The sequence below is a fragment of the Leptosomus discolor genome, chromosome 14 (genome assembly GCF_034619465.1).
Source record: "Leptosomus discolor isolate bLepDis1 chromosome 14, bLepDis1.hap2, whole genome shotgun sequence".
NCBI lineage: Eukaryota > Metazoa > Chordata > Aves > Leptosomiformes > Leptosomidae > Leptosomus > Leptosomus discolor.
The window spans coordinates 4,258,785-4,398,945 of NC_141404.1; the positions used below are offsets into that span (position 1 = coordinate 4,258,785).

The following is a 140,161-nucleotide window of genomic DNA, read 5'->3' on the forward strand; positions in this document are numbered from 1 at the left end:
TCCCAACGGAAAAAGGAGGGATTTCCAGGCTCCATCCCTTCCACACTTGGGAATTGCCCTGCATCCACCAGCCGTTTCCTCAGCAGCTGGTTCAGGAACACAAATGGATATTTCCTTGGTGTTACAGTAACTAATAAGTGAAATTAATTTGTTGATGTTGCCTTAATGGACTACATTAGAGCTGACGGAGAAAATCTGCTGAGAGCAGATGTTCAGGGAGGTGGCAGGAATCCCTACCTCTGCTCAGTCTCTGCCAGGGGAGGTTCTCCTTTCGCAGAAGGGTTGCTCCGACCAGCTGCTGTGGCCATGAGACCTCCCGTGATGGAGCCCGGGCGGTTCCTGCCTTGTCTAACCCTGCTGTGGAGATAGAGCCATGGAATCATTTAGGTTGGAAAAGATCGCTAAGATCATCAAGTCCAACTGTTAACCTGACACTACCAAGTCCACTGAGACTTCGCAACATCTCTCCGTCAGAACTACGATTTGATGCCACCCGCTGACATGTTTCCTGACCAGTACCTTTCTCTCCGTGTGGTGAAGGTAAACCTATTAAAGAAACATGAAAAAAACCCCAGGAAAAATCAGTGCTTTTATCTCAGGGCTTAAAACTGGTATTTTCGAATGTGCCACCAGTCACAGTCTAACTAATGTGCAGCGCCCTGGCAGGAGCACGGAGCGAAGAGTGGCCTGGTGGGAGAGAGCAGCCACAAAGAAAACCTCTAAACTGGAACCGCAGCTTTTCATACCTGTCACGACGTGGGTTTTCAGCTTGAGCACACAAGGCTGAGCTCAGGGGACACTGTCATGTAGATTTAGGGTTTTATCTCCTTTCCTCTCCATTAGCTGTGATACCCTCTTATTATGCTGAAAACCGAAACGGGTTTTTTTTTTCCCCTTCAGCGGTTGTTCCCTTTCCCGTTGGGCAAATATCGATCTGCCCGTGTCCTCGGCACGGGTTGAAACCAGCCCCGCTCCTCCTCTGCCTGCCCGTGGGGGCGAGCGCTCACCTCTCATGCCATCAGTGACTGAAGCGGAGGCCGGGGAGGGGTGGGTGCCAATCGATTCGCACGTGTTTTTCTCTCCCCATCCTCTCCCTCCCCGCGCTGGCAGTGACAGAGGACTGAATGGGATGGGTCTGATTGTGCTTGGCAGGTGGAGAGGGAAAGGAAAGGGGAGAGAGAAAAAGAGCAGGCCAGGCTAACGACCAACCTCTCGCAGCCTTGTGGCACATCCATATCCTGAAGCACCTTGAGCGAGAGAGCTCTCCAGGCAGAGGAGCGAATGCTGGGGGCTGGCCTATGCAGGAGGCTGCCCCCACTTATCTTGGGGCATGATTTTAAGCCAATTTAATTAAATCGCTTGGCAAGGTTGCGAGGACTCATCTATTTCAGCTTGAGCCAGGCCTGTTTTGATTTAGCGCTGGCTGATTAGGGATTAGCTGAAACAAACCGCTCAGAAAACAAAATCGGAGGTTGCACACTAACTTTTGCACCAGATTAAGTTGAATTAAAAAGCAATTGAAATGTAATTTTCCTGTCTCGAGCAGCCAAGAAACAAGATAATGCAAACGGTAGCACTTGAAGCTTAAAAATACAGCATCTAGGATTAGCACAACTGGCTTTTTAATGCCCACAAACAACGGATTTATCTGAAGGTTTTCTCTCAAACCTCCCCTCATCACCTTCTGCACAAAGCTTCGTACAACTCGTTTCATTTGCCTTGAAAGGGAGAATTGATACGGCCCTGGGATTTGAAACCGTGACTTCAAGCAGCCTGGGTATGGCACAGCGTATTTCCATAGGTATTTCCATACTGGAAACGGCTGCACAGTGAAGCAGTTGTTGCCTGTAACTCATTTGATCTGGAATGGCTGCAGTGTACGTGGCTGGCAGGGCATGAAGGTCCAGGCTGTGCTCACGGGGTGCAGAAGGTGCAGACCCCCACAGTGGGTGCTGCTCCCGCCTTCCCCCAGCAAGCCCTGGCACTGAATTCCAGTGCTTCCCATCTCCCTCACAGAAAAAGATATCCAGCAATTTAAAATCAGGTTTTAATTCAATATTTTAATAGCTGCTTTCCCTACCCGCCGGGCAAACACTGCTCCTCCCCTCCCCATCGGCTGCGCCAGGCTGGCACCTCTGCGCACACGGAGGGGCACGGAGCGGGTTTTAGGGGGCTTTGCTAAAAAAGGGCGATGGCTTGGAGGGGGTTACCAAAGCAGGATGCCTTCAGGACGTCAGGGTCTCCCAAACCGCCCGCAGCGGGTACGTTGAGGGCCGGGGATGCTGCGGTCTCCGGTGGCCGGAGCGGTGGCAGGGGCAGGAGGACAAGCTGTGCGAGCAGCCCGAGCGCCGGTCTCTAACCGCTGTTAGGGCCCTGTAAATGCAAACAATCTCCTGACAAAAAGCTGATGGACACTGCGATAGGTACATAACGTTGCATGAAAAGAGCTGCCCAACAGCTCCTGGCCGAAATCTAAAGGGCTCACGTTGATAGTAGGTTCCTGCTGGGTGTCTCTCCCTGCTACCTCCTGCCACAGCCCTGCCGGGCTCCTGCCTGTGCCAGCCTGCTGCTCCTCCAAATTTCTTAATCCTCTCTTAGCCCACTTGCAACCTCCGCTCAGCCGATCCCTCTCAGCTCCCGCCCGGCTCCATGGTCCTGGTCCCTGCTAACCGAAGGTGGCGGCTCTCCTGGCCTGCATCACCACCCGTGAGGACCTCCCAGCTGCCCGGATGAAAAAGGGACATCCCCAAACTGCCCATCCCCTGCGTTCCCCCTCACCCGCACGGCGATGGGGACACAGCACCCAGACTGTCCCCTCTACATCAGGGGACGTTGTATGGGTGCAGGCTGGCATCTCCCGTGAAGGGTCTGGCCACAAGCAAGGCCAAAGCATGTGTGTGTGGAGGAGGTGTCAGGGGGCAGCCCGGGTGGGAGGGAAGGCACCACCACCACCACCCACCCTCCTGCAGGTGCCTCCAGGTGGCCGTGGCAAGGGAGCAGCTGGAGATAACGGAGAGGCTCTCCTGGGAAGAGCCAATCGTGGTGGGGAACTGGGGGGTATGTGGCTCCATGGGGGCAATAAAAGAGCAGTCTGAGGATGGTGGGGTATGAGGGACAGTTGAGGTGAGTAGCTTTCCTCATCTTTGGAGAGCCATGGGTCTGGTTGTTCTCTTCTACTCTCTGATGAAGGTGGGGCTGCTGGTTGGAGGTTCCTGGCTGTTTGGGGCTGTGCTGGGTCTCCTACTTGGTTGGTGTCAGCATGGGGGTTGAGGTGCACCTCTACTGAGGTGGGGGTGGAGGAAGGACCCCAAAATGGTGAGGCCTTTTTGGGGTGTTACTGCCCTCCTCTGTTGGAGGGGAAATAGAGGAAGCGAGGCTCAAGCAGCCTTTGAGATTTGGGTTTAAGGCAGTGGGGTATAACTGGCTTGAGTCAAGAGGTGGCTCATCCTGGTCCCTCTGGGAGCTGGGGAGGGCTGCTGTGTTGGGGTAAAGAGCTGATGCTGCTGGTATCCAGTCTGGGTTGCTGGGGCAGGAAATAAGGAGAGAGAGGATCAAAAAAAAACCCAAACCCCACCTTAAACTCAAAAAGATGAAATAAGGGGAGCTCTTAGAGGCTGATCTGGGCCACAGGTGTTGGCTGTAAGCCTGGAGGGAGGTGAAGATCCCCCACCTGTATGTGCTTTAGGCATAGCCTGGCTTTAGGGGGGCCCTGGGTGGTGTGTCTGCTTCTGCTGGGTGGAAGGCTTGCTTTTTCTGACAAAAAAACCTCTCTGCAGGCCTGCTCTTGGTCTTGTGTGTGCCTGTGGTTCTTACTGGGAGAAGCTTAGAAACTATTTTTACCTGTCCCTATTTAATTTTTTCACCTAGCAGTTCTTACTAGTACCTGGGTTTCCAGGAGAACTCTTTGCTTGGTTGGACTTGGTCACTTCATGCCACTGCATGTGTCCTTGTGTCTTTCCTAGTGGGGCGTCCTGGTGTGGGAAGCCAAGGTGAGGTGAGAGGGTAGGCTTGGACATGGCTACTTGTCCTTAACTCAGACCTTATATTGATGGGTTTTGGAGGCAAGAGGCCTTGCCAGGCTCTGGCTCTGTGTGTAAGTGAGCCTAAAAGCCCTGGGATGAGAACTGGAGGAAGGTGGTGTCTCCGTGACCCTGAGAAGTGGTGTGTCCGGCTTCCTCATGGGATTATAGCAGCAGCTGTAATTTTTATAGCCTGGTGTTAAGTGGTAGTTTGTGCTTGCATTTAGTTCAGTGCCTCAGCTGCAGTGTGTGAGGATCCTGCTGAACCCTGCTTAAGGCAGGGGACCTCCAGCATCTCCTGTGCTGGGGAGGAGGGAGAGAAAATGTGTGGCAAGGGCTACTGGTGAGAGTGTGGGGGAGGTCCCAGACTCCTCTGAGGATGGATGTTGCTGGTGCGGTTGTGACCTGACCCTGCTCTGTCCTGAACCCTAAAGCACGTGAAGGCTTTCAGCTGACACCGCTCTCAAACCTGCCAAGATGCCGGTGGTGAACGAGCACAGCGAGAGGATGAGGAAGTTCAAGAACAAGGGCAAGGACGCGGCGGTAAGTACCGATCTCCTGTGCTGTCCCTGTTGGGCAGTGGCCACTGGTGGGGGGTTGCCTGTTGGCAGGAGCTGATGTAAAGGCTTCTGAAGGGCAATTGCCCCCAAATCTACCTGTATGGGGTAGCAAAGGGGGGCAGGGTGGATGGCTCTGGCAGCACGGATGCTCAGTTAGTTTTTGAGACGTGGTGTGGAGCTGGCTGGGCTGCAAGGAGTGTGGTGGCACAGGCAAAAGGGGCGCAGTTTTTGGGTGGGGGGCTCTGAGCTGTGCTGATGAACATGCCGGGGAAGGGAGATGGTTCAGCCACAGGCTGCCAAGCTCTCTTCAGCACTTATCCCTGCAGAGAGGGGGCTGGTATGGGATGTCAGACCATGGGATCTGTCAGCTTGCTTTAAGCTGGTAGAGGAGATGAGGGTTTGCCTTTCAGGTTTAGCAAATCTACTTTTTTTTTAAAAAAAACATTGATTGCTTGTTCATCCAGCAGCCCATGCCCTTGGGATGCACTGAGAGGCTCATCTCCTACATAACCATCCAGGCCATATCAAGGTGTTGCCCATGAGCAGATGTTGACTCTGCACTCCTTGTGTCAGAAATTTGGGGTAGGGAGCAGGGATGAGCTACTGGGGGAATTGGATGACACCGGTGGGGTGGTTCCCTTCCTTTCTCTTCCCCTCCAGGCCCTGCGGAGGCAGAGAGTGGAGGTGAACATTGAGCTGCGAAAGGCCAAGAAGGACGAGCAGATCCTGAAGCGCAGGAGTATTTCATTCAGTTTGATAGAGGAGAGTCTCTCTCCAGCAGAAGACAAAAGAAATGAGGTGAGCGCTGGGTGCTCTGCCCCCAGGCAGGATCAGTGCTGTGGCTTGTGCAGTGGGTATCTTCTACTCAGACCACCACCAAGTCTAGCTCAGGTGACCTGGGTTAAATAGTGCCATTCCTGATTGCCATGCCCAGTGTTGGGGAGTGTTTTGGACTGCCTAGCCTTTTTTGTCTTATTTTGCATGGAGATGATGACCTGTGTGGCTTCCCTCGATGGCAGGTAGAACAGGCTGGTGCTCCAGCTCTCTGGGAGCTGGCGAAGATCCTGTCTGGCTCCCGGTGCAGCAAGGGGTAATTACCAAGCTCGTAGGCCCATTATGGTGTGTCAGTGACTCCCTGCTTGATTATAAGGATTAGTTGCCTTGAAGGCTTCTGTGGATTCTCTTTCTCTGCCTCATCTCGAAACTGCATTGCATAAAGAACAGATATTGCTTAGATATGAAGTGGTGACTGACTCGGGTCTAGACAGCTGATTGACTGTGGAGATTAAACCGGAGGGAGTCCTGGCTTGCTGTCTGACTCTGAATCATTCCCTGTGACACAGGTTATTCAGCTGTCCTTGGAGGAAATCGTTGAAGCTGTGAATGGGAGCAACACCGAGCTGCAGCTGCAGGCTACACAGGCCACCAGGTATGCTGCCGGGCTGCTCCGCGCTGGGAGGGAGGTGGCTGATGGAGCTGTGGTGGGTCCTGTCAGCAGAAGGCATTTCTTCCTGTTTGAAGAGCTCTCTGAAGAGATGAGAAAGGGAGGAGGAGCCTGGTAACCTGAACTGCCCTGAGGGACCTCAGCTGGTGCCTGGTTTGTGCCCTGCATGCCTTGCTTGGCTCCATCACAGTCCTGGGTGGTGTCCGCAGCGGGGACCTGTGTGGATGGACTCAACCAAGGGTTGGCTGTGGCTCCTGGAGCTGCCCCCCTCGCTGTGCCTGTGCTGGGGCAAGGATTGTGCTGGATCCCACAAGAAACCAAGTGCCAGAGGCTTGGGCAGGACAAGGGCTGGAGACCCAGGCTCTCTAAGGGTCGATGCTGAGCAGGACCTGGGTGGGGGTAGGAAGGATCACAGGGTGCTGTTATCACCCAGCTGGCAGTAGGGATGTCTCCTGAGGGTCCAGGAGAGGCTGCATAGCTGTTGGTGCTTCCTTGGCTGGCTTGACCTGCCACATCAGCGATTTGTCCCTGTGCTGGGGGACCAACACTGCTCCCAATGGCTGTGAGGACATCTGCTCACGGTGAGCAGATCAAGAGCTTTGCTCCTGAGGTGTTAACTAGAGGCTGGCCAGGGCAGACCCTTCCTAAAGGGGCAAGTCATGACTTGCTCCTTCATGTGCTGTGCAGAGCTGGCTTTCTGCCTGCTCAAACCAAGGCTGTGTGTGCCTGGGGTGCCCTGGTGGCCCACCATGCCATGGTGGGGTACCTGTGGCAGCACTAACACAGCTCTGAGCCATGGGTTCACACCTCCGTGCTACCCTCTGCCAATGCTTATGGCTGCTGAGCAAACCAGGCTGGGAAGCGGATCTGTCTGAAAGCATTTCTTTCTGGCTTGCTTTGGCATGATCAATGCCCTGATCCCACCTCCCTGGCAGTTGCACACGTTTCTGCACTGGTGTGGGGCAAAAAAGAGCAGTGGGGAGCTGGTGGTTCTGGATTTTAGCTGGAAAAGCAGTCTGTGAAACTTCACTTCAAATGTGAGCTCTGGCCAGCCCTGCACGGTGGCAGAGGCAGGCTGGCAGGCTGCAAGAGAACTATTTGCAGATACAGATTTTTTTAACCACTATCTCAAGCTCCTGCAAGGTGGGGAGTGTGGAATAATGTTGTCATGGTCCCAAAAGGATGTGTGAAGTATTACACTCTAACAGACACCCTGCTGTTGCTTCAGTGTCTTCTGCAGAAGCCTCTCTATGGCGACTCCTCTGCTAGAGGGTTCGCTGACATGGGATGCTGAACTAGCACCTCTTACAGGTGCTGCTTCCCTTGCAAGCCACAACCTTGTGCCTGGCCACAGGGTTATGGTCTATCATGGTGCCCCACAGGGTTTCTCATGGCAGGTTGTGTGGTGTCCACTCTTCCAGGAAAATGCTGTCCAGGCAGAAGGACCCGCCTATCAATCAGATCATCGAGCTGGGGATCATCCCCAGGCTGGTTGAATTCCTGACCTACGCTGACAATGCTCCTCTGCAGTTTGAAGCGGCCTGGGCACTGACCAACATTGCCTCTGGCACCTCTGAGCACACCAAGGTGGTGGTGGAGGCAGGTGCCATCCCAGCCTTCATCTCCCTCCTGGCCTCCCCGCACATGCACATCAGCGAGCAGTCCGTGTGGGCCCTGGGCAACATCGCAGGTAAGCAGAGGTCTCCAGGTCTGGGCTGAGGGGCTTGCAGAGGGTCACTGCCCAAGCCAGTGCTGGGGAGATAAAAATATTGATGTTCCTCAAGATGGCCTTATCTCCCTGCGTCTTCCTCTAAGCTGCTGCCCCTACTGAAACCCTTAACCCTTCAGTCCCTTCTCGTGGCCTGGCAGCCTCTGAGCCTCTGTGTTGGTTCTGCAAGAGGATTTTGGCCAAAGCCAAGTGCAAGTGCTGCTGGGATGGTCTCACCTAGTAGTGTTGTCAGTAGGGAGAACACAATGGGTTGTGTCAGCTTAGCCTGCCACAAACTAGCCATTATGGTGCTCCAGTCTAGCTGGTAAATGCTCCTCACCTGAAAATACTTAATGGTGTGTGGCTGGTGAGTGAGCCCAGCCCTGGCCTGTGCCTGCAGGTCTTGCTGTGATTTGCTGTTGACTGTCTTGTGACTTTAGCAGATCTAATAACTGACCCTTTTTCATCCGTACAGGTGATGGTCCTCTATACAGAGATGCTATTATCAATTGTGATGTGATTCCTTCCTTGCTGGCTCTGGTGTCACCTGTAACTCCAGTAAATAACTTTCATTTTCTTGACTTAACAGCTCTTAATCACTTGGGTAATGGGTGAAGGGTGGTCTATCATCTGCCTTACAAACAGCAAGCTGTTCGGATAGTTGAATGAGACCCTGTCCTAAACTGCTCTTAATGACCCTGCCTCTCGGCTATGTACAAAGCTGGGGATGCCAAGTCTTCAAGTTGATGTGATGTCTTCTAGTCTTAGCTTTCCTATCCAGCTTTGACCATCTCAGGGTAGGAATAAGATGAAACTGGTGTAAAGTAGACTTGCATATGCATGTGGAAGGGCTGAACTTGCCCTTCAAGCTTCCTCCTGCTGCTTTTGGGGTAGCTCTAAACTGCTGAATTTGTGGCCTCTCTCTGACCTTCTGCAGTGGTGCCTGCCCCACTGCTTGCTTGGTCTCTGAGGGAGAAGAACCTTCTCAGAGAAGCGTCAGGTGGGCTGAGAAGATCTTGGGGGCTGTAAGAGCAGTATCAATGCCTCCAGATTTCCCATTCCTGAGTGTGGTGGAAGCTGTGGGCTTTCTGTAGCCATAACTATGGTCTTTCAGGCTGGTGTTAAGAAAATACCTTCTAAGCCTTCTGTGAGTTTATACTGAGATGGGTTTTTTTGAAGGGGGGAAAAACACCCGCCAACTCTTCTGGCTGCTCTGTTCCTAACCCAGCTCACCTTGGCTGCTTCTTAGGGAGCCATGAGGAAGAAACATGACAAAACACTAGTTCATGTATACGCACACCTTGGTGGCTACAATGCTTTGAATGTAGCTCCACTGCTCTCCTGGGAGCATCCTTACTGGGATGAACTGTCTGAATGATGCAACTTAAATCCTTGAGGTGCCCTGCTATAGAACAATCAGCTGCTAATAGTTAAAAAAACATTCTGGATTGTCAAAAAATGCTCTGTAATTTGTCCAAGGACCCAGCAAATAAACTGTTTGTCACCTGTTAGTCATAGTAACTTGTCATACCAGTAGATCTGAAGTTATTAGAACTTAATATTGGGGAGGGGGTGAATCTACTGTCTTAGTCACTTACCTGTTTCATCTCCCTTCTTCAAATAAGAAGGCTGCTTCTAGCTAAAGATAGATAATGTCTGAGTTGTAGGGACCAGAAGCAGGGTGCTGCTGCTTCCTCACTTGTTACTGCAGTGAGGATCTTACACCTCCCCTGTGTTTCAGGTTGGGTTCCTGCGGAACATCACATGGACACTGTCAAACCTCTGCAGGAACAAGAACCCCTACCCTCCCCTGGATGCGGTGAAAAAGGTGCTGCCAGTCCTCATCTGCCTCATGCAACATGAGGACAAGGACATCATTTCTGACTCCTGCTGGGCCATTTCCTATCTGACTGATGGCTCCAACGATCGCATCCAAATTGTGGTGGACACAGGGATTCTCCCAAGGCTGGTGGAACTGATGGCCAGACCAGAGTTGATCATTATGGTAGGAAAAAATCAGCAATCCCCAGCCTCTGGTCCCCTAGTGTAGGAACATCTGAGGAGAGGGAAGGCATGTCTTTTTACTGTATGTGGCTAGTGTGGTCTGCTGTGTCCTCAGACCACTTGGTGGTTGGTCAAGCTTCTGCTCTGTTCCAGCTCTGTGGCTGGCAGACTGGATGGAGACTGTAAAGCTGCTTAGAGTGAAACAGGAGGACGATAGTCTGTAAATACGACAGTAATAGCCATGATGCTTTCCTTATTTGAAGAATCAAGCATTTAGGGAGGGATCTCACTGGACTTTCTGGCATGAATCCCTTGAGGTAAGGATTCTCATCTCCTTTAATCTGTCTAGACTCCAGCTCTCCGTGCCATTGGAAATGTAGTCACAGGGACTGATGAGCAGACGCAGGCAGCTATTGATGCTGGTGTCTTGGCTGTCCTGCCCCGTCTCCTGCGACACACAAAGCCAGCTATACAGAAGGAAGCTGCATGGACACTCAGCAACATTGCAGCAGGGCCTTGCCGGCAGATCCAGCAACTCATCACCTGTGGGTTATTGCCACCTCTGGTGGAGCTGCTCGATAAGGTAAGGGATGGGTGCTGTGCTGCCTGTACAGCTCTGCAGGAGCAATGCTGAGGTTCATGAGGTCCATAATGCCTCATTTGTGAAGCACTGGGCATGTGCCCACCTGAGCAACCTGCTCCAAAGCTGTGGAGATCCTTGGAACAGGCTGGGTGCTGAGGCTTTTCGGCACACCTGCGTGAAAGCAGGGCTTGGTGCCCACCCACTGCTCAAAGTGCTGGGGAAGGGGGGTCAGCCCAAACTGAATACAAGGGGAATGGCTGTCCTCACCTCACACTGACCTCAGAGGGATGCTAAAGCTTGGGAGTGCCTTCAACTGTGCTCCTCTTCCAGGGGGACTTCAAAGCTCAGAAAGAAGCGGTGTGGGCAGTGGCCAACTTCACAACAGGAGGCACAGTGGAGCAGGTGGTGGAGCTCATCCAGTCTGGGGTCCTTAAACCTCTGCTCAACCTGCTCTTGGCCAAAGACAGCAAAACTATCCTGGTCATCCTGGATACCATTTCAAACCTCTTCCTGGTAAGATCTCCTCTCTCTTGCATTCCTTCTTCAAAAGAGCAGCAAGGTGTGAGCCAAGTGCTCATATGTGGTTAGAACAGCAGCTGCTGATTGCACAGGAGTAAGAAGTAGACTTCATGTCTAACTTGTTCTTGGGCACTTTTGGGTTGTCCAAAGAGCTTGGCAAGATCCTCAAGTGTTCCTCTTTGCCTCCTGGGACTTTAGCCTCCTTCTGGAAGGGAAAAGAGGTTATGTGTTAATCCCCAAGCTGGACACAGGTGGAAGTCTTGCAGAAATGCAGCTGCAGAGAAAACAAGTGGTCCTGGGGGCACTTCACCTCAGCTCCCTGCCAGCTGATGTCAGAGTGCCTCTCACTTGAAAGCCTGTTGCTTTTAGTACCTTTGAACCAGTGAAATGGCTTTTGCAAATGAAATGGTGGGTGGTGGGTCACACTTGCTGCTTCTCAGTGCGTGGATGTGACTGAGGAGGGTTTGGCTAGCTGCTTTGGTTGGCAGTCAAGCCACTGCAGTAAAGCCAGCAGGGACTGATGTTTCATAGACATAGTAGTCATATCCCTGGGATCAGGTAGGGACTGTAAATGCAGGGACTTGTGGTCCTTTGACTTGTAGATCAGGGTCTTACGGTGAAGACCATCTCAGAACAGTTATTGATTTAAGGTTGTATTTTTCCTGCTTGGCTTTCTGATGTTACAGGCAGCTGAGAGGCTGGGAGAGATAGAAAAGTTGTGCCTACTGGTGGAAGAGCTTGATGGTCTGGAGAAAATTGAAGCCTTGCAAACCCACGACAACAACATGGTCTACAGAGCTGCACTGAATATCATAGAGAAATACTTTTCTGGTGAGGTACGTGAGCTCTTGCTATTTCTCGTCTGAAAATATGAAGCTATTACACATTGGAATGAAGCACAGACTTTAAGGATGCTGAAATAGGTTTTTTGGAAGAGACCTCTACATGACTAGAGCAGTCCTTGCAGCTAGTTCTAGTTGCTTTTAAAGGTCTGTTAAAGCCCCGAGTTGCCAGATGAGTTGCACAACAGATACGGATGCCTTGATAGTATCTTGCTGCTGGAATTTAAACTGGCATCAGCTGGAGTTACTGCAGTTGCTGCTATGAATACCAAATGTGGAGAAGTTTCCTCCTTCAGAGCTGAGATAGCGTGTCACTATGAATGGAAGCCTCCTACTTGGCTGATAACCCTGCTCAGGTTGCATTTGGATTGCTTGACCCTTCTCATGCTAACAGACTCATGGAAAAAGAGGATAGGATACCAGTTAGCAGTTGCAAGAGTCCCCTGACTGTCACAGATGCCATGTTTGGTCCTAGCCTTCATCTTGCAGATGGGGAAACATCAGGGAAGAGGCTTAGTGGTTTGGCAGATCTGAGAACTGAGGCTCAGTCTAGATGTGAACTGCAGCAGCAGGGAGCAAATGCCTGGTTTAGTCCTTTGCCCAGAACAGGGTCTGTGGGATGTCCCTGCAAGAAGGTGTGGAGGAAGCTCTCCTACACACCAGCACCTGCCTGAGGGGCTGGATGCAGGGGGCACATCTCTCCAAAGCAGTCCTGGCTTGTTGCTGCTCCAAGCAGGCTACTTTGAGTGAGTTCTGCCACTCTTTTCTTCTACCTCTGTCTGAGCCTGCAGACTTGGCCACCCTTTGTGTGAGAGATGCAGGGACACAGCAGCTTTGGTGTGCTTTAAAGAACAGGAAGACTTGGTCTGATCTCCAAGGGTTCTGTTAGAGTCAAGCTGGTCTTAACAGCTTGTTACAGCGGCAGAACTTCTTTTTTGAAACAGTGAGCTGCTGTAAAAAGCTTCAGGCAAGCTCTGGTGCAAAAAGCTTAGGTTTATTAAGATGCAGAACCTTTAACTGAAGGCTATCACCATCCTCCTAGGAAAATCCAGATCTGCAGCCTGGGACTGGCCAAGATGGACTATATCATTTCTCTGTGGAGAAGCAAGACTTCAACTTCTGAAGATGAAGCGCCACACAGCTCTGAGCTGGTGGGTGGAGGTGTCTTGGTAGAGCTCAGGCATCCACACAAAGAGGAGTGAAGATGCTGAGTCTTTTTACTTTTGAAACTTGTCAATAAATTGCACTTCTGGCTTTGTATTTCTTGCCTTTGACTTTTTTTCCTCTCCTTACAAGCTGTTGTTGCAGAGTGTAGCCTTCTTTCCATTGTATCTTGGCCCTGCAGAAATGTATTGGAGCCCCTGGGCATGTTTTCTGGGTGGAAAACACAGCCAGAAACTTTAACAGCATTAAGCTGCTGGAGAGCAGGGTGTTACCACCAAATCCCACTGGGTCTTGGTGCTTGTGCTGAAACTTCTAGGCTTGACTTGGAGTGGCTGAAGCAGCTCTGAAAAGCTATTCAAGAGCGGTTTCACTCCTGCAGGAGAAACTATCTCTGTGTGAGAGAAGATCCTTATAGCAGTAAAGGAAAGTGGGTGGGGGAAGGCGAGTAGCTCACCCCTGTGTGTGCTGCTCCACCCTCCATGGGAGTATTGGGGTCTGGATGCAGGAGCAGCTGAGTAAATGCTGGTCCTCTGGCAGGAAGGTTGTGGTAGCAATTCACCTCCTTCTGGAGCGTCCCATCTGCTGTCCCCTAGCCTGGAGCCCATTGGTCTGGCTAGAGGATCTGTATTTTAGGTTTCTATTGTGTGTCACTACCCCTTGCTGAGAGGAATCCTCCCCAAGCCCTCCAACTTTGGTATCTAGCTGCAGACTGAGCAGAAGATGGAGTTGATGTGGCTGTCAAGTCCAGCTTGCAGCAGGCTCTGGTGCCCTGTGTCCATCCCTGCAGCTCTGTACTGCCCTGCGAGCAGGTGCATTGCACAAATGTTCATTACAAGCTGTGGGACACTGCTCCACCTTCGTAGTGTTGATGGGTTGTGGAAGGTTCTGCTAGGACCCTTCTGTTCCCCATGGGCTGGAGCTATCTCAAAGGCTTAGTTTCATACAAGACGGGTGGCAGCTTCCTCCTCCCTGCTCTGAGGGGTTTGACTCTTCAAAATAACCTTAGGTGGGTTCAGGGCTTTACTTCCTCAGATGCAGTGGGAGGTGATGTGACAGGTAACTTAATCTGAAGGGAAAATCTTCTCTCCAGGAAGCAGAACCTCTTCCTCTACCCTCAATCTGTTCATCAGAAGATTTATGCATTTCTCCTCCAGGCCACCTAGGAAAAAGGGAGTCAGTTTGAAGTCTGGTTGTGCTCCATGCCCTGCAAGGAGGTGTGCAGCCCCGATGGTGTGTGCTGGAGCTGGGTGTCACTGAATTAATATTAAAATGGAACTGATGAATCGCCAAGTGCTTCTTGGTTTTGGATCTGAAGCTATGTACTCAAAACTGCGATAGAGCAGTGCCTGAACATGCAACTGAACCGAGTGCCTGTGAAAATCCTTTGTTTGAGCCCATGGGTTAACACAAAGGGCTCTGGATGGGCTGTGAGCACCTTCTCATTGCTGACAAGGCTGATGCAGCAGCTGGAAGCGGTCAGATTTCACCAGGTAAAGTGAATCTGAGGCAGGTGCTTCCTCAGTGTAAATGGAGATGCAGACCGGGGCTGGGTGCCTGCCCTGACTTTGGACCGTGGTCCAGCGCGGGGCATCCCATGTGGCTTTTCCCACGGCTGGGCAGGGCTGTTGCTTACGGGTGCTTGGGCAGCGGGGTTGCTGTTTGCTGATGTTCTGCTGACTTAAAGCAAACTAAAAAAAGAAAGGGCAGAGCTATTTGACTTCTTTTTTTTTTCCTCCTTTCCTGTGTGTACGGGAGACAAGCCTGCGGTAGATGGTGTTACACAGAGCCCTGTGACCAAAGCTGCTTGGTTCCACCACCGCATCCTTAAGCTGCAATAAAATAGCGTCCCCGTAGCCCTGAATGCAATGGAGAGAAAAAAAATGCCACTTTTAAGAGTATTGGTACGTGCCCGCTGTCCTGTGCCACAGGGCAAGCAAAGCGGAGGAGGTGTTTGGGGCAGCGCTGCTGCTGTTGCCCCACGGTGGCCGGAGAACTGGGACCAGTGCCTGCCAGAACGGCGACGCTGCTGGGCCGTACCTGCTGCGGCGTGGGCGTGCGAGCAACCTGCAGGCACCTGCCTGCCTGGTTCGTTGGGGCTGCTCTCCTGCCCCGGCTCCCCTGCCGGGGGCACAGGCAGCAGCTGCTGTGGTAGTTTTGGCTTCGGTGCTCTGCTCCGGGAGGTTGGAGCCACCCGCTTCTCCTGGTGGGATGGGATGGGGCATCCGCGGGGACCAGCGAGGGTGAGATGCTGCCATGCCGCTTCCCCAGAGCAGCTCGACTTCCCTCTAGAGACGCACAAAAAAAGTAGTTTTTCTAATTAAAGCATCTCGTGTCCTGGCCCCAGAGGAGTGTGGTGATGGCTGCTCGGTCCCCACGTTGCTGGAGAGCTGGAAAAGGCGCTGCCAGCGCCCGTGGTGGCCTCTTTGCCCTGAATTAGGACCAGATTAATTTACGTACGTGAAGCAGGGTCTCTTCTAAAGCACTTTTATGCCTAATTGCTCATTTCCTACCACCACGGGTGCGCCTCGCAGCCTCCCCAGCACTGTGCGGGCTTGTTACCCAGGTCTGGCTTTGCAGGAGCGGGTGGAAGGGGGTTTCTGTGCCTGTCCCTGGGGCTGCACACATGGAGCCTGCGGGAGCCAGTTCAGGGAGCGACGTGAGCTGAAACTCGATGGTTGGTGAGAAGGAAGAGGAGGTGGGCGAGATGGCTTTGGGCATGTCCAGCTGGGTAGGAGGCAGGGGGTTGCCCATGGTGGGCGGATTCCCAGTATGGGGACAAAGCCAGGTTAGTGCTGCGGGGCAGGGGAAGGCTGGGGAGGGGGATTTTAAGGAAGAAAATTGTGAAAAGCACCGCCCGGACTTCCAACTCTGCTGCTGCACCCGCTGCTTGGCCATAAATTGTTGAGGCTTTCTCCTCTTCCCCATCGCTATTTTGCTTCCTCCCTGGAACTTATTGGGAAAGGCTTTCTTCTCCTCTTGCCCCTGGGAAGGGGTGAGTAGAGCAAAGAAATAAAAATCAGGTATTTGCTGCTTGAGCCGGGCCATGGGGACCCTCAGCACACGCCGGAGCAGACAGCCCAGCCCAGCCGCAGCCGCTTGGTGTGAAGCAAGGCTGACGCCACCGTTTGCTTCCGTACAGGGAGCCGGGAGGATGCTCGTGCCTCTGGAAGGGTTCAGGATTTAGGGATTCTTCTGTCGGGTGTGGTTCTGCTTCTGCTGGGAGTGGGAGGGCTGGTTTATGGGAAGCTTTGGGGTTTTTATTTCGGTAGTTCACAAAGCGATGGTTGGGGCTGGTCACGAGAAGGATGGAAGGATGGGGCATGGCGGAGCGGGAGGGCAGTGGCACCTGGAGTTAGCGGCTGTTGGCCTGCAAGGTGGGGGACGTGGGGACATGGGGACCGTTCAGGGTGGGTCCTGGGGGCTGAGCCGGTGGTCCCAGCTGCCCAGGGCTGTGGGTGTTGCTCCCAGACCCCACATGCTCGATGTATACGTTGACACCCGTTCCCGTGCCACCTTCCATGCCACAGCCACATCACCCCTATGTGACCTTCCATGCCACCCACAGGCACCCCAATCACCCTCCGTGCCACCCTGGATGCCACCCTGCACGCCACCCCCATACACCTTCCATGTCACCCCATGCCACCCTGCATGTCACCACTATCCCACCCCCAAGCACCCTGATACACCCTACACCACCCCCAGGCACCCCTATACACCCTCTATTCCACCCCCAGACACCCCTGTACCACCCCCAGGCACCCCTATGTACCCTCCATTCCATTCCCAGGCACCCCTGTACCACCCCCAGGCACCCCTATGTACCCTCCATTCCATTCCCAGGCACCCCTGTACCACCCCCAGGCACCCCTATACACCCTACACTGGCCCCAGGAACCCCTATGCACCCTCCATTCCACCCCCCAGGCACCCTATACCACCCCCAAGCACCCTGATACACCCTATACCACCCCCAGGCACCCCTATACACCCTCTATTCCACCCCCAGACACTCCTGTACCACCCCCAGGCACCCCTATGTACCCTCCATTCCATTCCCAGGCACCCCTGTACCACCCCCAGGCACCCCTATACACCCTACACTGGCCCCAGGAACCCCTGTGCACCCTCCATTCCACCCCCCAGGCACCCTATACCACCCCCAAGCACCCTGATACACCCTATACCACCCCCAGGCACCCCTATACACCCTCTATTCCACCCCCAGACACTCCTGTACCACCCCCAGGCACCCCTATGTACCCTCCATTCCATTCCCAGGCACCCCTGTACCACCCCCAGGCACCCCTATACACCCTACACTGGCCCCAGGAACCCCTATGCACCCTCCATTCCACCCCCCCAGGCACCCCTAAACCACCCCCAAGCACCACCATACACCCTATACCACCCCCAAGCACCCTTATACACCCTCCATTCCACCCCCAAGCACCCTTATACACCCTATACCGCCCCCAGGCACCCCTATACACCCTCCATTTCCACCCCCCAGGCACCCCTAGGTACCCTATACCGCCCCCAGGCACCCCTACACACCCTATACCGCCCCCAGGCACCCCTATACGCGCTCCATTCCACCCCTAGGCACCCCCATACACCCTATACCGCCCCCAGGCACCCCTACACCCCCTATGACACCCCGCATGCCGCCCCCATCCCTCCTCCCCCTCGCCAGGGGGCGCTACCCGCCTCCCTCCAAGCCTGCCCTCCGGCGCATGCGCCCCACCCACTCTCACCCGTCCCGACCTTCCCATGATGGCGGCTCGAGGCAACCGCGCCCGCACCGCGCCGCGCAGTGACGTCACCCCTCCTCCGCGGCGTACGCGGGGCGGGGGCGGGGGCGTGGCCAACGCGGTTCTCCGCGGCCGGGCCGGGCCGGGCGGGCGCGTCGGTCTGGCGGCGGCGGCGGCGGCGAGCGGCGAGCGGCGAGCGGCGGAGCGGGGAGGCCGGGGTTCAGCGGCATCGCGACGAGCGGGCGGGCCCGCATGGGGGGGGTGCGTTGGGCCGCCGGTTGATTTGCGGCGCTGCTGTTGCCGCCGCCGCCTCCTCCTCCTCCTCCTCGTTCTCCTCCTCCTCCTCCTCCTCCTCCTCTTCTTCTTCTTCACGGCGCGATGTCGAATCCCGGTACCCGCCGGAATGGCTCCAGCATCAAGATCCGCCTCACAGGTAACGGGGCGGCGGTGACGCTGTGGCCTCTCCCCCGCTTCTTCTCGTGGGGCCCGGTCTCCCCCTCCCCTCACGCCGCCAGGCCGGGGAGGGGGCGGCCGCCCCCTCCCCGGCCTGGCGGCGTGAGGGGAGGGGGAGACCGGGCCCACGGTGGTGGTGGGGACGACTGTGGGACCCAGGCAGCGGCGACCGAGCACCGATCGTTACTTAACTTTTATCCGCCGTTTTTTACTCCCGCTTCCACCTCCGTGGCCCGCCGGAGCCTCTCTTAATTCTTATTTATTTATATTTTTTTCCCTGCCCCCCCCCCCCCCCCCCCCGGTGTCGACTCCACCGGCTGCTTCAGCCCTCTTGGACTGACAGAAATTGCCGGGGGGGGGGGGGGGGTGTCCCTGTCTCCCCCTCCCCTTTCAGCAGGGGCACCCTGCTCCGTCGTGGGGTCTTTTCTTCCCCCATGAGGGGGGTCCTTGTGACACCACCGCCCCCCTGCCCCCACCCGGCACCCTGCCCATTCCTGGGGTCTCTTCTGTATCTCCCCTGTGTGAGTGGGGGGGTGTCCCTGTAACACCCTGCCCTTCCTGGGGTCTCTTCTGCATCGGGGACGTCCTTGTGTCCCCCCCTTCCAGCAAGCCAGAGCACCTTGCTTCTTCCTGGGGTCTCCTCTGCACCTTCCTCTGCACCATCTGCTGTGGGTGCATAAAGTAGGGGGGTGTCCCTGTGTAACCACCTCCCACCCCTTTCCAGCAGGCCAGACCACCCTGCCCCTTTCCTGGGGTCTCCCGCGCACCTTCCCCAGGAGGATTTCCAGGGCCACCTTTCAGCAAAGCCTTTCGTAATTTGCTTTCCTTCGCTTTAGTTAATAACCCCCCACCCACCCCAGCCTCCCGTGTGCCAAGGAGAATTCTGTTGCTAATGAGAAAATGTGCATTTAGTTACTTTTAGCTTTTTTTTTTTTTTTTTTTTTTGAGTGGGTTTTTTTCCCCTCCCTCTCCTTTCTCACAACTTGGCAAATCATCATTCAACTTTGGAAGTTCCTTCCCCGAGCGAGAGGTGACACCAAACGCGTCGTGCCCCCTTAGGAGGGTGCACGTATGGATAAGCCAATTTATGTTGCACCCTGAAAGATCTGGATTAAGTCTTCTGGAAGCTGCTCCGGTCGATGCCGAGACTGCTTCTTTAATGGGAAGAGGCACAGTTGCTGCTTCTCGAGACTGCTGGGTGAATTATTGATAAGTAAGGTCCAATCCAGTCTTCCAGAGGCAACAGGTAGATGCTTGGAGATCTCTTGGGCTGAAGGAGCCACAGGGCTACTTGGAGTCGCTGGCATTGATCTACATAGAGCTGTTGCTGTGGGTGCATAAAGCATTGTCAAATAATGAGAAAACGGCGCTAGTTAAACTTCAGTTACAGGTTAACTTGCTTCTGGCATATAACGCAATCAATGAGAAGCAGCTCTTTAAAAAAAAAAAAAAAAAAAAAAATCCTGGTTTTCCTTTAATCCTTTTTTTGATTCTGCACTGCTTGTGCTTTAGAAGACCAAAGTTTTGTGAGGATAATGTAAATCTGAAAATCCTTTTCTTGGACTTGAGAAGGCTGAAAATATTTTTAGGTTGTATGGATGCTGTTTGATCTGAAATTGGTTTTGTGGTGATGTGTACTAAATGTCAACTTCAGTCATTAATGTGGCTTATTTTTATGCAAGTCAGTCAATAAAAATGTTGTGAGTTAAGTAACTTACGCCGTGGTCTTAGCCCTTCTTCTGAGCTGGAGGATACCATTTAAATAACAGAGGGAAAGCTGTTGGCTTTAATTTTAAAGGATGAACGCTGCATCAAAATGCTTTTTTACTTGTAGCATGCGCTTGTCTTCTCTCCTAGCTGAGAACATTTTCTGGAAGGGACTGAAGTTTCAGTTCATTGAGCAACTTCATGGATTATTTTTTTTTTTTTTTACTCTCCTTTTTTAACTATATTGAAGAAACCTCCTGCTTGCTCAAACACGTTCTGTTTTGACAAGCAGGAAACCTGGGTGGTGTGACAAAAATTGCTGTATTTAGTCAAAAAATAAATTGCTTTGGGAGAGGTTTAGCTTTAGAATCATTAGGCAATGCTGTATTCTTGGCTTCACTGGAGCCTAGTGTGCTGACTTACCTGTTTCAAATAGCTGTAGCTAGCGTGACTTTTGTTTTCTCATCTGTTTTGCTACTGGGAGATTTCAGCAGATTTAAATCAAGACAGAGGGCCTCTTCTGTTATAATTTACTACCTGCATTGTGTTTCCTGTGATTAGAAACCATTTACATTTGGCACTACTGAAAATAGCTGTGTAAATACCACTTGGTCTGAAGACGCCTGTGAGCGTTACTGTGTAAATGGGAAGTGAACGGTGGTAGAATCCTTCGTGCTTTTTTAAACACTTTGTTTTTTCCCCTCATATACTGGAAAGGTGTTTGTATTAGCAGTGTGTTGGGGTAATTTATGTGAATCGATCTAAAAGCTCGGGATCCTCTGATGATTATCAGAAATTATCTTCCAGCTTGTACAGAATGGTGTCAGTCCTATCCCAATACAAATCGGGAATGAAGTAAAATGGCAAATAAGGCATCCTGTTTAGAAAGATAAAAAAACCAAACCAACATCAGCAAGTAAGTTGGATGGCAGGTTAAAATGGCTTTGCGTCCTAGGGCTCTCAAACGTGCTCATCTCTCGTCGTACCTCAGTTTCTCCAAAAGGCTGTTCCTATTGGAGCTTTCACCACTGCTGGCGGTGTAGGAGCCAGAGATATTCATGGCTTTGTCTCTTGCCGCTTGGAGCAGTTCTAGGCAAATTGAGGTAAAACTTATTGTTAAGTCTGTGGTCTCTGTATCTGTACTGTCGTCAGGGTAGCGCGTCAGCGGCGGAATTATCAAAACGGGGATGAAAATAATAAAGCGATGTTGTAAGGGCCTGTGCTCGGGGTCTGCTGGGTCAGGGAGGAACATGACCCACAGGCCAGGGGACCTTCGTGGAGCACGTTTTTTCACTGACGTGCTTCTCTGAAACCTTTGTTTGCTGCAGTCGCTGCTCCCTGGGGAAGTTCCAAAGGGTTCATCGTCTCCAAGGCTCACACGCGTCTTGCTCATACTGTTATATCACCCAGAAGTACTTGTGAAAACTGCAGCCTCATTGTGCAGGGGATCAGAGAAGTTCCTGTTCCAGGTAGCTTGCAGGTGGAATTGGAAAGACTGTGAAGAAATGGACTAAACACGTAACTTTTCTACCAAAAAAAGCTGCACGTTGTGTTCTGGCTTCGTCGGTACTGGCTTTTTCAGCAGCGTCTCAGCCGAGGAGTTAAAAGCTGGCTGGCTTCTGGTGCCATTGTGGAACTGAGAAAAGATTGGGAAGTAAAAGGCATTAGTTTAAACTTTATGGATCACTTCATAGATGGAGCGGGAAGGGGGGAGGATGTCGTGCGTGAGGTCAGATGGCCGTGTCAGGGGCTGATGGCAGATCCAGCTTCTTTAGCAGAAAAGCAGGAGTTGGTATAGCGGGAGACTACAAATAATCATCTCCAAGTATCTCACTTAGCCAGGTTCAGAGTACTTGAGAGTGTGAAAACGTGTTCCTCCTTGGCAGACCTGGCCTGGGAAGGTGCTGGGCTGCCAGTGGTGGTGGTTGTTGCAGTTCTGGAGGGAGGAGGTAGGGAAGAGCCCTCCTGGGTGTGAGGGGGAGGAAGGTGCAGTGTCAGAGGCATCAGGGAGGAGTGAGGAAGGTGATGGCGAAGCAGGTGGTTTCTGTGAGGTGGGGGGGAGAGCCGGGGGGGATTTGTAGGTGACGAGTTTGGTTCCTGTAGGAAAGGCGGTGGTGCTCAGCAATGGCAAAGAGAGGGAAAGAGGAAAGAGGTGCTGCAGGCGGGCATCCCGGGCGCCGTTTTCAGTTCACTGCGGTCAGCGCAGTTTAGGGAAGTCCTGTCTACAAAACCTGACCAATTAGTAGCTGGTAAATGGGTGGCTTCAGGTCTTTTTGCAGATAGGCATGCATGAAAGAATGCAGCGACTTCTAGAAAATAAAATCTTAGGTTACTTTTAAGAGCAGTGTTCACGTAGGATTGTTATAAAGGCGCAGGTTAAAATGTGTCACAAATGTCAGTATGTTTTGCTTCCCTTTCATGACTAATGTATTGATCAATGCAGCAAAGTTAACTGGCTGATCAACAGCAACACTGATATTGGTGACCTGGACAGTTTTATGTCCAGTGTTCAGAAACAATGAGTATTTGCGTAGGGATCTCTATAGCAGACATTGTAAATACTTCAAAAGCTATCTGTAGTTTTATGGTCGTAGAAAGAAAGGCTAAGAGCGCTGGTGCAAGAAGGCAGAGGTGGCTGGCCGCTCAGCCCAGCCTGCCTCGGCGTTGGGAATTTAACATTGAGCCGGTTTCGTGCAATGGGGGACGCAGCGGGAAGCGGCAGTTCAGTAGCTCCAAATTTGTTTTGCGTGGTAATGTGGGAGTGTGTCGAAATCTATGTCTCGTTATTTTTCTTCTCGTAAGGATTTTCTCGTCTCCGTGTCTTCTGGGAGCGGGTTGCCTGGTTGTGGTTGGGGCGCTGGGCTGGAACTCGACGCTGAGCTTCACCGCTGAGCTCCACCGCAGATTTCCTGTGCGATGCTGAGCGAGGCGCTTGGTCTCTCGCTGCCTCTCTTCCCCATTTGTGTTATGAAGCAGTAGCGTTTCCATGAAGGTAAATTTGTGGCTGTTCAGAGCCCCTTGGACAGGGATGGCAAAGAGGCTTGGGGCATATAACGATGGGGACTTGAACAAAACAATAAAATCTTGCTTTCACAGGGGGAAGTGGGGAGCGCAGCCTTTGCAGCCGGCCAGCTGGCAACTCTGGGCTGCCGGAGTGGGAATCCAAAGAGCAGCCTTTTCCTCTGGGCAGGCTGTGGGTAGCAAGTCTCCTTTTTTGTTTCTCCCAGTAAGTCAAAGCTGTGCCAGCACCATTGTCCTGGTGGAAGTAAATTAAATCTCCTAAAAGACTTTGTTTGAGTATCCCCCTCAGGCAGGGAAAGTAGAGACAATAACTACTTTATCCCTAACTTGAAACTTTCTTTTCTCAAATTGAATGTCTTCATATAAAGAAGTGCAATTTGGGATGTGGTTGTGCCATTACTTAATTATTTCTTTTTTATTCCATACTACCGACCAGTTTAAGAACAGTTTTCTCATCCATTTCCTTAAATGGCTTTATCACATTTCTGAAATTTTGTAGCATCATACTTTCTCTTTGCGTTGCAAAATTAAGCATCAATTCCAGGGTAATATAAGCAGTGTTTCCAATTTCTCAGCGAGAAAGTCAATTTGACACGTCGATGTTGTGTGTGCCGGGTAGCTGACCTCTTACTGACAGCTCAGAGACTGCTAAAACTGCCGCTGGAAATACAAAATAAACGCGACCCCTCGGTTGTTTCTGTAGCTGACGGGAGGTGTGCCGGGTGGGTCGCAGAGCGAAGAAGGGCTGTATGGAAATACCATCTCTGCGTGTGTGTGTTTGGGAGGTTTACCTGGATTGCTGCTGTGTCCTGGTGACGTGCTTAAAGTTGGGATTAATTTGGTTCGGTTACTTGCTGCTGTTTATGGTTCTAGAGTTAACTACTCACTCGGCTGCCTTGTTGGTTTGGGCCGTGTTGGTTGAGGTAGCGTGGTAGGGCAGAGTGGTCTGGAGGAGATGCGGTTAAATCGGGCGGTGTAGTTTACTCGTGAAGTTCAGGTATGTACAGAGCAGAGCAACTCATTTAAGACTTGAGTGAAGAAAATATTTTAAAAAAAAAGTCTAGAAGAGATAGTTCCATCTGCCATCTTTTTCCCTAAATTAGGAATTGAATCTTTTTCGTTGTTTTTCCATTATGATTCCTCTGGAAATGGTCAAAATATTCCTGTGGAAAGGACCAACTTCTGGAATATTATTGAAAGCTTTTACCTGTGTTAGTGCTTGGATATTTTTAATGAAAACTGATGCTGATTTATTCTCCCAGAAACACGCTGTTGCTGAAAATGCTTTGTTCTTTCCTATACCAGCAGTTGCAGGAGGAGGGGAAGGAGTCGGTGAGATCTTGAGCCTCGAGATGCTTGTTGAGAACCACCGCGTTGTTTCTCCTGTTGTCTGGATCTGATTAGGTTTTAGGGTATGTCTGTGTCGAGGTCTCACGTATAGTCCTCGATGCTTTTGCCAACACCAGGATGCCTCCTCTTTCAACAGTAAGGACAGCACTACAGTTGGTTGACTTCCAGTTTTCCTTACCTTGCTATCATCTCACCCTCTGTAGCACTTATATTGGAAAGCCTGAAGTTGAGCATGTGGGTAGTTGACATCGAGCACTCGTCTCGTGGCTGGTGGTGAGGAAGCTGCCCTGCTCTCAGATGGTGATGTTTCAGGTACTTACTAATGAGTTCCTGCAGATGTTGCTGCAGTAACTCAAGATGTTCCCTCCTTGTTAATCTGCTGACCCCCATTGCCAAAAAATTTGTCACCCACCGTGAGAAAACTGGCAGAAGAAAACCTGTGCTCCTACTTCAGCTGCTTCCGTGCAAATTCAGCTTCCCCGTGTAAGTCTAGCTCAAGAATTTAAACTAAGATGCTGTACTTTGGAAAGCTGTGCATGGGTTGCCTTCGGTGGGGGAGAGAAAAACAGAAGAGTAGTGATTTCTTAAACCACGCAGTAGGCTTTACTAGAGTTTGTTTATTAGTAAATTTCAATTTCCTCAACATTTATTCCAGTGTTAATGTAATAGAAGAAGAAACCTGCACGTATGCTTGCTAAAGGAGGGTCAGTAGGTCTGTAACAGGTTAAGTTGCTATGTGTTTTTAAATTTTGTTTCACATCTCTTTAAAGGGAAAGACTGTAATTTCTGAGAGGACATCCCCGGGGATAGTTTCCTCTGCTTTCCATCTCTATCTTTCTTTGTGAAAGTCTTAAAATGCAATGGAAGGACGTAGCAAAAATGTTGAAAGTTTTTCTTTCAACTATTCTCTTATGAACTGGCAACTACATGGGGAATATTTGGGGGTATAGGAGCTGGGTGATAAATTTGACAGTACTGTAGTTGAGTTGGCAGAATAAGCATGCATGCTGTTTTAGAAAGAATCTCTCCACAGGGCTGTAATAGCTTGATGCCTTCCTCTTCAGTAAGTCATTTTTGTCAAGTTAAAGGCCAAAATTCAAACTGGCTTGTTGTCAAGGACACTAAGCACAGCAGGCAAAAATCCCCAAGGCTACCCAATTCACAGCATAGCTAGATAAAGCTGGCAGACCGTGGTTTGCTCGTTTACTTTTCTTCCCCTCCCCCATGAAAAATCCTCTTGCCTGGGTTTTTTTGGTTTTTTTTTTTTTTGAGGATATGGACACTAGCATGCATACTAATACAATTTAACAGCAAGTATTTAAATGGAAGGTTTGTTCATCTGTTTGCGGGTAAAACAATCCGTTATTGTTTGGGAGCAACGCACCAGTAACGCACAGTCCCCCCCCCCCAGCGACTGCGTGGTGCTGCAGGCTGCTCCGCCGTTCCAGCTGTGCCACCTCCGCCACAGCTGGAGGGAATTGTCGTTGGCAGAGGACCGGAGAGCAGCAGCCCTTTGCGTTGGCTGTTGTGTGATGAAGCAGTTCAAATGGGTTAAGCTCATAATCCTAAATCGTGCTGTTATGACCACAAGAAATGATGGGAAATCCTGTGGAATTAGGTGTCTGTAATAGCTTTCTCTTTTACACGTTGATTCCTGATTCTCTCGTAAGAATAGACAGCAGCCCATTTAGGAGTGAACAGCAATGTTAAACCACACTATTAACGTCAAGTATTATTGACCGCTAGAATACTCCAGGAATATTATGTGTCCCTGAATGTCCTCACTAATGTGCAGTTTTAGCCATGGTTGGTTTTTTCAAATGGTAGATGTTTCTTTGCCCATGGGTTATGAAGAAGTTCTGCAGAAGAAAATAAAATTTGTTTCTCTTTCTTCCGTAGATAACCTGGTATTATCTTTCTCTTGCGGCAGTTTTTGGTTTTACAGGTAATCAGTAGTAGGTAAAGAAATATTTTTGATAGGATGCAATCTTTTTTCCTCAAGTTGATGAGATTTTTCTAGATACGTTTTATTATTTGGCATTTTTGTATGACTGAATTAGGAGGAATAGTGTTTTCTTTGACCTTTTCATATGTTTGCGCTCTTGTCTTCCGTAAAAATCTGCCTATTTCCTCTGATGGTTAGACCGAAATAAAATGCATATGTTCAATTTAAAGTTTCCACCTCTTGTTTACTTCACAAAATGGCAAATTAAATTTGCATATGTTAAAATCTGTTCTTCTAATTAATCTCCCTTGTTTCCAGGACACTATACTAAAAGCTCTCCTTTGTATTTTTCTTCTTAAAATAAAGGTTAAAACCCCTTTGAAAATAGTTGCCTCTTTATTTTGAATTCAAGGCAATACTGACATCAGTCTGTTTTTTCATGGTCCTGACTTTTCTTCCTCGCACCCCAGTGTGGGCTGCGTTGCATCCCCAAAGCAAACCGGACATTAGAGCAGAAAATTCAGTCCCTGGGGTCAGTGTTTTCACATCTTCTAGTACGTAGGGTTTGTCACCTGAAAAGTTTATTGGAAAGAAAACATCGTTTGAAATGCAGTGCTCCATTTTCCTGAAGAGCAAAAGGGGGGGGAAAAAAAAAGTCCAGACGGCGCATGGAAATTAACTGAGTGTGTGGATTGTGCTGTTGTTTTAGCGTTGGTTTTTGACTGCACAAGTGCAGAATTTAGAAAAGCAAGGGATTTCCATTTGGTTCGGACTTGCAGTGATTGATACACTTCCAGGGAAAGCCTTGCTCTTTATCCTTGCAGCTGATGTCTTTCAGGTTTTTTCACGTGTGCAGACATTTTTGTAAGCTTGTGGGAGCTTCAGTTTAAACTCGAAATTAAAACGCAGAGGTGTCATATTCTGCAAGTAGAAGTCTAATTAGCGGATACCTCATTGTTGAAAAGGACTTCTTGAGCGTTAATGGGAAGAGAATCTTTGATTTGGTAAACTTTGGGTTCAGAATTGAGTAGGTGAATGTAAGCTAAAGGTGTGATGTCAGCCTTTGAAGGAAAAATTGTGTGAGTTTTCTCGGCTCTTGAAATATTTACTTCAGTGTTATATATAGTAGAAATTCCAAGCAGTGTCTCTTGTGTACTTTGCTTAAAAACATCTGCAGACAGGTAACCATCACGCTAAGTACTAATGTTCATATTTCACGTCTGTAAATACCCCACTAAACAACAGATCAGAGAGAACAGAAATGGCTTGGTGGGAAAAAAAAAAAAAGTGCTTGAAGTGTTGGGGCTTTTGGAATTTGCAGAGAACTTCTGCGAATCTAATTTTTCATCTCCCAGCTTTTTCTGATGTGAAGCATTTTTAGGCTGTGATCTGCTGATGCATTGAACCCACTCCTGAAATTGTTTTTAACCAGAGTGGAAGCACTTTGGTGGAGGTCCCTTTTCAGAGCTGAGTGCTGAAATAAGGTGAGATAAGGTTAAAAGGCGTAAATGGAGTTAGGGAGCTAGTAGGTGCCAGCAAGTGGCACAAGCGTCTGAAACACGGTGTGCCTGAGAGAAGGGGCCTGAATTGTGACTTTACGCTGTAATGACTTTGTTCGGCTTGGTGGTTGTGTGATGTAACCGAGTTGTGTGATGTAACCACGCTCGGGTTTGAATCTCTGCCCCTCCACCGTCTCCCAGAGATCCTATAATTCGTTAAATAATCCAACCATAAATTTGCTACTGTAAAAGCACAGGCTACGGGAACAAATGTCTGGGGCTTTGTAAGACTGACTTCTGCATATGGTGCAATAATTACCTGAAATATAGTACACTACATGTACAGCTAATATGCCAGAATAGGAGCACCTACATCTTTTATTCCTTCTTTCCAAGATTTTTAGGGAATTGAATATGACTTCTTTTCAAGACGTATTAATTAGGTGGGTCTGTTCCAGCACGATAAACGAGCACAGGTATGAGAGTCAGTCGGCCAGACTGACACCAGCATGCAACCCCTAGATCTGCTTAGGGTAATGTAATCAGTTCCAATAATTGTGCTGTCACCAGCTCTTATTAGTAGCGCTTTTACACGGTCTAGAAGGAGACTTAGGCAAACAAAAGAAACATGTAAATGGGCGCTTTTCTGTGTTGTGTTCTTTAGTTTGAAATTAAATACCTTCTCAGAGTTAAAGGTCTGTCTGGTAACAGGATAAATGATACTTTAGTATAATCCAACAGCTTGGCTTGGAGTTGCAGTCACAGTGATTTTTATTTTTTTTTTTTTTTTTTTCAATCACAGAAGTAATTTGACTTGTCTACAAATAATGTTTTGATAAACATCAATTGAAATTAGCAAACCAGCCATCAAATGGGATTTATAAAAAGTTGCTTGGGAAAAACCCTTGTAAGTAGTCTGCAATTCAAGGCATTTCCTTCGCAGGATGCTTATCAAGCCTGCATGTGCTGCTTCCAAACTGAACCACAGCATAGATGAGAGCTATTTTCGGTAGATGGGGCAGGAATAAAGCCCAGTCGGAAAGTAGTACTGGGTTTTTTATCATTGCCTTAGGATGTAAATCCTACAAGTGTGCAGAGAGAAAACAGACTTTGAAACACCAGAAGGAAACAGATTAATCTGTGGTGTTTGAGATGATGCTGGTAAGTTAATCGTGATTGAAATAGTCATTGTGGGAGTGGTGAATAAAGACACTAGAAGCCTTTGGATAACTGACTTCTCTTTGATAGCCCTTAAACCAAGTAAAGGCAAATTGTCCTCCTTGTTACTGTGACGTTTCTTCACAGGGAGGCTGTATCAGGTGGAGCAGCTGCCAGTTTGAAGGACGGTCATGCTTCCAGATGCCAATTTAAGGCTCTTTTTTTTTTTTTTTAATGCTGCAGCAACCAAAGACTTGTGCAAGAGGTCCCGGTCGTGGCTGCCAGCCTCTTCTGGCGTGGTGGCATTAAGATGTTGCAAGACAAAGGGGAAAAGGGTCCAGCAAATATTTTTGCTGGGATTTCTTCTAGATTGGAAAACTGATATTAATCAGTTTGCTAGGCTTTTGGTGGTTTCACAAATCAGCGGTGAAAGCTGGCACATGGAAGCTGTCTACAGATTTCAGGAGACGCTGCTGCCTTAGTTGACCATCAGGCTGATGGATGAACTTATGGGACAAGCTTAATCTTCTTTCCAGACTAAAAAATTACCAGGCTGAAAAAGGGATCACACCTGTCATCCTCCTCTAACTAAATTTGGGCTCTTCATCTGATTTCAGTCAAATTTGGTAAGGGCAGTGATGTTAAGCATACTGGGTCTCCAAGACTCATGGACACGAGCAGCTTGGTAGAATGAATCCCCGCTCCCGTGGTCCACTGGAGCTGCTGGAGGGGAAAGGGGGGTGCCTGGTCCCATCTGTGTGGACAGGAGATGTGGAAGGAGGAACCTGAGAGAGTGGGAGAGGAGCTCTGAGATAGGAAGGAAAGGGACACGGGTGCATTGAGTCCACCACACACCTGCAGGTAAATCAAGCTTCGTGAATTAAACTCCGAATTGCACAACACTCAGTCCAGTTGTGGGGGTGTTTTCCCCCAGAATTTAACAACATTCTCTGAGGGAAACATCCGGATGGCTTTATCAGGCACCTGTAATAACACTCCCTATATGTTTGTTTTGACCTGGGGGTTTTGTTTTGCTTTTTAACCCAGATGAAGTTGTGCGTTAATTCCTTACACAAAGATTCATCTGCATCCTGTGAGCACATCGCTTACAGCATCAGCCAATGCATCAACCTCCTACTGGCATTTTTTAATTAAAAGAGCAGCACTATCACTTCAAATTAGTGCCACATAGCTTGTTTGAGTAAGGAGTGAAATGGTGTTTAAAGGTTTTTCTCTTATGAAATTTGTTTGTTAAATTTGTCTCTCTTTTGGTTCTATCTAGTAGTTTGTCATTCAGTGCTTGGAAGATACCAGATTCCTGGGTGTGCAAGTCCCGTTAGTGATATGAATGAAAATAAAAGGCTTGCTTTTAATATCTTGACTATTTGATAAATAGGAATCACCGTCTTAAAAATAAAAAATAATAATAATTAAAAAACCACCCAAAAACCCCCAAACATACATTATATTATTTTATAGTTCGCCCAAAGCCGGCGTTAGCTTGTTTTCAAGTGCACTCCCTGTGTTGAAAAGGTAGTGAAGAAATAGGTATTTCTGGGCACTTCTGTGTCATGAACTGTGAAGAGATGTTTTTTGTAATCCTGTTCAGTGAAATTGTTAGGCCTCCATTGTACTGAATTACTGTGAGAGCAAGTAATACATCCAGTGAGAGCTAGCCCTGGTGAGAATTTTCTTCATACAGCATTTCATTTTATCTGGAATATTAGCACTGTTAACCATCCGTGCAAAATGTAATGTATTGAATCTATTTAATCAATTTAATATGGAAAGCAAACGTCTTGGGCTCTGACTGAACCAGCTGTCCTCCTGTATTAGTGTTTTTAGGTATTAAATTTTGGACTTTGGATGTGTTAATACGGTAGTTTGATAAATAACTTTTTGTTTAGGAGAACTTTCTTCGTATTTTTTGTTGCAGGATCCTGCAGCCGAGTGGTGTCACGTGCATAAAATCCTATGTCTGACTATGAAACATGTACGTTAAGGTGGTTGGTGTAGGAAGAGGCCCGGTATCTTTTCGTTCAGGCTTCAGTTTGTTTATGCAGTATTTTGATTAAGGTATCTCGGAGCAGTAGTGGGCTTCTAATTTACTGATACAAGGGATCCTGACATTTTGTACAAGGACAGTAGCAAACAATCGCTGTTGCAGGCAAAGTGATGAATGTATAATGTTGAGAAAATCATAACCAAACATCCTGGTCAGAATAACGTGTTGAAACGTTCTCACCAAGATCCCAGCCTTTGTGACTGCGGATTCACTTGGGTTTAGAAAGGGGGTTTCCTTTATCGAGTAGCTTGCAAGTTGTTCCTAAAAAAAAAAACGGCCCCAGGGGGGAGGTCCACGTACCTTGCTGATAAGCCACTGCTGAGAAACTGACGTTGCAATGAAAGCGTTTATTTTTTTGATTGAAAACAAAAATGTTTGCTAGAATGCTGTGTGCATGCTGTATGTTACCTGTTTTGGTCTAAACTCTGTTTTTATTTTGCGCTCTGAAGCCAGTCTGTAACTAAAACGTTCCTAGCATCTTTTGGCTGGAGATTCAATCGTGGACATTTTTCATCCCACTTTCAAGAAGATGGTTCCAGCCTTTCTTGAAGCTGCTCCAAAGGAAATTTCCTTCCATAGTGGGTATGATGACAACAAGGGAAGTCACTGCTTATGGTCCAAAGGCTTAGTGACATCCTCTTACTGTTGTCATGTCCTACCACGCTTGATCTGAAAACAAATGGAAATATTTAGCATAGCTAGATGGTACAAGGTAAGGGTTGGAGTCACTCTGTATCCATGACGTTAGTTCTGCTCGAGCTCACTCAACTCGCGAGTTGGTTGTTAGCAGAATAATGTGGATAAATGTTTTATGGGCACGAAGGAAAGGGACTGTGTCAATGTCCGTAGGCGACAGACCTCCCTCCCCACCTTCCAACTAATTCGAAGGGTATTCGCCATCGTGGATTGGGTTTTCTTGCCCAACCATAGATTGGCTCTGACCAGGCTGTTTGTTTTGTTGTTCCTCCCTGGTGACTGTCAGTAGCACTGGGCTGAATAAACAGAGACTATTGATCAAACTTGAAGTCATTAACTTGGCAGTTTAAATAGATGCTGTCCTATATAATTAGAACAAGGGAGTAACACATAGGCTGATACAGCTTTATTCTGAATAAAAGCCTTCTTTTCATGAAATCTTGTTTGGTGCTATTCAGCGCTCGGTTTTGTGCCTCCCATAGGTCACACAAGAATTAGATATTTTGTTTAAACTACCTCAAGTGAAGAGGCTGGCTTTGCTTGTGTGAGAGAGCGATGACACTGATATAACATGGATCAGCTGAACTTTGATACTAATTGGAAATTGTGTTCGTAAGGAGGGGGTGCTAATGTGAGGTTATTGGTTAACCACATCCAGCTAGAGCGTATCTTGGGGAGGAACACCGCTCCAAGCAAGCGAGCAGCGTTACTTCCAGCTCTGAAGCAGTAGCGGGTCTGGATTGTCCATCTCGCTGCTGCTCAGCTGAGAGAAACACATGCCTGTTAGATCTGGATGTTTATACTCCAGCACAACGGGTGATTAATTATTGCTGAAGGAAGACGTTTCCTTTTAATGGCCACGGTCGTGTGATGTGCCTGTCAGCCTTCCTAATCATTTTAACGTTTTAGATGGAGCATGTCCGTAGGAGACGCAGAGTATTTTGCCGTGTGTGTCCTGGGCTCCTTGAAGACCCGTTACAGACGGCTGGCGGTGTAGTGTGAATGCAGCGGCAAGGAGCAGCGATAATCTCGTTAATACATGTGCAACGTGCGCCTGCAGACAGCCCGGTGCTCCTGAATCACACTGCTGCGAGTCCCTCGAGAGCGTGCACATTCAGCAGTAGGATGCACACGTATTGACCCACATTTCCTCGGGCAGAGCAGCAGTCACGTGCAGCTCGTTGCTCGGAAATCAGATGAGAACTGATGTAACTTGGTTCATCCAGCGTTTGCATGACCTGAGCCAAAGTGCTTTTAGGGATTTACCGGTTGTGTGACTAATAGGTGATTAGGTGGATTGGAGAGCGTGTGTATGTACTTCTTGTAGACAAGACTTGCTGTATAACAACGGCAGCATCAAAAAAGACTCTTGCACATCATTCTCTTATTGTAGCTTTTAAATAGGACGGGTTATTACACCAAGTGTTCTTTTTCTCTACATAAAAGCTTTCGTACTAATTCCTAGGAAAGTTTTTTCCATAGGGATGTTTTTCCAGCAACAGATGGACAAGTGTCCTACAGAAGAAAACCCTGGTTCTGTACTGGGGTTAATACAAAGAACAAAAGTAGGTGAATGAATGATAAAAATTTGGCTTCCAAAAGCTATTAATGTCTCTCTAATTGCAGTCTTTTTTTGGAACAAGACTCGTTTCTGTCCTGTTCTGCTTTCCCCTCTCCCACAGCTTCCTTATTCCTGCGCATACACATGCACACACCCCCCCTTCCCCATTAACAGGTGCCACCACTGTCGCCTCCCGCTCCCCACGCACCCCCTGCGAGTTCAGCAGCGCTGGCGCAGGGCCCAGGCTCATAAGCCAAGACGAGCTTACTGACTGGCAGGTATCCAGCGTTGCTGCTCACCTTTTGGCATCGGTGCCCTTCACAAATACAGTCGTGTGTTTGGTGCTTCTTGTGTTTTTTCATTTGTAAATAAGGAGGGTTTAAGCCCAGCTCTCTGAACAGACGGGAAAAAAGCTGCATAAAGAAAGTGGAGAGCGATTTGTAACATCTTGGGGGGGTGTTGAAAGGGATTATAACAGGCTGAATAATCACAGAACGAACTACTGAAGATTTTTTGAGTTGAAAATTTCCAGGTATTAAAAACAATATTCTGAAACAGCTGATGTACTTTATTCAAAATCAGAAGCGATGCCAAGAATTTAGTTTGGACAAACACAATTTTCCTTTCCTCTTCCTGAATGTACTATTTGCACCTTTATTTTAGCTTTTGTATTGGAAATTGCTAAAGTAATTTTTCCCTTTTCGTAGCTAAGCACTAATCAGTCTGAATTCTTTCTTTAAATTTTACCTGGCCACTCAAAGTGTCATTTTTCCAGTTTTTTGCGTGTGCCTCTTGAATCATCGGAACATAGTGGCTGTAATTTGAATATGAAATGGTAATGAAGACAAAAATAGATGTGTGGCTGTGTTTTGCCCAATGTCAGTGCGCAGAGTTGCTGTAAGAGGCTCGTGGTTATTGTTGCTGCAGAACGCCGGTCTGATGGTGGCCACTGCAAGGGCGACCCTCCTCCGTGCCCATCGTGGGGTGGCTGTGCCTGTGCCAGCAACCAAGTTCTGCTCAGCCCAGCCGAACGGACTCGGAAAAAATACTAGATGGTGCTTTATGTGAAACCCTGCTCCGTTCTCGACATACGGTGTCAGTTGTGTGCGAGAATAAAGCTGCTCACCTCCCTTTTAGTACAGGTTTGCTGCTGCAACGTATCCGGGTGGTATTTTGAACAACCCTGTGGCAGTTTTGCAGTAATACCTTTACTTGACTATTTAAAACAAATGCAGTCTTTCCATTTCAGTAATCTACACTGTCTGTTCTGTATTGACACGAGCTGAAACCCGGCAAAAGAATGGAGGTTAAAACTGTACACTTACCTATACAAGAGTTGGTAACAGGGTAATCATCAAGAAAAGGAGTCAGTAGAATGGTTTAATTCCATCTAGCATGGCCAAATCCTACACTTCTCCCCATAAGACACTAAAAGCATGCTATACCTCAGTACTAAGACCCAAGTGAGGATCAAAACTTCATTTATTAATGGGCTATTAGGCTGTGCCACTTCTTTCCAGCACCAACTCGATCTTGATGGTCCATGTGTGTGTTACCCTCAGGTTGATAACGACAGCCCAGGGAGCTACAGGAAGAAAGAAGTACTTTTGAATGAATTCCAGCCCGTTCAATTTTTGGCTGTCCATTCGCTAAGTAGCCTAGAACAAAGTGAACTCATTGCTTTAGGCTTTTGTGCACTGTTAACTCTTCACTGAATATTGACTTTCGCCGCCCTGATTTTTAAATCGGAGCTCGCCCTCGGTCTGTTCAGAGAATACTACTCAGTCTCATCTGTTTGTTATCATGCTTGCCACAAAACAAACAACAGATTTGCAAATAAGGAAGGCAATAGCTGTAAGAGCATGAAAAATTTCTTTGGTGGTGAGGCCCATGGCTTTGAAAAGCTTTATATGACAAGAGTTGAGGCTTTTTATGTTTCTATTCAAACATGCCAGAAAGCACTTGGCATAGCTCAGTTAAAATACGAGCCTGGAAAACAACTAGATGTGCTAGAAATTAGGAAAAGTTTGTAAGTCATTAGTTAACCTGAGGTATGTGGTTTTAAAGCAGTGATACGGTACTGGTGCCTTGCTTGAAAGAAAGAATGCTTTTCATTTACTTGCAAAAAAATTTGGGATGTTGACTGTGCCTCTTGAAAACTCATCCAGTACCTGTTGGAATTTGTTCTGGTAGCAGTTACTGAAGTTGTTAGTAATGCTAGAAGAGGTGCTTGGTAAGTGTTATTCTTTGCAGTAGATTTCTAGCAACTGCTCGTTCTAAGATTGTCCAGTTCTTAGAGAAATGCCAAACGTGTCTGAGTGTTACTACAACAGCTTAAGCCCAGGGCACTGTTTTTCCTGAGGTTTGTTCTTTTTATATATCTAATATCCTATGGGCTAAATCTCTTTTTCTGTGGAATTTCTATATTGGAGATTTTTCATTTGAATGTTTCAGAATGGACAAAGAAATGCAGATTTTTGAATATGGTGACCATGGCGATCATCAGTGGTTTATACATTTAACTGCAACTCCTAAAAGTTACTCTGGCAAAATTTGTTGTTTCTTATTTTCAGTGTTTTTAAAGATTTTTTTTTTTTTTTTTTTTTTCCATTTTGCTGGCAGTTAATTTCAACATCAGCAGCGTCCTGGGTCACCTGAGCAATTCTCTCGCCAGCTTCTTGTTCTTGGTTCACAGTGCAGCTTTAGTTTAACACTGAGTTGAGCAGTCCTGCTTCGACCAGAGCCAAACCTGTGTGTTCAGTTTTAAGGCAATGTTCCATGCGAATTGTTTAACTAAAACTCTTCTACTGATACATTTAAGCTCTCATGGGATGAACTAATAGTTTACATAGTTAACAACTTACACATAACGTAACGCCATTCATTTTTTAAATAAGTGCCCTTGCTTTTAAGCAATCTACTTAGCGCTTGATGAAAACCAGACATTGATTTTGTACTGTTTATTAAAATACCCCCATTGGAAAATTTTGTTCCTATAAACTTGATTTCGTATCTTATTTAATTGCAGTAAGATATCAAAGAAGCTAAGTCCTGATTCTGTCTGGAAAAACAAATCTCAGCTCTTCAATTGAGATTGAGAATGTGATAAATTGCATTTGTTTTTCCTCCTTTACAGTAGTGTTTAACATTCAAATTGTTTTGTTGAAATATTGACACTACCTGTATGTGAAGGGCAGTAAATACCAGCCAGTCTTTGGAGATGATACAAAACATATGGTTTAGGTTTTAAGCTGAAAAATATGCTTTATTTTAGCTTGGAAGTTTTAGACCTTTTTCTGTTTGACAGAAATTCAGTGTTTCTGTTGAAATGTTGCTTGGCTGTGTCTAGTCAAACTTTGCCAAGATTTTCAATACTGAGGTTTCTGCTTTCACAGGTTTTACGTGTTTTGCAGTGGAAGGTCGGTCTTTTTTTTCTGCTTTCTGTAAAATAGGCAGATATTTTGAGGCAAGACAAATGTGTGTATGAAGAGAACTGGAGATAATACTGGGTTAAAAAGTATAAAAGCTGTGTGTTCTGTTCCTGTCACTTCAAAAATGTTTTGCTCCATGGACAGGACTCCAAAGCTGGATCTGCTTTAACAGGTCTGATTGCTTGGGGTTTCTACTCACTCTAGGTCTAAGCATCCGCAAATGTGTTGCTTCTGGTTTTGGTCTCTTGTTCTGTACTTTTTCCTCCTTTATAAAGCAGCAGAGAGCAGTTGTGCAGGTTTTCCTCCTGGACTTAGGAAATGAATGTCTTGTAAAAGCTCTAAGTCCATTAATTGGGTGGTGTTTTGTGGGGGGGAAAAAAAGCTGCTGTTAATATAGAAATGTCCTTGTAACTTGAGTCTCACAAGCTGGTTGTAAAACCTAAAGTTGTAGTTGCGGTATGGGTAGCTCCACAGAGAATATCTGGGAAGAAGGGGAATCTAAATTTCTCTGGTTTATAGTGAACAGAGTATTTATTGGAAAAGCCTTTTCTGTACTGAATTAGTAAGCAAATTATCAGCTGCACGGGAGAGTCCTTATAAGCTTCTCTTTTGGAAATGAAAATAAGGTGTTTAACACTTTAAATTATGAAAGTGGAGATCAGAGGCATGTTAAGTTGAACACACCTAAATTAAACACTGACTGAGCCGTGGACTGCGCTGCACAGGGGCTCTCCTCCGTTACAGGAGTGTCAGCTACTTAATGTGTAATTTCTGCCTGAGTAATATCTATAGAGTGTTTGGAATTTTTTTCCTATTTTTTTTATTATTAATTCAGTGTTGTTCATCTAGCATATTCCAGAGAAACAAATCTATACGTCTGCAGAGTTGGACAGTATTTCGAGAAAGGACCTTTTGCTTCCTGGCAGCACGGCGGTAGGGCTAGGTTTGAGCTTGGTCCCCAGCTCTGCCTGGGACCTGTTGTGGCCAATGTTAGCTTGAGTGTGAGGTGCTGCTGGGTATTGACATTTGTAGAGATTTGAAAAAGGTGCTTTGAAAACTCCCAAGTGTTAAAAGTGCAAAATATTTTTGGCAATCTTAGTAAAATTCAGTTTGGAATCTGAGTTATGACTGCATGTGGGTGGAGGAACATGTTTTTCATGCTTTAGGAATTTTTTTCCAGATGCTTTCTCAGTGCTTGGGTAACTATAAAAGCAAAGTATTAAGACTCAGCATGGATTTATTCCTTAGTTTTAATGTAATTTAAGAAAATTGAGCCACGTAGTTTCGTGGTGTCCTTTTGTTATGGCAGTGGTGTTGCGCAGCGCGCGTCGGAGTGTTTCAAAATGTGAGCACAAGTGTGTGCAAGCCGTACAGATGAGCCGATCTTGATAGACACTACTTGCTTGAAAATATGAATTATTCAATGGAAGCGCACGTGGTTGGAAGTACAAGAGATGTGAGGGAAGAAATCCAGAATTGGGTTGATCCCAGTAACTACAACTTGCGCAATGAAGCGTAGAGTAAATGTAAAAAGCCATTTGGTATTTCCAGTAGGAATTTTGTCATTGAAATTGTTTTGTTTAGCTGTCAGCTAAGAGATTGTATTTGCCCTGAGAACAGGATATTGTTCTGTGTGGTTTTAACAGAAATTTTGAGTTCCTTCCAGAGATTTCTATTTCTTACTGGTGTGTATAGAAGCTGACACTGTAGCTGAAGCCTGAGCATATACTTTGTTTTCAGAGAGTGGGGAGACCATTTGTGGACGCTTTAACAAAGGAAAAACTTGACTGAACTTGGGAAATCTCTCTACGAAATTATTATTCCACTTGGTTGTGGTTCTGGCAGATGTGTTGGTAGGGATGGAGGACTGGGCTTTAAAAAAACCATACGTGGGTAGAAATGACTTTATGTTCTGTTAACGCATTCTCTGGTAAGACTGTGCCATCGATAGGGTGTTTTTTGCGAATGGCTGTAACATGGCGATAGTAATAACTGATTTACCTCTTGGGTGCCAGTTCTCAAAGGAAGTGGTCGTGCTTTGAACGTGTTGGGAGACAGTCTGCAAAGAAGAGGTGCAAGGATGTGAGGGAGGACGGTGCTTCAAGGGCATCTTCTTGATGACAGAGGAGGCTTCACCAGTTACAGTCTCACTTTTCCGTCTCCGACTGCGCAATCACTGTAGGGCCAAGAAGAATAATCAGCTGAAAGGTGGTGAAGCAGCGGTTTATGAAAAGTTTGCCCTAAAAAATAAACTTTTTTTTAAAAAAAAAGCGCCCCTGGAAGTACAATTTGAGTGAGAAATTGGAACTTAACGTAGCTGGAATTTGCCCTGTGGTACACAGGGCATGTAAATCCCGTGGGCAGCTTCTGGTTTTGGAGCAGAGGCTGGGCTCGGGGCATGACTAAGACTCAAGCAGTCAGGGATGCTTGGGGTTTATGTCTATCTAGGAAAAAGGAGACTGTGTAGAAAGCATGAGAAGGTTCTTGGCCTGGATTAGAGGAAGCCATAGCAAAGTCATAAGAAAACTGATGTAATAGCAAGGATTTAATGAAAGATTTAATCTGGGAGGTAGCCTTTATCTCACGCATTTGTTATGGGTGAGCAGAGGAAGAGAACAAAAAGTCAGTGTGAGGGGATAATTGGATGTGCTTATTTCCACCACTCTGATTTGCGTGCCTTTCTCTGATTCTGTACATCAGCATTCATTCAGCTTCCTATTGATCTCCCTTTTTGGTCCCTGCAAAGTTCTTCAACTAATTCCATAACTCTTAGTGTTTTTTCCAAGTTTTACATCTCAGTTCATTTTTAAACTTGCTTTACTAGTCTGGTGTTGCACACAGTCTCAGTTAACTGGGAATTTAATGAGTCTTGTTCTTCCAATAGTCCTGTGATGGTTTTTTAATGATGTTATTGAGAGCTATATCACCTTGCTGGTGTGTATATGAAGATTTACTCTTGATCAGTGCCCAGGAGGATTTTTCAGTTTGAGTAATCCTTAGGAATCCTGGAGATCAAACTCTATTGTTTTGTCAACTTGGTATTGTTTGCACTACGAGGACTGACTCTCGTTCGTGACGAGTTTCTGCTTAGGTAGGATGGAATTTTGATTCCTGGCTAGGTAGATACTTTAATGACATGTTAATGGACTAATAAAAATGGCTTTTTCTGGGTGTGTGATTTTTTTGAAGATCTCTTCAAAGTTGTCTGGTGTTTGCAACTGGCTAAGCTAAGCCAAGTTCCAACCCACGAGGAAAGCGTGCCTTGAAAAGAGGCTTTGATTTTTTTTTTTTAATTTTTTTTTTTTACTGCAGCCTACACAAAAGGGCCACAAAAAGGCTTCGTGTATCAAATCTCGCAGCTCTTTGAGAATTGAGGGGTTTTTTAATGAAGCATTGCTTTAATCTGGTCAAGGTCTGTTTTTAGCATGAGTTCAGGCAGAGTCTTCCAATGTCAGGGCATGACGTACGCTGGTCCTGAAGTCTGAGGGGTCTCGGGGGTTTTTTGGTTGACTTACGTGTCAGGTTGCAAATCTCATTGACACCGTGATGTTAAGCTCATTAGCGAAGGCCACGCAATGTACACATCTGTATAAAATTAGTTCTGTACAGCTAATTGGTTTATTTGGCAAATGTAAGGGAAGACTTCAGTTTTATTTATCTTCTTCTGCGTGCTGGGCGCTGCAGTGATTCAGATTCGGTTACTGAGAAGTTACAACGGTCCGTGGATTTATGCATTTCGGTCTCAAACAGACAAAGAGAAAGAGCAAAAGTATTCCTAAAGCAAACAAAAAAAGGACTAGAATAGAAACCTCGGCCTTTGTGGTGACAATTTAGACTCCAATTTGTGAGTGAAGCGGTGTATTTCAGTTCAGTGATGTGGCTAGCTGTAAAGAAACTGCATTTTTACACTCTTGGTGCCTTCAGCCATCTTTCTTTTCTCATTAAACCTTTTCTGTTGTACCCTACCAAATATAAATAATTGTCACCCTTAAAAAAAAAACAGAATACTTAAAACCTTCCTAGGTTGCCTAGTAGTAGAAATAAAACCAGCCGTTTATCTGCAGTGAAGTTTCGTTTGAAGTTGCGTGCAGAGAATAGGAACAGTAAGCAGAGTCATTCGTAAAGGCAGTTCAGGAGGCGGTTCAGAAGGGGTGGCTTGTGGTATTCGGAGTATTTTCCACAAAACACGCTGAACCGTTTGGACAAGACGTGATTTCACACAACAGCCTCAGCAGAGATTTTAATTTTGGGCCACGGCGCTTTGGGGCGTTAGAGCAGCATGTGGTAAATAGCTGATGTTTGCTTTTTTCCTTTTTTCAGAGGCTTTTTTTTTTTTTTTTTTTTTTACACTTCAAGCACATTATTTTTGCTGCGCAGCCTTCTGAAAACTTTTTCGGAACGGCAGAATTTTAGCTGTGGAAACCAGCCTGTAAGGTAGCATGCACGGGGTCCTGTCCTGCTGTTGTACAGTAGAGCGGGAGCAACCTTACCTCCAACACAGGTTACCAGCTTCACAAGTCAAAAGCTAGGCAGACTTTGAAGCATTAGCAGAGATGTTTCCATTACTTGGATGCACCAAATTTGACCTGCTTGGTGGCCTTTTTCATTTTTCAATGCTAAGCAGTAACTTCAGTTTCATTTTATGTCAAGACCTTTATTCCTCTCACCTCCAAAGCCTAATTGTTCTTCTTTGCTTCTCGCCTCTATCTTAAAACAAACCAACGGACCTGTGGTGTTTTTAATGATTATGCTATATCTCTGTGATTAAAGATGGTCTACACAGAGGTGAATATTAAGTAAAGTCCTTTCTACGTCATCAGCCTGCTGGCCTGTGTTTATCTTTTGTCAGAAAGTAAAACAAATGTATCCTGGAATCTAGCTGCTCGTTTGTACAAGCACAAATGATTAACCTGGACTATCAAAGGGAAGGCCAAAGATGGCTGAAAGGTGCATTTGCTAGCATCGTTCAGTATGACCTTCCCCCCGCTTTCCTAAGGAAGATGCGGACATACAGCTGGTTTGTCTTGTCTTCAGAATTAACTCAGATACTCAGTTGAAGGCTGTCGTTAGCTCAGATCCCATCCACGTGTAAAAGTCCTTAATTTGAGCAAGGAAGCTCTCGCCTTTAGCTCGCAAAGTGTGAATGAATGCAGTCCCAGGTACAGATTTGCTTGCTGCTTTGCGTTGGTACAGGCTAGGACCTACGTCGCTTAACTTTTTTTTTTACCCCTAAGTCTCAAAACACAAGTACTTGATTTTTACAGTGTGCAGCTGGAAACAGTGGTAGCATCTGAGCCCTGGGCTATGGGATGGGGTACATTGTACGTGAATAAATCCAGAGGTGTTGTGGACAGCAATGTGCGGACTCTCTTGCAGAGGAGCAGCCATTCTTTGAGCGCTGCCACTTCAGGAGGAAGAACTTGCGCACGAAGGCTTCGATTCTGGAGGCCAGGTCTGTTTACTTGGGGATGTTTGAAATGGTTCCTCGCCCGGGCTCTCTGCCTCCTTTCTGAAAATGCTGGTCTTGCTGCAGAGATAGGTGTCCCCGTGATGCAGCAGCAGCTTTCTGATGCAATTCTCAGCTGGGTTGTCAGATGTTGGTGCTTTCCTTACTACACCCGTCTGTAGCTCGCTCCTGCGGCACCTCCTGAACCACAGCAGATGATTCATTTCTGCTTTGGAAGCAGGGTGGACAACTGGGGGCTGGCGGAGGAACCACTCAACTCGCTCAAGTTACATCTGCATTGAAGACATCCCCAGGGTGAATACTGCCTTTGTATAAGGCTCGTCCTTTCTTCACCTCCTGCCAAATATGCTTTCACGCTAGTACTTTACCCGGCCGGCTAATTTGGCCTTTGAAATTATCTCAATAATGTCAGGTACTTAAAAAAACATTCCCATCCCTTTATAAATATTATAATCTAGATGTAAAGACATTGTTTCAGTGTTGTTTGGGATCTGTTGTATTAAAAAAAAATAGTTCTCCAGCGCTGTGCAGCAACCCAGAGCGGAGTATAAACAAATACTATGTCAAGCTGAAACAAGTCGGTTGACTTTGAGAAGGCAGAATGTAAATGCCCAAGTCAGGAGAATTAGTACCTTTGGTAACATTGCAACAAACGCAGGGAGATTGCTCCTGCTGACAAGCCCTAAACCTTTCTTGTTTAAAGGAAAGAAAAACGCAAAGAAAAAAGCGCTTCGGAAAGATGGAAAGCGGGCAGAGACGGGGTTTGTGCAAAGCACGTCTCGGTTGCCTGGTTTGTAGATAAGTATCCGTCCCACTCTCCTACACTGCGTCTGATGCAGGGATAAAATCAATAACTTTTTAAGCCTTTGTAGCTAAATCTACCCGAGTTCACAGGTTTCAGGCTCGAAGTAGCAGCAGTCGGATCCTGCTCCAGTCTTGCCGAAGTCCGACTGGAGACAATGCATTTAAGAAGCAAACCTGGCCCACGCCCAGCTTTACAGAGCAGGGAGGGGCTGTCTGCGCCGCCGCTGGCGTGGTTTCGTGTCCGAGTCTCCCGTTGCTGACCTTTGTCACCTGTTTCTTTACTGGGATTTAGAAATCTATGGCTTTTAAGTGATAGAGCACTTGAAAATATTTTTTTGCCCTCGTGGGTTTAATATGCAAATAGTGGAGCAGAGCCAATGGTCCATCTTGGGCAGCCTGATTCTGGAGGTTGCTCCATAAAGGTTTATTTTGGCTATTAGCTGTTGCGCCAATATTTTTCTTACCCGAAAGATTGATGATTTTTGCAACCTAAAATTGAGGGTTTCACAGGCTGCAAGTGGAAAATTGGCAGCCGGGCTCATCTACTGTAGACTGAAAGCCTGTGGCAGAGGGAGGGGAGTTAAATGAAAAAAATATTGTTCTTCCATAATAGCTTTAGAAACTTATGCTGCTAGTTAGCTCTAGAAAGCACACTTGAAATATAGAATAAAGGTAATAATTATATAGTCAGACTATATGCAGATAGTTACAGATGGCATACTTCTCCAGCTCAAGAACATATTCTTAAAACTGGGGATGGGGAAGTAAAATGAGGTTTTTTTCTTTTGCGAAAAGAAAAGCTCCACCACTCACGGGAACTTTAAAATTCCTTTTGGCTAGTACTAGAACCTTCGAGTTCTGATTTTACCTGTACTTATTCCTTGTTTTTCTGGTATTTTTTTCCTCTGAAGCACTCGCAACAGGAAGAGGAAATTAAAGGTTGCTGTGTCGTGCTGCCATAGAACAGCGGATGGCGATTTTGTAATCCTGTTTTGTTTCAAATTGAATTGCCATAGTCCTGCAGACTTCTCTATTTTGGTCAGTTGTTAAAAAAGAACACACACAAGAAAGCTTTCTCTGATTATGCAGTTTGCCAATGTAAGAAATAAGTAATTTTTAATCCAGTCTAAAAATAGTTCCCTGGTGTGGCTGCTTTAGTTATTACTAAGACGGAGGATTTGTGTATTTTTTTTCTGTGAACATCTGGGTTAAATAGTGGACTACTTTGGTCTGTTTGCTTGACATGGGAGGTGAGGCAGTTTTTATTCTGCTAGCTGTGTTAGGTGGGGAATTTTGCTCTGGAGTTGAGGTGGAATTCTAGTAGAAGTGTAATAACAAAAAATAAACTTCTTCACGTGTTTTTGCTACAACGTCTTCACTTTCCCCGATAGAGAGTGAAGGTGAGACTGAATGTAAGTCAGGAGCAAGGTGAGATCAAGATGAGGAGGAGAAATGGTCCATACCAGGGGAAACGGTCATTTGAGTCTCTTCTGAGCATTCCTTCTCGTGCTGAAAGATCGGAGCTGGGTGGGAAAGAGACTACCTCAAAAACAGTCAGGTGTTCTATAGTTATCTTCCTCCCTTGCATCCTAGTTTTAGATCGGTTAGAGCTCTAATATTTTCATCTTTGGCTCCGTGGTTATTTTTCCCAGCCTGTTACAAGAGTTTAATGGATACTGAGCAACATGGATTGCTGAGATCGTACTGAGCAGTCCCTATTGAAAAGCAAAATTAAGACTTGTAGCTGGGAATAGGCCTTGTAGAAGTGGAGACTGATGTGAGTTTCCTGATCTAATTTTTGCTTAAACCACTGTGCTATTCAGTAGAACTGGGGAGAGGGAAATGGTGTCTCATTTGTGGCCATCTTGATGCAACTTTTTTTTTTTCAGTATGCTTTTTTTTCCTCCTGAGTGAGGGCCTGTCATACTTACCATGAAACTTTTTTTATTTGCAAACTGCTCACACTGTTACAGCATGTCTCCCATATTTTATTTACCGATGTATCACGGACCCTTTGTGTGCCAAGAGCAGGAGGTTGCGTGGTATTTGATGGGACTTGGTGTAGAGGTCTCTTCCAGCAGCCCCAGAACCGTTCTTGGTTCAGAAATTGTTTAGTCCATGTTCTAAAGTGAGTGGGTTCTGAAACAACAACAAAAATCCGGTTTAGCATCTGTGGAAGCATGCAGTATAGGAAATAAGAAGGTTTTAATGCAAAGGGACATTCATTAAATCTTCTGAGTATTGTAACAATAGAACAAAAGCAGCGAAGGATTTTTTCTTTCTGTAGATCTTTATCTAAAGAAAACAATGCTCGCTTTTAATATTTGGGTGGCTTTTTAATGAATTATGATAAGATGGGATTGTAGTTGGTATGATTGCTGGAAAGTTGGGGTGGTTTTTTTTTATGGTTTTAAGATTTCTTTATCTGATATTTTGTTTTGCAGTATTATGTGCCAAGAATCTTGCAAAGAAAGATTTCTTCAGTAAGTATGCCCTTATTGTATAACTTTCTGCTCTTGATTAATCATATTTATTTGTAGATCGTGCATTACTGTCGTGGCTCGTCTATGTATGTCATTTGTTCTGTGGTGCATTCTTGCAGTAACATTGCATTACTACACGAGCACGCATTACCCTGAATTGTATTTAGATAGCATAGACTCCAGGGTTGGAAAGACTGAGGACTCACGAATTCTAGTTGAAAGCCTGGCTGATGAGACCACAAGCAGGTTGCTGCTTATAATTCTGTGTGTGGGGTACCAACAGCATCCATCTCAGTCAGCTCTGTTTGTAAAGCCTGCCAAGGGTATGAGCGAAATATCTCAGAGCTGCAGTCTCGGTATTATCTTAAAGAGTGAATAAAATGCCTACTTGTGAGTGTACTGGGGTATGCAGTGTTAAGTGAAGCACGTTTAACCTCTTGTTTTCTAAAAACTTCCACAATTTATGGCAGATATTAATCTGTATGACAGAAGTACATTATCTAATTAGGAACCCAGTTCTCTATTTTGGATTTACTAGAATAGTTTTAGGATAAGGGCAACTTTCCTTTCTTGGGGGGGGGGGGTGGAGAGGGGTGGCGGGCAGGTGGAGCAGAAGCTCACGGTGGCATTAACTTGGAAGAAATAAGACACAAAGTACTATGTTTAATAGCACCTTTTCCCTTCCATAGGACTTCCTGACCCATTTGCAAAAGTGGTTGTTGATGGGTCAGGCCAGTGCCATTCAACTGACACTGTGAAGAACACGTTGGACCCCAAATGGAACCAGCATTACGATCTGTGAGTTGTTTGTAAGGTCATAAGTAAAAAATATTCCAGGGATTTATCTAGCGGATGGCATGCAAGGGTTGGCACTGCAACTTCATTTTGTGTTAGTGAGAGTAGTCACATTTGCTGAGGAGGACTGATTTTTTTTTTTGTAACAAGAAATTACCTGTTAATAAAGGAGCGGTACTTTGCTTTTAGGTGTTTAAATTTGGAAATACTTGTGTGTCAGGTACACGGCGCAACTGCTTACAGTAAGCTCTACCGGAGCAGTGCAGTCCAGCTTTTACAAAAGGTCGTCCTTGTTCTAGTGATTTATTTTCTTCAAATTATTAGAAACGTAAATTTTAAAGTTTTGTACATTAATCAGCTTGTTGCATAGCTTTTAATGAGGCTGGCTGTCGTTAAATTCATGCTGCAGCAATATCAGTTTAACATGCTGTGTGAAATCATAGTGCAGTAATTCATTAATAACACCATTTCAGGCTCAAGCACTTCTGTATTTATAATAAAGCAGCATGACCAATGCACTCTAAAAACGTGTCAGAATTTGTACCAAATAAAGCATAAATTCCGTGGAGTAAAAAGAGGTTATTTTTTCTAAAATTACTCTTCTAATATGTATTTTTTTAGATATGTTGGGAAGACAGATTCCATAACCATCAGTGTATGGAACCATAAAAAAATCCACAAGAAACAGGGAGCTGGCTTCCTGGGGTGTGTCCGACTCCTCTCCAACGCCATCAGCAGGCTAAAAGATACTGGATGTAAGAGCAATTCCTGCCTGGTGCAATCAAGAGCCTTTGGTGCCTCGTTTCTGAGTAGTGAATAGTATTCCCACCCACCCCTCCCCAGCGTTTTGTTGATCTTTCCTATTCTCATTTGCAGACCAGCGTTTGGATCTATGCAAACTAAATCCCACCGATACCGATGCTGTACGAGGCCAAATAGTGGGTAAGAATACTCTCAGCTAAACTTTCATCTTCTTGGGTAAATATATTACATGGACAAATGTTGTATTGAAAAAGAAACCTGTAGTCGTCATTGCTTCAGTGTCTTTTCTGTGTTGTTTCTTCTGACTTCAGAAGGATTAAATTGCGTAGCCTGGAAATTTTCGTTATCCTCCTATGTAGGAGTTTGTTTTCTCCTGGTTGATAATGGGAAACAATATTAAAAAGAGGGAATGCGTCTGGCAAGGTTTCTATTGCAGCTCTGGGAGGGTAAATGTTACTGTGAGACTGATTGCATTTGGACCAAGGTGACAGGCAAAGAGAATCTTACGTGGAAAAGGTGATCTGGAGGAGTTGAAAGAAGTTTTTGCAAATTGCTGACTTAATACCTTTGACTCATGTAACCCATTTCCAGATTTCAACAAGGCAGTGCTAGTTTTACCCCATCTTACCATGTTTTGCTGCCCCCACCCCAAGCTTTTCATTGAGATGTATATATATATATGTATTTGGCAAACCCCAAATTCTCACTGTAATGATGACATCTAGTGGTGAGTAACTTCTTCCCAGCTTACCTTTCTGGATCCTCACGAAACAGATGTAGCACCTGACAAATTTGATATTTACAGAAATAGACTCAGCTTAAGTTTTGAGGGGGTGATGCCTCTGGTTTCTCTTCTCCCTTTTTAAAAAAAAAAACAGTAATGCTTTAGATTATAGAAGGACTGTTGGTAAGTGGTGTGCTGTCATGTGTAGGATATAGCTTTCCTTAATATTTTACCCTGTATAGACATGGGTTTTTTGGCTTCGTGTTGCTTTTAAGGGAACAGTTGTTCTTTTATTATTAACTTGTGTTTGTGGTTTTTTATTTCAGTCAGTTTACAGACACGGGACAGAATAGGCGCAGGAGGTTCTGTAGTAGACTGTAGAGGGCTTTTGGAGAATGAAGGGTAAGGATTGTTTTCTTTACACTTGATTAGAAAAATGGTTTATATGTGGAAAGAATATAATTAACACTAGAAATATGACGTATCAGTGTGACTAATATATTGTCTGGGAATATGTATCAGGTAGTAAGGTTATAGCTGGATGGATACTTGAAGAAAATAAGCTAAACTGGGTAGGACTTGATATTTTTTGTTACTGGTGCTTCTGGCACTTCCCTGAGAAATTTGGGGTATAAAAACATTAAGAAAGTGGCATATCTTGGGTTAAAAGTTGTGGTACTTGAAATAATGGAGAGAGAGAGAGAGTTATTTCTGCATTCACTTCTCTTGTGATGGAAACTCTTGAAGTTTCCCCATTTTCAGAACGGTTTATGAAGATTCTGGACCGGGAAGGCCGCTGAGCTGTTTTATGGAAGAACCAGCACCGTATACAGACACTACGGGGGCTGCTGGCGGAGGCAACTGTCGCTTTGTAGAGTCCCCCAGCCAAGATCAGAGGCTTCAGGCCCAGCGACTTCGGACTCCTGAAGTCAGAGGTCATGTCCAGACACCTCAGAACAGACCCCATGGTCACCAGTCGCCTGACCTTCCAGAAGGCTACGGTAAGAGTTTTCCAGAACTATAAAATTGAAGTTTTTCAAAAGACTTCAGAGAAAATTCTTCAATTTTAATAGACAGATGTGGTTTACCTATTAGAACATGCAGCATCCACGTGCGTCTAATGGTCTGCATTTTGGAAAAGGAGCGAAGCCGTGCAGATGGGCGTTAGAGGTTGGCTAATTAGCAGTTGGTTACGCCAGGATACACTGAGGGGTTGATGGTAAATTAAACATGAGGTTGTGGTATGATGCTGTTACAGAAAACTTACTGCTAATCTTGGCTGTGTATCTAGGGAGAACGAATGTAAAGAGCTCTTTAAACTAGAGCAGTAATGCTATTTTTTCCTTCCCCCTTGGCATGTTGTGTAGGTTTGAGCCCACGTTTGAGAAAAGATCAGGAAAATAGAAAAAGCGACAAAGAAGCCAGTAGTACAGAAGATTAGGGAGAGTAAGATTAAGGAGAATTTAAATCTTGGAAAAGAGCACACCAAATCTAGGAGTAAAGAAATCCAGCTTGGGGGTTTGAGTTGTCTCAAAATCTAAAAATAAAAATGCAGACTAAAACATGCTGGTGCATGGATTCATGAGTTTTAGAAAGAACACGGAAATGTGTAGCCGAGTAAGTTTGTGACGACTGTTTAAGGGCGCAGCAGTCTCTGCTGCAAGAGATCGGGGGGTGGCTGAAGTACTTTCTCCTGGCTGTGACAGAAGGATAACACACTAATGGATTTGAAGAACCTGTTTGTTCTGATTTTTTTTTTTTTCAGATTTGTAATTAAGAATAATCTTTCTTCCCTTTTCATAGAACAAAGAACAACGGTACAGGGACAGGTTTATTTTTTGCACACACAGACTGGAGTTAGCACATGGCACGACCCTAGGATACCAAGGTATGTGTAGTTATGAGGTAAGGGGTTTTTTTGTGGTGTGTCTATGGCAATAACCTGAATTGTTAAGAGCAAAAATCTGCGAAATGGCCTGTCTAAACTTAAAGGGAGAGCTATGAGCAGAGGAGTAATTTTGGATCTTTCTAGTTCCCTTTTCACCAAACATTAAGAGTTGCTCTTTTTGACAGAAAGAATTACCTACTTGTGAATAGTGTAGAACAAAAGGGGAAAAAAATACGTAGTGCTTCAAGAATTCCCGTTTGACAAATTCTTCCTAAAATGTCGATGTGACTTTGCTTTTTGGTGAAGCTGCAGATTTCTGAACCTTACCTAATTTAATTTTTTTTGGTATGAAAATAGTTTGGACTGCAAATTGAAGAAAAAAGTGACTACTTTCTTAAAGCCATTGTTTCTTGAGTACTGAACTTGTAACTTTTGCTCTCGTAGAGCTCACTCGTGTGTAACTGAAGCAGAGATTACCTGTCATCTTTAAACCTGAAGTGGTGTTGGGGTTTTTTGTGCTTTAGACCAATGATTTGCAGCTAGAAAAAAAGAGTCCTCCACATGATTAATTTAGTAAAGCCTCTTTAAACCTTAACCTGCAGTTAATCCGGGGCTTTGTGACTAAGGTCTGGCCCTCTTCCTTGAGGAGCTCTTGAATCTGGGCTGTTTCGCCAGACCACCTGCACGCCAGATTCGGGAGTGAAACATAAAGTTTGTAACTCCTTCAGCTGCTGCGCTGGCTGGGTAATACACGAACGTGATACAGGATATTAGAAAAATGATATAAAGTAGTGTAGGCAAAAGTGTTGATAAAACCACAGTATATGGAAGGATATGAAAAATGAAGTTGAGAGAGAAAATAGCTGATGTTAGATTAGCTGGTGTCGTTGGGAGAAGAAATGACAATGCTCGTTCTTCGTGTCACTCGTGTCAGGCTTGTGTGCCCAAAGCCTTGTCTCTTCTTCAAGTGGTGCTGGTTGGCCTGATGAAAGGTGTTGCCGCTTCTCTCAACAAATCTTAGAGACAGTTTTCAGCACTAGCGATGTAAGGGGACACAACAGTGTCTTGTGAGTCACAGGTCACTCTTAGTTACAGGTGGCTTTCGTACTGCCAACTGAACTTGCAGTGTAAAAACCTAACCTTGGCGTTTAGCACCGATGTAGGTTAAAACTTGATGTAATCAGCCTCTGCAGTACTTTCAGATGCACAGCTGACTGAAACAAATGGTTACAACCATAATCTTCTTTAAGGAGCCTAACAAAGGCTTGTCTGTCTGCCTGCGTATCCCCTGCTGGCCTGTACTCACTGGGACACCAACGGAGCCTTTGGCGTACAAAGTGTTTCTGCCTTTCTAAAGCCTCTCAGTTTACTCATTTATACTGATGTTGCATGGTTCGATTTAGGTAAGGAAACCTAGAGAGTGGTGTCTTCAGCCCTGGATGGTAGATGAATCCATGCCAGCTGTCTTGATAACAGCTTTTCTGTCTAAGAATAATCTTCAGGTTTCCCTCCTTCCTGTTCTTGTCACCCTTGGTGTTTTCCTCTGTTAGGTGGCTGGGGCCTTAAGCATTTTCAATTTTCTAGGTATTAATACATCCTACGTATTGATTTCAAGCACTACCTGAACACGAGTGGATACCTTTAGCAGCATTTAGAGTGACACCCAAAATTTATCTAGGATGAAAGGGGCGAATGTGTTGGTAAAGCCTTACTCTTGATTTGTCAGTCAAATAGTTAGGGTTCTAACCTTGTCTGATATAAAGAGTGGGATTTTTTTTTTTAGGTGATCTTAGTATTTGGCTGCCTTAGCTTCTTATCTTATTGGGTGTTTGGAGACAGTGGCTGGTGCAGAGGCCTTTGATTAATTGTTTTTCTGCACGTGGATCGCATTAGTTTAATGGGAATTTTTCTGGGAAATATTTGCTGTGAAAAAAGGTCTCCTCCTCCTTTTACAGCCCTCGGAAGCCCTGTCATCACCTAAATGTTGATGTTGCAGATTGAAGTTACTTTTTAAGCTGTATGGCTTTGTTACTTTTAAAGCCTTTCAAAGACAGAAGGGGTTTTGCTGATTTACCTTTCTATGTCCCATGCATACATAGGGAGTTGCACTGCTTAGATTGAGGATTCTAAAAAGACAGCATTAAAACAGCTGTTCTGTCCTTCCAAAGAGTTTCATAGCCTAGAATCGCTGAGCAAATTCATTCCCCCCTCTCCCCTGAACGTCAGTTGGCTTCATCTTAACTTCAGAAGTGCTTTAACGTTTTGTTTGCTTTTCTCCTTAGAGACCTTAACAGTGTGAATTGTGATGAACTAGGACCTTTGCCTCCAGGTTGGGAAGTTAGAAGTACAGTTTCAGGAAGAATATATTTTGTAGATCATAACAACAGGACCACACAATTCACAGATCCACGACTACATCACATCATGAAGTAAGAACCTGGCCTGATAGATAGTTCATGTCGTGTTTGGATTCTCTATACCTTTTATTTTTGTCCAATTTCAACTGCAGTGTGGGAGTTATGGGGGGCTGAGAAACTGCAGGGTAACGATATTGGGGAACAGATGCAACCAGTGCCCTAGTCAGGGTCCAAGCATTGGTTCTCAGTGCTGGTTTTATCTTAAATTTTTTTACAGAGACTCTTCAAAAATGCTTTTACTACGCTTTGCAGTCCTCAGGTTTAAGGGAGGGTTTGCTTATTTCGGCACAACACTGATCTCTTTAAGCTGGTTTGACAAAATTGCCCCAAGCTGTGCTGGAGCGAATATGCAGTTCTGGAAATGCTGGGGTGTGGGGTAGAGGGTCTGCCAGGCAGTTCCCCAGCAGTCAGCTCGTGCCTGTCTGGATTAGCAGTTCTAGGGCTGTGCTCGCTCTGCTAGACCTGAGCTGGCTTCGTGCTCCCTCGAGCTCCAGACAGCAGGAGTATAAATCCAGCTGGAGTCTGGTCACCTGGTGCTGTGCGCAGCCAGTTTGGGTTTAGCAGGATTTAATAAGCTCAAGCTCTGCGTCGTGCAAAGGCAGCTGGACTGTTACAGAACTGACCCTGGAAGCAGCCTGGCAGTGCTTGTTGTGCCCAGGATCAGACTTTTTCCTGGATCTGAGTTGTCTGTGCTTGAACCCAGCTTGGGGAATCTCTGCATCTGAAAAATAATTGCTCCACAACCCAAATAAAGCACTGATGGTTAAGGATAGTTGAATGCATGAAGCTGCAACTATCTGGGACAAGTACATCTTTCTCTCTTAATAACCATAGATGCGACACTTTTACTATGTCAAGGATCCCCAGCCTTGTTTTGCATGGAGCTGGAATAAAATTCGTTGCGGTTGTTAGATAGTTCCTTTTACGAAGCTGTTATTTGTTCCATTAGAGGGCTCTTTTCGTGTTACACTCTTGAAAGTGGCCTCCATATGGGAGACAGACCACACAAACTCTTTAATTACTGCGCAGTCAGCATTCAGTGATCATGCTCCACAGCTTTCCACAATGTATTGCCGTATAAAAACTGAGATGAAAGATGCTGAAACTCTTTGTTGTAAATATCCCTATTCCTTACATCCCTGAATGCAGGGTAATGCTGCTATAGAAGTTACCAGCTGAATACACGTTTCAGTCCAGGTTCCTCTTAGAAAGCTTAATCAGTTCTTCCATCATTGTTTTGCATATTCCTTATTGTTATGCTCCTGGAATAAATATTTTACTTTTCTTTCAAAGCCATCAATGCCAGCTAAAAGAGCCCAGCCAGCAGCCTCTGCCAGCTCCAAATGAGGGGTCACTAGAAGACGGTGAGGAGTTGCCTGCACAGAGATATGAAAGAGACTTGGTACAAAAGTTGAAAGTTCTTAGACATGAGCTTTCTCTTCAGCAGCCACAGGCTGGTCACTGTCGCATTGAAGTATCCAGAGAGGAAATATTTGAGGTATTTGATTGATTTTTTTACTACTAATAGCAGCTTTTGTCACTCAAGAGCAAAGTAAAACTTTGATTATAGCCAGTTTGCTTCATGAGAGGCAGTGAATACCACCCAGGGTTACAGAGTTGTCATTGGAATTTGCTTCAGATTAGCACTTTAACAAAATAATGTTTTCTGCAGTTCAGTAACAAATCTATGTAGTAATGTGTCTTAGTAGACTTAATTATAGGAAAGAAATAAAATATCTAATTGTAAAAATACACATATAGGAATCCTACCGTCAGATAATGAAGATGAGGCCAAAGGACTTGAAAAAGAGGCTTATGGTGAAATTTCGAGGAGAGGAAGGCCTGGATTATGGAGGAGTAGCAAGGTGAGATTTGGGGGTTTGTCTGACACATTTTAACTGTAAAATTGTCCTTACAGTGACTTGTGGCTGATGTCATTCTTTTTCAAATTATCTGTTAATGGTGTATGTAAGTTCTTTGTGATGTGGTTTCTAGGCAGTGGTTGTAGCTTCAGTCTGTGTAGATTGGAAGGTGGAAGCATGTGATTTAACAGTTGCCCCACAGCCCTCCTGGGGTCAAAGGCTTGTCCTCAGTGACTTGATATGCCTTGTATTTGGGACAGTTGCTGGAATTAATGCCAGATTGAGGTGTTTGTTTCCACTTTTCTCCACAGGTACTCTGTTTTCATCACCGTTACTCAGTGAGGGTAAAAGGCTTGTTTAGGGTAGGCTGTTGATCTTACTGGAGAAAGTGCTGATCCCAGCAACAGGCTCCAGTTTCATAAGTGAAAGCGTGATCAGCTCAAAGTGGGAGGTGTTTCAAGGAGCATATAGACTCTGAAATAAAATCCAAATCACAGTAAAGGTTTTGTTAAATGCACTGTCTGACTTCCAGCGAACGGATTGCAAGACAATGGGTGTTCCTTTTTGTTATCTCTCAGCCACTTCAGGAGAGTCCTCTGATCTGTTGGAGCAGGAGCGGAGATGAACTAATCCTAAACAAAGGATAAAATTTTAGAGAGGTCTTGCCTCCCTCCCTCTTAAAAATAATAATTCCCTGTGGGTAGCATCAGATCTGAAGATCTGGAGCTGATTGTAGCATCACCAAAACAGCTTATCTTTGCGGTTGCTCGGCTGCACTGTGTAAATTCACTGAGAAATTTCTGAAATCCACAAAGGCTGCGTCACCCGCTCAGGTGTCCTTCAGTAACCCATCGCTGGACAAAGGAAAGAAGTTGGAGCAGTCTGGGCTGCCTTCCCGGAGGCAACCTTGAGTGTCTCCACCATCGGCATCCTCTTGCCCTGATGGCTGTTGTAATGGCCCGTTTGCTGCAGCGCGCTCTCAGATCAGTAGGCTTCGAAGCATTCAAGTTGATAGTTCTCTCAGAATATTTTACACCTGGCCTGGGTGTCCAGATTTCCTCATAAAGGGGTATTTGTTGTGGTGAGTGGGGAGGTCAGAAATGGCTTTTAGTTCCATCCCAGTCCTTGTGTATTAGAGGTGGGAGAATTGACCGAACCCCTGCTCTTTTCATGCGTTTGGTTTCTGCCCCTTCTGGCCTCTCTGCTGAAAGCAGACATTCTCTAGTCATGAAGCATTTGCAGAAAAACAGCTTTTCTAAAGTGATTGAGCTGATTTTAAACAACAGATTTTTTTGAATATTTCTTTATACTGGACAAGTTGCGGAGAAGCAGATCTCTTAGTCTGCAAATACCTGAGCTCTGAAAGTCAAGATTTTTTTGGAAGTGGGTCTTGTTCAGCCTCAATTTGTTGAATGCATTGTCTAACAGCTTGCTATAGCTTCCCTAATTGATGTTAATCCCTTCAGTACTTCTCAACTAAACCAAGTCTGCCTGTGAGTGGAGTAAGGCGCTTACTTTATGGGTTTTTAAGCATACCTTTTTGGTCTGCAAGTGGAGGGCAGTACAAGGTGATCTGACTTGGAAATAAGCACTTCATAACCGATGATTCACTGTAATTGTGTTGTTTGAAACTTCAGTGGAAGTAAAAAACCTTTTTTTTTTTTTTTTTTTGTGGCAGAGAATGGTTGTATTTACTGTGCCATGAAATGTTGAATCCCTATTATGGACTCTTCCAGTACTCCACAGATAATATTTACATGCTGCAAATCAATCCGGACTCTTCTATCAATCCTGTAAGTATTAATTTCTGAGTGGCACACCTACGCTAACAGATGTCCCCTACGGTGTTTTATTGTATCCATTCTTCCATGACAAGAGTGTAAACTGAAGGGCAAAGCAGAGTAAGAATAAAAGTCTTACATCGATACAGTACGAAGCAGAGGGGTTCTTTCTAGAAACGAAAAACATGACTGAGGAGGTATCTTTTGATTAGTGTCTGGTTTCTTTGAGACTCCTCGGCACTGATTGGAACGCGGCGATTCTGAGGAGACACACGTAGGTGAAATTCCTCCCCAGAGCGAGCGCAGGCGGTTGGGTGAACAGCGTTGCGGTCTAAGCAGCGTCCACCCCGTGGCTGTAGGAGCCTGTATGCCTTGCTTGCCCTTTCCCTGTAAGCTGCTGTGCTGGCTTTTCTTTTTTCTTCCTGGGGGATTTGTATTGACACAGACCCTAAAAGGAGCAGCAATTCTCTGTTAGTACAGGGGAATTTTTCCTGACGTGACATTTCCTGATATTTGCTCTGTAAGATGGGGGAGGTAGATTGGAAGAATCTCAACCATGGGACTTACGCCTCGGTTTTCAAAAGTCAGTTTATAAGCGATATGAAAGACGTGAAGTAAACAAGCCCATGGTCTGATTCCTCAAGAGCAAGAAAATTTTGATGGTTAAACAAAGAATAAATTAATTGGTTTGGAATTCTCATATCTTCGTGGATTCTGGGGGTTTCATGGGGATTTTCTTCTGCGTTTTGCCCTTTGAGAGGTCTAGAGGACTTGTATCCAATTTATTAGTTAGGCAATGCCCAGAGACTTGTTTGAGGTATTTAATCATTAAATGCTTAAGTTCATGGTTGTTTTGAGGAACAATGGTGGCTCCTCTTGCCTAGCAGGTTGCAGATAACTTGCACTGAACGTGCAACTGGTGGCGCAGATGTAACCACAAGATGTCAGTGTCTTCCCGCTCCCTCATTTTCTCTCCTCTCTCCCTGCAGGACCATTTGTCTTATTTCCATTTTGTTGGTCGGATAATGGGTTTGGCTGTGTTCCATGGACACTATATCAACGGGGGGTTCACCGTTCCCTTTTACAAACAGCTTCTGGGGAAGCCCATCCAGCTCTCCGATCTGGAATCTGTTGACCCAGAATTACACAAAAGTTTAGTCTGGATCTTGTAAGTACTGTAGTTATCAGTCGTCTCGCTGTAAAGAAGTTGAGGTAGAGCGCGTTGGCAACAGTGAGATAATGCGTTACAGAAAATGTCTGCCAAAATCTTGTAATGGTGGAGATCTGTACAAAATTATTAAACTACTGTTTCTGTATCAAAAAGCTCAAGGTACTTGAGGAAGAGTTCTCATTGCAAACTCCGTGTTAGTTCTTGCAGCGGAGTAGATACCAACTCGTTAAACGTTGCATGGGTATGGTAGAATATGACGGTATCAAAATGCAAACTCAGGATAAGAGTTCTGAGGGGAAGTACAGCCTTGTTCAAAAGAAAACCACCTTGATTAAAATGGAAATAAATGGAAGTAATTTGGGCGCTTCTGATTGCTTACAGTGTAGAACAAAATCCAACATTCACTGTAGCTTCGGGACTCTTCAGCGCTGCTTTGCATTATTTCGATTTCTTTTCCTAAATGCTGTTTTCAACTTTGTATTTGAAGTTGCTGCTGTTGTTGGAGTTCACTGTGTGTGATCTCTTCTGTGCTTCACGCTGATACATGCAGCAGATCAGATTATTGCTGTGTATATACCTCTGTGTGTGTTTTTGTGTGTAAGGGGTTTATTCATTATCCAGAGTGCTACTAGAATTAGATGGATGATCCATATCTGATCGGGCTCTTCAACATGCATTAAGCTCTACAGAAACTGGTGACTGTGGCCATATGCCCCTAGCGCTGTGAAATGCGGGTGGTTAGTTACTAGGTTTATCCTGAAGACAAAATATTCAAATAACAAACTGTCAGCATCACCGCTGAAAGTTACCAAAATATCAAAAATACTAGGTTTACCCGCTGTCTTTCCGTTGCCAGAGAGAACGATATCACCCCAGTTCTGGACCATACATTTTGTGTGGAACACAATGCTTTTGGGCGGATTTTACAGCATGAACTCAAACCAAATGGCAGGAATATACCAGTGACGGAAGAGAACAAGAAAGAATATGTCAGGTACTGCAGAAAAAAAAAAATCCTGCAAATGGAGTGGAAAGAAGGTAGTAAACAGATGAATTTTTTAATGTAGTGAAACTAATTAAATAAGTATTTTGGCAGGAAATACCCAAGTCATAAATGACATGAGTGTTTTCTCACAATGCACTATTGTAAGACCTGGGAAGCTGTGAGTTGTACTTCGGTTTTGCTGTCGATGGTGCAATAATTAATTGTTGATGGAAGAAGGAACTGATAAGCACTTCTTTCATAATACAAAATGAGTGCATTAAACCAAGTTCCTCTGTAAAACAAGCATTTTCCAGCTCCGCTGTAAAAAGCTCAGTCCCATCTAGCTCATCATCCCTGACTTTCTTTTTTCCCCCCAGGTTGTATGTAAACTGGCGATTTATGAGAGGAATAGAGGCACAGTTCCTGGCTCTGCAGAAGGGTTTTAATGAACTTATTCCTCAGCATCTCCTTAAGCCTTTTGACCAGAAGGAACTTGAGGTACCTGTTTTAATCACGTGGAATACTGTTTTGTAATTTGTTTGATCCACAATCAAACACTGATTTTAAAAAAACAAAACAAACAAAAAACAAACCCACAAAACTTATTCCAATTTACGTACCAGAAAGCAGTGTATTTGTTTAACCAAACCCTTTTGGTTTATTCTGGACATTCTTTGGGTTGACATTATTGAGAGGGCTACTTAAACAGGGAGAGACGAATACATCCCGTTGTCTAACCAAGGACTGGTGCTCAAAGCAGGTGGTCTGAGCAGGGAGGGAGTACTGCAAGTTTGAGGAATTGTTGGCAAGACCTAACATGTTATCTGCCCCAGAACTAGTTTTCTTCAGTAACTGTTTTCATGCGTGGCTGTTTCTGTATGCACATAGGGCGTGGTTTACAGGGACTAAAATAGAAGTGTAGGCCACACAGAAAAGAAATTAATTTGTCTTCTCCTTTAATCGTGAGATGCAGAGTGCTACCTCTAGGAATAATTCCTGTTATAACCATTTTTCTTCTGGTTTTGCCTTTTTAAAAAAATAAGGCAACTCGTGGAATGTGGACCATTTGTGGTATTGCGAGCAGTAGCTTCGTGCTAGTCGTTGGTGCGTGCTGATGAATCCCGGGGAGTTCCTGCATTCCATTTGCTAGCTGCTTGAAAAGGCAGATTAAAAACCCATTAAATACCTCAGTGCTGCCTGCGTCGGAACAGTCACAACTGTCCTAACGATGTAAATGAGTGCGAGCGAGTGCTGTCTTGTGGCACAAAAAGGCAGCTGCTGAATGGTGGCTCTCAGAAATGTGATCCTCGACATGAAATATTAGGGGAAATTTAGAATATGACACACATTTTGTTTTGAGGGATGAAGTTTTCTCTATGCCATTTATTTGTCGTTGCCAGGGGAGGTGGTTAGATCACGGCCAGCAGTGACTTCTCTTTACAGTATTTTGCAACCTGGTGTCATCTGGAAAAGAGATTGAAGTAATATGTCTGGTCTGTGTCAGAGCCTCTCACAAACGACATCAGAAAACAGACGCGAAGTTTCCGTAGTTTGTTGTGGAGCAACAAACCAGTTAGGGTGTTACCAGGACTCTCTCACAGCTGGTATTGGCACCTCTAGGGCAAACCTCCATCGGGACAATGATGTTGCGTAGCGCAGCAGATGGCACGCCGGCTTCCAGTGCGGGGCTGTACCCTCGTAAAGATAGGCTGTGCTTTACGGGTAGCATCGACTTAACAAAGCAGGTCTTGAATGGGCTTCTGACTCTAGTTTCTTGGAAAATTCTGGTTCTGGGAAGTGTAGCCCTTGGCCTCAGTTTCATTGATAAACCAGAGAGATTTACTGCCTGTTCTAGGCTGTTACCTTGCACCAAAAAGGAGATTCAAGCGCGTCAAGAACGCGAAGCTTTGTGAAACGCTTGGGCGTATGTTTTATAGCTGCAAAGCTGAAATGACTCGGAACGTTACAGCGTCTCCTAATCCTTCAACAGCTAATCATAGGAGGCCTGGATAAGATAGACCTGAATGACTGGAAGTCAAACACACGTCTAAAGCACTGCATGGCCGACAGCAATATCGTGAAGTGGTTCTGGCAAGCCGTGGAAACGTTTGACGAAGAAAGAAGGGCCAGGCTGCTGCAGTTTGTGACGGGTTCGACGCGCGTCCCACTTCAAGGTTTCAAGGCTTTACAAGGTGACTGATGGGGAGGCCGAGTTGAGCTGTGGTGGGAGAAAGAGATAAAAATCATGTGGTATTTACTAGCCCCTTGTGAAATATCAGCATGTTACTGGATAACTCAAGCACTTACAAACTTGAGGTCCCAAGAGCAGCTGTACGTTTGTCAGCAGCTCTGCTGATGGCGAACACTTTAGCCGTTGCTGATAGTGATACAAGCTGGTAAATCTGTCATCATGCAGCGCTTTGACTGGTGTCGATACTGGCTTATCGGTCTCCTGCAACTCTGGGGACTGATGTTAAAAGCACAGACATGATCACAGAGCTGACCGAACAACTGTTTTGCGTGAGAATTTTATTCCCTTCATTGTTTGACAACAAACAGTTAGACTTTAAAACAAGTTCCTGAAAATTGCAGGTTTTGCCTTCGGAAAAGGTGGTGGTGTCCTAGGCTGTTGTGATTCTCCTGATAACGTTCCATCCGTTGGCTGACAGTAAAGCGACGTTCCAAGTTAAAATACGTAGCTCTGTTTTATGAGGAAAACCATCCTGGGTTTAAGTCTTTCCATTTTTGAAGATGCAACTTTGTTAATATAAACTTTAGCAGCTTTCCAAAACGCTAGTGTGCAGGTTCATTGTCACGAACAGCCCTGTCACCTCTGCCGTCCCTTCGACACCCGCGAATCTGACCTACACGTTTAGCCTATGACACACTTGTGTTTGCAGCTGGAACTGTAATTTTCTCTCTTGCCTTTTTAGAAGTAGCAAACTTTGTGTGCGTGAATGATGTTTTGTTGAAGCGCATTAACTAGAATGTCTGTCTGTAAGGTTCTACAGGCGCTGCAGGACCCAGACTGTTTACCATCCATTTAATAGATGCAAACACAGACAACCTTCCAAAAGCCCACACTTGGTAAGCTGAAAACATTCTGCATGTCAGTGCTTGCTTTCCCTTTGGTTTACAGGAGCCATCTCTGTTTGTCCAGGGCATGGATTAACCATGTGATATGCAGAGGTGACTCCAAGTGTGCTCTGCTAGCTTGGAAATACCGGTGCTCTGCAGGCAGCAAAATAATTGACTTCTCTTCTTAGAGCTTGGCTTGTCTTCTGTGCTATTTGTGGCTTTCGTTTGTCCCAGAGTTGATTGTTCTGGATAGTGAGATGTTTGTAAGTTTGTTTCTACGTGTCCAACAGAAGAATCCACCGAGAAATGACTCACAGCAGTGAGTCCTCACACGGCATGACAAAGAAAAGCTTTCAGGTGTAAAAGGTAGGAGAAGTGGGCGGTTGGTACAGTAGAGGCACAGAACTGAGCTCTGGCGCGGAAGTCTCGCTTTCTGAGGCAGGAAATCCGAAATTTCAGCGGCGGCACAGATTGTCTGCAGGCAGAGCAGGGAGCGGGCCTGTCTGATGTCTCGCTTTATTTGCCAGTCTCCTACATCTGCCACCTGCCTCCTCCTCCCAAACGCTGCCCCATCAAGTCATGCCTTCCTGCGGCAGGAATACACTTGGGTTTTATCTCGTCTCCTTTGGCCACTCACGTGGCTGAGGCTTTCTTTGATTTTTTTACAAATTCTATCTCGATGTGGCCGATCTAGTTTGGGGGTTTTTTTCCCCCCCTCAGTAAACATTCTGGATTCATACGCTGCAATGTGTTGTCATTTTACCTCCAGCTTTAACCGGATCGACATTCCGCCTTACGAGTCCTACGAGAAGCTTTATGAGAAGCTGTTGACAGCTGTGGAAGAGACATGTGGGTTTGCTGTGGAGTGAAAAAGCAACCAAAGGAAACAGATGCTAGCTCATGGACCACCAACTCAAAAGCTAGAAGAAGCTTGCTGTGAACTTCCTGCTAAGCTGTCTGAAGCATCGGAACTCTAGACAACTTAGAGATGGGGCCGTTTCCCTTCCGCCGCTGGTGGATGAGGGTGGGGGTAGGGGCTTTTGTTGGTGGTTTCCAACTCTTCTTTTCTCCCCTTTGTTACAATAACCCCTTCCCCTTTCTTCCATCCCCCATAAAACGAAATGCAGCCAAGTTCGGCATTTGGCTTTGGTTACACAGGATATTCTGCTAGATTTGTAACACATATTGTGATAGGGTCAGTGACCTGTGGGGTTTTTTTTTTTAATCAGAGAATCAAAGTGTAATTAAGAATGAGCTTAATTTGCTGAGGACTTGCAACTGGTAGGTGTACCTGGTTAGTTTGTCTTAAATCAAGCTTGAGCCCTTGAAGAGTGCGGCGGGTGCGGAGTGTCTGACTGGCACTAGAATTTGCATTGCACATTTTAAACACCTGTTTGAAAAGTAAACTTCTAGCAGAAAATACCTCCGTATGAACACTTCACTGAAAGGTAAAGAAATCCCAAGTTCTGCCTTAGCAGGAAGCTCCCAGTGGAAGCTGTGGCTCACCGTGAGAAAAGTGAAGGAATCTGGGACAGCTTAAATGGTATTGTGTGATTTCTTTTTGGTTGTCCTGGCTGAAATCTAATTGTTTTGCACATGAAAACGACGATTCCCTCCTGCAGAATTACTTTCCATAGTTCGTTCAGATGTAAGTACCTTGCAGAGAAGCTTTGTAAGGAGGAGACAGAGTAGAAAACTCTGTTCGGTCCCAAAGCTGTGATTTCTGTGCCACTGTCTTACCCGAGATGTGTTTGTGTGACTTCAAATTCTAACGCTCAGGTGGAAATTGCTGAAAGCAAAGTTAACAGAGCAGACTTCTGTTCCAAAGGTTTTGGCCTTGGAAAGGGTTTATTTGGAGGTTGAGGTAAAAGGGTAACTATACAGTGAGTACATTTGAAATGTTATGGAAAGCTATTGGAAGAATTTATGACTTCAGTTCTGTAGGGATGGAAATTTCTCCAGAGAGCCATATAAGGCTATTTTTTCCAATATCTGAAACTAATATTAAAAAGGTTTGTTCTCTAACACATTGCTAAAACAACTTCCCGGGGGAAACAAAAGCAAATCAAATATCTGAATCACTAACATTTTTTCCCAGTTTGCACACCGAGACAGTATTTTAACAAATACCACAGCTTCCGAAGGACCCAGTTATCTGTCAGACATGCCCACACTTCAGTAAAGCAGACTTGCTTGTACAGGATGGTTTTTTTTTCTTTGGCAAGCCTGATTTTTAGCGCGAATCATTACTGAAACATTTAACAGATGTTCTGTTGATGGAATAGTGCATTGAAATTCAGCTGTGGGTAAGAGATTGTTCTTAGAAGGTGTCTACTGGAATACTTCTATTTTGTCTTTTTTTAATTGAATTCGATAATAGCTTTAAACTGTGGTAGGACAGAAAGTAGGCACTTGTCAAAACCCTGGCATCTTTCTGCGTTTTGTTTGTTTGTGGTTTTCTTTTTCCCATCGACCATACTTCTCGTGATTTGTTGTTGGGAGTAAGGAATTGCATCGGAGGTGTAAAATTGTACCATGTTGTGAGATTTGCACGGGGCGGCTAAAGATGCTCATCCTGTGAGACTGTACAGGAGAGGCGTGTTTAGACCCATGTTCTATAGAATCTTTTGGCACTTGGGGACCAGTTTCTGCAGTACTGGTTGTTCGGACGTAAATGAAACCATGTGGCTCTTTTCCAGAAAAGAGAGGAAACGCAACTGTCAGCAGACGAGCGTCTGCCCGGCCTTGGCTGAGTAGCGGAATCCCCACAGCCCTGGCTGTTCAAAATGGTTGTGAAGGTCGTACCTGTTCATAGAGTGTATTTAATCCTTTCAGTCTGTTGGAATGTGCAATAAACCAGTCAGATAGGCAAAATGCAAAATGGGTTATTGCCCAAAAGCTTTGCATGCAGTCTCATGCGGATTTCTCACTAAAAGAGGGGTTTTTTTTAAAAAGAAAAAAAAAAAAACAAACCCAGATACTAAAGCCCACCACTAACCAAAATCCTATCACGCAAGCTCTACATGCAGCACAACTGGCTCAGTGAAAACCAAGCAAGGTGAAGGTAAAGGCCCTTGATTTGGAGATCTATAGGTCAAGTAGCTTTATGTCAATGACACAGTTGACATACGATAGTTCCTAATGTCTTTGCTAGGTCAGTGTTTTGTTGGATGCACAAAATAAGAATAGGCAAGGATCGTTGTTTTGAAAAGTCCGTCTGTTTTTTGCTGTATTTAAAAGCCCTTGTCAAGGTACCTCCTCCATGCTGACAGTAACGAGAAAAGGGCACTGTCTTTTTAATTCTTTCAGTTCTCTTTTTGAACAGCTTCACCACCCCTCCCATCGTGTTGTCTTTGCAGTTTTGTGCCACTTCAGTGACGACGAAGACATGTTTTGTGTTGTTCTGTACACGCGTTTGAGGCAGGCCTTAAAGCCGGCGGGGTGGATGGAGGAAGAAAAAGAGGCAGAATGGGTTTTAAGCGACGGTTTGTTCTCCCTGGGGCTGGTTTCAAGGCCAGGGAGGGATGAAACGCAACCAAGAGTTTGCGTGGCGTGAGCCATCGACTCTCGGAGGTCTCGGGAGCTGTTCAGATAACCTCAGCTGTCTGAATTTGTACGTTCGTTCCCACTCGGTCTGCCAGCACTTGAACTGGTTGTTACTTCTCAAACTTGCCCAAAGAATAACATCGAGTCTGGTGTTCGTTTTGTCATTCCACGTTCCACCTTCTGCACGGATACTCTTGGATCTGACCTGAAGGAGATACAAGGTACAGCGTGTCTTTTGTTCCTGTCCTAAAGGCAAACCTAACCGCTGGTCCGTTGGCACAGACCTTCAGTGCTTGCCCCGATACTGCTCATCAGCCTATACTATATGCTCAGGGATGTAGGAAACCACCACTTTGCTCGTGTTTTAAATCGGGAAGAAACGAGACTGTTTTATGAATGTTAGCGTTAAACTTGGGCATTATGTTAGACGAGACCCTGCTTCAAAAAGGCTGCTCGACGCTCCGGATGGCGAAATCGGCGTTTGCTCAGCAGTATGTGCTTAGTTCGAGTCGAGGTGGTTATGAAATCCAACCGATTTTGTAAATCAGTGATCCAGCCACTGGGCCCTCTGGAGCCGGTGCCCAGGTTCAGGGCAGTGTGGCACAGCAAGTTCCCAGAAACACAGTATGGATCTGGTTTTAATTTGTTAATTTTTTTTTTGTTCCTCAACCACTTTATAATGTATTTTTTTAATTTATTATTTTGTAATGTCATGTTTAAGTATTGCTGCTATCCTTGTTATTCTTCCCACTGTTTTTATTGCAGATTTATTTTGTGAAAGTTGTACACTAATGTTTCATTTTATGTCTAAATCAAAGTATTTAAAGAAATACTAGTTCTATTTAATGTGGTTATGGAACCAGCTGGAATAAACAGTGATTGTATAGTAGGCTGGACCCAGGAGGTCATGTTCATTTTTGTTACATATGCAATAAACTCACAACTTTAAACTCTGGGTATCCGCCATTTTGTTTGTTAAAATATTTATGGAAGTCGCCGGAAAATTGATAGGCTCCTAATGGAGGAGTGTGGCAGAGCTGTGCTTAGCGTAGCTGGAGGTGGGGGTGGAGGATAAAGGCAGAGTGTTAAAGGCAGCAACAAAACCTTGCCGTTACTGAAAATGACGGAGCAACGCGAAACGGCGAGGAAGGTTAAAAAAGAAAATCCAGTTTGTTTGGCGGACCCAGAGTTCCGTGTGGTGAAGCTGCCCTGGTGTCAGCACCGGTCCCTCGTGTCTGTCGAGCAGCAGCGTTTGCTCACAACACTGGCTCACGCCGTTCCGAGTAGGAGCACCTCTGCGGTGGGATTGGGGTTGGGGTGGCCGACTCGGTGGGCACCGCGTGGAAATGCAGCTGCTTTAACAGTTACACGGACTGCCCAGACAAAACTCCTCCTTTCCAGGTAGAACACTTCTTTAACTGATTAATCACCAGCCTTTTACCTTGTTCCCTTCTTACCTTATTATTTCTTCTGTTATTTTTCCAAAACCTCAATTTTCAGGAAAGAAATTATGATCCCCTCACCTTAATGAGAGTTGGAGAGAGATTCATTAATGCTGATGAATCTCTGCTTTCCTGTTTGTTGGGGTTTTTACCTAATTAGTAATTTTTTGCAAGTGAAAAAAGACAGGTACGAGCCTGAGGATGACGCTGGCGGTGATCATTGAGCGCCCAGTACTGGGGTGCGTGCTGCAGCAGAGCCCTCCCTCTCTGAAGCTGAAAGCTGGGATTTCTTTCATCTGTGCATATTTTGGGTTGGGTTTTGGGGGGTTTTTTGTTTTTTTTTTTTTCTCTTCTTTTCTTTAAAAAAAAAGGGAGGAGGAACAATTCAATAATGTTTTATTCTTTGAGTAACTTTGCAGGATGATCACATGCACTCATACATGAGCAAATGACTGGGGAGCCGGTTTTGCCCACCCCCTCGTTTCAGCCAGCAGCACGGACTGAACACTTTTTGCTTGATGATTTGGGGCAACAAATGCTGTCAGGGCTCTGTCAAGCACTGATCTTGCTTTGTGTTTTCTTTGAATAAATCCTTTTTGTGAAGTCTGCCTGATTTCTGGTACCCTTTTGGTGTGCGGAGGTAGCTGAGAGAGAGGGGGACTCCGGTGGATGGGGTGTGCTGTGGAGGGGTTCCTGTAGGATTCTGCACTCTGACTTTTTGAAAACATGATTTAAAAATTAATATCCCTCTTAAGAAACCTTACAGAGCTCAAGGAATTGACCATCTCTCTTTATGGAAGCTTGGCGAGTCCATGGAACTCCTCAAATTTTCCAGTCGCTGCCTCTTTCTGCAGGAGGTACAAAACCAGGCTGTGAGCAGGAGCTCTGGTCTCGTAGTGGCAATTTCTTTTCTGATTGATGTTGATGCTCCTGTGTCCGGGGCACTCTGCCCGCGTGGGGAAAGACAGCCCCTGCCCACTGCCCTGTGCTTTGAAAAGCCACGGCGGAACAGCTTTCGATTCACAAGCAAACCTTTCTGGTTTTCTGTTGGTACTTTGCTGTTGGATGCCGAGCTAAACCCTCCCTCTCGCTTCTCTTTTCAGCCGTTCTTCACGTGTGGCTTACGGTAAAACTGAAACCCCAAAGCTTTGCTGAGAAATAAATCACAGATTAAATCCCTTCAGGTCGGGGGGGTGGGGGCGGTGGAGGGCAGGAGGAGAGGATGCTGCCTCTCTCTGTGATCATCGAATCCCAGAATGGTTTGGGCTGGAAGGCACCTTTAAATGCCATCTCGTCCAGCCCCCTGCCGTGAGCAGGGACACCTTTAGCTGGATCAGGCTGCTCAGAGCCGCGTCCAACCTGACCTCGAGTGTTTTCAGGGATGGGGCTGTGACCAATTCTCTGAGCAGCCTGTGCCAGTGTCTCACCACCCTCATAGTAAAAAAATTCCTGATACCCAGTCTAAATCAACCCTCCTTTAGTTTAAAACCATTATCCCTCATCCTATCACCACACCCCCTGATCAAGAGTCCCTCCCCACCTTTCCTGTAGCCCCCTTTAGATACTGGAAGGCGGCTCTAAGGTCTCCCCGGAGCCTTCTCTTCTCCAGGCTGAACAACCCCAACTCTCTCAGCCTGTCCTCACAGGAGAGCTGCTCCAGCCCCCTGAGCATCTTCGTGGCCACATCTGGACCCACTGGAGCGGGTCCACATCTTGCGCTGAGGACTCCGGAGCTGGCCACAGCACTGCAGGTGGGGTCTCCCCATCACGCTAATGTGAAACAAGGTCAGAAGGGGGTCATGAACCTCTGAAACCCCCTTCTGCCACCTCACAGCTCCTTGCTGGATGGACGATGCCAACAACGCCCAGCTCTCCCGCGGACCCTCTCCCAGCCTTGGCCGCAGCGTTGTTGCATCACTTAGATCCCTCAGAGAACAAGAGCTCCTGACGTGGGCCCAGGCTGCTGCTGCGTTGCACAGACGTGCAATAAAAGAAAATCTGCCTGGAGAGCTCACGGCTGGCCCTAAGATGGCAGGAAGGAGGTTAAGCACCACCAGGTTGAGATGTTCTCTCACACCACCACCTGGTTTTGACGGCCTGCAGAGGAGGGGTGTTTCAGGGGCGGGTGAGCGTGGCTTCGCAGATGGCTGTGGGAGAGTCGTGCCAAGTTTGCTGATCTCTGTCCCGGGTTCGGAAGCAGTTGGCACCTGGAACGGAGGTCAGGCTGCGGCTGGAAACCCTACGGCTGAGCCCTGGGCTGGGAGGGGGAGAGAAATGTGCCTGGAGGGCCAGGCAGGCCCTAGAACTGGTCGTGGCGTTGGGCCAGGTTTTAGGAGAAGGTCTGAGAGAAACAGTCTGGGGGTGGTGATGAGGCGGAAAAGATAAGCAGGCAACGTGAGTCTTGCTGGTCCAGCCTCGTCTCTTGTACAGAGGTAACCCTGGTCAGAGCGCTACTGCACCTTCCTGGGCAGGGTAAAGCATTTGGTCTGGGAGGTTTTGACACGGAATTTTAATTGGGTGCTGGTTCAATGAGCCTGGCTGCCTCCCCCCGAGTCTGGTCTTGAGCGCAGTCAAGCAAGACCTGCTGTTGAAGTCCCACAGGGGTCAGGTCCGGGAGTGTGCCTGGCCCTCATTGCCCCCGAGGGGAGGTGGCCGGTGACGCCTGCCCTGGGCAGCCTTTCCTGAGCCCGCGAGGACGCGCGAGGCTGATGCCGTGGGTCTCGGTAGGGACGCAGAAGGGGCGGCGACGGTGACATGTCCGCACGATGCCGATCTGGTTGGAGTGGCCGCGCAGGGGGGTGGCAAGGGAAGGTCCTTCCTCCGAAGGGACGGATCCCTGCTGGCTGCCATGGGCTGCCTACACTGTCCTTTGACACAGCCTTGTGTTGGGGTTTTGGGAGGGCCAGGGCTGACCTCCTGCAGCCATGGGTGGGCTGAGCCCCTGCCACCTCCCGGTATTGCCCGCACCGACGTCCCCGCCTGGGACAGCTGCTGGCCCAGAGGGAAATGCGACGTCCTGGGTGGCTCCATGTCACTTGCTTCACCTCCATGAGCATCGATGGCCACTGCAGGGGACACAGTGAGGTCCCCCAGCACCCACGAGTGTTGCTCAGAATGGGGACATCCCCCCCCCCCCGTATTGGGGGTCCTTACGCCTTTGCTTTTTGGTGGGAATCCAAGGGGAGCTCCCCTCGCTTCCCAGGCCTCGAAATTTCACTCCCCTTTTGCAGGAAGAGGGACACGTTGGTGGCACATGGGCAGCGTGGGAGGGTGGTCCATGGGGAGCCCTCAGCAAACAGCTCATCTCCAAGTGTTTGGCTGAAATTGTCTGGAAAAGTGGTTTCCAGAGGACTTGCAGTGCCAGATTCCCTCTGGGAAATTGTTGTTCAGATTAACCTGGTAATAAACCAGTTTTCAATAGAGCTCCTAGATAGCTGACCGAGATGACAGCGGTGCCACCCCAGTCCCCCTGTTCCTACCAAGAGGTACTGAGGGGCTGCCACAGCCAGAAGGGCAGAAAGCAAGTCCAGTAAGCGAGCACGGTGCTGAGGATCATACACAGGACCTACTGCGTGGGACATTGGCCAGTTTCCCCCATGTTGGGAACAAGAGCCTGCTGGGACCTCCAGTAGGTCCTAGCCAGCTTGGTGTACAAGCAGTAGATAATGGCGCCCAGGGCAAGGATGCAGGTGTTGAAGAGGATGGTGAGATACACCTTGTGGGTTCCCATCCGCCACGTGGGGTGGCACACGCCCTTGGTCACCCCATCGCGGTGGCTGGTGCGCAGGTCGATGAGGGTCAGGCTGGGAAGGGTGAGGAGGAAGGCCACCAGTCACACCAGGCAGGTGACCGCCCACCAGTGGTCCCTCGACTTGTGCAGGGTGTCCAGAGACCTGACGACAGCCAGGTAGAGCTCGGTGCTCATGATGGTGAGGATGAAGATGCTGGTGTGCGTGGTGGGGATGTCAAGGCTGAAGAGGAACCTGCAGCCCAGGTCTCCAAAGTACCAGTCCTCCAGAAAGTACAGGCAGACCACAAAGGGAATGGTGGGTAAGGACAGGCGATCGGCCAGGGCCAAGGTGACGAGGTACACCTCTATGGAGCTGGGGCACCTTGTGGAGATGGTGGCGACCACCGGTGTGTAGATGTTTCCCACCACCCCAACTGCACACATGGTGGCCAGGATGCAGCTGAGGAAGGTGACCAAGAGGTCGCTGGTGCTTTTGGAAGAGGTGTTGGGCTGGGCGGTGGCATTTTGGGGCTGGCGGGGCACCGAGGCGCACATGCTTGGCTCCATCCTCCCTCGCCAAGAGCCACCCCGGGGAGCTTTTCTGGAGGAAATCCCGAGCTGCAGAAGCGGGAGCTGCTGGCTGAGCCGTCCCAGCGGTGGGCTGGCAGCAGGACAGGACAGCACCAGCAGCATCTGCTCCAGCTTCCCGACACTGCCTGGAAAAGCCATTTGCCTTCCCCACACGCAGCGAGGTGGGGGACCAGCCTCAGCGGAGGTGGGATTTGTCCCTCTGCCTTCACGGTGGGGACACCCCAGCTGCCCACCAGCCCTTCTTGCTGCCCCTGGGCACCTGCCCCACTCCTTCCATAACGCCCCTGGCTGCAGATGGATCATTTTCTACGAGATTTGGGTTTAATTACTATTCTTTTTCATTTTTCCCCATCTCCAGGAAACCAGGTCCCTCCAGGTTTGCGATGCTGGGTTGACCTTGGGCTGGGAGGCTTTGTGGGAGCAGGATGTGGCCCAGCCCTCACCCTCCCCAGGGGGCTCAGCTCCCTCTAACCAGGTTCATAGGCTACGGAGAAACTAGTCATCAAAATTTCACAGTGGTGTCTTGTCCCCAAAGCTGCTCTGTCCCACGGCCGGGTGATGGCCCCACCCCCCCAGATGCCCCCGCCATAGGGGCCCTGACCCCCCCTATGGCAGAGCCCCCCCATATGGGTCCAGTACCCCATAAGGGACATGCCCCCCCATGGCAGACCCCCCTCATAGGGGATCTGCATCCCATAGGGGTCATGGCAGAGCCCCCCTATAGGGGGTCCTGCAGCCCATAAGGGACCTGCCCCCCCATGGCAGAACCCCCCCCATAGGGATCCTGCCCCCCCCCGTGGCAGAGCCCCCCCCCCCCATAGGGGTCCTGCACCCTATAGGGGACCTGCCCTCCCATGGTAGACTCCCCCCATAGGGGTCCTGCACCCCATAAGGGACCTGCCCCCCCCCCCCCCCAGGAAACACGTGCAGCTCCTCGCCCCGCCCCTTCCCCTCAGGCTCCGCCCCCTCCCCCCAAACCCTGAACGCCCGGAAGGGGGCGGGGCGGGGCGGGGCGGGGCGGGGCCGCCTGGAGGACCGCCCCCCCCCGCACCTCTATGGTAGGTTGGCCGAGACGGGACCGCTCGGGCCGCCCGTCTCTCTCTCCGCTCCCCGCTCCCCGCCGCTCCTCTCTATGGTGCGGGGCGGTGCGGTCACGTGGCGCGGGCAGGCCGGAAGGAGCCGGGCAGCGGCGGCTAAATGAAGCGGGGCCGGAGGGGCGGACGGGCCCGGTGAGTGCCGGCCGCGGACCCCTCCCTCCCTTCACACCCCCGGCCTCGATGCGGCCTGTGCGTCCCGGGGGAGAACGGCGGTAGCCTAGGCGGCGGGGGAGGGCCTCGCTCCGGACGCCGGGGTTCTCGCCGGGGCTCCCCGCCACGTCCCCTGGGCCTCGCCTGCCCCCTCGGCGGGAGGCTCCGTCGCTGCGCCCCCTCCTACCTTCCCCTTCCATCCCCACTGGGGTCTTGCCTCGTCTCGCGTGTCGCCCCCCCTCGGGGCTGGGTCCTTTCCCCCCCCCCCCCCACCTCGGGGCTGGGTCCTTTCCCCCCCCCCCCCCCACCTCGGGGCTGGGTCCTTCCCCCCCCCCCCCCCCCCTCGGGGCTGGGTCCTTCCCCCCCCCCCCCCCCCCCCTCGGGGCTGGGTCCTTCCCCCCCCCCCCCCCCCCCCCTCGGGGCTGGGTCCTTCCCCCCCCCCCCCCCCCCCCTCGGGGCTGGGTCCTTCCCCCCCCCCCCCCCACCTCGGGGCTGGGTCCTTCCCCCCCCCCCCCCCTCGGGGCTGGGTCCTTCCCCTCCCCCTCGGGGCTGGGTCTTTCCCCCCCCCCCCCTCGGGGCTGGGTCCTCCCCCGCCATCCCGGGCTCTGTTCTCTCTCCCCGGGGCCGGCCCCGCTCCCTCCTCCCGCCCGCGATCTGTGGCTGGCCCCGCTGAGGCCCTCGCCTCCCTCCCGGCCCTGCTGAAGGCCCGTGTGTGTGTCCCCGCAACAGGGAGGTGAAGGGGGGGGTGGGGGGCACCCCGGTCCCGTTTCCCGGCGGTGCTCTCCATGGGCTCGCCTCACCGGCTCGTTGCAGGGGCCCTGGGCTGTGTGTTTATACTCGGGAAGGAAAGTAGCGTCTGCTCCGGAGCTGGTGGGGAAAGGCGGATACAGGCTTGTTCTTCTCTTCTGACCCTCGGCTTGTGGAAACACTTGGTGCCGTTGGGACATCTTGACATTTCAGGCATCTGCTGTGGGAGCTGCTGCAGAAAAGAAACCGAAAACACAGCTGTCCTCAAGAGTTGAGGGATCTGTGTAAGAGATCCTCCTCCTCCCCTCTCTCTGTTGACTTCAGTGCTAGCTCAGCTCAGTGGGAGAGAGAAATGCTGGAAGGGCCAACGTACACGGCCTTTATATAGCGGAGGTGTCCCCTGGGCGCTTCTGCCTCTGGAGCTGTGCCCGTTGCCCCGAACGGCTGGAGGAAGGTCAGGGTTTCACCAACATATTCCGAGGCTGAAGAGCTGTAGCTGACTCCAGGGTGTGGGTAATGAGAGGGGCGTCAGCTCACCCAGGCAGCGCGCCCGCACGCCGGTTTGGGGTGGGTGAAGCGTAGGTCAGCTTAAAAAGTCGCCCTCGTCTCGTGGATCCGCCGGCTTCGCTGGAACCCCTGTGCAGCCGCGGGGTGGATAACGGCTGCTTGCGCCTGCGAGTCTGACCTGGGAGGTTTCTCTTTTGATCTCACCTGCGCTTTATGACCTGAAGTGTTGTCTTCAAATGTCTTTTAATGCCTTATCTTAAGAGTCTTGGGGGAAAAAAATACATATACCAGAATCATAGCTTAGTTTAATATAGCGTCGTAAGTTTAGTTGTTGATGTTTCTTTTCAGCTTCCTTATTGCTCGTCAAGCAAGGTTCAGTTTCTTAGGTGAAGTGTTATGATTCAGTCACTGGTTTGAGACTTCTGATACTTCAAAACAGAAAAGCTGATGTTGCTGCTGCGTGCTTCTGTTTCCATTATGGATGTGTAACGCCGAGGGACTGTGACTGGGCTGTCTGCGTGCTTTTCAGTGTCTCTTCTTGTGTTTCTTTTCCAGCCACGCAGAACAGCAGACTCCTCTTGCTGTAGTTCGGGCAGCAATCCTAAAAGCAATAGCTATCGCCTCGGTGGCTGAAAGGTGTGGGCAGCCTTAGTGCTAAGACCCATGAGCAGACCCCTGTGTCTCTGTTGTCTCTGTGGTGGTTGGTTCCTCTTCCTTACAACTTCTGCTCTCTTGATCGACGTACTTTGGAGCCCCAACAGTGGAGGAGAAGGCAGGTGTCCACCATCAGGTGGACAGTCTGAACTTTACATGCTCAGTTATAAAGTGGCCTCCTCCTGCTTCCAGAGAGGATGGCGTAAGAGGTTTTTTCCTCCAGTGACCTCTCTGGAAGGCGAGGGTGGATGTTTGAGACCCATCATTCTGCAGACCCAAATCTTGAGCAGGTTGTGGTACGTGTCTGTACAGGTACTGGGCCGTAGGAGTGTGCAGCACAAACCGTATGGTGGAATCCGTTTTCTCCAGGACTGGTAGAATTGCTGGGATAGCTTTTAATTTGTGGGATTTGCAACTTTAATCTCAGCTTTTCATTTCTAGGGCGAATGCCGTGCAAGAATTCCACTGCCTTACATCAGGCCTTCTGATATTGTAAACATCTTAATAGATTTCATGTGCTGGGTGTCTGCGTGGTGTGACTAGAAGTTACTAAACAATCATCTTGACAGGAATTTGTGCCTGGAATACCAAGACTTGGGGAAAGGACTCAGACCCACTTCCTGAAGAAGATATGTAGAGACATTCAGCCTGCTTGGTAGTGCTGCATTTTGGTAACGAGCCCTCTTCCGTCTCTTTTTCTTTCCTTTGTAGGATGTTCTCCTGTCTGCAGGCGTCCTTCTCAGGCAACTGTGTAAGTCAGGGCACGAACAACAGCTCCTGGAAGAGCGGTTGGGGCAGGCTTTACTGATAAGGTACATTCTGGTTTCCAGCAGGGTGCTGGCAGCCTCTTCCTGGCCTTGTGTTTCAGATGCTGCCTCGGAAGTCCAGATTCCTGGGTAGTCCATGCTTTGTCTGCCTGAGAATGCAGTGGGCGTTACTGCTGCCGGCGAGCTACGATGGCTGGCAGCGTGGTTTGGGCTTTGAAATTGGACACAAATCGCTACAAAGTCCTGTGGCAAAAATAGGTGGAGCGAGCCGGCAGCTCCGGCGCAGCGGGAGAGAGGCAGGAAGCGTATCTCGGGGGCCAGGAGCTGATGAGCAAGCCTGGGTCGCACAACCCCAAGCGTGAGAGACGTGGAGCCCTTCGGGTGTTTTTTAGTGCCTGCTGGAAGAAGCTCCCATCCATTAATTTGGATTGGTGTCTTATTTTTGTTTCTTTCTTTTTAAAGCCATTGTGAGTGGTTTACTGTGTCATAGCGCCGGCAGCTCGGCGATGGGCTTGCTGCCGGCTGCATTCTTTTTGGGACAGTCAGAACTGTGCCACTAATTCCTCCCCTCAGAAGCCTGGGGTTTCTTTGCACGTGGATTTGGTCTGGAGATATTTTTAAGTCTCCATTTAAATTATTCCATTCAGACATCTTCCCAACTGCTCCAAGGAGAGGCACTAATAGTCTCAGAAGTCTGTGTGTGCGCTAAAATGAGTGTGTGTTGCCTGCCTGGGTCGAGGGGTGGGCTTTTCAAGCTGCTACATGTGCCTGCAATTACTCTCAGCAGGCTCTAACCCTGAGGGGTAGGTGCCTTTTTAAATACAGTGAGCAGTGGAAGGTGTGAAGGGACACTAGCTAGCTTCCATTTGCGGCCCAGGAGATAAGGTTATCTGTGTGTACTGACGGGGTAGTTCCTGTGTTTGAAATTGAGCTCAATAACACGCTGATCGGCGTTACTGTGACGAGAAGTGGAGCAGAGTTGGTTTAAGCAGGTTACTGAGACAGGGAAATCTGGGAAATTGGGGAGGGGTAGGTAGGGAGAACAGGAAAAAGGCCACATAGCAGTGCGGGTTGACTAAGTTATCCTTGCCGAAGCACTGAGATGTGAGATAATAAGGAATGTTTTACTGAGCTGGGATAATCTCGCTCTCAGCAGCCTTCCTGTCGCTTTTACAGAATTTCAGGTTTATTTTGGAATAGCTCAGGAGTGATGTTTTTCCTGTGGGTCAGTGCTTAAGAGCTTGCAGGGGGGTTTAAATTTGTAACGATCCTTGAGAAGGCTTAATTCCAGAGGGCTAGAAATCACGTTCCTGCTGAATGACACCTTTCTCCTAATTACCAGCACTGCTGTGGTTCCCTCCCCGTGTTCGTGAGGGAGCCGTCGGTGTCTGATTGAGTGGAAAAAGCATCGGGCTTTGGGGAAAGACTTCAAAAGGGGGCAGCTGCTGCCTTGAGTCACGATGCCATCTCGTAGCGTTTCTGACCCAGGTTGGGGGAAATTTAAGCGTGGCTTCCTCGCGGGCTTTGGGGCAGCCAGACTCCTTGCTGATGCCGACAGTGCCTGACTGTTCACAGGGTGTCTTTTGGCCATTGTCACTGGTAACGAGACGCAAGGTTGATGAGCTGAAATAAATCTAAGAGCGTATGTAGGTGTCAGGGTGACCTGAAATGTTTTCAGTTGGCTTCTGAAGACGAGTGCTGTCTTGCTCACACTCGATCTGCTTACCTCTGTAAGGAGGCCAAGCTACTGTTTGCGTTATTTAGATAAACATTTGGACAAGATCTGTAGAGGCATCGTGGGATATTACTCTATCGTATAAGGTGATCAGGATTTGTACTAGCTAGAATCTTTGTTTGGGGAATATAAGGATGGAAATGGCCTCAAGTAATATATTTTTGTCTAAAGCACTTCTCACACAAGGCTTCTCTACTGCTTTGTCGATACTGCCGTGCTCTCACCAAGCTGTGGACACTGTTCCTGCTGTTTCTCGACTGGCGAAAGGAATCCCGCGGTTGGCTTTTTGCAGCCTTTGCAAAACCAGAGTTAGGAACAGATTTAGGCTTCTACTTCCAAACACCATCCCAAAGACATGCTGCCTTTTTATATTTGATGGAGGAGGGAAGGGAAACCTCTGCCTGATGCTCCTTGCCGATCATTTTTGCTCGAAGGTACCCGAAGGCTGGTGGCAGAAGGAGCTCTTACCCCTGTACCCGTGGCCAGTACAAAATGTTGTTGGCCGGACGCGTGACAGCGGGGTAGCAGAGCGAAATGGGCAGCGATGCTGACAGCTGCCCGCAGCAGAGCGGGGACGCTGCCTGGAAGACTCTTCTCCTTCCCCTGCTCTCGCTGAGTGTGCTGTGATGCAATTTGAGGAAGATGACAGCAGCAGCATAATGGGGAGGCAGGAAAAGAAGCTTTTTTCTCCCTTGCAGGGAACCAGCAGCGTAGGGCGTTTCGTACCTCCCCTGCTGCTAGGATTTCCAGCTACAGATGAACAAGATGGGCAAGACCCATTAGCAGTAACTTAGCTAGCATGAATAGTTCACGTCCCCTCTCTATATTGTTAAACCGGAATCCTATTGTAGTGGAGCAGGCTTCATTGTGTATAAACTGGGAGGTGCCCTTGGACTAGCACAGACTAGCTTGCAACGGCTGGGAATGCACCTCTGACTTCAGCGCGGTGTCTGAAGGGTGCTCCTCAGCTTCATGGTTTTGTGTTTGTTTAGCAGTTTGTGGCTGCTTTTACTGACCCTCTGTCCCCGATGGTTAAATAATCTGTTTGATGTTGTACTGTTGCAACACCCAGAAAAAGAATTTATATTCTGCTACGTGAAGGCTTAAACAGTGTTGGACACTTGACTGCGATGACTAAGGGGTAGGTACACAAATTTGCAGCCTCAACACAGTCGTGTCCTTAGCAAAAGGTCTGACCGCAGCCTGTGTAACCTTTAGCTGAGGTCTGTCGTGGGTTTTATAGTCTTGCATATGCAAAATGTTTGTTTGCCTTGCTGTGAAACAGTTAGGTACCTTGCAGTCTCCTAAATCCGCGTGACTGCGGGCCAGGAGAATTGATGTGCTGTGCTTCTTTCCTTGTTTTTTTTTTTTAGCTGGTCAACTGGTAACTCATTCATTTGTGAACCTTAATAGGCTCAGAAAAGAATAATGCTGGATGTGGAGCATCTCTAAATCTGGCTGTGATCCGATTTCACTGTTTTCTGTTCTGTATGCTTACCTCAAATACAACCTCTTTGCATTTTCTGCTATTTTAATATATTCTGCTTAAACCCTGCAATGGCCACTGCCACGTGGCGTGGATGAAGTCAGACTGGACAACTGTCATGAGCCTGGAAGGCTGCCCTCAGTTTCTGCTGCTGAGAGCCTGCTTGCTGAGCTGGAATTAGTTGGCCACAAGGCTAATGGGTGGCTGCAAACAAAACTAAACCCAGTTTTACCAAAGCAGTTGCTGGCTGGAAATCTTGTAACAACCGGTCATCTGCAGTGCTTGAGCAGTACGGATACAGGCAGTGCCTGGTCTTGGGCTAGGAGCACGTACAGTTTGAGTGCTCGTTACCATCGGCTGGGGTCGCGTAGTGACAACTGTTAGGCTGTAGTTTAAGATCTTCCCCCTTTCTGCAGTTTACTTTAGCAACTTATTCCCATTCTCCCGGTTATGCCGTGATGGATGTGTGAGGAGAGAAGGTATCTGATCTGAATCCTACAAAAAAGTTTTCCAGGGCACTTCTTGTCAAAGCTGTAACAAATGCTGCTGGAGGCTCAGTGTGAGAGGAGACAACAAGCTGTGCTGTGGGAATGTGACCATCTTCAGCAGGTATTGCAGCAAAACCCTTCTTCACGTGAAGCCGCAGCTTCTGGCCGTCACTGAGCTTTGAAATTGCAGCAAGTGCAGATGCTTAACATGGCTCAAAAAAGGGGGGTACGGCTGTAATAACCAGAATATGTGAAGTCATTCTTTTTGGAAATCCCTAATTCTGGGATGTTTGACACCTAGAATGGTCGGGGGCAAACTTTTAAGTTCATACTTCTAAAAGTACTGTGCAGACTGACACAGAAACCTTCCTTTTTGCTAAGGTGGGCGACTGCAACAAGTCAGGGGTGGGGTTTTTGCTTCTGTGCCACCTCAAGGTCAAGCCTTAGCTTTTTGTATTGTCAGCAGCCTTGTGAAATGAGGTGAGGTGTGCTTTGCAAGGCTGCAGCCATCCTTGAAAGCAAAGTTTCTTGGGATAGGTTCAGGTCACATTTAAAACAAAATTTAAAAAAATACCCCCTTCCTTTCCACATTTGCTCCTGGTGATGCATTACGGTGGGTTTTTTCCTGGAACACAACTTCGCAAATGCAGCTTAGATGGTTGTTTCTAGAGTTGGTCTGCTGGGCAGCAGCTTAATATCTAGAATGCTATTGCAACCTATCGATCCTTCATGATTTTTAAAGTCTTCTGGCTGGTACTGCAACTAAAACTGACACTGTGCTTTCTAGCAGCCTTGATTTTGGTCTAGTTAGTCCCTCACTGCTACTTTTAATAGCAGTTTGCCCATTGTGTGCAGCCTGTCTCTCTTGTTCCCGGTGCCCCCTGCAAACAGGGCTGTGAGCAGAGCAGGCAGCTGGTTACTCATCTGTGTGAGTGTCAGTGCCACAGCCTGTCCTAGGGTTACTCTAACCAGCAACCTCAAACTCCTTTATTTCTCTGTTTCCTCTCCAGTGAAAAATGGTGCTAAGATGGTTGCTTGAAGGCTCCCGAAGGCGTGCATCCCACTTGTTAAATAACCACTTAAACGGTTGCACTTGGTTTTCTTTGTTCTGTTATACCTTTTAAAGGTGACATTCAGGATCCCTTAAAAAAAGGAAAGAAAAAAGGAGAAAAACTACTAAGGATTTGGAGAGGAAATGCTGCGTCCTTTCCCTGGAGAGCTCTGTGAAGTACAAGTAACGGGAGCACTCTCATGTACGTCCAGGGGCACGCAGGGCACTTCTCTTGTTCTCTTCTGTGTGGCTGCTGGGTTGATGGGGAAGAGAAGGCGGTGGCAATTAGTGTTATGTAGAGCTGTGACAGGTATGTGCAGCACCTGGTAGTCTGTGGAGTTTGGGTCTTTCAGACACCCGTGGGTTCAATATCAGTGCTGCTCAGAGAAGGGAGCCTCTGCCCCTTCTGCTGGGATACACGGGGGTTCAGGGCAAGAAAAGCAAAACTCCCTCTGGAGATGGCAAAGCTGCAAATCACATGGTTTCACGTGCTCTTCCGTTCATCCACACCCTTATACCACAAAATCAGAACAAAACAGTTCTTTAAAGTGATGGTTTGGGAGATAGGTTGTGAGCCCAAAGAGGTTGGTTTTGTGTGGATGTGTTGCCGTAGCTGAGTGCTGAGCTGCCAGCGTCTGGATCATTGCTTGAACATGAAATGCCCAGCTGGCATCTAGATTGTGATGTGGGAGGGACGTTTTGGATTTGGGGGAATCGTATGGTATGATCTTGCACATGCCAGAAGTCTGAGGCAGGGAGCGTAGTACCCTTTACAGGAGGTCACTGCAGAGATGCGCCTTCCTCCCTCAAAGCCTTGGATTTCCACTTTGCTCTTAATACCATTGCCTTGAGCAGCTCATTTGAACTCTCCTTTCTAACCAGACTTGTAAATTTACTTTTTTTTTTTAGGTCTGAATTTGATAGGGGAGGCAAACAACTGATCCAAAGCTCCCCACCTCTTGTGTGGAGCATGGTTTTTTGCATACATCAAAATTAGCGGTCTCATGCCTGTCAGAGAGCTGTGATGATACGGAGCCCTGTTGTTTAGCAGAAGGACTGACAAGGGCCATGGGAAGGCACTGAAATGGCCAGCCATTGACCTTGGTGCCAGTCACTGGGGAATAGCTTGAAGGCATCAGAAACTTTCAGTTGAGTTGAATTAGTAGCCGCTGGTTGTTGGAAAGCAGCTGTATCTGTTTCAAAACAGCCTTACCTTTTAAAGTAGAGCTTACAGAGCAGAGATTGGTTTTGCTGGGAAAGCTGGGATCATTGTAGGTGGCCAGCTGTAGGTGAATAAGAGAAAACTGGACAGATTTCTTTCCTCTTGTACTTTGTACTAATAGAGGCAATAAAAATGAAGATTGGGTAATTCAAAAAATAGAATGATGAACTGCAAGTGAGGTTGAGTAGACATCTCGTGGTGTACAGACAGTCGAGATGTTTCCTGTAAGTCCTAAGTTGACTTGCAAAATGAGGGGGAGTATAGTTAGGGATTTGAACCCAAGTTACCCCAAAAGATCTGCTCTTGATTCCTCCTGACTAAGCAATTTTCATTAGGCTGGAGCAGGGACACACAGCTGTAGCTCATACCCTGTTCATCTCTTTTCAAACTATCTTCTGATGTGTTCTTGGTAACACCATTGCTGTAAAAACGCACAGCTGAGCTGCACGAAGCTACAACACATGGTCCTTGTTAAATAATAGATGTCGATGTGATCACTAAGCGCTCTGCAGTTATGGAGAGAGCTCACGTCAGTGGTGAGCCTTGGTGGAAAGAGCATTGCTCGCTTGGGTGTGTGTTTCACTGTGTGGCTTTTCTTCTTGGGTAAGAGAGGGTGAGGAATAGGGAACTTTCATGAGATAAGTAGAAGTTGTGATTGCTGCCAGAGGAGCTTGAAGACTCCCTGTCCCTCTTGTCCATCTTAATAACGTTCTAGCCTGGAGCACTCCTGAAGCCAGTTTCATGCTGGTTTGGCTGCAGAAATAGTGGCTACTCTTCTGAGACGTTTTCTGAACAATGTGTGCGTGTGTACGGGGAGGGAAACATTCAGTTTTGGTTTACTTGCCACAAAATGCTGCTTGTGTTATATTGTCTTATGTTTTGGTGTGACAAAATCAATTCTCTGGCTTTCTGCCGTAGAACTGTTACCTGGCTCTTACGGGAGACAAAATTGTTCACTTCAGCTTCTGTTCCTTGATTTTATTCCAGTCTCAGGAATCCTGTTGTCTTCTTAGAGTATGTGTCTGTCTAAAATAATTTGGTAAACAAAGCTAGCTGCTAGTGTCTTGTCAAACACTTAGGGAGTGTTTTAAAACTTGTAAGCCAATCCTGTCATTAATTGATCTTCTGGTACATTGTTCCTCTTCAGCACGCGCTATGGGTCCGAAAATTGGTGGCAGAGCTACACGGGTGCAGTTGTCCTAAGTCTGTCCCTGTTCTGTGCTCCGAAGAGGAGCTTTTGTGTGCTCTCTGTAGCTGGTGGTGCTGTTTTCTTAGCGAAGCCAGGTGGTCTTGCCTGCGAGCCGCTGCCCCCATACCCCTATTTTCTGGAGGCCAAGGGTAAGGCTTCTGGGCTGAGACTGAAGCTTTTCTTTGGGCATGGTTTCCCACTTTTGCCTGAGCTCTGGGCAGGCCTCCTCCGTGCAAACCTGCCCAGCAGAAGCCCCGCTGCAGGTCCACATTTTAACCTCTGCTTTTCTTCCTTTGCAGCGGTGGAAGCTGCCTTGTGCGTAGCAAATAGGACTTGTTTGTGTCTAGCGGTTCTTGTCGGGCTTATGATCAGGGGATTTCTAATTTTTGGTTGGGTTGGTGCTGCTTAACACGACCAACTGCTGTTAAACTCTCCCCGTGTTTGCTAAGTGACTGTTACAAGGAGCAGCCCCCAGCAAATGGTGAACCCTTTGAAATGTTTAAATGAAATGCTTGACAGTAAGTCAGGCTGGCTTATTTCCCTTCTGTTGTGCCTTTTTTTTTTTTTAAGGGCTGAATTTTTAGCTCTTCATTTTGCTGGTTGTCACAAGCCATGCATTATTTAAGTAGCTTCTCTTTGTTTTAGCAGCTTGAAACGAGCCAGAAATTCACCTTGCTCGCAGGCTACCAGCAGACACGTTTGCTGCCCGCAGGCAGAAAGTAGTTGATGCTCTTCTGTCAACGTAGGTGAGCAACAGTGGTGTTGCAGTGTGGGGGAGGCTAAAACACACAATGATTTGATATTGCTGACATCTCTTTCAGGTTGCTCTTCCCCCCCCACAGCCACTATTCGGTTGGGATTTCAATTCCTTCCTCCCTGCAGTGCTTTCTGTCTAGTCCTGTTGCCTTGAGCTAGAGCCAAAGAGCAGCACTTTGAGTCTCATCCCGTCTTGGGTATGTGGGAGTTCAAGATTTCAAATGCTGTAAGTTGGGGGGGGAAATACATTTCAGTGTGTCTAGGAAGGGGGGGGGGGGTCTTCCCTCAACTGTCACTTTAAATTCCAGCACTGTCTGAAGATGCTCATTGCAGCTCAAATGTGAGGTGCAGGGAGCAGATTTGAGTTCTGCTCCAATTACTGCAGTCCAGAAATGCCTGTGTATACCAGGGGTTTAAATATAAGCTCAGTACCAATGCTTGCTATTTTTAGGTTAGGCTAAAAATACGTAATGTGGTATTTGCAGGGATTTTGAATGGGTCTTGGAAATCCTTGTGTAAGCATTCTGTGTGCACCTGAGACCTGCTCCACCTCTTAGCAGCTGATCTGTCAACTCATAGTAGTGGTTGGGACCAGTGGCTTTTGTAGATTGTATTTTTGCATGTATGAGAAGCTTGTTTGGAGAGTACTTCGGCTGTCAGTCTGAGATCTAGTCCGTCTGGAGAACAGTTATGTGTAAGTCCATGATGGTCTCTGATTATTTTTTTTTTCCCCTACTAGCTATTCTGTTAATGGCTGATTCTCTCCAGTTGCTGTAGGAAAAACCTTAACAGAGACAATTTTATTGCCTGTGTGCTGAAACAACTTGGATGTCCAGAGTCATGAATACATGGAGTAATGTGGAAAACAGAGGGAGATATGGTGGAACCCCATCTTTAGCGTGGTGGTCTTCACTGCACTGACAGTGGGTGGCTTTGTAATAGTGATGAGAGTTTTGTCACCCCGATGCTGTATAGAGATTCAAGTCTCAAATCCAGTTTGGTGTCCTGTAGTGCAGGTGGGAGTTTTTAAGTAAAAGGGGAAAAAAAAAAACCACCAACCAAAACCAACAAGCCACAAAAAAACTTGCAAAGTGTATATGTGGCTGCTGCCAGGTTTTTTTCTTTTTGAATCCTGTCCTTCACTGTATTGCAAAGAAGATGATGGTCATCTTAGAGCTTGGTTATAAGTAGCCTTATTCTTTGCCTATAAATAGGCACTGGAAATACTGAGGTAGTGTGGGATAGCTTCTCTCCATCTTTCTTGCTTTTTATTATGTTTTTTTTTATGTAGGGCAAGACCCTAGGGTCGCTTTGATCTTGTTACCTCACTTTCTTGGCGGCCTAGTGCTATAAATGTGAATAAACTTCTTATTCGTGCCACTAGATGGAACTGGCCCATGCTTATAGATGTTTGTTTAAACTTGAGCTCTGTATTGAGTATTGACAAAATGAACTGCTAGCTCTTGGTGGAAGCTTGCCTTTTACCCTCAAAGCAGTGCTTTATTCGGCTGCTTGGGTTTTTATGCAGTCTGTTTTGAAATAGAAAAGTGGTACCGTGCCAGTTCTTTCCAGGCTTGGCTTTTTTGTTGTTGTGGCCTTGACTTTGTATTACAGTTAATGCTATTTATTATATTCCTGCTTTTAAACCCCATGAGTCTTTTGGTGATGTGTGCGCATGTTTCTCTTGTACAGGGCAGATAGTCTGTTATCCCAAATTTAATTTCAGATTATTTCCTGTACCGCTTTCCTAATGCTCGAGGCTGAAATGTGCAAGTTCCTTTCTGCGGGAACCAGAGCTGCCTATAGAGAATACGGTCTTAATGTTAGTCTTGTGGCTTATCCCTTGTTCTTGGATGTGAAGAGCTGTGGTTTAGCCAGCATTGGACAAAACACTGTTTGAGCTATTTGGGAGAAGACTTTTTTGGTGACTTTCCCAAGCGTTTGTGGTGTTGACCCACCCACGCGTACACGCGTACCTGACTCTGCTAATGCACTCCATGTCCCTATAGGGGAGAAATATCCAAGCCACTTAGCTTTGCTCAGAGCAAATCCGAGCGGACACCTGTCTAGCTTCTGTCCACACCAGTTGATGCTCTGAGAGTTCATTTGTGGCTTTCACAAACGTCCCTGTTCCTCCCCGGACAGTCTTGGAGCGATCCTTCGCCACTTTTACCTGCCAAGAGGTTCCTTCGTTGAGCATGAGCCTGCATGAAGGCAGCTGAGACGAGGTGGGTGCTGGCTGTGCCGGGGCTGTTGGTTGTTGCAGGGAGTGCATGGTAGGACCAACCTGCTGGGAAGCAGAGGTGGTTGGCGTGGGTACATGAGCTGAAGAGGCCTGGGTGCTGATCCTGGCTTTGCTGCTAGCCTGCTTGGTGGCCTTGGCCACACTGGTCCTTTCTGTGCCTCCATTTCTCCATCTTTTAAATGGCAAGAAGCGTATTGATCTTGTTTTCTCAAGTACTGAGAGGGCTAAGGATGGAAAAATGCAGTGCAGGACTCGGTGGTAGCTACTCATGAGTACCAGGGAAAATACAACTGTAATATTGTGAATGTGACCTTTTTAAAAGGACAGGTTTTTCACCAAGTGTGCTTACAGTGACCCAGCTACTGAGCTGCTGCTCCAGCACCTGTCTGCAGTGATGAGAACAGTGCTTCCATGCCATTCTGGCAAATAAAGTAAGATTTATTTCTCTCTGCTTATATGGCAGAAGCTGAAGAACCTAGTGGAAACACTCCCAAAATCTTGCTTTTGAAGTGTTTTCAAAGCATCAATATGCCCGTGATACTTTTGGAGCTGCTTACTGGAAATAGCATGTGCTACTGAGATTTCAGGGCTCAGATATAGGCGTAGCTGCATATTTGTAGTAATGCTGGTTAGAAAAGGCCTCTGCAGTTCCCTAGCCCAATGTCCCGCTCAAATTTGGACCATCACCAGTGCTGGGACCAGGTGGATGTGGCTGTTTGTAGCCAAGCCTTGAAAACCTTTATGGCGGAGGTTTCCTCTGGAGAACAGAGGCTGCTGGTGGCTCTGGCTGTGCTGCTGCAGCCCTTTGTGTGTGTTAAGCTTTGCGTCCTGTCCTGCAAACGGGGAAAACGCCACTGCCTTGCTCGTTTGTCCCCCTGCCTATGGTGTCAGGGTGTTGACTGTGTCTGCGCAGGCTGTCCCGCAGCGGGAGGGTGTGTTCCTGCCCGAAGCCAGCTGTGTCTCGGTGCTGCCGTGCAGCATGCGCTTTCTGTGAAATGTGGCTTGGGTTTTGGCTTTTTTTAAGTGCTAAATTGTACTTTTTAATTCTTCTTATTTTATCTTATATTAAATATTTTGAAGATGGTAATGACTAGTTCGTTGGGGGGAGGTTTAGGTAGGAGTACACAGTATGCATGTGAACGGATTTCTTCATTCTGCTGTCCTAGCTGCAAATCCTGTTCCCTGCAGAGGAAGTTAAGTAGAATTATTGAGGAGGAATTGATACTGCTCTTGTGTACTAGCAAACAGGATTTTATAGCAGCCCCAACATTTTCTTCCAACTTATGCATCAGTAAATATTTAATAATACAGATTCCTCTGTGCTTTAATAATGAGATGAATCCTTCTCAATAAAAAGACCTCCTTTCTCATTCCAGTGATCAAATTGTGCTCGGAGTTCCCGTATGTATTCAGCTGCTCTGCGATAGCGGGAATTGAGAGCTATAAGCTGACAGAGCATAAAATGGAAACCTACTGTTCAGGTTGCAATGACTCCTCTGAACTCGTAATCCTGTTCGAGAGCCTCCAGCCGGCTCATTGTGCCTCTCTGAGAACAGGTGGGGGTGGCAAATTTTAGTCCCAAAAGCTCAGTCCTGTGAAGGAACCTGATCCCTGTCGTGCTCTTTTCAGTTTGAGAGCAGGTGGCGTATCCTGGAATTTGTACCAAACCTTCATTGAGGAGGGGATGTGCCATAAATCAGGGAAGTCTCTTTAAAATAGCAGATGGTGGCAAGAAAGTGTGCTCTGTAAATGTGACTTGTTCCCATGCCAGGCACAAAACCCGCGCTTATGTACTGCCCTGCCGGGGGTGCAGCTTCCTTCTGACGTGCCGACAACGTGGACGTTGTGGAAGTGAGCTCAAAGCAGCTCTGGTCCCTCTGAAGTTGTGCCTTAGCTTGGTGGCACGCAAGGGAATTCAGGGTGTGATGCCGGTGTCTCCGTTTCAGCAGCGTGGCTACTTCACGGTTTAGCTCCTCAGCAGCTGGGCTGTCCAGTCTGACCCATAGTGTTGGCCGTTCACCTCGGTGCTTGCCTTTCTGCAGCACTTGTGTGTGGTAGGACTTCATGGCGTTCCGTGGGATGGTTGTAATGACCTTGACTGGGACGTTTCACGGGCAGGCTTACGTGGTGTTGCCCTCTGGCAGCTCAGGCAAGTGGCTTTTGCTCCTCTTACCAGTAGATGGTGGCAGAAACGCCACTATGGGAGTTGATGCATCAGGTTTTTGACTTCCTGGAAAGAGGAGAAGATCCACATATGGGGAGGGTTTTGAGTCCTGGCTGGACAGAACTGCATCTCCCCTCACCGCTTTCCTGTGATTGCATAGCTATTAGCATCTTGGTGTCTTCTCCAGAGAGGCTTCTCTGGCCTGATCACACTCTTCAGTTGGCTGTCTTAACTGTCAGAACAGAAAATAGCAGAAACACATCTGCTTTTAGGCACTGAGAAGGTGGTAGAGAAAAGTATCCTTGTGGAGAAGCTGTGCTGGGAGAGCCAGGAGAACCCCCGAAACGATCTACCAGCTTAGTCTTTGGAAAGCCTGATTAGGGTACTGCTGAGTTTGCCTTACTCTCTCCTGGTTTTATTTTGTCTTTCAGTTCCTCATGTGAGCCTGACTGCCATGCCTGGGCATTGACACTTTTGGGTACAGCTGTTTAAAATGGCAGAGAGAGGTGGAAATGAAGAATTAATTAACTTGAACAGCTTCCGTAGTCACAGAGGGAAAGGTGAGTATCGGTTTGGGCACGTTTCCAAAACTCGCTTTGTAAAACTCTGCTCACAAGCAGCAGGATTCGTAGATGCTGAACATAGATGCAAGCGCTGTTAATGGGAACCGGGCAGTGGTCTGTTTTGCCGTGTCATACACTGCTCTGTTACACTTCCTCCACAGCCACCTACAGAAAACGCTCTCATTTTATGCTGACGTGCAAAATATTTGGCTCTTGTCTTTCTCATGTTGTACTGCCTGAAGGCAGATTGCTTCTTGGGAACACGGTGTAAAGGTATTTCAGCAGGGCTGAGGGGCTGATGGCGTTCTGCCCTTCTGAGGACCTCGCAGGAGAGAGGCTGGCTCTGCGTTCCTGTCCTCGTAGGGCTGCGCTGGCACCCGTTCCTCCCGGAGCGGGATGCAAAATGATGCTTTCAGCTACGGCTGCAAGGTGGAAAACATACTCCCAAATACTTATGCTACAGCATAAGCCAAAATGTTGTGTCAAATCGTGGGGAAAGCGTGGTTGTAGGCTGTCTGTGGTACAGGAACCCTCTGTTTCTGGTTGGAGCGTCTCTCCTGCGATCCAGCAGTTGTGCTCGGTAGCATCTATATTGCACTCTTGACAAGCCTTGAGGGACAAGGTTGTCACCTAGTAGTGGGATATCTTCTGCACCCGCAGTCAGAGGCCCTATCTCAGTCCTGCACAAGGTACTCCTGCAAAGTCACGCTCTTTCAGAAGAAGCCAAATTGCACAGGGAGCCTTATCTCTCCTCTAGACTGTCCTGCACATCAATAAAAGAAAAGGTATCGTCCCTGAGATATTGAAAGTTCAGGACTTCTCTGCAAAAATTAGGAAATACTCTGTACATGGCTTGTTCAGAATAATTTTGGCAGCAGCTGGACTCGTGCTGAAGTTTGGGATAGAGGAATCTCTGCGTAAGTGTCGGAGTGGCTGTTCCATGCATGGGCCGTTGTGGTGAGCTATAGTTTGTGCAGGTGTTTTGCTCAGAGGGCCCAGGGAGGTGGGAGTGGCTGTAACAGTAACTTGCAGAGGAACCTGTGACCTTTGAGCGCTTCTTCCTGGTTGCTGCAAAGCAAATGTGAAGATTGCTTTTTCAGATGTTTCGGTGCTTGTGCCGTGTGATTTCAGTTATTTACCCTGAGCAAACAGCTAACTTTACTGACTTTACTACAGACTGGATAAACCGCAGGGAGGAAGGTCTTATCACAATATCGGATTCCTCAGATGAAGAATTACCTTTGTTGTTGGAAACGCCAGCAAAGCAGCAGCGTGAGGAAGACGACGATGATGTAGTCATCTTGGCAGAGGTAATTTTTCGTTCTTACGCTTGCCCTGCTTTATTCATGGCCTTTATAGCCAACTCGTCTGCAAAAATCTGGTGCGTTCCTTTGAGAGTCCTGTCCCATTACAGTAATTTACTTAAGATGTCTGAAATGAATGTTGGAATTCTGGCATTTTGCTGGCTCTAAGTGTTTAATCATATTTTGGGCACAGGAGGGGAGAACTAGACTGTTAGACTGCATTGTAGTTAAAGTTCTACGTAACGAAGGCTGTAGCTTCCATAAAGTTACCTATTTAAATCCAGAAAGATGGAGTGCTTTGTAAGAGGACTTGATGTTCCTTAGAAGGCAGGTTTTCAAAACATGCATTATCTGACCTTGTGTGCTTTATGTTCCTCTATGCTATTTGGTTTCTTGTTGGGCTGTTGTAGGCACTTACATTTTTGCAGTTTTACAAAGCCAACCCGCCTGATAAATCTCTTTCCACTGGCACGGGCAGTCACACAGAGAAGGGCCAAAGGCTTTAGCTTACCGGGATTATTTTAAGTCTCTGATTTAATATCCAAGCTATATTAAGAATATATTTCACTTGTCTGTTAAAAGTATCAGAGGCATTGAGAAAATGGGTCGCAAAGCTGACTTTTCTGTTTCTTAGTTGAAAATAGTAGCAGAGAATATTCAAACTCTGTTGGCATACAGCCAGAGGCAAGAACAAGGCCAGAGATTAACGTTTTGAGCTTTGGTTCCTGCTTGTTTACATAAATTGATGAGAATGCAAATATGCTATCAGTTAGTTCCTCCTTCCCAGACTATTTTACTGGGAGGGAAGTAGGGACGGAGGTGAGCTCAGGAAATTACTCCAATCTGAAAGTCTTGTGCATCCCCAGTTCTGCCAAATGTTCTGTCAGTACCTGGGGACAGACTGAGGATGGAGTTCAGTGAGACAAAGGTATGTGGGTTGCAGTTTTATGCCTTGCTAAGCACCTTGCAAAACAGACTTTTCATCTGTTTCCCACTAGAAATTTGATTAAATGCGAAAGATCCGCTGGAGCAAGGATTCTGACATGCAGGAAAGAACTCCTACTTAACTCTAGTCTGTCTTCTTTTTAGACCCCAAAGCATCAGCAGCTTCTGCGTCCCAATGTCATCAGACCTGCTGCTCAATGGCAGGGTGCAAATGCTGTGGGAGAAGGAGGATCTAAAAGTGCTGTTGAGCCCTTGAGGAGCGCCTGTCTGCAAGATGAGATCTCAACTCCGCCGTGCCAGGGAGACCAGTATAATCACATGGTGGAGAGCAGTGCTGGACCAAGCAGGCATGAGAGTATGAACTTTGCCTTGGAGCAGCCTGGACCGTCTGAGCTTAATGGCCCCAAGTTTGAACTTACAAGTAACCAGGAGCCCGGCCCAAGTTTGCCTCCAGCAAAAAAGACGAGTCCACAGCCTGTTGTTAACAAAGAAATGGTTAGTCTGGAGAATGCAGGCCTTCCACTACAACAGGAAGAAAAGGTGGAAGCCCAAGGATGGCAAGGAGAGGACTTGGAGCCAGAGCAAAACCTCAGAGGAACAGCCGCTGCAACTACCCCAGACCAGATCCACGAGAACAGCCAGCTGGATCACCCGTACTTCCAGCCGTTAGAAGGCGAGCCACACGCTGTGGCAAATGGGTGTGCTCCTCAGCAAGGGCAGCCTGAAGCAGACCCGGGATCTTTGAGGGCATATGGAGAGGAGGCTCCTGGGCCAGCCTTCCCCCGACCTGAACCTCAGCAGGATGGGATTCCAGGTCCTGCTTCGCCCCAGCCGGCGCATCCACCAGAAGAAATGGGTCAGCAGGCAGCGATAGATGATGAACAGCCTGGTCCAGCCTTCCCTGCACAGGGCTCTCACGAACTTGGCTCTAGTAATGTGCCAGAACAAGGAGCTGCTGGGCAGGAGCAAGACCTCACTGCACTGCTCATCAGAGAGACAGTAAGTATTCCCAGGGCTTGTTTGATTTCTGTGTGCATGGTATTTTCGGACAGGTTTTTCAAGGTGTGTAGTGTTTCACATGCTTAAAGCACAGCCCTACTGACTTCAGCTGCAAATCCTCTTCGTTTTGGCTGAGACTCAGCTGTGCAGCAAGTGAGGAGAGTGCAAAGAACTGTCTTGGAAAACTGGGGTTTGAAAGACTAATGCCAGCCCTGTGACAGAAGTGGTGAAAGGATGTGAATCTTGAGGGCAGTCTGTGCTTTGGGGTGGGCTCTTGGCCAGAGAGATTTAGCAGAGCTGATTGCAGGGTCTGAAGGGCACAGTGAGGTGAAATAACATGGATCTGTTCCCTTAAAGGCTTCTGCTAGTTTGTTTTTGTCTGGCTGATTCCTAACCCAGCTCTGTAGAGCTGGTTTAGGAGTGGCTGTAGGGCTAAACGAGCTAAACTGAGACGCTAAACACTGGCAGAGGGCTTGAGGGAGGGTAGAGAAGGCTTAGAGACACATGGCTGAGAGCCATGGCTGCTTTCAGCTGGCTCTCCTAAAGTCCTTTGGTCCATGGCCATGTCAAGGCCACCACGGTGGTCAGGGGTGGCGGTTGCCCTTGCGGTGTGGATTCCCCAGCAGTAGCACTGAGGGATTTCTGGATAAGCAGCGTGAAGACTTGTGCATGTTAACTGCACACGCTCCTTTCTGGCTCTGCCTGTGAAGCTTAGCTACAAGAACTGAACCACCAAGAAGGGTCCTCCTTAACCTTTGGTTTATTCAGCAGCTTGGGCAACATGGTGTATATTGAAAAAAAACCCAACACCAAAACCCAAAACACAGTGGTGGTGCTTCATGTCTAATGTTTTCCCCTCCAGTGCACACTCCTCCCCTTGATTGCTAGGGAGGAAGGGTCAGTCTTGATGCCTTTTGGAATACTTTTTTGCAAACAAGCATATTTTTCTGTATCTTACACCAGCACCCCCATGCCCTCCAAGTCTTCCCTCCACATCCCGTGTCTGATTGTATTTGGGAAAACTGGGCTTGAGGAAAATACTCTTTAAGTAGCAGACCAACAAAATTAATTTCTTTCCAAGTAAGACTTTGTTGATCAGTGACTTGCTTTAGGATGGGTAGGTGGATACTTTTGCATTGTCACGGTTGCTTGACAACCCTGAGCAGTCCGGTCTTGCAAAGCAAAATGTCATATGGTGCAATACCTGTACAGAAGCCCAACAAGAGAGAACAGCGAAGGGTACTCTTTGTACATGGCTGATGCTGGGAGAGCTTTCACAGAAATGCCAGGAAAGGTTTGTTTTCTGTTTTGATCTCGTTGCTAGTGTGTCTGGGTGCTTTGGGTGGGTGTATGTATTGTTGGGTTTCTTCCTTTTGCTTTGGAATGTTGTGTTTCAGCACAGAATCTGGAACTCCTTAATCTTCCACCTGAAGGTAAATATTAGCTGTTCTTGTGTTGTAGATCATACCTACGTGCCTCTCCTGTTTCCATCCAGCCTGAATCACTCGTTAGGCCAGCTGCTCGTGGTCGTTCACATCACTACCCATACTCTTCCTGTGAGAGAGAGCTGTTAGCAGTCATCCTGTGGAGCAAAGAAAAGCCAGCAGCTTGCAGCATCCAGGCTGGATGGATACAAATGGTCTCCTGAAATCCATTTTGGCCCTTGTCTCAGGAGTGTCCTAGATAACGACCTATAAATCTCCGTCTTTGGTGCTGTTGTTACATTATGCTACACATCTCCTCTAGTACCTATATAACCTTTAGCTTTTCTTACTCTAGGAAGCAAGATTTCCAGATGTGAAGAAGGAATATATTGAAGAGCTAATCAGCATCAAGAACTGCTATGACTTAAATGTGTAAGTGCAGAGCTAAGAGCCAGGGTGTCTCGTACAACAGTCTGGCTGCAGTCACACTTCTATTTCCCCACCTGCAAATGATGCTGTTCTAGAGCATCTGTCCCGGCTGGGAGTCAGCACTGTGGTGATAGTGCCAAAGAGCAGAGAATTTTATTTTTTTTTCCTTCTAATAGAGCTTTTCTTAAATCCTCTCTAATTCTGACGTTGTGCTGTAGCTTCTCTGCTTTTAAGATCATTTGCTTATTTAAAGGTATTACATATAATTTCCTCTTACTAGGGTTCTTAAAAAGGGTGAGTGTCAGGATTAAGGTGTTGAGATGACTTCTCTAAAACATCGTACGAAGGTGGGTTGATGAGTTTTGAGTTGGAGAAAATAGTTTCCTACTTGTTCATTTCACTGCCTTTTGGCTTTTTCCAGGTAAAAGCTGACCTGTTTTGGACTCCTTTATTTAGTATCGTGATGTTGGCCTCTATCCCCTTTACTTAATCAAGCAGCAGTGGTGCTGTTTGAGTTCTCTCACATCACTTTTTGCAGATGGAATAGAGCAAACACATTTACCGGCTGGTAGGATTGATTCTAGATATCTGTTGAGGGACTGATTTCGGTCTAACTGATCAGAAAAATGAGCCAAGAAGGGAAATAAAAGGAGTGTAAAATCAGCATGAGGACTGTTGCTTTCCCAGTTGTGTTACCAGCTTAAGAATACCTCAGTGTTCATCATGCTTGATATCTCTGGGAGTCATGTTAGAATCAAAAGGTTTTTTTAAAGAAAGATATTAACCTTGTTGATAAGTTGCATCATCTCCCTATGCTTTTGGGTAAAGCTTGCACAGCTGAAGAGCGAAGGATTGTGTGTGTTGGCACCAGCAGCACAGAGGGGAGAGTGGTTTGAAGCAGATCACTTGTGACTCCTGTCTGATGCTAGGTGGCCCCTTTCTCTCTCTGCAGCTGTCACTGCTATCTCAAACTGTTGAAACTGGTTATTATGTGATGCAAGAATGAAGAATAGGTTTTGGTTGCCAGAGTATTCACTCTATCTTGTATGAATCCAATGCCCTTTCCAGTTAACTAGGGCACTAATTAAGCAGTATTTAAGTGCGTGAGGCTTAGAATTAGTTGCTGGACCATAAATAAGTTAACTGGCAAGGAACGAAGGATGATCCCATCCATTGGGCATAGATTTACTATTCTGCTGCCTTTGGCTGTGTTGTGAAGTCTTGTCCCCAAAGTGGGGCTTCTTGATTAGAAAGTGGTCAGACTGTAACTTCTTTTCTCGTCTTTCCAAAGCGCTTTCCCTGCAGTGGTGGTGTGGTCAGCATGAGGGAAGCTTTCAGGCACCCGCACCACGTGCTGGGTGCACCTCGGTGTGGATGGTCGCGTTGGGAGCGTAGAAGCCTGGTAGGGCCATTCCTTGGGGCAATCAGGCCGTTGAAGTTGGGCATCTGGCTGCAGGACCCTCTCGCAGATTGTGTGAAAAAACTCGCTATTGTGTCCTGCAGGGATTTAGTGAAGCCTGAGAGAATTAAATCCCAGTATCGGCTTCGATCAGTCCTAATGCGTTCCTTCCCTTTTTGCTCCTGAAATCTCTTCTCTCCTATTGTGCACCACAGACCCAGTGAGATGAAAAGGTGCTTACAGGCTTCCCCGTAGGCCATCTACAGTGTCTGCTCAGCGGTGCGTTACCCACTTACTGGATGATAAAGATTTATTCTCCATATTTTTATTCCTTTAACCAAACTATCTTTTGAGTTGTCACTGCATCTTTTGTGTGAGAACAAATGGGTCAAAGCACTGGTCAGCCTCTCTGGCAGGGTCTCTTTGATCTCCATGGTATGTCAAGCTGAATCAGGCTTGAAATAAAATAAGGGTGGCTGGGTTTGGGCAGGGATGAGGCTTTTAACTGGCTCTGTGTCCTGTGGTGCAGATATTAATGAACAGTGCCGCGAGTGTGCGTGCATTGCGCGCTGGGACCCACTTAACTAATTGTCAGACGTTGGAGGTTAACATCTCTGAAAATCCTGAGCATTGAAATGGCAACGTGGAGAATAGTTCAAATGCGTTCTGACTGTGCCCCAGCTGAAACCCGGGCATTTCAGCTGCAGTGATTTCAGCTCCTTGAAGTTTCTGTTTTGTTGGATTAAAACAGTTATCTTTTACAGAAGGCATGGGGGGCAGGGAGCTGGAAGCTATTAAATGCTCAGTGCCAAGATATTTTGTTGTTTTCCTGGAATGATCGTCTTAAAACTTTCAGCTGATGTGAAGGATAAGATGTGGGAGCTCCTCTTAGCAGGGTATCATCTATTCAGCTTTTGTGTGCAGAAGCATTCACACTCGGTCAAAAGCTTCTGGCTCAATATGTCAATACCTGATTAAACAAAAAGAAATGCCTCTGCTTTGAATGTGAAAGCAGGGCTAAAGTAATCATGCCTTGATAGTGGGTTAATGCTTCAAGCCAGCTCAGATTTCTTAATTAGGGGCTGATTTCTGACATCAGGAATGTAAATTAACTGCAATTATGTCTTTGCTGCAACCTAGCACCTTCTTGTTCAGGAAGTTTTACAAATGTTAATTGCTTGTCCCACCTCCTTTCAGAAGGATATTGTGCTGCCGCTGGGGAAACTGAGGAACAGCTCGTGTTACTTGCCCCAGTTAGCACAGCTGGTTAGTGATGGTTGAGAATAAGCTGTGAAAGTCCGATTCAGACAGATAGCCTACAGCAAACTTCTCTTTTTTGAAAGGGCTTCTGAAGTATTTGTGGCTCTCCAGCAATGGGGTATTCTGAAACTACTTGCTAGAGTCTTTTCTAAGCTGCAATACTCAGTTTAACTAAATTTACCTCACAGTTATGACTGTTTGTGATAGGACCTCAGGTACGCTGCACATACAGGTTAGTATGCAATTTTTGGAGTGATTTTTAGTGATTGTTTCCTAACTGCTGTTCTCACTAGAGCAGGTTCTAGTGGAGGTTGGACAGTGCTGGTGTGATTTCAAGCTTTATTACAATGAAACCTGTATTCAGAGTACATAGTGTTTGTAAATACAGTTCGAACCGTGTTTCTGTCTCTACTCTTATGTGGAAATAGATCAAGACTGGAGGCTTTAATTCAAATTTGAAGCTGTAATCTTCTGTTGAGGAAGACGTCAACCGTTCACAGGTTTTATAGGGGTTTGTATGCTGCTTTTTTCATGGATGCATTTGTGTTGGCCATAGGAGTTGACAGCTAGATTTCAATTAATGCTAGTTAATGCTACTAGGTGGTGGCTGTTCTTTCTTGTACGGTCTTCATAACGTCAATTCCAGAGTAGCAGAAAGTTAGTGCAGGATTTGACACGTGCTCAAAGGAGGTGCTGCTTTACATGGTTTTACCCATGGGTGTGAGTGGGGAAGTAAGCCTGGTTGTTCACCTCCAGTATGAAGAGATGTAGGTTGGTTAGTAGCTCACCCATACAAGCTTAATGTATGTAAATGTAATTGTTGAAAGACAAATCTACTTGCTTTTCCTTCTGCTGTCATTCGTTACTTAATTCTCAGTCATTTACTTGCAGTTTGCTCTAGTCTAGCACCTCCCTTGGTTCTTACAAGGCAGGCTGTGGATTGCCTGCCTAGCCTCATAATTATAGGATACTAAAAATTGGATGAGCGAGGAACGAACCTGAGCTCCCAAACCCTGAAGTAACTATATTTATCTTTTCAGCCTTTGTAACTTTCTTCTGGAAAATCCAGATTACCCAAAGAAGGAAGGCAGAGTGGTTTTAAATCCCAGCAGCAGCCTGCTTGCCAGCCAAGATGAGACAAAGGCAAGTGAGAGTATCCTCATCTACAGCATGCCTCTCATCCAGTCTGTTCAACCTGAGTGGGCCTTGGGATGTCTGGTTCTATTAGTGCTTGGTTGAGCCATTCTTTCAGAAGAGGCCTCTGGGTGCCTTTTAAGATGGCGTTAAATAGCAATAGTTAGTCGCTTGCAAGGTAACTTCCAAGACTTGCCTGTTTCGGTGTTGCATAGCTGCACCGTGTCTGCTCTTCGGCCTTCTGCGAGACTCTCTGCCCTGCCTGCCTGTCAGCTGCCCTGTCTGAAGTGTTCGCTTTGATAACTAATACAAGAATTCCACGGTCATTCTGTCCCATGAAGTGGACTTGGCCCTCAGGTGTCTATTGTGTGGCCTTTGAGGCAAGGCCTTTTAGCCTTCTAACTGCAAATCCCCCTACTGCTTCTTGATTTTATTGACTTTTTTTTTAAAGTCCATTTGAGGGAAAAAAAATCCTCTCTGAGCTGCTTTGAGTATGTTGAAATAGCAGTGTGTAGCTTGAGAGAAAGAAATGTTGAATACCTCTTGGAAGCATCTCTCAACCTCGAGCCAATGAAGTTGTTCACCCTTTGTGCTCACCTAAATGTATCCTCTCCTCGCTGTCTCATGCAGCCGCGCACAATGGCTTTAAACCATGTGGTGTGAGTGCTGCTAGGAGCAGAGCTGCAGCTGCTCAGGGCAGGTTAGCCACATGAGTGCCTGGGCCAGTAGGCTTCACACCCATGCTGTGCTCGAAGGTGGTGGTTAGATAGGTGCTCAGACCTGGGTGCCGTGTCACCTGAGTTTTGGGTGGTCTTGCAGAAGGTCCTGATCGCTGACAGGGGTGGGTTGGGGTGTTGGTGTGTGCGTTTGTAGCAGCCTTTTTATATCTTTTGCATTTTCTCCTTAGGTGCCTAAAGTGGACTACTTCGACTTCTCCAAACTTGCCCCACTTGATCAGCGGTGCTTTATCCAGGCAGCTGACCTCCTTATGGCAGACTTCAAAATGCTGAGCAGCCAGGACATTAAGTGGGCACTACACGAACTCAAGGGACACTATGCAATCACACGAAAGGTTCTCCAGTTCAAGTCTGTTTTCTTTCCTAGGGTTATCTCCCGTGTCTGGAGAGCAGTGCGATGTCTTTTGCCTTACTATACCATCTGCTAGTGTGTGGTTATGGGCTTTTTTAATAATCTTCCTTTCCTTTTAAGAAGTATTAATCCATTTAGTACAGACTTGCAAAATTGATTGACCAGACAGAATGCAGCAGGAAGTTTTTACTTTTCTCTAATAGGAGAACTGGGGAAACTCTAGCTAGTTGATGGTCGGTGATGCATTAAACTGAGAAGTGTTCCTGTACGTTGGCGCTGAAGTGCAGTATAATTGCCAATAAAGCCTAGACATTTAGCTAAATCTTAAAACATTTAACTGCTGCTATTAGTTAACTGACTGCATGTAATTGAAAAGAAGCCCAAGTCTCACTGTCCTGTTTCTCCTTATTATGACTTGTGGAATGAGTCCTATATCTCTCATAAAAGAGTTTCATTGTGATGGAGCTGCAAAGACACTCGTTTTAAGTATCAACAAGCTGAACGTAAATGTGGCTTCACGCTTTTGACTTGGATCTACTCCTCTAATGTGCTCCTCTTGCTTGAGCTCCTTTCTCTACTGCTCCAGGACAAACAAAAACTCCTTGTCTCTTCAGCTGCTTGCCTGAGCACTGAGTAGTTGAGCTTCACTTATTTTTAAATTAAAAAAAAAAAACAGCAACAACAAAAAGCCAAACCAGCTCTGTTACATCAGAGTGGGCACCAGCTTTATTAGAGTTAATAGCTGAGGTGTTGTGAAATATCATTCAACTATTTTGTTTTTATGGAATGATTGCTTTATGAGTACATAAAGCAACAAGATGAGCAAAGGAAAGAGATATACTTGCCTCTGTGTGGGGTGTTTGGCTTTCTGGTTTTGGATCGGTCTTATGCACGTGTTTGTACTGTGCTTCGGTTTGAAGCGTGTGCTTCTGCTTTCTGCCAGGAACAGACAGGATTTAAGTCTGTATGTTGTTTTCTAGGCCTTTTCAGATGCTATCAAAAAATGGCAGGAGCTGTCTCCCGAAACCAGTGGGAAACGAAAAAGGAGGAAAGAAATGAATCAGTATTCATATATAGACTTCAAATTTGAGCAAGGTAAATAAATACCAAGCGGTATGTATTGTGCTCTCTGCGTCGTTAATGTAAGCAGAACTGGCTGCAGCATGAAGTACTGTTCTTGAAAAGGGAGGTGATCCCAAACCAGCTACGGTCCTGTCGCTGTCTGTTATCTCTTTTGCTGATATTCTTTATTAGTCCCTCTGCTTGGTACAGTGCTGTTTGAGATGCTGAAGTTATGCAGCTGGTGGTGTGTGGAGGGCGAAGGATTTAAGCTTTGTTCTGGCTGCTCCATCTGATTTCATTGCGCTTTAGGGGATGTGAAGATTGAGAAGCGCATGTTCTTCCTGGAGAATAAGAGACGGCACTGGAGGTCCTATGACAAGCTCACTCTTCTCCCACCGGTGCTACTGGAGCAGGAATTCTATGAGCAGAAAGTTAAAGAGATGGCAGAGGTGAGTGGTACAAGCTGCTTTGATCTTGTGGTGCAAATGACTTCAACTGCTGTAGAGGTATTGGCCCTAAACGTGGCAGTCTGCCTCTTAGAGACATTCAAATGCTGAACAAAATACTGAATGACTGACTGCCTTTGCCCCCTTACTACCTGTAACATGTATGACTCTTCCCCAGTAACATGTTTTCGAAGGAAGAAAGCCAAGCACAGAGCTTCATATTTACTTAAACATACAGCCGCTGCTCTTGCAAGCGCTGTTCTGGACCTCTTGTGCTACGAAGTAGTGAAAGTTCTACTAATTAATTATTTCCTCTGACTGTTAGGAGGCTTCTCTGCTGCTTTAGAGCTTGTAAGTGCAGCTCAGTGTTGGTGGTGAATAATGACCAGGCCCCAGGCAGTCTGTCTGCTCGGTCTGCCTTCCACGAGTTGGCAGACCTGTGACTCCAGAATGGCTTGTCCTGTGCTGAGGACCGTGTGTTTCAAAGCAGAACCCTGCAACACCTGCTGGTGCGTTGTCTTCCCCTCGTAGCCTGAGGAAAGACTAAATTCACAGCTCTGCACCTATAGGCCTGTCTAAAGTAGCTTCTTAAAGATCCTCGTCTCTTAGGCAGATGGGTAGCATCTTCTTTTCAACGCAAGGCTAATGTTCCTTGGGGCTTTCTCTAGAGGGGCCTCTTGGGTGAGATCATCTCTGCCGGTGGAAACCTGAGCCACCAGCCCTCCACCAATATAGAATTCAGTTCTTTGTTCTTGCTGCCTTGTGCTTCTCCCATCTGTTTTAGCTGAATCACAAATAGCTTAATGGATTGGAAGGATGGGCTGAGTGATGCTCTAAGCAGACAGTGAGCCTTTTATGGTGGTTTGTAAGTCCTGAGATAACGTAAAAGAGTGTAGAGGCTGGAAAATCGCTTCATCTATTCTGTAAATACAGTTGCACATGTCTCTCTTGCAGCACGCGGACTTTCTCCTTGCTCTGCAGATGAATGAGGAGCAGTATCAGAAGGTCAGTATCTAGAATGTCGTCCGTTCAGCTTATGCATAGGCACTGTTTGGCACTTGCTGCTTCACAGACTCTCTTGGCTTCTGGAATGGAGCTTTTCTGAAGCTGCATTTGCGCTGTGCTGCTTTTGCTGAGCTGGCAAAACCTGCATAGTGTGTGTTGGCTGGCTTTTAGAAAAGGTAGGCGAGAGCTGAGTCCAGCAAGCCAGTACTGATGCATGTAATGATCTGTAGTAATTCAGTCAGCTGCTGCTTGTATCTTTACTGGCCAGAACAAACATTGCAATAGAATAGTACCAGGTTTGCTCTTGCTACCACCATTATGGCTGTTTAAAACAGATTTGCTGCTCTTGGAGCTCTGCCAGTGGAAAGGCCTTCCTCATTTGCAGAAAGGACTCTAAAAACCTGAAAATCAGGTATTTCCCTTTAAACAAAGAGAGAAAAGTTAGGGATCGGTTCGGCAGCTGTTGATTACCTTTTTTTGTACTCAACGCCCATTGCTCTTCAAATTTTGGATATGCTGGACCTCTGAAGAAGTGGGCAGACTGACTTTTTAAGTGGGGAGCTTCTCCACCCTTCCAGTGAAAAGGCCAAGGCGAGATCTCTCCAGGCAGATGAGTAAATGTTCCTTTAGAGGGCCACAGATCTGAAGCTTGTTTTTCCCCACATGAATGGTGGGTACTCTCTGCTGTTTCCCTGCAATTGCACCTTCCCAAACCCAAGAGGCTTCTCTGCCTGTGAGCTCAGAATTACTAAACACAGTGTATTCTGTAGCTTTCTGGAACCTATCAAGCAGGACATGTAACTGTTAAGTTACTTAACACTGAGGTTCTGGTTGTGCTTAGAGAGTTTTGACCACAGGATATCCAATGGAATTGTATGTATCTGTTGCTCTTTTAGCATTAATGCTGGCATTGTTTATGGCTTGCAGTTGGACGTGTCTGTCTGTTGCTATAGCTATGGATGTTTTGATGATGATGCCAATACCTCTGTTTATGGCTGCAGGATGGTCAGATGATAGAGTGCCGCTGCTGTTACGGGGAGTTTGCATTTGAAGAGCTAACTCAGTGTGCAGACGGTCACTTGTTCTGCAAGGAGTGCCTAATTAAATATGCTCAGGAGGCAGTCTTTGGCTCTGGGAAGGTAAGAATTTCCCAACTGGGAAACTTCCCAAGGGGAGAATGGGTAAAATGCTATTGGGAGCTCACATTGCTGTTTGCCTAGCGTTGTTGCTGAAATCAGATGTAACTTCATTTCCCAGGAAATATTTGAATGGAATTGTGTCCTGAAATCCAAATCCAACAAGTCAATCTCGCCATAGAGTGAAGCCAACAACTTCCCAATGGGATCCTCGCTGAATAGGATTTCAGTTTTACTAACCTACATCTTTTGTGCTCTATGCTTCGCCACTGGGATTATTAGGAAAACTTTCTACAGCATTGATAGGAACAACAATAACTTGTACTTGTCTGGCTTTTATTTTCTACTTAATAAACCGATGATATCTGCACAGAGAACACACTCTTATCTCTGACTTGGCCAGTCTCCTGGCTGAGAGTGTTTGTCCTTCGTAATATCCCCGTGATCCCAGTTTGGGGGTTGGTTCCTCTATAATACTATGAACCTTCTTAGTCTCCCATTTAGCCGGCAATTATCCCGGTACTTGGCTGAGCTGTAAACAGGTCATTAACCTGCTCTGAGGTGTGCATGCTCCTTTGCCTGGAGATACGATGATCAAACTGTGGGATGCTTTTGTATATGTCATGTAAACATATAAACTGGCAGCTGTGTTTTATGTGGCCGTATCGTCAAGAATGCAACGTGCTGTTCGTGAGCAGAGACCGTACAGTAGTAATGTGCTGCGATGTGGTCACTGTGGACTTGGAGTGAGTGGACTGTGATCCCAGCTATCAACGGCATCTTCATGCCCACTGTTTGTTCAAGGCCAGTGTGTAACTAGTCTTGTTCTTTCCACAGCAAACCCATTCTCTGGCAGTCATCTGCTGACTTAAGCTCTGTTCTCTCTAAGCAAGGCTCTGCGCTGGTTTATCTGGAAGTGTTCTGGGTACTGAGCCTTGCTGTTTGCTAGTGTCATGCTGAACCTGAGCTCTCTCCTTCCAACCCTAGTCAGAGCTCAGCTGCATGGAAGGCAGTTGCACGTGTTCATTCCCCACCAGCGAGCTGGAGAAAGTGCTTCCAGAGAACATCCTCTGTAAATACTATGAGCGGAAAGCTGAGGAGGAGGTGGCAGCTGCCTGTGCAGATGAGCTTGTCAGGTAAGTGTCCAGCAGAGGATGCAAACCACCCTTAACTGTTGTAGAAAATTGTTCCCTGAAACCCTAAGTGTGTGCTGACTATGAGATAGGTAGCTTTCAAAGAGCTGTATTATAAATTCAGGCTTCTGCCTTCCTAGGTCTATTTTTATTCAGGCTGGTCTGCCTTTGACTAGGAGCAGATTAAAATTCAATAGGTTTGTCTCCCCCAAGACTTGCTTGCCAGCTCTGTGCTGATCCTCTAAATTACATGGTCAAAAGCAGTGCTGAGCATGTAATATTTTGATGGCGAACAGGGGAAGTGATCGAAGAAATATGAGCAAAAAGGCAGTAGTCAGCACATCCTGACGGCAGGCGTTTGGTTGGCAGCCTTATTAAGTACCACACAGCTATTTGACTAAATCCGCTTTCAGCAAAGATATCTTTGGCGCTCTGTGTTAATGGCGTCTTATTTTGGGCTGCAGGTGTCCCTTCTGTAACTTCCCAGCTCTACTGGACAACGATGTGAAGCGGTTCAGCTGCCCTAATCCCCGCTGCAGAAAGGTAATTGGGGGATATTTTGCCGTTGGGTCTCTTCTGAAGTGTTGGGCAGGAGAGCTGGGAGGACAACTCGTGCTTCCTAGTAGCAGGTGAATGAGTAGCTAATGTGACTGCATGGGGCAGCAGCCAAAGGATTTGCTGGATCCTACTGGTGTTCTGTAAAAGTGTGTGGCTGGACACGATGAATTTCAGGGCACTGATAGACAGCGGTATTCCTTTCTTTCCTTGGAAGATGTTGGCTAAAAAAACTTATGGATGCCATAGGTTGCTGTCTTGCATATACAGAAGTTTTAGGTCAACGGGGAGCTGGGTGTTTAAAAGGCATAAACCCGAACTGTAATCTTTTATCTAAATAAACTTCTGGAGAGTGAGCTGAGACAGCCTTACATGCTATCCTGAAGAGAATTAGCGTCTGCATTTTTCTTTTATGCTGTCGCCTGAATACAGATTCAGTTGGAAGTGACAAAAAAACCCAACTTGTTGGAAGAGCTCGCTGAAATATGAGCCATTCAAAGGGCAGAAGATCTTTGTGCTGCTCTCAAAGTTTGCTAATAGCCGTAACGGCAGAATCGTCAAGCCCAATGGGGAGACAGAGTGGGGAAAACTTGCTGCTTCTGTACCATCTGTTCTGGGGGAAAAAGAGAAGCATAGAAATGTCTTTCCCGGTCTCCTGAATGTATGCAGAGCCTTGCTTACATCTGGTGCCAGTGAGCCCAGGCAGTCCAGTATCAGTGTTTAGCACCGAAGCTACAAGGTGTCTTGCGTAACTTTAGCCTCAACGGTGAGTTCTCATGCAATATTCACCAACTGCCTGTCCCCAGCAGAGATTTCTGCTAACTGCTGAAATTTCCCCTTGAGTGCATTAACCTTATGCTTGTAGCTGCCATAGCTTTGGCTTCTCGTATAGATACCACCATTCGTCTGTATTGAGAAACAAATAGGAAGTCAAATTCTGTTGTGTGGAGAAGTTGAAGTTGCCAGCAGTGAACTTTGCAATTTGTAGTGAAAATTGAACTTACTGGGGGGAGACAGCTGCTTATGAAAGATGCACGATTCCATTCGAGATCTCTAGGCTCCAGATATGTTTTGCTAACATCCGCCTCTAGCATTTGGGAAAGAAATGTGATTCTGATGGATCATCCAAGTGTCATGAGCAAGGAGGTTTGCTGGTCGCTAGGTGGCAATGTTGATTCATGTTTAAGTACTGGTGGCTTTCCTGCAAAAACGGAGTTGTTTTCAAAATGTACGTATGTCAGCACCAGAGAACAAAATTCGGGCTTGAAGAACATGAATGCTTCAATGTGCAAAATGAATTGAAGTCACTTTTTTTTTTCCTAAAACATGTAATGTGGCACAGTAACTGTTGTAAGAGGGGTCAGTGCTGAAATGTTCCTTTCCTTCTGGTTTGCTGTTTCATTTCCTTCCTAGTGTACTGCCTGTCCTCCCTCCCTGGGCTTACAGCATTCCAGTGAGCTGGATTTCTGGTTTCCTGGACAGCTTGTGTTGATTCATTAGCTGAAAATCTGCTGAGTAGCTTTGCGCTCTTAGAAGTCTTGAACGACTTTAGGATTTGAAGTCGAGGGTGAGGAATTCGGATAGCAGGATGTGGTGGTGTCTCACAGCATCAACTGCAGTGCTTCTTCGTATTCCCGCTATCTGTGTCTCTCCAGAATAAAGAATTTCAGTTAATGCTCTTGCTTGCAGGAAACTGTTGTCCTTAGGGAGGAAAGGGCTAATCTAGGGAGCTCTACAGGGGTTGGAGAGGAGGATGCATTGGCTTTGCTAACAGTGCCTCTGGCAGCCTCGGTGGTGGTGATGACTGATCCTGGAAGGAGTCCCTCGCTGGTTGGAAGGACTGCACTTGCACAGCTGAACCTAAAGCCAGGGGAAGTGTGGAAAGGGAAAGGTCAAAATGTACCTCTCCTGAAACCTCAAGGTCTTCAAGGGTGGGGAGAGGAGGACCAGATGGTGGACCTGTTGTATTTCTGTGCTCCATCACCTGGATCCTTTGTCTTGCTTTGAGAATTCGTGTTGATCCTCTCAGGCTTTCCTTTAAATCTTAGAGAGGTTGGTTCACATTTGGGCCGGCTATGGCTGTATTGTAAAGTGATGGGAACCGGCTGGAAGCCTTCGTTTTGGCTGTGTCTGTGTATGTTGGGCTCAATAGTAAGAGCTCTAGGCATGCCCAGGTCGCTGCTTATGCATCTCACCTGTAGTTCCAGTCATTTGCACCTCACAGGGACCAAAATGTGGCTAATTGTAACCTGGGCGACAGGCAGAGCTGCCGGATGCCTCCTGTGACTTGAACGGCTGCACAGAGAGCATGCAGATGAGCCTGCACCATCTGCCAGGGCCGCTGTGGCTCCAGTCGTGTGGCGTGAAGTTCGGCTCCTAGTTAGGTGGCCAAGGCTTGAATCTTAATATCACCAACTGCAGGGTGGAGGAAAAGCTTAATTAGCCAAGAGCAAACGTTGCCCAAGGCACCCTGTGGATGCGTTCTCCTGTGCGTGTGCAGTCTGAGCTGGTGCTGGGGGAGAAGCAGCTTTCGCTCAGACCTGTCTGAGTTTTGAGGTGTTGCTCTAGAACGAGTTGCTTGACCGTGCGCGGAGTCAGGCTTCCCGGTACAGGAGGGTTTGCCTGCTTAGTCAACGTCCATCTTATTCTGTGTGGGGATCCCTGTGTGGAAGCGGCGCTTGAATTTCTCCTCTGCGTGTTCCTCCTCCCTGTGCTCTGACACAGCAAACCAAAGCTGGCAATTCTGGTAAAACTGGGAAAGGCACATGTTGCTTGTTGACTTGTGCAGCATTGGGAAGTGAGCGTGCCCTTCTGCACGTCGGGGGAAGTACCGTTTCCCGCCAGCCAAGGAAGTCCGTCCTTTCTGCTCAGCCTCCCACCTCCCAAGATCCCATAGTGTTGGTGAAGACAAGGCTTTTGTTTGCAGGCTGCTTGTCGCTATCCCCGGCGCCGTGTTGTGGGTGGGGGAGATGTCTCCCCTCTTTGCAGTCTCAGCACAAAGCACTGCAGGGCTTTCAGCCAGCGAAGAGATGATGGGGAGGTGAAAGCTGCCGTTGCCATGGAAATAATGCATGCACGGAGCCGCGCTGTCCCTCCAGTGCGGAGAGCTCGAAACCCTCAATACTCGTCTCATAGCCAGGCCCCACTTGCACTTCCACGACTTTTCCTTAAAAACTCCTTTGCGTGACTAAAAATTTTTGGTGCTTCATTGTGCAGAGTCGTCTGCCCCGGTGCTGGCCACAGGCGCGGGGGGGATGGCGTGGTGGGTGCTCCGTTGCGTTGCCCTCGGACTGGGCAGCTGCCCTCGTTCAGGGCTCCTCAGGGCACCCTGCTCGTGAGGTGGTGTTTGGGGAGTGGGTTAGCCTGCTGGGTGTCTGAGCTGGTACGCTGGAAAAAGGAGCATTGATGTGCCTTTGTCAGAAGGATGATTATCTTTCTTTTTGCCTTTTCGGCTTCAGGTTTGGCACCCTGGCCACAGCAACCCTTGCTGTGAACTTTTAATTTGCAAGACTTGGTGTTTTAGGGGACTTTTTTAAGCTGCTAGAGTGTCTCAGGATCGATTTCAAGGTGCTGGCTAGGAACAGATGCACCCAGCTGCTTTTAACCTTCATTTTCTGTTGGAAGTGAGACAGGTTTAAGCATGTACAGAGCTCTGCCTAGCAAGCTGTGTCTGAACATGGCTCCTCTTAGCAGGGTGCTAACACTGCATCCACAACCGACGTTAATAAGCGTGAGTCGTGTTGTAGGGTTCGCAGCAACTCTGCCCTGCGTCGCCTTGCTGACATAAATTGTTGCGTGATCAACGAGGCTTGAAGTTACAGAAGGAGCTAAGCGGGGTGCTGCAATGCCGGTGGTCTCTGTACCCCGTGTGGTAACGGGGCACGCAGCTGCTCACGGTTCGGAGGTGGGTAACGAGGCAGCCCCAGCCACCTACGATCCATTTACAAGTGTTTTATAGGGTGCAAGGGGAAATGTTTGTGCAATCGAGTACCCAGCAGCAGGGGATGCGTTCGGGATGACATAGCCTTCCAAGGATGGCATCCAACGCATACCTCAGGGCCCGTTATTCTGTGCTAGAGGCTGGCCCGTTGCTGCCCGGAGCTGCCCTGCCTGACTCCAGGTGCGCTGTGGTTTTAGGCTTAAACTCTATCCAGGTTTGTCACTGGCAGGGTGTGTGTGCAACATGGGGGGGAAAAAAAAACAACCCTGTTCTGGTTGGAGAAATTGAGCTTGTCCAAAACGCCTCAGAGTAGAATGTGCATGTGGAGAATTACTTAATTCTCCTTGTTTTGCAATGTGTTTTCCCAGCTGTTGAAGTCTGCTGTCTCATTCAGCTTCCTGACAGCAGGACAAACATTTTGAAGGTCCCATGGCCCCATCTCATTCTCTGTTCAGCCATTCTTATCGCTGTTCTCTGTATGCTTTTCCTTGAGCCTATTTATTTAGAGTTGATTGTTACTTAGAGCTTAGTCCCACAGCTTTAGTGGAGAGCAGAGCCAAAGGTGACACTCGCTTATGGCAGACCCCTGTAATTTCTTTCTGGTGGCAATGACCTCAAGAACCATCTCCCGCATTTAAATTCCCGTTCTCCTCTGTCAGTGTGAATGCAGCTTAGTAAAACTTGTTGGGAAGAGGAAGAAAGGGAAATGCGGTGTGGAGGACCTTGCTACATGTCTTACTGGGAGGGGGTTGGGAATGGAGCCCTTGTGCCTGCGTACGCTTCTGTCCGGAGCCCTGTCTCCCGCTTGTCTGGGCCAGCAGAACAGTCTAAGCCACCTCTGCGTGATTTTTGTCGTCTTCCTCCTCAGCCCTGCATCCCTCAAACCTCCTGCTCCGGAGCTCTCTGCTTTCTCCTCCAGCTCAGTGCCTTCGCTGCGCCCTTTTTAAATGAGTGGTGCACATGGGAACACGCTCCACTCTTATTACTGCCAAAACCACAACAAATGGCAAGTTTCCGTCTGTCATCTCGGTTCGGCTCAGAGGCACTCGGCGGCTGGGCAGGCGATTTTCATTTTTCTTCCATAAAAGGACATTGAAACTCGTCTGCAGCGGCGGTGCTCTGTGCTGCAGGCAGGGCGAGCGGTGATGCTATCGCCGGCAGTGCCGGCGGTACTGCAGCGGGAGCACCGGTGATTTCTGTATCGCTCCTCGGAGGGATAGGCAGGAGGGAGGGACCAAGGCCGAAGGTGGGGTTGAGGTGATTGTAGGCAGCAGATAACACCCCAGTAGGTTTTATTGCCAAGTCCTAAAGGGAGGCAGATAACAGGAGAGTGCTCCTGGTACAGCAAAGCCTTAAAAGTACAGTCCCGTCGGAAGAGTACTACAACCATCGGGGCGTGTGGGGTCAAAGTTTCATGGGGAGTGCTGAGAGTCGGGTGATCTTCTCATCCCCTGCTTTATGCTGGGCAAGCTCCTTATCTTTTGAGGGGGGGCTGCAAGGGGAATAGGGGAAAGCCACGTGCCAGGGGCTCTCCTTGCTTCCCTGGAAGCTGGACGGTGCATGCCCACAGCTTGCTCCCTGGCTGAGGGAGCATCTAGGAAAGCTGGGAACCAGGTGTGAGTTGTCCCTGCTGGAGGTACACCCGTAGCTTGCTTTTTGGTGTGTGCTTGGGCTAGGCTGGGAGCAGCTAGAAGAATTCAGGGGAGGTTCAGGCTGGATATTAGGAAGACTTTCTTTACTGAAAGGGTTGTCGGGCGTTGGAACAGCCTGTCCAGGGAGGTGGTGGAGTCGCCATCCCTGGAGGCGTTTAAGAAACGGGTAGATGTTGTACTTAAGGACATGGTTTAGTGGTTAGTGATGTTGATAGAGCTAGGACAAAGGTTGGACTTGATGGTCTTGAACGTCTCTTCCAACCAGAACTATTCCATGATTCTATGAACCGAGTGGTGGCAGCAGTAGCTTGCTCCTAAATGCCCCTTTCCAGAGAGGAGGCACAACGATCAGCCCCAAATCACTCCTTGCCTTGTCTGTATACCTGCCACGCTTCCTTGGGACATGCAGGAAGGGGCTGTAGGAGCTCTGAGGATACCTCACCTGGAAAAAGGGTAGGAGCAGGCAGAGTTCACCGCTGTGGAGGCGTGGAGAGTCTCCCTCAGTGGGAGTGCAGGTGCTGCTGTTTTTGCAAGGTCAAGTCTATTTATGCAGTGGTATGTGGAAATGCTTCACTTGATAAATGAGTCTGACAGAAGAGGAGAGGGCAAAGCCCAGCCTGGAAATGGACCTGAGGAAAGAGGTCAGTTTAAATGGGGTATCTGTCTCTTAAAGGGGGGAAAAAAGCAGCTGCTGAAAGCAAGAACTCGAACTAGTCCTGTTAAAAATAGACTGTGTAAGTCAGTGCAATTTCAAGCAACAAAGCTTACTCCTGTGCTTGCTTTCTGCCTTATATAGCAACATCCATTCGGTGAAAAAGGCAATTCTCCCACTGTTTACTGACCAGTGAATACCTCTTTGTCAGGTCCATTAGAGGTAGCAGCACTATCTTCCCTTTGTAGCTTTGTCCTTTGCCGAGGAAAGGTCCAGAGATAATAAGCTGAACACAACTTCGTGTAGGGATGGCAACTTCAGCCTCGGCAATCTCATCTCGCCTCCTCTCCCTGGGCACAGCCTGCCGCGATTTAGGCAGAGGAGCCACGGAGAGCAGCTGCAAACCTGTGCTGGTTGGTGCAGATGTGCAGTGCCAGTGTCTTTGGGGATAAGCTGATGGATCCCACAAGGGGTTGGATAAGAGCATCCTGAGCAGGTGGTGCCAGGGTGTGAAAGGACCTCGACTGCCTTGAACGTGGCAAGCTGCTGGAGTGGTCCCGTAGCCAAACTGCTGGGGGCTGGAAGGACCCTGAAGGCTGTAGCTGTGCTAAGGGTGGAGCAGAGGCTGAGGCCTGCTGCAGGCTGAGATGAGCTGTAAGCTTTGCCTTTTCCTTCGGGGTCCTTTTGAAAAAGGGAGGAGATGTGTTCTTTCCACTTCATGCAGGGAACAAGAGGGAGTGATGTAACGCAATCACCCTAACATCAGGGAGAACCCCTGAATCTCTCTGTGTGGACCAGAGTGCTCAGATTGCTCGATTTGTTTGATTTTTACAGTGAAGTAACTTAGCCTCTGTCACTTCTCTGTCCTCACAACAGATGCTGCTGAGCTGCCGTGGGATTGCTGTGGGAGCCCGGTACAGGTACCCTCTATGGCAGCAGGGTGACTTTAAGGTTAAAACTCTGCCCGGTGCTACTTGTATTTGCAGAGCATTGGAGTGGGGTTATTGTTTTGCTGCTGCAGTGCAAATGGAGGCTGGAGAGGCTGGAAAAAGGCTGTTCCCAAGCCAAATTAAAAACATTGTTCTGACCTTACTCAAGAAGCTACATCTTCCCTCTTTCCTCCCCCTCACATTCCTGTCGTAGTAATCACTGATCTCTAACCTCAGCTTCATCTGCTACAGCGAACCACTTTAAAAATGCACTTAAAAACCCCCAACTCTGTGCACACACCTCATCTTGCTGCACCTTAGTGCTTCCAGGGCAGAGTTATCTTTGGAGGGGCATGAGTCAGCAGTGGAGGCTTTGAATAGTGTTGTGTCAGGGCAGCTGATGACTCTTTCCTTCGGGCCAGAGCGCTGAGATGGCCTAACCTGGCGTGTGTAGTGCAAGGAGGTGTTTTGCTTCTCCTTTCTGTTTGCACATAAATAGATTTCAGCAGATGACAGAGTCATCAGACTTCCTGAGCTAATACAAGGCTGCTGCAGACAATGTCCATTTTGGAGGCTGTCAGTAGAGTTTGTTTCCTAATTTGGTCACAGTGTGCTGAGGGCTGGCCTGCTTTCCTTTTTTCTTTTTCTTTTTTTTTTTCCTTTTTGAAAACACCCATCCTTTTATATCATTGTCATGGAGGGGAAGCAGTTTGTGTTGGAGAACGTCTAGCTCCTCTCGCTTCCTCTCGGCAGAGGAAGTGATACTTGAAAGGTCTTTTTGAAAAAGCAATGATGTTCTGAAGCTGATCTTTCCAGTTGTTTGGGGTTGGGTTTTTTTTTTTGACACACTGTTGTGAGCTCATCTCAATGAGCCTGCTGGCTTTTCATCTCTTCTGGGAGGTCATCTGAGCCCTTCATGCTGGAGGACTTCGGAATCGTTCTCTTAAGTGACAGTGTGAGCTGTGCTGCACTTATTCCAATATATCACCTTATCGATGTTATTTATATTGTGAGAGAGAGATGTGTGATTTCGGCTAATGGAAAGAGCACGTGTTTTGTTTTGGTTTGTACATCATCGCTAACAAGAGACCTGGTACCATGTAGGAAGCTATAAATGCCAAACACCGGGAAAGAAATAGTGTGGCTCATCAGCTCTGCTAAAAGACCTTTAAAAGTTAGCTCGTGTGCCTTGCAAATCCTCAAGAAGACTAGAGACCGTCAACCCTTTTAGAAGATGCCTGCTTTTTGGTGTTGGCCCTGAGTCGGCCTCAAACAAGCTGCCTTCCCGGCATGCAGGAGGCAGTTTAGCCCTTCTGCTGTCAATGTGCATTTTCACTCAGCCATAGGAACAGCTGAGGAATCAAGGTCAAACCTGTAGGCTCCTTTATTATTTTTATTTCTGTGCTGGACTTAGCAGGGTAAGAAAGGGAGAAGACAAAGAAAGTTTCCAGGTGATGCAGTTGAGGATGCGGTTCCAGCAGCTTCGTTCAGTACGATCGGGAGGCTTTTGTACCGTACGTGGTGGTGAAGCTGTTGCTGTTGAGGGAGCTGCTGTCTGTTGGAGAAGACTCCCTGGCCTTGGAAGCACAGGGAGATGCTGGGTTACCTGTTCAAATCCAGCGCTGTTTTAGATTCAGAATACGTGTCATGGTTTCAGCAGAGCCTCAGGTTAGGGTGCACCAGGAGCAGCTTGGTTACTGGTGTTAAAGGTTTGGCCGTAGATGGGCAGGTACAGGCTGGTCTCTGCAGAAGTTCCTCTGGAGAGAGGAAACTTGTGTGCATCGTGTGTTGGATGCCAGGTTACTGTTGACTTTTGAAACATGAGTAATGGAGAAATGGGAATGTGAACTGCTGAGGCAACAAGTTGAGAGGGGGGAAAAGGGAAGGTGAAGCAGAAGTTTTCTTCTAACTTAGTAAAAATCACCTCTGTGTGTCATTCTTTTTTGCATATTATCTTCTAATTAGCCATGCCTGACTCACCCACCACTTCCACCTGAAAGGAACAACATGTTTTGAAGTGTATGGTTTATAATCTCAGTAGGCCAGCATTTCTTCTCCTTCTCCTCCCTTGCCTTCCAGTGCCCCCCCAAATGCATTCTCTTATTGCCTTTAACCTTCAAGCCTCTTTTCTTCTCCTCTCTCTCGGTTTATACTCTTGCATTATTAATGGGACTGTAGCAATTCAGCCAGAACACTGCCATTACTAATTACTACTTGTAGCAGAGGAATGAGGAGCAAGATAGAAACTGGGTCAGGAAATGTTGTCATCATAAACTGATAGCATCAGAACTGGGGAGCAGAACTCTCTGTACAAGCAGGCTTGCGTTGGAAATGGCCTCCTTCACCCAGTAGCATACCTGTGCACGTTCACCGTGCGTGTCCTCCTCGCTCATTTGCTGCATGAGGATGGGAAGACCATCTCGCACACAGAAAAAAGGTTAATACGCCTGTAACTTCCAGGAACAGAGGAGTGGAGCAACGCATTGGGTTCTGCCTGGCAGCACTTCAGGCATCACAAAATTCACGTGCTCTTCGTTGCTGGCGCTGTAGTAGGAAGCCCCTGCCTTTGTTGGTGTCAAAGGATGGGGAGGCATAAGTGGCTGCGTTTTATTTCTGCATTCAGTGAGAGCCTGTCACACTCGATGCGTTCAGATTGTCCTTGGTAGTACCAAGGGCATCCTGTAGCAGCAAATAGCTCTCTCTGCTCCATGTAAGAGAATACAGCTGCTATGAAATCAGAACAAGAAGGATATTTTGGGGATGCAGCAATTAACCTGTGAATACTGGGCATAAGGAATTGCCTGTTTCTGGTTAATGGAGCCTGGCCTCTTCACTCAGTTGGGCAGAGCACCCGCTTGGGAACCTGGCATCCTTTGGAGGCCCTGTGTGAGCAGGCGTGCTGTCACGTTAGCTTGCCCCTTGAGAGGGGTAAGTGTGAAAAGGGAAACATCATTTACTGCAAAACGTATTGACTTTTATGGTAAATGACAGTTAAAGAAAATGAGCTCTTTAAATACATGCTCTCTTCTTTGAAATAGTTAAAACAGCTGAAATATGTAGGTCAGCAATAAACCACAAATCGAGCAGTGTATGCTGGCAAAAAGCTGAAGTTCATCTGCCAAAAAGATGCTTTAAAAAAAGACCACCTGAAGTCTAGTCTCTCCCAGAGGTGTAGGTTTACTTGCTAGCGATGAGGGGATGAGAACGTGTCTCTGGGTGAGATGGTTGGCTCAAGGTGGCAGATTCCTTAGAAACCCCTAGGAGACAGGGGATGGGACTGTGTGTTTCTTCCCTCTGTGTTGCTGGTCCCAGTATGCGTGACCGCCTGCCTGTGCATCGGTTGGGTGACGCTGCTTTTGGATGAACACGGGGAAGCACGAAGGCAGTTTGTGCTCAGTCCCTGCTAGGCGGTCGTGCCTCCAGATAAACCAGCAGTGTGCTTCATTTAGGTGCTCAACAAAGCCGGGAGGCTGGCACGTGAGCAGCGTGGCTCCCTCGCAAGTCAGATGGGAACTCACACAAAGCGAGCTGGGTATTTACGCTGGGTAGACTTATCCCTTTTCAAAGATTATCCTTTAAACTGTCCTAGTCACATGCTGCCTTCGGCGCTTACCTGAGCCTTTTGTAAGGATGAGCAGTATTTAAAAGAGAGGCTGGCTACTCTAATCTCTTCTCTGTGGGCTGAAAATTCTCTCCTGCTGTAGCTAGCCAACTTTATTTCTCTAACTGATCATAATAAGTGTAGGGCTCTTAAATCCTGGCTCATGTTTTATCTGTGGTGTTGGTGGGGCTGCCTGTTATCTTGGAGAGAGCCCAAAGCAGAGCTTTGCTAGTGCAGCTTAGGGTGTTTGAGGGAGAGCAGACGTTCCCGTGAAGTGGGAGCTGATGATAGGCAGTAATTTCTACCACATATTTAATAAATCCATTGTGGAGTTGGAGAGGTCTAGACTTTACAACTCCAGTATTCTTTTTTTTTTTTTTTAAAAAAGCAAGTACTGATTTGCCATTGAAGCCAAGCATTGTCAGTAAGGCAAACGCTTTCTTTGTCCAAAATTTCTTGTGCCCGTATTTAATTGAAAGGCAACAGGGTTAATGAAGCTTTGAGTGCATAAGGCCTTATTCCCTGAATTTAATTTTCTTTAATTGCTCCAGAGATTGAAATTCCCAGCTGTGGTTGTCCCTTAACATGTGAATTAAGGAACTGGAAAGGGACAATTTGAATTCTCTCATTCGGTGCCAGCTTCTTCCTCTTCTACTGATTTTTCATCTCTTTGGTTGAAAGAGGATTAGATAAAAATGCTTTCCTAAGTCAGTGTTTTAGCTTTGCGGTGGAATTGGCAAAGCTGTGAGCTGCTGATAGGTTGGACACTGGGAATGAGGTGAAAAATGGGGTGTTTGCGCAGATCATGTCACTCATACTTACTGTATTGCAGAAGATGCAGAGCAAATATGGTTTTTATTCTTCTCCCACCCCATACCTGCTGTCACATTCAGGGTCGGTGGGGTGAAGTTGAATGAGTTGCGTGCCACAGCCTGTATCAAACCAGCCTTCATTAGCATGCAGTTTAAACAAAAGAAAACCAAACAAAAAAACCCCACAAAACCACAAAAAAGAGTGTTTTGGGGGTGGATTTCTTGCTTGTTTACAGGGACGTTTGAGAAATGGTTTTAGTGCCCAAGACCTCCGTGAGGATCAATGTCCTGTTGTGGTCCTCTCGTGTTAACTGTTGTGCCAGCTCATAGTCCAAGCTCTGCGAAGCTCTGTAAAAGGGGCAAAAGTCTAAAATGCAGCAAATCCATGAACCAGTGAAATGATCAGTGGTGGAAACAGTTGATTGTGTTCCTGACTTCGTTATAATACAGACTTATAACCCTTGCTGAATGTCCCGTTTGTGGCACGCTCTGTCTTTCATTGTGACAGATGCTGTCAAAGATTCCAGGGCTACTGTAGGTTTCTTGTGTGTCCTCGTGGGCTTGTTAGCAACTATAGCCTGCACTAGATCTTTAATAGAAGAGAAAGCTTCCAGCAGCAACACAAGACATCGAGGGTTAATTTACTGCACATCTAACATTGGCGCAACAGGAGCAACAAGTGGTTTAGGGTTTGGCCTTTTGGAGGTTTTAGCTGTCAAAAATCCTTGGGAAAATATGTAGTAGCATCCTCTTGATCTGCTGGGGACTTGCCATAACTGTCCAGCGTGTGGTACTGATAGATAAGCATCCCCTACATGAACAGGTATTTCTGAGCTGTCAGGCTTTCCCAGTAAGAAGCTGGTGGCTGCTGGTAAGCTGTGGTGTATGAGGTGGGCTGGGGGGGGGATTGTTTTGGCTGAATGGTGCTTTGCTCTCGGGAAGGTATCTGATCTGTTCCCATTGCTGTGGGAAGAGCCACCCTGCAGGTACCTCTGCCCTGGCTGTGGAGCTGGAGGGGTGTGAGGGTGGGTTTGGCACCCAGCACCCTAGTGATATGCACTTGGAGGGGTGATATGCACAGAGAGGTGCCCTCCACATGTGAGCTCTAACCTGTGTTAATCTGCCAGGTTCATTGAATCTCTGCCTGAACAGATGAATCTGTAAAACCATTGGGGTTAAAAAAAAAATTAATTATTTTCTGGCATTCTTTAATCCTTCCTTATTTCCAGTCAGCCTGCACACCTTCAGCTGGAGTCAGCACAAATACCTCTCTCAAGCTTGCACTTCTGGCCTGAAGGGAACCACCTTCTTTGCTACTACTTAACACCTCTCCTGCGCCTTGATGGTTTAAGCGACCTCTGCCCTGTCGAATAACTAATGGCCGGGTCATCCTGTTGGGGGCCAGGAGGTCCAAGGCCTGGCCCGTGTGCGGCTGCTTCTCCCGCCCCAGGCTCGAGGAGCAGAGGTGATGCTTAAGTGGTCTCTGTGCTGCTACCAGTGTAAACAGAGCAGATGTTTCCCCGACTTGAAGGAGCATTAATGGAATGCGTCGGCCCTGGCTGATGTAAAACATCGCTGCGAGTTTTGGGGATGAGGTCAGCGGTACTGAAAGCTGATGGGAGTTTAATGTCGAGTCTGCCTCGCCGAGCCGAGGGGTCAACCGAGAAAGCTGCAGCTAATGGAAATGCAAGTATACTTGTCATAAATCAGTGCCAAAATAGCGAACGGGCATAGCTGCCGCTGGATCCTGCAGCCAGCGACGCTTCTGTAACCACTCAGTGGCTGCTTTCCTCGCTGGGCACTCTTAGTGTTGGTGTTTGACGTTAGAAGGGACAAAAAGAGGCTGAAAATGGAGGGTTTGGGGAAAGCTTTATCTCCATGTGCTGGGAAAGCCCTGCCTGCTTCACCACCTTCCCTGCCCAGTGTTTGTGGGGTCCTCTGGTTTACTGCATGCCACCCGTTTGGGGAATGGCAGGAGGGCGGCTGGGGTCTTGGTTTAAACAAGTTGTCCTTCTGGTAAAAGGAGACAGATTGTGTTTCTGCTGCTGGGTTGCTAAGAAGTTCTGAGGCATCCAGGAAAGCGTCGAGAGGCAGGAGGCAAAGCAGGCTTGGCACTGCTTAGAGATCATACTTGTTTTCAAAAACAAGCAAATCTTGTAAAAAAGTAAAGAGCAGCATTTTTCTAGACAATGAAAAGTCAGTTTACTCTCCAGACCAACCAGCATAGTTCCCATAAAGCTGGATGCTGTAACGTACCATTTGCCAGCAAGATAAGATGGTCGTATTTGTTCAGTGATTTATCCTCTGTGAAGCTAATCTGAAAGAATGCTTTATTGCTCTATTTATTTTTTCAAAAGAAGCTTCTTTGACCTCATTTTTTGTGTTGGGAGCATGCATGCCTTTAAGCTAAATCTCAAAGCCTGGTCAAAATGGGGGTCTGTCTTCAGGGTTGCTGCTTAAAACACAATATCCGTGGGCTGTTAGTGGCAGAGATGCCATTCAGAAGCGGAGAGGTGAGCATCTCTTCCCCAAGGCCCTTTCTGTATTGAAAAACCTCACCACAGTATCCAGCCTCATACAAAGCCGGTCTGCAGCTAGAAGGTGGTTTGTTTTGGTTTGGTTTTTTCCTTTCTGGGTCCTCCTGAAAGGGCAGAGGTTAAAACAAAGCAGATGCTCTTGGATGGCGTCTCTGCTCTGCTAAGAGGCTGTTGCTGTAAGAGGCCTTGCCTTGGCTCCTGGCACATGAAACGAGGATGCTACCTCCTATTTGCAAGCAGATGTCAGGCTTAATAAAAAAAACAATCTGAAAGAGCCAGATGATCCCCTTGAGTGGGGCGAGAGGGGAGTATTGGTGGTGTTATTGCATTACCTCCCTCCTGAAGTTTGTGTATGCAATTATCTGTGTAAGTAAAACCTGAAAGTGCCTCCTTACAGCACGTTCTCCCCAAACAAGGGAAAGGACTGCAGCTATCGGAGTGGCCTGCGAAAAGAGGGATGGATCTTTCAGGTAGCTGGAAGCCGTGCCAGTTTGTGTGTTTGCTGGTAGCCTGCTACTATATTTAGTTTCTCTTGGCCTCCCAGAATGAAACGTTGAACCTTTCTAGATATGGAGATAGGCACAACACCAACCAGCTCTGAACAGTAGCTTGCAAACTTCTCAGCTTTAGGGTGGTGGTTGTTTCAGCCTTGGTCCTTGCCATTCCTGTGTTTGGGGTAGAGGATAGTTAGGTGAGGTCATGTGAACAAGAGCTGGGTTTGCAGCTGTTCTGGCTGCACGTGAAAGCTGGAGTATTTCTTTAATAAAAGCTTCTTTTTGGAGTATTTTGTTATCCAGTGGCTTTAACCCTTTGTGGCATGTTTTGGGTGTGCAGAGTGAAGAGCCGGTGCTTTGCAGGAGTCATTAGGTGACTTTCCCAGTTTTGTACCACAAGCAAGCACACAGATACTTTTAGACACAAATTTCTTTTTCTTTTACTGTTAGAGATCCCTGTCTTGAATCATTCTGACCTACTCATGTAATTAAATGAAGCATTTTTTTTTTTTGCTTCCTGGAACTTTGTTCTGGTTGCAGCTGTTGTACAAGCTATAGATTTCTAGATTTGTGTCAGAAAACTATGACTTCAGACCACTGGGATTTTTGTGGGTGGGTGAAAGTGATAACAGATTAATGAGTTTTACGTATCATCTCCATCTGCCAGACTAAACCATGTTCTGCATAGGAGACTTAACACAGCTGTTTTGGGCTGGTCCTCTAAAAGCAAAGCACCCTTTACCTAGTCAAAGCTGACCCCTGATGTAAAGAAAACAAGCATTGCTCTTCTGAAAGGCAGTGCCTTTTGTATAATTACTTTCCTTTTCCTTGACCCAAGCGCTGTGATGAACTCAAAGTGTGCCAATGAGGAAAGGTGATGATCATGGGGAGAAATGCAGGTGATCCCCCAAGGAGCAGGTACAAGCCCCAGGTACCTTGCCAAATAGGTGGATCAGGCTCCTTGTCTGAAATTTGAACCCTTACTTATTGCTGTGACACTTGCAGTTGCCTTCCTTATGCTTCGCCTTCCTTATGCTTTACCTCCATAAGCAGATAAATTAAAACATGTAGTATAAAATCAGTCTTCTCAGTCCCAGTGTGGGCGACTCGTACCAGGGGAAAATGACTGGCAAGCGATAGCTGCGCATGGCCGTGTGTGTGAAAGTGTATGCGCTCTCTGGGATTGCAGTTGGCTCAGATCTCTGTCGCTGCGAGGGGCAGCCTTAAAGTCCAGCTGTGAGCAGAGCCAGGGTGAGGCATTGGGATGACCTGATCCGGCAAAAGCTGCTGTGCATTAGCTGTAGCTGTTAGCTTTGCTGTTCCCTCCTGTGAGCTCTGAAAGTTAAATGGGAACGAAGTAGGTGCTGAATAAGAGACATGTTATCGGTCGCCTGCATCCTGTTATATGTAGCAAGTTGCCATGGCTAAGACACCAATCAATTATTGTTATTTTGAAATCTAGGATTATTCTTCAGCTTTTTTATAGAAATGGGTATCTGTCCTCTCCAGTGCCCAGCAAGTACCTGCAAAAGCGAGGGCTGATGGTCGTGCGTTGTGCGTGCCTGCACATACGTGCTCCCCTGCCGTTCCTGTACACCCTTTCTCTTACTTTTTTTCATTGCCTGCGAGACTGAATAAACAGCCCCAACCCTGAGTAGCCCAAAGGCGCTGGGGAGTTGGAGGGTGTGGGGGAAAGGCTGGCTCGGCTTATTTGGCTATGTAAAGCTGAGAAGTATTTACACAGTGTATTGGGTGGACTGTTCGTGGATGTAATGAGTTGTGCAACTGCACAGCTGTCCCAAAACAAACCCAGGTCCTCTGACTTGTCTCCCACATGGACTCCTTACAACTGCTTGTCAGGAAGATGCAAAATTCCCGTGATCTGTTTGCATGTGTTGCTCCAGATTCCTTTCTGATCAGTGTGTCTCTGTTTTGTGCCAGGGGTACCAGGGGGCCGCCTTGCTGCTTTCTGCAGGTTTGATGACAGATGCTATCCTTCAAATTTGGACTGGACAGTACCCCTGAAATACCTCACATCACCATGGAGAAGTGAAAGCAAGCAATGCAATTACTAGGAAAGCTGATGTAGTCCTTGGACTTGCATGCTGGAGCACGTAGAGTCAGAGAAAGTCACGCAGTGACACCAATGTTTTGTTCTGATTCTTATTCAAGAATGACAGGAATCTAGAAGACCCTTAGAAAAAGTTTAAAAGTATTCCGTGCAGTCTAGGAATCCTGCATTACAGTAAGATGTTGAAACTAACTCTTTAAAGAGAAATGTTGTGATATCACTTGGTCAGTCTGTAAATATGCACCTTCAGAGATGTACGTAAGATTTTTAAATGTAACAGGTAACGATAAGGTAGTATTAAAAATATAAAAGGCAAAGCTGGTTGAAAAATCTATGCTTTGAGTCAGCTTAGAGCTTTTGGATCAAGTTGACTATCTTGATTGAGAAGGAGGAAGGAGAAGGTTTTTAGACTCAGTTGTAAATGGAATTTTTGGTATAGGGAATAGATGATTTTATGGAACTCCCTACTTTAATGTTTCCCTTTTTGGCTTCATTCTGGGTTGAAGTCTATTGCTTTAACATCACTACAATCTGTAGCCCCACCATTTCAAGCTGTGAGTCAGTTAGATTGTCCAGGCTAGGCCAGACTAGGTGTGAACAGACGTGGCTGGCTGACAGCCAAGGAGCCAAAGAACTGCAAGTGGCAGCCTGGATTCGGTAGGTAATGCTTTCCTGGGGATCGCGTGCTGTGTTAATTAGCACTACCGGGGGAGAAACAACCTTGGAACATGTGTGATTCAAAGGCCACAGGACAAACTTGAAGAAGGAGAATTTAGAGAGCCGTTAGACAAAGTACCACCAATGGTGCAGAGAGCCCCTGGCCCACGCAGAGCAGCACGTGGGAGCAGCGTGCCTGCCCTGTCTGTAAGGTGCTTCCTACCTGCCCCCCATCTTCCTATGCTGGAAGCAACACGGGTCTAGAGGGACTTCTAGTGACACCTCACCGGGTCACGCTAGTTTTGCTGCTGAAAAGAACAGCATCGTCTTGAATTCAGGAGCTGGAGGTAATCACGCATCGAAAACTCCGCTTGTGGCCTGAACTCTGCAAAACAGCCTTCGTTTTGGCACAGTGGTCAGTTAAATGGCTGTTGTTCCAGGCCGAGGGTAGTCATTTCTGAGAGAAGGGTTATGCTAGAGAACAGGGTTCCTCGACTTCTCCTGCTACTGAACCGATGCACGTGGGCGTGCGGGAAGGTCTTACTCTGGGTGGTTCTCTGCGTGCTTCTGTTTGTGACTGTCCACTTAGCGTTGAATACAGATGTTTGTGTATATACTTAGAAAAGGCTGGTCTGGAAATAAACTCCTCTTTGCAGCGCTCCACCTCTGGCTTCATATTTTAGGACTCTTTATTCTCTCTTAGTAATTTTCCAAGTGGATTAGTGCAGGTGACCAAGGCATCCACATCAGTAAAATAGAGCAAGACGTTACTGTCGTCTCCTGGAGCACTCCAGCACTCCACCCCATTGCTTATCAACCTGCACTCCAGTAATCCTAATAGCTATGTCACAGCAAGATTAACAGAAAATCCAGGCAAATATTTATGGTTCCCTTCAAGGTGTGTATGAATCAGAGAATGTGAAGTGGGGAAGATGCTTTATGAGGAGAGCTTGGAAACATTGCCCACATGGGCAGAGAAGGGATTCTGCCAGGCTGAGTAAGCTGCTGCTGCTGCTGGCTTGGGGAAGAGGCACGGGGCAGCCAGTGCTGCTGTGGTGTTAGTGAGGATGCAGGGGGGACACAGGGACTGGGCAGCCTCGGTGTGGAGCATCCCCCAGGTGGGGATGGGGAGAGGAGCAGCTGCAGCTCCCAAAAGGAAAAGGGGGGACAAGGACCGGTGTCTTAGTTGCCCTCGGTGCTATAGCAGCATCATACAGCAACTCTGTAATGAGAGAAAGGAGAAGGAACATAAAGGCAAAGCAAAGGAGGAGCAGCTTGAGGCTGGAAGAAAGAAGCAGAAGAGCTGTACATCAAGGTGGCATCTAATAAATGCCTGGGCAGGCAGTATTGGATGGGAGGTGGTAGTTTTGATCACGATGAAGACTGGTTCCTTTTTGTCTGTGGGGCTGTGCAGGTTTCTGGAGATTGGGGAGTGACGTGAGGGCTAACAAGGTATGGCTTCCTCCCCCAGAATACAGCTAGTCCCAAGGTGATTGGGTGCCAGACTCCACTCTAGCTAATGGCAAAGATACTCTCCTAGTTTTAAAATCCCTGTGCTCATAAATCTAAGATTTTAATAGCAGCATGTCGACACATGTGAACCACACACTCGGGAGCTGCTGCAGAGGAAGATCTAGTGAGGGGCAGGGTGGATGTTGCCATTCAGCTACAGTCAGGCAGAGACCAGTCTCCAACGGGGAGAGCTGGAAAAAGAGGATGACTCTTTGTGGATGTAGCGCTGAACTCTAGGAGATATCTGTAACGTCCTTAGCGTGCCGTAGTCAAAGAATGCTTTGTGCCTGGCAAGGCCACGGTAATCACTAGTTCTCATAAATATTGCCCTTTTTTTTTCCCAGAGAGGAGGGGGAAGCAGGATTCCTTGTAGTTTGTGTGGGTTTGGGGAGTGTTTTTATTCTGAATCAGCTGCAGAGCTGTGACACCAGAGGGGGCAAGTGAGCCTGAAATAGTTGCTTTCAACAAAAACCAGCAGCAAATAATCCCAGCCTTTGCAAGAGGTAAATTAAAACCATCTCCAGCCTGGGAAACATGCACAGCTCAGCATCTTTCCTCCATAAATATTTCCCCGCCGTCGAATCTTTGTAACCCCTTCGGAGCCCAGCGGCCACGCTCTTCCCTGCTAGCAGCCAGCTGCCTCGCTGTGCGCTCCGCGAGCATCTGCTGGGCAGAGATTTTGACCCGTCAATAACTGAGCTCTGTGGCTCTGTCAGACGTTGTTGGCCTGGAGAAGGCAAGAAAGGATTGGTATGAAACCAGTCTGGCCTTCCTGCATGGCACTGGGCAGCCTGGCATCCCTATGGAGCGGTTGTTAGTACTGGAGCAGTAGATTTAATAATTTTCCTAGCACCCCTTGTGTGTTTCTATAGCTAAAGCAACACTTTAGCTTTGGAGGAGATTGACCTTGCTGTCTTTAAACGTGGGGGTTGTTTAGTGTTTGCAGAGACATCGGGAGCAGTCAAGTAGCTGGAAGTGTGGATTTCTAACGCTTCTGTTATCAAAGCTCAGCCCTAGCCAGATGATGGTGGGTTTTTTTTTTCCCCACCTTATCTCAATGGCATTGCATCCTTGTTTTACGCAGAGCTGTGCTGAGGCACACTGGAATTTTGCTCAGAGGAAGCTGAGAGCAAGCTGCCATAAGAGGGCTCCAGAGCCCTGTTCTTGACTATGCTCCTTTGTGAAGCAATCTTCCCCTTTTTCTTTACCGGTATCTCCAAGCTGCCTTGGCAAAACCCTCTTACACCTGTGCTAAATATTTAATTTTTTTTTCTTGTATTGCTCAGATTGAGCTCTTCATTTTAACCAGTGTAGTTGTACCTACTACAAAAATGCTGTGCACTAATAAAGCTTATCTCTGTCTGACTAGAGAAATTAGACTTAGTAAGACTCCTTCCCTTCTCCTGTAACAACTCTATCCCTGTAGCAGGAGCTGTGTCAGAAAACTATGACTTCAGACCACTGGGATTTTTGTGCTGCAGGGAGAGGAGGCCTGAGACCACTCTGAGAGGCACTGTTCATCTGTATGCAGGGTGCTGCGTGCCTGTCTGGTAATGAACACAATGAGACTCGGGGGCTGGGGTTTGGGGCAGGGGAGGGAGTTGTGTTGCCATGACAATACAAATTACAATGGATGTCTCTTCTGATAAAAGCATCACGATTCTAAAAAGAGGAGAGGAAAAAAAAAAAAAGTGGTGTAAAGTAATAGCAGTTGAAATACGGCGTGAATTCTAGCTTCAAGTAGATGTGGCTTGCTAGAAAAACGTGGGGCTGTAGGTGTTAATTCTGGAAATGTTCTTCCCCTCGGGGTGTCAAGGCAGCATTGAGAAGATCATGCAGGAGCCAGGCATCCTATGAATAAGCATCCAGCAAGTTTTCCATGCAAATATTTGGACATGTGGTAATGAGTTCCAGTAATAGCTGGCTGTTGACTCGCAGCATGGGAGATACTGGGAGAGCAGGGACTGTGCACTGATAGTGTGCTTACCAGTGAAGATACAGCTGCCAGGCTGGTACAGTCAGGCACGGTGCAGATGGCCAACTATTTATATTTCTGTTGTGCCTACAGCAGATTCCTCTGTGTTACCACTGTCTGGGGGAAAGTAAATGTCCCCTGGAAGCCAGAAGCGGCAAGGATGTATTTACAGGAAAGATCATGAAGACCAATGGGCCGAGTCCTGCTCTAGGGGCTTCTTAGGAATCACCTTGTTGATCCTCCTTAGGTGGAATGTTTCTAATCCTGCTGTGAATTCTGTTAAGAAACTGTTTCTGTTTTGAAGGGCAGCCAGTGTAAGATCTGTTTGTACTTCAATCTGGTACCTAGCGGGCCGCTTGTCCCTCTTTAACATTGACTCCAAAGACCACAGTAAAACAGTTTGGGGTTGTTTTTTTTTTAACTATGTCTTTCACAAAACTGTTCACAAGGAGAAACTAAACTTATCCAGTTGCCTGTGATGCAAGACGTGTGGTGATTGCACTGGTGTCGCAGCCTGTTGTGTCTTGTTGAGCACAAATAGAAATTCCAAGGAAGGATGGGATAATTAGAAGCAATCTAGTGATTCTTGTGACTGTATAAAAATAACAGGACTTTTTAATGGGCGAGTTATTTTTAGCAGCCTCGTGTCAAAAAGATTTGTGGGGTTTTGCATCAGAAAATGGCAAAATGAGGTATTGTGCCTGCTTTTTTTCCTCTGAGTATGGTGTGTGCTGAGGGTCTTGCTTCATAAAACAAATTGGTGTTGGAAGTTGTTGGGGTAGCTAACAGCCCACTGGCTTGCTTGCAAGGGAACATCAGCATCAGGTTTGGCAGTGGGCAACTGGCCAAACCCTCGGTGGGTAGTGAAGATCTGACTTAAGAAGAGTATGGTTCAAACAATACACCCCAAGAAACTTTGCAGCCTGAAGCTGTCTGATGTCGCATCTGATCTGTGTTTAATTTGGGTGTTGTATTGTGTCTTGGGGAGGGTAACCTTCTTCTGTTCGCTTGTCCTGTAAGGAGCCTCTCCTGTAAGACGGGGTGTTTTTCAGGCTTGTTCTGAAAAGCTCCTCTTCCAAGGGAGAGGTTCTAGATTGGTGGCCAAAACCAAAAAGTGCCGTTTTGGTGGGTTTTCTGTTACAGCACATCCTCTTTGTGCTCCTGGGAAGTCAGCTACTGGTGTTTACATATTAAAGAAAGGGGAAGAGGGTTGAAGGTCTCAACAGCTGCTCACTCTGGCTGCCAGGCAGCATCGACCCCGCTGCACCAAACCATTTCACAAAGGTACTTGGTTGTAGAGTGTGTGTGTTCCAGAGGTTAAGCTTATGCACCTGAACAAGGCTAAACAAAACTCAAATACTGGAAGAGGTCTTGGTTGCTCTGCTAGTGGGACTTGGGCTGGAGAGCAATTGGAGATGTTTGGGAGATGCCCAGAGTGCAGCAGGGTGTCCTAAGGTCTGGTGTGGGACAGAACAATATTTCCTTCGGTAGAGGGGAAGGACACAGATCCTTTCGTGTTGTCTGGCGCCCTTCTTGCTGGAAGTCTTCTGGTTTGAGAGCCTGGTGCTGGGGAGGGGAGATGCACCAATCGGGCATGTGGGAACCGCATTAGGGAAGAAACTTGGAGGTGTTGCAAGTACAAAGCAGCAATTCTTTTTGGCTTTCTCTAAAATGCCTTTTTAACATAAAGCTCCAACTATGTAGTTTCCTCAGTAATAGCCGTCTCTCCCCCCCAAAAAACCTACAATAGATGATATCTTGGGATCTTCACGTTCCCTATGAACATTACACTGACTTTTCTCCCCAAATGCCGCCGTGCAGACATCATCACCCTTAATAAGACTTGACAAACTGAAGCTCGGGTTCATTTTTACTTCTGGAGTCATAATCAGTTTTGTGGTTTCCACCCAACACTGCTGCATTGTTTTAGGTGATTCTGAAAGTGAAACTAGTGCCAAACAAAGGAAACTGTCCTGTCAGCTTGTGGTGTTGATGCATCTGAAATGCAAGGTGTAAAGCGCTGATGGTAACCAGCGAGCGATTTTTTTCAGTGCAGGGTCATTTGGCCTCTGTCTCTCTGTAAGTGGGTTTAAGTATGGCTGTGTTTAATGGTGTGAAGGTAAGAGAATACTTTTTCACTTTAAAAAAAAAAGCATAAAACCAGAGTTACTCTTAAATAAAATCGTTTCTGACCGCTCTTATTTTTGGATTGAGCATGTCTGCATTTAAGCTCAGGAATTCAGAATAACATATCTGATGGAAGAAATGAAGGGGTTTAAGCAAACATAAACATGCCCTAACTAAAAGGCCAAATGCATTCCTGATTTAAATTAAATTCTCAGCTCGTTAAGCACCGTTTTCCAGCAGATGCCTAAGTAGGGTTGCGTGGAAAGGAGCACGTCGGGTCACCTGGTAAAACGGTGCCTCTGCAGTGCCCTCGCAGAGGCTTCCTGGACCACGCACGGGAGCCCCGGGCAGAGCTCCCTGAACGCTGCCTGACTCTGCCTGTTTGCTGCTGTCTCTTTTTTTTTTTTTTTGTTTCCCCTCCCCTTTTATCTTCCTTTAAAATGAGACATCTGTGCTCTTCTGCAGTCTGGTGTCGTTGCCCATGTGCATCCCTAAGGGAAGCAGGAGAGAAACGCTTTAATCCTTATGGGGGGGATGGCGATGGCCTCTGGTGTTTCCGGAGTTTTAAGGAAGTTGCTGAAGTTCCTCCTCGTTGACTCCCCTCCACAGAAATGTGACAGATGGGTCTTTTCCTTTTATGGCAAATAATGCTGGTTTCCCTTTGCAATAAAATCCTGGGTCAGAAGTGGAAGCGAGAAGTCGGGCAGGGGGAAGGGGCTGGTCTTGCCAGCTCCGAACGGGTGGGGATGTGACTTGCGACACAGTAAATTCTAGGCTAAAATAAACCAAATTACAACATCTACCTAGAGGTGCTGGTTTTGTTTCCTTGAGGGGTGCCTTAGGTTTCCAGTCCAGTTGCTTAAGACAGCAATTAGGAATTATGACTCTCCTTGATTCCGTGGGGAGAAGTTTATCTGGTCCAAACCCCGGATGGTTTTCAGATAGTCTGATTGAGTCTAGATAACTCTGATTGAATTTAGATCAGCACAGGAACACAATACCCACTTCTTTTGGACAATGGCCTTCAGTCTTTTCCACCAAACAAAATGTCTTGGCCTCTTAGAGGTGTCTCGCAATAGTTTTTCTTCCTGGACCCCAAAGAGCCGTTTTCCCCAGCATTAGTGCGGTCTTTGTGCTTGACGCTTGGCGCTGACTTCACTCGTTAGCTGAGAAGGGGTGATGTCCCTCCGGGTGGTAATTGCCAATGGTGTTGGTAAGCCAAAAGCCCTCTGTGTCAGCCAATAACGTCTCTTACAAATAGTCTGTGGCTGCAAATGGTTTTGATGGATTTGAATCTTAAAAGTATTTTTCTAATAAAGCAAATCTCCTGTTTCTGGCTACAAAGTGCTTCATATCCTGTTTCAAGACGTTAATGCAAATGGCTCGTTTGGCAATCGGTTAAACTCCTTCATTTTTAAGTGGTACAGCTTGTGTTTCTTCCCTGCAAAACCTGTTGGCTGCCACTTCAGTTTTGGTTCTTATTCACCACTTAGCTCTGAAATTAGGAAGGGGGGGGGGTGTGGAAGAGTAACTGGTTAGGAGAGTCTGTCGTGAAGTTCCCGGGACTGGTCATGAGTCTCCTTTGCTTCCAGGAGCTGCTGACCTAAACAAAATGGTTTATTTATGGGCTTCCCCACTCCTTCCTCTGGCAGGCAGCTGAAAGGCCATTCTTACCCTGGTCCAACTGGTTGTTACTTCCCCACTTGTACCTTTGAACAAATGAACCGAGTATTTGAAGCGAGAGCGGGTGGACGTGGGCTTACGCAACCGTCTTGGCATGTTACGGGTCTTGTGTTTAATTCCAGCCACCCCTCGCTGGGCCGCTGCCTCCGGCTGCAGGTGTATGGTTGAGGCTTCTCTTTTGGAGAAAGGTGTGTTGAAGATCTCTGTTCCTTGGTGGTTGGCTGGAGGAAGGGCAGCAGGCTTTGCTGACGTGGAAAGCCTCTTCCCTGAGGTTACTAACTGCTCAGTAAGAGCTAAACGCTTCCCCACGTGTTTGGGGAAGCACTTTGGAAGTGGTTTTCAGAAGCATCCGCGTGTTCTTCAGCTCTGTTTTTTAATGATGGTGTGTTTGCGATCACGCGCTTTCCCCGCCTCCCTTTTTCCTTCCCCTCCTTGTCTTTACAATAGAGGGCCCGGGAAAATGAGAACAGGATCTGTGAGCTGCTCCGGGGCTGGGGAAATGGCTGAAACCCGGCCTGTTTCTGCATACTTCGCTTGTGCTGCCAAAATTGTGGATTTAATCTTTTGGTATCCTACACTCTGCATTTTTTGTCTGTGGTTTGTCCCCCTCTGAGGGTATCGTACTTAATCCAAGGAACTGCATGTACAGCATATCTTAATAATCCACCCTTTTGATAAGGTAACCCCCAAAGCACCAGTCTTGATCCTGCCTACATTTAATCATACCAAAGCACTCCATGCTTGCAGTTCTTCTAATTTTTTTTTTTCCTTACTGTATGGGCGTAAAAGGAGGGAGATGGTCGGTGTGTGGTAAAGGTGAGCACCCGGTGGACCCCCTGCCTTGCAACAGGAGCAGCTTTCCTGCTGGGGTGGCGGGATGGCTTTCCTTCTCCTGAACCAGCCAGGATTCTCCCCTCAAAACTGAATTGATGTCAGCAATGTGACCTGAAATACTCTGGTTTGTTTTGCTGTTGTCATTGAGTCGTGGCAGAAATGACTGTTGCTACTTGGGAACGAGTGCTGCGTCTCCAACGGACCCCTGGAGACGAGGTGGCTTGTGCATTCTATTTTATTTTTTTTTCGGCTTTTACAGAAAACAGGCTTGCAACATCTCTGGTTTGCAGTCAAGTCATGCCATGCAAATAGTTGAACAGTGCACAAAATTAAACTTGTGTGCCCTGCTGAAGCAGGGGGAGAAGAGAGGAACCGGTCTTTCTGATCGGTGTTCGTAAGCGTAGCAGAAAGGGAACTGCTTGCCTTGGGCTTTCACAACGCCGAGGGTTGCAGCCTGCTCTTCCCGTCTCGCTTCTGGTGCGATGGGCAGTCTTCTGTGCGGCGCTGGGACCTCGCAAATGTTTCAGGGTTCGAGGTGGTGTTTTCGGTCTCATTTTCCCTGCCTCTTGCCGGGTCTCACGTGACGGTGTGGAAACGAGCCTGTCTTGCTGGATTACCAGCTTTTCTTTCAGAGCTGGTGCGGGTGGAGGGGCTCCCCTTGGAATTGCTAACTCAGTTCAGCTTCAACATCTGCAGATCCGAGATGGTTTTCCTCTTCTTCCGAAGTGTTTCCAAGCCCCACATTTCTCTGTGACTATTAAAAAAAGTTAATTGAAAGGGATTATATGACCTAAATGAAAATTAAATTACAGATTAAACAACTCTTCTAATTAGAAGACAAACGTGTCCTGCGTTACCCTTGTTCGGCAGGGTGTTGCAGCACCACTGTTGTTAACCTGCCCGTCCTCCCTCAGGGGTTAAGGCGCCTGATCGGCTTTGGTCACGATTAGACTGGTCTGAGGGTAAGCAGGCACTTTGCACGGTGGCCTCGGATTGCTGTATCCCCCTGCCATGCTCCTTGCCGGGGCTCATGGCTTTGCAGGGCGTGGGCTGGGTGTTTCTCTGTTACATTGAAGGCTGGTGTGGTCCTGCCTGCAAAATACCCCGATTCATTCACACGGTACTGCTGCAGTGACCTGCAGAGGTGTGACACGTACACCTGGCAAGGGCTGAAGCTGCTGTTCTGCCCCATTGCAAGGTGTGCTTTGGGTGAGAAACGCTTTTGACCCCTGCAGCCTGTGCCCAATAGTTTTGGACATCACTTGTCTCACTGCATCTCCTTCCCAGTGTCCCTCTGCTCCCTGCAGCCCTGGGGAGGCACGTTGCGTCTACCGAAGCACTGGGGTTAAACAGCCTTAGCAGGGCTTGAAAAACCACCCCCGAAATGCAGCTTTGAGGCTTCTTTGACCCCTCTCCACCAAACGGACACCCAAGCACAGCTAGTGTTAGGTTCGTCTGGCGGGTGCTGTAGGTACGGGAGGGAGTGGAAACGTCATCTGGGGGCTCTGGAAGAGGAATCGGTGAGTTGCTGGCACATTTATTTCCCTGATGAGTTTTCAGTACTTTACTCTATTTTGATGCATGCTCATTTGCTTGGTATCTTTTTTATTATTATTATTATTTTGGACAGGCATCTGCCTAGCTGTGTTGCAGGAGGAAATCCAGTGCACGTCTGCACATTGGAACTTCGGGTGTAAACTCTTCCGTCACGCTGCACTTCTCAGTGGTTTTGGCTTTTTAAAGTCTCTCGCCAGGGAATTTCAGCAGGCTGCTGGTATGGGCCATCGGCTTTGGTTTTACCACTAGCTTATTTTAGCGTAGCAAACGAGCTGCAGATGACTCACTGTCACGTTGGTGAATTCAGAAGATGGAGGTTAGCAGTTCAGAGGGCGGTTTTCAGTTTATCTGCTGGAAATACTATAGTGACGAGGCTGGCTGCTGTGGCTTTTGCGCCGTGTGGCTCGGTTCAGGGGCTGCAAAGCTTTCCTTTTGCTGTCTGCACAGAGGGCTTCTGGGGAGCAGCAGGTGAGAGGTACCTCTGTACCACATTAAAACAATAAATCATCTGAACTTCTGAGATTTCAAGGAGGCCAGGTATCACTTTGCTTTCATTTTTCTTTATCCTTGCTAGTTCCCCAATGTTTTTTATCTGTTCTTATTTTACTACAGCCCATTTAAAGCTAGGAGCACCTTACTTTGGGGTTTTCCCCTCGTTTGGGTTTAATTTTCCTGGCAAAGCAAGCGGTACTTGCCCAGTTTCTGAGGGTGTATTTGTACCTAGACTAAAGCTACTTACCAGCACAGCTGCTCAGACAGTTCACCTCTTCTTATCCCTTGCTGGTGTTATAATGACCTGGAGTGTTAACTTCTGCTGTAGGTAGAGAGTATGGTTAAAAAGGCTCTAAACTGAAATGAGGTGTGTTAATGCTGCTAAATTACTATCAAAATTGCCACGTTGCAGCGACTCGTTAAAAGTGGTTGTAGGTGTGTTACATAAACCTGGCTCACCACGCAGCTGTTGATGGAGGAGAGGACATCTGTAACAGTTCCTCCTGCCATCCTTTCATCGTACAATAAAATCTGGGAGACAGTAGGGGGAGAGAGAACCACAAGAAAACAGGGCAGGTCTGGAGGAGGCTGTCTCCAGTTCCTGCCACCAAAAGCCCTGGGTAGGGATGTATTTGTTTATCATGTGGTGGTGCAAGAGGGAAGTTTCAAAATTAACTTCAGCAGTTGTTCCTCCTCTCAGTCTTACAATGCGTTGTTAGCAGGTACCTCTGCAAATAAGATACCTTGCTTTTGTCACACCTTAACCTTCTTGATGTCATTGGGTGCAACCCCTGGAGTGACCTCCCAGAGTTATGCTTGCTATCAGGTTGCTTGTCTTGAAATCTAAATCTGCTCCTCTCCTGAGGTCTCTATTGTTTCCACCAGTCCCACAGTTGCTGCCGCTGTTGTTTAGCCCTGCTAGATGTCATCAGTTAGTTCCAGCTGTTGGAAGCAGCATCCCTTTCTGTGTGAGGCCGTGCGCAGGATTAAATGGATAACCTCTGAGATCTCCTCTGCTGAATGGCGTGAGGCAATCTGCATTGGGGGGAGAGGCAAGAGGGTCAGCTGCTGAGTGCTTTGAACTAGTCTGCTGGTATTTAATTATTTACGTTGGCTGGGAAGGCATATAACTTATCTGCAGCCAGTCCAACAGATCTAAAAACTGTGGTTAACAACTACAGATGTGTTTATGGTAGCATGTACTGAATTTCTCTTTGCTCCTTCCCAGGGCAGAAAGTTGTGTGATCTCAGGTGGGCTGATTTAGACATCATCTTCAGTGTGAGGTGCTGGACTATCTTTAATGTGCTTTCATGAAGTGACCAAGCGGTGGGTTTCTCTACCTGCATTGCAGGGTCGCTCAGGTTGGTGGGTGACCGCCTCTCGGTAGGTCACAAAGCCAGTCCACCCTGGCTGTACCCAAACTTCCCAGTGGGTTGAGCTGGCAAGATGCTGTGTGCAGCTTCAGTCTGCTCAGGGCAGGGGACTAGCTTCTGAAAAGATGTTGTTTTAGAGGGGAAAGCTTAGTCTTATGAGAAACACTTGTTTCTCTGTTTAGGGGAAGGGATCCTGGTGCGATGAATGTGATGCAAATACTCCAGTCCTCATGTACACAGCCAATCTGCTGCCTGCAACTTCTGATATATTCCTCACACCTCTGGAGCATGAGAAGAAGTAGCTTTAAACCAAAAATACTTCTTTCAAAACATCCCAAATAATGGAGAAAAAAAAAAAAGTGAAAGGTTTTTGTACAATTTCAACTTAAATCATGACGCTTCTCACTGAAAGAGCTGTTTCTCTTGCTCCGATTGCACTATGGTACATGAGCAATTTCTTGTGCTAGCGTGGTTTCCACGCCTGACCAGCTGTGGGGTGATATTGGTGCTGAGCAGCACTTCTTGCGTGAACCTGCAGCTATTTTTGCTCTGTAGGTGTCTAGCTGCTGTGCCCAAACCAGCAGTTGATCTGGCCTTTTAAAGTCAAGCTCTGAGGAGGGGAAAAGCTTTGGTTTGGTATATGTGCTTCAGGAACTTCTGAATTAGACATGAGATAGTCCTACTGACTTAGTGTGGGGTTGGAGTTACCGTGTGTCTTCTCAGATTCTAACGCAGGTGACCCAAACCTCTGTGGGAGCTGGCCTGCTGGCACGTTTCTGGAAGCAAAAGGGCTTTGCTTATCTCTGGTGTCTTAAAGATGGGGAGGGAGAACAATATGCTCAATTTAACAAGACCATGTGAAACAGGAGACATTGCTTGGGGTCATTGTTTTTTGGTAATGGGTTTAGTATATGACCATAAAAGCTTTAACCTACCCTCCTGGTGGGTGTTGGATATAAATGCATATTTTCCTTATCCTGCTTTTGACTCTGCGTCGCTCGTAGGTCTCTGTTTACACTCTGGCACATTCTTACAGCCTAGTCCAAGGCTTGTGCCTTCGCTTGACTTCTTCCTGCAACCCTTCCCTTCCCAATAAATCACGGCTGTGCTGAGGAGAGGGAGGCTACAGTTTTTCCTGAATTTCTGCTCGTCTCCTCCTTTCTATCCTGCGGTGTGGCTGGTGACCGCTGAGCGGCAGCGCTGCCCGGGGAACAGCCTTGCTCAGGGACCCAGCACAGCTCCCCGGGGGGAGCAGCAAACCTACCCAGCACCCATGTCCTCCCGGCCCCTTGGTCCTTGCCCCATCGCCCATCCGAGGCACGACGTTTGTTCTTCCACCCTGTGTGGATTTCGTGCGTGTGGGGTTGGTACCCGCTGCCCATCTCGCCTGTTGCATGTGGTGATGCCGGCGGCTCCAGGACCAGAGAGCTGCCGCAGCAGTTTGTGCTGGAAGGAGCTCTCTCTGTACTGGGCGGTCGGCTACCTGGGGAGTTGGGGTCCAGTTTCCCTGTGCTGGGTGTTTGTACATCTCTAAAGAGGGGTCTCTCACCAAAAGGGATTGTCTTGGGTGGATTAGAGCCTCTCTATCCCAGCTTAACGTATAGGAAATCCAAGAAACAGCCCCAAAGGAGTTTGCTCGTGAGAGCTTATCCATGCTTAAAGGTTGTGTTCATTTAGCTACTTCTGCATCCATTTTTAGTTAAGATCAGTGCCACTTTATGGACAGCAGAGACTTTGGGGGGGGAGGAAGACTATGTGGTTGTTTGTTTTCCCATTAACTCGTCTGGTTGGGAATTGCAGCCCTTTAATTAAACCAGCACAGTATGGACTGGCCCCGAGGTGCTATTCTAAGACTATTGCATTCACATCTGCTTTTGGGTAAAACTTGGCCTGTTTGAGGTTAGCCTGCGCTATTGTGTGTCTGAAAGCAGGAAGAAGCAGAGAATCAATCACTGGGGCTCCATCCCAGCGAGCGCTGAAGGGATAGGCAGGACGTTTTACCTCCCTCTCGCTCCGAGCAGGGAGCGCAGCAGCGAACGTCCCCGCGTGTGCGATCGGCAGAGACTGCTGGAGTCTGCAACTCGCCCTTCCTGGGGGACACGGGGAGCTGCACAGCGCAGCGGCGAAAGGATTTAATTAACCAGCATATGGAGAGCTAAGACAAGGGCTGGACTCCGCTCAGAGCCACCACTGAGAGCTGGAGGGCGGTGATGACAGCCTAGTCCATTGCTTGTTGTTGAAGTTCAGCTTCCCCCCACCCCCACTTTGCATTTTGCTCAATCAGTAAATGGCTTCGTGTAAACTCCTCCAGAAGAAGCGGACAGGCAGGAATGCCGTGGGCAGTTGGGCTGTGATCTGTGCGTATCATCTGATGGTTTTGTCCATGTGGCACTTTGTTTGGGTTGAAACCCGGAAAGCTGGCGCGTCGACATTGCCAGCAGTATGTACAACAGCCTGATGGTAGCCAAAAGGACGAGGAGACTGGCAGGGAGTTGATTACTTGGGGTTTTTTTTCCCCCCTGGTATGTGGGATCTTGGAGAGTTATTTTTAATACATAGCAGATTTAAAAAAAAAGTTTAGGCTGTGTTTTAAAACTGTAGTATCCATTGCAGGTACCAGTAGAAGTCCTGAGGAAGGTCGTAAGTTCGCATAAAACACTCGCTTCTACCTTTGGGAGGTGCTGGGACAATGAACAAGGATGTTTAAGGATTGCAATGCCAGTGCTAAAAGCAAACTGGCTGCCCTTAGCCAGGCTGGCCCTGAACACAGAAAGCTGCGTATCCGCGCCGCTGACCCTGGGAACAAAGGATCCTCCTGAACCCAAACATGTTTGTGTTAATCCCGGCTGCTTCCTGGCGGCCAGCGAGAGGAAACGGAGCCACTACCTCTAACAGATGTACAGTGAGGAGATTACAGTGTGCGATTAAACACCCTCTCCATCACATCCTCCCCTCCGCCGTCCCAGCCCGGCGCGTTAATGGACTGTCCCAGGCTGCCTGCCAAGCTTGGGCAGATGGAACAGGCAGCAGATACTTAATCTCCTGCATCCGTGCCTGGTTTGGAGTCACTTGCTGATGCCAAGGCTTCTGCGAACACGCCGCCCCTCTCACCGAGGAGGTGAGCTGTGGTAGCTGTACCTGCCTGCGAGGAGGAGTGGGCTGGGGAAAGGCAGGAGAAACACACGGAGCTCGCACCGTCCAGAAACCATGAATTTAGCTGAAAAGCTGTTAAAACTAAAACAAAAGGTGTTTTCCCACATCAGGTGCCCCTATGTGAGTAGGCCGGGGTTTGCTAATGGACAAGGTGATGAAGAAATTGGGCAAGGTCTTTATTATGTTGGACCAACTTGCTTTTTCACTGCTACACTTGGAGTAGAAGATTTCAGGGCTGGGAAGGACTCGTTCCCTCTTTGTGTGGGTTTAGGTGCCGCCTTATAGTGCAGTAGCCAGTCTTGGTGCCAAGTGCTGCTCTTACAATAGAAATGATCTGGGCTGATTGCAAAAAAATCAGCTAGCCTACTGTGTGTTTCGGTTCGTTAATATGGTCATGTCAGAGCGTGTTTCTTTATCAAACAAGAAGCTATTTCTGAAATAAAAGAACGCTCTGCGGAAATGGCAGAGATCAGAATTGTCATCACGTGAGATGTGAAAAACCCTCATCAGCCGAGCGGGTTGGATTCAACTAAGAGTAAAAATGGAGAGGGAAAAAAAAAAAGGTCCCTTTTCTCAGGCGACAGCTGGGACCTCCGTTGTGGTGCCAGAGCGGTCACCTTTGTCTGAACCGCGGGCTTTCTCCCCGCTTCTGTGTGGAGGGATCCAACACGTGTTCCCGTAACCGCCAACAACGCGCCGTTGTCTTGAGCAGAACAACGGGAGAAGTCGCATCGAGTTCTGCTGATGGCACGTGTGTTGCCCATTTTCTCCCTGCCTCTGTTCTGGAGAGGAGGCGGCTCAGCCGGAGGCGGCACCAGGTGACGCTCGAAGGTGGGGACACCTCCTTCACGAGGGGCATCGGAACAGGCAGGCAGCGCTGCCTGGGGGCTGGCAGCTCCCCGTGGCCAACACGTCTTGGGAGGGATCCCAGCAATGCGCGCAGCTGCGCAGCGGTCACGGCGCTGCGGAGGGCCGGATACCTCCTGTCTCGTGCCATCTCAAGGCGTGTGGGAATCCACGTTGCCGGGCCTCTTCCCTTTCTCCTCGCCTGCACGGAAATCCATTTTCCTGAGTGGAGGAGACAGCTGTTTGGCAAATAACAGCAGCCTCCGCTTAAGGGAGAGCGTTGGGTGGGGTTTTTTTCTTTCAAATAGCTGCAGCATGCAAAGGAAGGACAGTGGCAGCAGCAAAAGGCAAAGGGAATGACTTGGTACGAAAGTCTAAGCGGCACCATCTGCTTCAGAAAGGGCATCATTTCTAATTCAGCAGCGAAGGAGGCTCCTGGAGTTAAGTAATTGGGAATAGTAGGCTCCTGGCTGGAAAGTGTGCCAACCCTTCTGGCAAAAAGCTGTTAAATCTTTGTTGTTGGCGTGTGGAAGCGGTTCTGTGTAGCAGGGCTCCAAAGACTGGTTTTAACCCTTGATGTCTGTTAAAAAAAAAAAAAAAAGAAGAAAAAACCCAAAACCTACAGCACTTTTGATCTTGGAATGGCATGTGGCCGGGTGTCAAATAAAAAGGGAAGGTGGGTCCTCAATGAAGTATGTGAACAGCTCCAAGTCGGACGCTCCTGTGCCAATAACAGCCAGACGTGGCCTGCCAACAAATGCACACGAAATGATGCCTGTTTTAACAGCTTTAGCAGGAAAACAGGGAGTACGATGAATGATTCATGAGGATCAATAGCACCAAGGTATTTACTGCCCCTTAAAACTAGTGCCTGCCTGCCAAAGGGTGCATTTGCAAGGTAAGTGATCGCAAAATCCTCTGCTGAGCTTTTGGGACACAGTTACACACTTGGCTCTCCTCTTACTACAGCCCTTACTCTGCAGTCTGCAAACACGTCCAGCTTACCAGCCAGGACGAGGAGCTTTTAATTCTCCAGATGAAAGCACAAGCTGTTACACATCTCCCAGCAAGCACAAATACAAACATTTTGCACCTCCCTCCTGGGGGTGGCTTCCTTGGAAGCTTTGGTCTTCGTCCTGTTTGTCTGATTTGTGATCAAAAGCGTGGTGCTGCTTACGTGTGTCTTCAAGCAGTTACTTCTGTCGTATCTCGTATGAATGTCCAATTTCTTCATTAGAATACAGTGAAGATAATGCAATCAAGTAAGATCTGTCTCTGCAGTCGTCATCTTTTTGCTAATAATGCAACCAAAACTGGGCAAAGCTCTTCTGGGACCTTCTCTGGTGTGGAGGGGAAGAGGATGCTTCACAGCCGAATGGGTTTTCCTGCCAGGGGGAGAAAGTTGGATCTAAAAGCCTGAGGCCCAGCCATCCTGAAGATGAAACAGTTGGATTGTGCAACGTGTACTTTTTCCAAGTTTAATATGGATGTTTTTTAATCTTCCTCAAATTAAAGGAAAATCTCTTGTTTGACCCAAAACAAAATTATGTTTTCTTTGGCCAGCCAACTGAAAAAACCAACCCTATCCCCAGTGCTAGTCCAAGTTCCCTTGCCAGTAGTGCCTCCACAGCTCTCTTGCTCCACACAGCTTTACCAGTCCTGGATTAGGGCCTTGTTGCTAAAGAGTTTACAAGAACAGGAGAGTTCAGTCACTTGTTTTAAGTTTAGTTCAGCTACTCTGGTTAAATTCATAAATATTTGTTCATATTCCATCTCTGGTTTATGGACATTTGTCCGCATCCTGCCTTTTTAAGCTGTTTACTTACACAAACTGCTTAAAAACCTTTATTTTGTGAGGTTTTACAAAGCATAATATGGATTTGTTTGTATGCATGGTGAAGCAGAGTTGTTGATGCAGCTGCAAGGATTCCATCGCCTGCTGAAGTAGAAGCCCTTTGTATAAAGGTGAAGGATTTTGGTCAGGAAGGAGATGAACTTGATGTCCTTTAGCACCATGCTTTCATCTCCTGTAGTCCCCTCAGGGAAGTAACCAGAGAACCTGGTAGCTATTCCATAGGTTTTAAGTGAACTAGGATTTATGGACTCATTTTGTACCTGAGTTCTTATGCCTTGGAAAAACCTTTAGCTCCCATTATTGGAGGGACTTGCTCCGGCCTCCAGCGGAGAACAGACCTGCTAGACCTCTGTACCGTACTGCTGTACCCAGTTGAGAACCTGCAGCGTGGTGGGGGAAGAGATGGGAATTTTTCCAGCTCCTAATGCTGTTAGCGATGTGCTGGGTCTTCTCTTCCTTTAACGCTCGTTATCTTCCTCAGGAAACGTGTCGGAAATGCCAGGGGCTGTGGAAGGAGCACATGAACCTCACCTGCGAGCAGCTGGCTGAGAAGGATGACATCAAGTACAGGACATCGATGTAAGTGAGCTCCCCGACCAGGCAAAAACAGGGGGGGTGGATGAACTCACGATAGGAACACGCTCTGGCGTGGAGGGGGTGAGAAACCCCTCCGTACTTGTGACTCGCAGAGGCCCTAAAGCTCTGCTGGGTGTCACCACCTTCCATCAGGGAGGTCCTAGGGGTGTCAAGGCGGAGGGGTCAGAAGGCTCCCAGGATGGGATTTCTTTCTGTGAAGGATTACTTGGCAGCGGATCCAGCTGGTAATTGGAGAACGTGGGAGAGTTGTCACCAGACCAGCCTGTTCCTCTGGCTAGCCTGGTGTCTTGCAGGCTGGCACCTGGTCCTTCTCAGAGGTGAGAAACCCCCATTAGCCTTGCTTCGGGGCAAGGAGGGAGGTGTTGCTGTGAAGGCAAAGAAGTGTATTGAGTCATAGTAAGTCGCTGTTACCCTTTGAAAATCTAGAGTGGAGACGATGTGCCATGTGCCGTTTGGCCAGCTACTGCTTTCTGGCTTCATGGGAGGGGGGGCATTCTCTTACAGAAGCTTGTCTCTGTTTTTAACTGGTTTGTAGGAACTGTTACAGAATGGAGTCCCACTTTGAAATGCGCAGGTAGAAATCCTGAGTGTTTCCCCAAAGTCTTTTGAAGTTTCATCTCTTTCGTTGCTACAGTAAATGACAAAATCCTCTGCCTTTAGGAGATAAGGGAAGGTTTATCCGTGGAGCTGCATGCCTGGTGCAGTCAAAAGGGACTTGCTCACGATGTCTGATCGTTTCCTCTCTGATTTAGAGTCTGTCTGGGAGGAGAGGCTGGAAAGCTCCGCCGCTGGGAGGCTGAATGACTGTCGCTTGCTCATCCCTCGGTCCCTAATGCAGAACAAAATCTTTACAGATTTGATAAGGCTTTTTTCTCTGCCACTGTTTTCCCTGTCTGAAAGAAGGGTGAGAGGGAGTAGAATCAGTTGTCATGTCCCTAATAAGGAAAAACAAAACAAAAAAAAAAAGTTTCAAAACCTTTAGCAGAACTTTGCTGTCGATAGTCTAACTGCCTGGTACAATAAAAGCTTCCTTTTGAAGCCCTGCATAAGGAAAGGGAAGCACAGCTGGAGTTCAGGCCAAACTTCCTGCCTTGCTCAAAGTTTCCAAAAAAGAAAAATCTGCATCAGCAGCATCCTGTTGAGTAGTGGAGGAAAGAGCAGCTGCAGCTCAGAGGAAAGTCGGTCTCAAGTTGGTTTGGTTTTTTTTTTGCCTCTATTCTTAGCGTTATCTCCTGGGTGCAGGTCATGCCAGGTGTAACTGCGTGGGAGCTTTGGGGAGCTGCAAGGCAGCTGAAGTTCCCGTCTTCCCATTCCCTGCTCCTCTGGTTGTGCTGATGGAGCGGTTTGAGGGGCTGCGCTGTAGCCTGGCTTGCTGCTGTGATCCTCCTCAAAAATACCTCCCTGTCATCTCCCAAACATATGTTGACTTTGCAGGTCCGGTGAAGTAGTTGGGTGGAGATGCCTGGCTAAGGAAGATCATTCCCCAGCCAGAGAACTGTGCTTCCCTCAATGAAAACACAGTCTCTTTACTCTTCTGTCATCAAATTTCACTTCTAGGTTGTGAATTAAATTGTAACGTGATCTCCAGCGGTCAGAAAATTGGCCCTTAGGATGACAACTTATATTCTTAAGTCTTTTAATTAAACGACCGAGGCTCTCCTCCATTTCTGTGCCAAAATAGTATTGCCGCGAGCTGAGCCTTTGCACTGGAGCGTGTGTCGCTGCCAGGATGTCTCTTGGGGACAGGGACTGTGCTTTGTCCTGGATTCCCATTTGTCCCTTAGAGTAAAACCCATCTCTTGAACCTAAAGCAATAACCTTTGGAAAATGTGCGTAGGGAATCGTAAGAGACGGGGGAAAGCCCAGTCTCTATGGAGAAAGATGTGATTATTTTCAGTTACTGATTTAAATTTAACAAAAACCAAATAAATCTGGAGCATAGCAGCCAGGGGTTGGGAGGGGGGGAAAAAAAAAGATGGTCGTGGCCACTCTGTAGCCGGAGCGACAGGCAGACGTAAAACTGGCTGGCAGATGACAGCCGGGGGTTTGCTTTTCCTGAACTTTATCTCCCGAGCTGTGTTTCTCCGCAGCCAAGTCAAGCATCCCCGTGCCCTTTGGCCCTTCAACCTACAGCTTAAATTCTTCCCAAGCCAGAGCCTGGCGCTGCGACGTTTTGGCTCGCATGGAAACCCGGGATCGGGTCTGCAGCGCACAGCCAGTGATTGACTTTCTTTCACTTAATTTGTTCTGGAGTTGTCATGGGTTGGCTCCAAGTGGAGCTGAGCCCAGACCTCCTTGGAACAGCGGTGGACCGTGGGGATGGCGTAGGAGCAAAGAGGAGGAGGGGGGGGGGAGAGGTGCACTGGGGAGGGTGGGGGGTGTGAAGCATCGCTGGGGTAGCGCACCGGTGATTTTTACCGCAGGATGGTGTCTGCAAACACCCCTTCTCTTAATTCTTCTCCCTCCTCTTGCGTTGCAGAGAAGAGAAGATGACAGCCGCCCGAATTAGAAAATGCCACAAGTGTGGGACTGGCCTAATTAAATCGGAGGGTTGTAACCGCATGTCGTGCCGTTGCGGTGCTCAGATGTGCTACCTCTGCCGGGCTGCCATTAACGGCTACGACCACTTCTGCCAACACCCCCGCTCGCCCGGGGCGCCCT

The 140,161-nt window shown here is 47.3% G+C and overlaps 3 protein-coding genes and 1 pseudogene across 5 annotated transcripts in view; 3 read left to right on the forward strand and 1 right to left on the reverse strand.

The window, feature by feature from the left end:
- Positions 1 to 4,496: 4,496 nt before the first annotated feature.
- On the forward strand, positions 4,497 to 12,802 carry KPNA7 (karyopherin subunit alpha 7). Of its 2 annotated transcripts, none has more exons than XM_086473352.1 (10): positions 4,497 to 4,562; positions 5,240 to 5,383; positions 5,932 to 6,008; positions 7,445 to 7,713; positions 8,207 to 8,289; positions 9,473 to 9,736; positions 10,085 to 10,318; positions 10,649 to 10,831; positions 11,524 to 11,673; positions 12,722 to 12,802. In XM_086473352.1, the coding sequence occupies exons 1-10, from the start codon at positions 4,497 to 4,499 to the stop codon at positions 12,800 to 12,802; spliced, it is 1,551 nt and encodes a 516-aa protein (XP_086329478.1). The 2 variants fall into 2 exon arrangements, with proteins under 2 accessions (XP_086329478.1, XP_009948255.1); XM_009949953.2 differs by having other exon boundaries at positions 5,240 to 5,377; positions 5,923 to 6,008.
- Positions 12,803 to 17,975: 5,173 nt separating this feature from the next.
- On the forward strand, positions 17,976 to 61,586 carry SMURF1 (SMAD specific E3 ubiquitin protein ligase 1). The gene is made up of 22 exons (XM_086472821.1): positions 17,976 to 18,030; positions 21,086 to 21,226; positions 21,644 to 21,706; positions 33,227 to 33,330; positions 44,146 to 44,182; positions 45,199 to 45,237; positions 45,927 to 46,035; positions 46,654 to 46,787; positions 46,909 to 46,974; positions 47,845 to 47,920; positions 48,281 to 48,519; positions 49,322 to 49,406; positions 51,689 to 51,835; positions 53,117 to 53,321; positions 53,585 to 53,688; positions 55,364 to 55,478; positions 56,456 to 56,634; positions 57,494 to 57,631; positions 58,000 to 58,120; positions 59,613 to 59,814; positions 60,634 to 60,709; positions 61,470 to 61,586. Exons 1-22 carry the CDS (start codon positions 17,976 to 17,978, stop codon positions 61,567 to 61,569), a joined length of 2,535 nt encoding a protein of 844 aa, XP_086328947.1. The 3' UTR covers positions 61,570 to 61,586.
- A 591-nt stretch (positions 61,587 to 62,177) lies between these two features.
- Positions 62,178 to 69,973, reverse strand: LOC104351344 (urotensin-2 receptor-like; annotated as a pseudogene).
- A 16,787-nt stretch (positions 69,974 to 86,760) lies between these two features.
- RNF216 (ring finger protein 216) overlaps positions 86,761 to 140,161 on the forward strand; it is a 62,648-nt gene continuing 9,247 nt past the window's right edge. Inside the window, exons 1-14 of one of the 2 annotated variants that reach the window (XM_086473020.1) lie at positions 86,761 to 86,827; positions 87,983 to 88,140; positions 89,224 to 90,078; positions 91,858 to 91,934; positions 95,631 to 95,733; positions 96,632 to 96,796; positions 97,794 to 97,908; positions 98,185 to 98,324; positions 99,276 to 99,326; positions 100,328 to 100,465; positions 101,450 to 101,598; positions 102,060 to 102,138; positions 137,385 to 137,482; positions 139,980 to 140,161. The exon at positions 139,980 to 140,161 is cut by the window's right edge and continues 41 nt beyond it. In XM_086473020.1, coding sequence (XP_086329146.1) covers positions 86,761 to 86,827; positions 87,983 to 88,140; positions 89,224 to 90,078; positions 91,858 to 91,934; positions 95,631 to 95,733; positions 96,632 to 96,796; positions 97,794 to 97,908; positions 98,185 to 98,324; positions 99,276 to 99,326; positions 100,328 to 100,465; positions 101,450 to 101,598; positions 102,060 to 102,138; positions 137,385 to 137,482; positions 139,980 to 140,161 — 2,377 coding nt within the window. The remainder of the gene's footprint in view (positions 86,828 to 87,982; positions 88,141 to 89,223; positions 90,079 to 91,857; positions 91,935 to 95,630; positions 95,734 to 96,631; positions 96,797 to 97,793; positions 97,909 to 98,184; positions 98,325 to 99,275; positions 99,327 to 100,327; positions 100,466 to 101,449; positions 101,599 to 102,059; positions 102,139 to 137,384; positions 137,483 to 139,979) is intronic. The other variant, XM_086473021.1, reaches the window with a different exon arrangement.

Coding starts and splice junctions, on each gene's coding strand:
- SMURF1 (XM_086472821.1), top strand. CDS start 17,976: ATGTCGAATCCCGGTACCCGCCGGAATGGCTCCAGCATCAAGATCCGC. Junction 46,788..46,908: donor CAGGCTAAAAGATACTGGAT/GTAAGAGCAATT, acceptor TCTCATTTGCAG/ACCAGCGTTTGGATCTATGC. Junction 53,322..53,584: donor CCAGAGAGGAAATATTTGAG/GTATTTGATTGA, acceptor ATACACATATAG/GAATCCTACCGTCAGATAAT.
- KPNA7 (XM_009949953.2), top strand. CDS start 4,497: ATGCCGGTGGTGAACGAGCACAGCGAGAGGATGAGGAAGTTCAAGAAC. Junction 5,378..5,922: donor CAGAAGACAAAAGAAATGAG/GTGAGCGCTGGG, acceptor CCTGTGACACAG/GTTATTCAGCTGTCCTTGGA. Junction 6,009..7,444: donor CAGGCTACACAGGCCACCAG/GTATGCTGCCGG, acceptor CCACTCTTCCAG/GAAAATGCTGTCCAGGCAGA.